The following is a 119,436-nucleotide window of genomic DNA, read 5'->3' on the forward strand; positions in this document are numbered from 1 at the left end:
AGAATATTCAATAATTGTTTCTATTTTGAGTCAAAACTTTGCATTTTCCACCCTTTCCACATCATTCTTCATGTAGAACATTTTCTTTAAGGGGCCGTTTTTAACAGATTTTGGCATGTATGAAGCTTGTCATTAAATGCTTTATATTGATAAATTTAAACATTTGACCTAAAAATCTCCATTATAAAAAAAAGAATACAATTTTAAAAAAGGAAAAAAAGTAACTTAACAGGGCTCGAACTACTGAGCCCTGGAGTCCTGGAGTAAAAGTCCCGCCTAGACCACTCGACCATCCATGCTCATGCTTAGTGCGGATGTATTTTTAGCTCACCTGTCACGAAGTGACATGGTGAGCTTATGTGACCGTGTGATGTGATGTCCGGCGTCCAATGTGTGTGCGTGAGTGGTTGTGCGTGCATCTGTCAACAATTTGTTTGTGTAGACAGTAGAGGTCACAGTTTTCATCCAATCTTTATGAAATTTGGTCAGAATGTTTATCTTGATGCAATCTGGGTTGGGATTGTATTTGGGTCATCTGTGGTCAAAAACTAGGTCACTAGGTCAAAAACTAGGTCAAATAATAGAAAAAATTGTGTAGACAATAGAGGTTGCAGTTTTCATCCAATCTTTATGAAATTTAGTCAGAATGTTTATCTTGATGGAATCTGAGTTGGGATTGTATTTGGGTCATCTGGGGTCAAAAAACTAGGTCACTGGTCAAAAACTAGGTCAAATAAGAGAAAAAACCATGTATAGACAATAGAGATCTCAGTTTTCATCCAATCTTGATGAAATTTGGTCAGAATCTTTATCTTGATGAAATCTGGGTTGGGATTTATTTGGGTCATCTGGGGTCAAAAACTAGGTCACTAGGTCAAAAACTAGGTCAAAAATAGAAAAACCTTGTGTAGACAAGAAGAGGTCGCAGTTTTCATCCAATCTTTATGAATTTGGTCAGATTGTTATCTTGATGAAATCTGGGTTGGGATTGTATTTGGGTCATCTGAGGTCAAAAACTAGTCACTAGGTCAAATAATAGAAAAACGTCAACAATTCGTTTGTGTAGACAGTAGAGGTCACAGTTTTCATCCAATCTTTATGAAATTTGGTCAGAATGTTTATCTTGATAAAAACTGGGTTGGGATTGTATTGGGTCATCTGGGGTCAAAAACTAGGTCACTAGGTCAAAACTAGGTCACTAGGTCAAATAATAGAAAAACCTTGTGAAGACAATAGAGGTCACAGTTTTCATCCAATCTTCATGAAATTTGGTCAGAATGTTTGTCTTGAAGAAATCTGGGTTGGGATTGTTTTGGGTCATCTGGGGTCAAAAACTAGGTCACTAGGTCAAATAATAGAAAAGCCTTGTGTAGGCAATAGAGGTCACAATTTTCATCCAATCTTTATAAAATTTGATCAGAATGTTTATCTTGATGAATCTGGGTTGGGATTGTATTTGGTCACCTGGGGTAAAAAACTAGGTCAAAAGTCAAATATTAGAAAAACCTTGTGTAGACAATAGAGGTCACAGTTTTCATCCAATCTTTATGAAATTTGGTCAGAATGTTTATCTTGATGAAATCGGGTTGGGATTGTATTTGGTTAGTCAGGTGAGCGATTCAGGGCCATCATGGCCCTCTTGTTTACCTATATAAGCCATCGTCGTAGTTTCCCAAAATATAGGACAACAACAGAACTTTCCAAATTATTCATTCGTTTGGCGTTGCACAATGCTTTAACTTGCTTCATGTTATTAGACTCACAATTCTAATTTTTGTATTGACCATTACATGACATGCCATGAGTTTAATTAGTCTGTGAGTGTGTCTTGTACTTTTGGAAACATGCCATAAAGAATGAACTTCCTTATTATCATAAGAAGATCTGGGAAAACTTAGCTCAATGCCTGTGCATTAAGGGTCGTCCCAGATCAGCCTGTGCACAGGCTGATCAGGGATGACACTTACGCTTTTATAGTATTTTTTTGTTTAATGGAAATCTCTTCTAAACAAAAATCCAGTTTAGGCTGAAAGTGTGATCCCTTATTACCCTACACAGACTGTACAAGCTAATCTGGGACAATACTAGGCACATGCATTAAGCTCAGTTTCTCAGAACAAGGCTCATAATATGTCTCCTTCTGTTACTATTTGAGCTCTGAGTGTTTATATTCAATTACCCGAACTGGGTTATTCGTAAAATATATATTTATGAAAATTCACATGTTCCATTATGACTCTCAGCGATGCCACGGCCATACACCACAGGCTACATGACTCACTCTACCCCCCCAAGCCCCTACCCGCTGCCAGCTGGGCGTACCCTCCCAGCCAGCCCCCGGCCCCCTACATGCCCCAGCCAACCATGCAGCAAAGTGAGCTTCTCAACGGTACGTCACAACTTTCATTACTATGCATTCATGTGATATATTATATATTAATGTGTTATATTAAAATGATTAGTGTAATATGCCTTATTATTAATATGGTACATCACTAGCAAGGGTTTTACCTTTTGGGTGATAAAATTGTTTCTGGTTAACTGACCATGGCTGAAAAATATCTGTTCCTGTAACATTGTCTTGAGTTTTAGTTCAGGTCCTGTTTGAATGAGGCATATTGACCCCACAAAGTCTGTTTGTTCAGTTCAGGGTCCATGTTTCTCCAGATTTTCAACTCCTGTACATGTTTATGTCCCCCACCACTATAGTGGGGAGACATATTGTTTTTGCCTGTCTGTTGGTTTGTTTGTTTGCCCCAACTTTTACTTTATCATGGAGCTGCACATTTTGAGTGGTGAAAGGTCAAGGTCATCCTTCAAGGTCAAATATATGGGTCAAAATCGATCATTAAATGTACACTTTTGCAATATTGAAGCTAGCAACTTGATATTTGGCATGCATGTGTATCTCATGGAACTGCACATTTTGAGAGATGAAAGGTCAATTCATCCTTCAAGGTCCAAGGTCATATATATGGGGACATAGTGTTTCACAAACACATCGCTTTTTAATCATGACTTAGATACGTAATTAAACAAAGTTTATGCTGAAAACATGTCAGTTCTTTTTCATTTGTAAGTTTAATGAATTTAAAACATAGACACAGGAACATACTAATTTTGGAAGATTGTTATTAGCAATATCATTCCCACATGACCCAACCAATTCCTAAAGGTTTTTATTAGCAATATCATTCAATATTGATACCCATTTCCTTCCAGTTCAGGGCCCGCGATACGCCAACCCCAATTTCCCCCAGAATTCCAAAGAAGCCATACAGTCAATGTTGAGGGCACGCCAGCCTGGCAGTGGGCCCGCCTACATGCCCCAAACTAACATCAATAATATTCAACAGAACAAGCTGCTTATTCGACAGCGCCTGGTTCAGCAGCGAATGCCCCAGCCCCACCTGGCTGACACGGGAATGTATGGCGGGAGCATGACGGGAACCAGCCCGGGCTCTGGGATGATGTCTATGAATCAGGGTGAGCTTTAATAGGCTGTGCAAACAGTTTAGATCTAAACCTATTTATTTTAGCTTAATTTCATCTTAAGCCTTATCTTATTAACACACTATTGAGTCTGTTTCCTGGATAGAATCAGTATATGGTGTGTATTTTGAGGAGATCAAACGTACGCTTCCACCGTAGGGATCAAACCCATGACATCCCACTTGCTAGGAGCACACTAAATCCACTATGCCACAGTGCTAATATTTTGTTATGGGAAGTTACTGAAAGCTGGGTTCCTTCTAATTGTGTGGTCCTTGATTAGTCTGTGCAGACTACGCAGGCTAATCTGGAATGACACTTAAGGCACATGCATCAAGCCCAGATGTCCCAGAACATTGCTAATCTGTTTCTACTTGCACAGGTGCTGGTCCAATGAACCCGATATATACAGCAGCAACTATGGCGGCATGCAGTCACAGCCCCCCATGGAACAGATGATGCAACAGAACTTCAGCCAGTCTTACTCCAGCTCACAGAACACGGCCATGATGCAGGCCTTACCCCAGCAGGCAAACTACATCTCTCAGGCTCAGCCTACGCAAGTCCCCTTCTCAAATACGTCCAGGTAAGTTTACACACCATTCTCTTATTGAGCCTTGCTCTGGGGAAAATTGCTCTTAATGCATGTTCATGAAGTCTAGTCCCAGATCAGTCTGTGCAGTCCAAACAGGCGTATCAGGGATGACACTTTTTGCCTAGACTGGATTTTCATTTAGAAGAGAATTTCTTTAAACGAAAAAGTCCATAAAAGCAGAAAGTGAGTCCCTGATTAGCCTGTGGACTGCATAGGCTAATCTTGGATGACGCTTTATCCACATGCATAACTTTCCGTTAGTAAGCAAAAATTATCCAAAATAATACCACATATTTTAACTCGTATGTCATGGTCGCAAATGTCTAGGTAAGTTTACACAAGTCCATTCCTTAACTTGATCTTGTAGATTATTATTGTTCAGTTCTCAAAAGACATCCACGTAAGGTTACACAAGTTAAGTTTGCTAAATTATGCTTGTTATTTTACACAGATCTGATTCCAAATTTACATTTGGTAAATTTACATGATGTCCAATTTTTAAACAATTCTTTGTTGCCTTACTTAATCATTTTTATAGCACAAAACAGTTTGACATATCGGATAATCCGTTAAATGGACTAATGCATCTATGATTTAGGTGAATCAAACTTTGCATTTTTGTAAGTGGAGTATATAAATTAATAAAACAAGTATCATGATCATATAATTACAACCAATATCCAAAATGTTTTGTTTTGTATATAATCCAATTAGGGCTTTTTGCCTTAATAGAGAATTTCCGTTGTGTATAATTTTGAGATGTTGGGACTCAAATTTTCAAACATTTTAAAGTTTGCAACTTAAATGTTCACAATATACAAAAGTTCGGGGATTCTTTCTTTAATAATTTATCAATCTATTTTGTTTAACTTCGGCCAAATGCTGCTTCAATGATAAGAAAGCTCTGCCGATTATTAAAACAAACTAAAAATAACAAACCTTACTCCCTGTTTTGTTTCAGTGGGCGTATCCCCATGCAGGCAGGTGGCATGAACCCACCCAACACCCTCAACATGGCAACAGGGAACTACAGTCGCATGGGTCAGACTGTGGGTCAGTCCGTAATGGGAGGCCCTGCCACAATTTTGTGCAGCGCATACCTCCGGCCCAAAACAACAACTGCAGCAGCAACAGCAGCTTCGGCAGCAGCAGTTGCTATACAAGCAACAGCAGCTGCTGCAGCAACAGCAGCAGCAAAAACAGCGGCGGCGAGTCAGCAAGCAGCTCTGATGGCACAGTTACGGCATGGCGGGAATGCACCACCGCAGATGAACTCAAATTATAATCAGAATCAGTATCCAAACTACTGAGGGAAGAATGGAATTGAGCCGTGCTTTGTGAATACCAGGCTTAATGCTTGTGTGTAAAGTATTGTCCCAGTATTGTCCTAGATTAGCTGTTGAAGTCCACAAATTAGTCCTATATGTCTAAATATAAGGACTGTTTTAGTATTTAGAGATTGTTATAGATAAACAAAATAGGCTTATCGTCAGAACTACAGACATGAGGTGTTACATAGATTGTAATGGTGCAAAATAGTAAATATACTGGCCTCTGGATTTTAACAAGTTGTTCCTGCTTTTACTTAGTGTATGTGGAATGTACCAGTATAGTGTTAGGAAATTAACTTGATATTTAAGCCTTATTCAAAAAGATACTATGGAAAGTTTTAATCTACCGTAATCTGTACTGAAATCAAACTGGATTTTAACAAGTGTCACTTGAGGCATGAATTTCTTGATTCAAACACTTACCATGAAATACAAGCTTTTATTTACTCTATTGCTTGGTGTTGTCCACGTTATTGTGACATTTGCTTTACATGGAACTTAAATGTAGCCAAAAGCCATTATGGGTAGAACCGTCTTGATTTAGTTCAACATCCTTGTTTTTGTGAATTAAGGTCCTTGTACCTTGAACCAGGCTCACTATCATGAATATTACAATGTGTGACCTTATTTCAGAGATGAGATTTAGAGTGTCCACCCAAGTGATTATTGTTATTGGGAACACCAAATTGAGCATGATTGTCCAATTCATCTAAAATATTGAGAAAAGTAATCAAAGATGAGCCAGAATATTGACTGAAGTATGTTTGTGAAAGTAGGACCATGCATGATAAGTTACACAGCTAATTACTGACCTGTACAGTGGGATACAGGGTAAGCAAATTATTACTGTGCAAGAGTGCAGGGCTATAATATGAATACACATGGGCCGCTCTCTGTGAAAAAAGTTTTTAATGCATGTGAGTAAAGTGTCGTCCCAGATTAGCCAGTGTGGACTGCACAGGCTAATCTGGGACAACACTTTACGCACATGCATTAAACCCATTTTCACAGAGCATGGCCCATATTAAAATATTTCTCAGACAGGGTCAGTTAGAAGCCATTTAACTAAAATTTACTAAATACCCTTTGTTCTTCATCATCAATTTATTAAAGGAGAAATGTTGGCTATTCTGCATTTTATAACATCGTCGTGTTTCATCTGAGACTGTTATTTAATATAACTGACTAACATGGTAAGCTATTGCACTTCATATGGAAACTAATACACATTCAGCCTAGGCTTGGCTTATCCAATGGACAAACAGTGTATGCTGTTTCAGATATGCAGGTATTACAAACCTATTGAATCTCAAAATGAAGTTGGTGCATACGGTGCTGCAGTTCCATCTGTTTAGTGTGTGCACAATGTTTGTAAACTAACATGAAGGCTCCAATCTTGCGAAGTCAATATCATGTATATCTTAAAGAATTAAGGTAAAAGGATCTGTTTCACAGATTGGCAGAATGAATGAAAATACTCTTGGGGCTACATAATGTAAATTATTCCAAGTGTAGTTTTTTTAAAATAGCATTTAATGACACTTATGAATGAAACAAATCCTCTGAGCACGTCCTTACTCGTTCCAGTAGCATTCAGAAAAAACTTCCATTATTTGCTGCCTTGATATAATTAGGATGAGTGTTCTCACTGGAAAAGTAAAATAATTTTTCATAAAAGGTTGTTTTACTTTTATTTGTCTCGACAATTATGTGTCATGTACGTTCATGCCATTTGCCAAATAACCTAAATCCTTAACTTAAGTTCTGTCATTGGAATAGGAAAGCACCCATTCATTTGCTATGCATACCAAAATTACCATCAATCATTGTGAGATAATAGATCTCTGTACATACTGATGGTATTCATAAATTACTTCTAATTAGCATTTTCATAATACATGTTTGCTATTTATTTGTAGAACTCTGCCGACACTGTGTGTAGAATATCATCATGATTGTTGATATTGTTATAGATATGATGAATTGTATAATAGTGTACAATATTCTTGTTGGAAATTTGTATATTCATGTAAATCTGTAAAAAGATCCATGTAAACAAAATAAAATGTATCAAAACTGAAAATGTGACTTCTTCGTTAACAGTTGATACTTAAAACAATTTTAAGAATGAAACACTATTGCAAACTGCAAAGGATTACAGAACCTGTAATATTTGTTATGTGTTTTCTACCACAGTGCCTGTATTCATAAACACAAAATAAGCCAAGCTTTCGGAAATCGGGCTTAATGCAAAAGTGTCTTGCCCAATAAGCCTGTGCAATCCGCACAGGCTACTCAGTGACGAATTTCAGCCTAACTGAAATTTTGTTAAGAAGATAGGTCCTATAAACAAAAAAATCTTTACAAGTGGAAGGTGTTGTCCCTGATAAGCCTGTACTTAGGCTAATCTGGGAAGACACTTAACGCACATGTATTAAGCCCAGTTTTCCTAACGTGATTTATTTAAGGAGAAATTTTGCGTATAAAATGTTATGTACACCAAGTTCTCAGGGGAACAGCATTTTAGTTTAAACTTTATTCAAGCAAATATTGCACGTAGACATTTACACATGTAAACATTATTCGTAATAATACAGATACCACATTAACTGTGCTTTGGATTGGACAACAAGGTCCATGTGACACTTATATAAATTCCTCTCTGTTTGTGTGGAGTTGCGACTGTAATCGTTGTCGTCAGAAGTCGAACTGTAAGTGTTAAGATTACACGCATACATAAACAGCATTTTATTAATACACAGCGCAACAGTCGTCGACATTGGTGGAAATATTGAAAAAAAAGCCACTATCAACTCAATTATGAAACCCTCGAATTTTTCTGTATGTTAAGCATCTATATGTTTTAGTACATAATATTGTACAATAAAAGTGGTTCAAATAATGAAGATAGTTGTCACGGCATTCATAACATTGCTGGATGTGACATTACCGATTAATGTTTTTTCAAGGTCAACATCTATTAGGAGAAGTTACCTTCAGTTTTACTTACATGTATCACCATAAAGATACATCAACGCAGTTCAAAACCGATTATATCCGTAAATGAATTGTACGCACATATTAACTGTTTGTACAGACTCAGAACAGAATCTAACAACCAATTGATAACATTGATAAACATATCAAATACTAAAATGTTAGAGATATCGGTAAGTAAATTGATTATTATATACCAAAAAAAATAAAAAGATATGCACAATTTTCATAATGGGAGCATACATAGTTCATGTGACCTGGAAGTTTTATGAGTCATTAATTATACCCGTGATACCATTGCAGGAGTTATTGAGAAACGTTTCAATCGAGTTTTCGCCCACATCACGGAGACGAATGAATTCATTTTAAACGGTACTTAAATAATATTCTCTTCATGTTCTATAATGTTGTCGATCTAAAGATTCGTCGTCTCGACTATTATGGAAGAGTTAATTTGGTTACATTATGAAAACACGGACTAGTCTATTTAAAAGTAAAGGATGTTTTTGTAAGGACTGGTCATGAAACCGTGTCTACGTTAAATGGTAGTTGTCAGTTGAATGTTTATGATACTGTACCCAGTTACCCGAAACAAATCTGAAAAGTTTAACTGCCCGCCATTACATGACTCAAACCGGCGAAAAGTCAACCAACATACACCTTAAAGTATATAAACAATTTACAATCACGGACACACTCTATATCGCTAACAAATGCATGATTTGCTGCAAAACATCCACGGAGTTACAGCAGTATCACAAAAGAAGTGCCAAATGACGTGTTAACAGATTTAATTCGACCGTTCTCTACAAAGTTCTGTTCCAGCTATCGTGTGTTCGTAGCAATCCCGTTTTCCTATCATTCCCCCTAACAACAAAACGCATTAATTATTTACACTGCCATGTCAGGCAAGACTATAATGTTTGGTCAAGTGAACGTATGCAATTACTGCGGCCTTTTCTATTGGTTTCTGGTGCGTTTAGAATTCCCTAGACATAATCAAATTCCTCTCGAGAACATAATTGTTTGATTGATCCATACAACATGTTGTTATCATTTGGTCACAAAGACCTTGTTTATTAAATGTATTCCAAACATTCGGATTTAAATAATGGGGGTATCTAAACCGTGTTAACTTTACTTAAATTTAAAAATATATAACCTCCAACTAATTTTGAAATTCTCTATTGCCTCAAATTTAGTATGAAAATCTATTTACCCTGTACATTAGTTTTAAAATTCTTTTCAATCTTCGAGTGACTTATATTCTCTCTAAATAGTTTTACAGTTATATTTAAACTCTTAATAACTTTGAAATTCCATTTTATCTCAAGACAACTTTGAAATTCTATTTAACCTCTCAATAATTTGGAATTCTACTTAGTAACACTGTTATACGGTTTATCAGCTGTATTATCATGTTGTGTTTCACAAAGTAGTTCGATCTTAAGTATCATGCAAATTAACCGTAACTTGGCTTCCCTCCTCCCCCTCCAATATGAAATTTATGAGACACGTTTTTTTTTCTGAAAGCAACACGTTTACTGAGCCTTTTGAACGTTTTTGGTTAGTTTGTTTGTTACGTTACTTTTAATATGAATACTCTCCAAATAATTAATTGTCCATAAAACGTCAACAAGTTGGTGTTGTTGTGATATAAACTTTAGTTTTCACTCAATATTGACCAAACTTGCTAAAATTGCGTATAGCAATATAATCTTGTACATTAATGATTAAAACACCTATTGAAATTGTTTAATGGAGTTATTTCCCTTTGCTCCTACAACCATGGGTGATTAGGGAACACGTTTTCTTGTGTAAGCCTAAAGGGTACCCTAATATAAACCATCCGTCGTACATATTATAAAGATGATACTAGGACCGAGGTATGATAGAAACTTCATTTTTAATTTCATTTTGAACAAACTTGCACATATTTTGTTAAGTCATATACAAATGTATTTAATCGATCGTAAGCCATATTGTTCTACTTGAGTTTTTGCCCATTCGTTTCCAAAATAAAAGGCAAACATTGAATTTGTGACCGCTGAATACAACGGTCTTTGCTTTCATCCCAACGAGTCATTTGTGGAATATGCTTTGTTGTGTGTTGCAGAAAGTAACATGATAACCGTGTATTTTGCAAATAAGCTGCACGATAGGGTATATTATTGAATACATTAGTTTAGAAAGTGTACTCCGAAATAAATCCGACGTGCCACAATTGTGGAATATGCTTTGTTGTGTGTTGCAGAAAGTAACATGATAACTGTGTCTTTTGCAAGTAAGCTGCACGATAAGGTATTTTATTGAATACATTACTTTAAAAAGTGTACTCCGAAAATAAATCCGACGTCCACAACGCGTCAACTCTTAATTGATAGGAATAGCAAGGAACGCTATTTTACATTAAATCTCGACCAAACTTGCACACATTGTGTATAACTATATAATGTTTGATGCCATGGATAATAAGCCTAATTGTACCGTAAGCACTCCACGTTTTCGCACATTAAAGCCCAAGTTGATATTTAAGCCGGCTGGTGTTAACCGGTATTTAATTTGTCTCCACCATCCCCACCAAACTTAAGTGGCGCTTTATTGTTATCTGTTCGTGACTTGCTTACTGAGTTTTTTTGCACGTAGGCTGCACAGTAGGTATTGACTATTTTGTCAGTGACGTAACTTTAGGTAGTATACTCCCAATTGTATTCGCTGTCTTGAAAGGTCCAACACTTGCGTGTGTGGATATAGTAGAAAGTCAAAAACACTGTCTATTTCTTGCTCGATTAAAACACAAGATTGTCCGGGTCTGTGTAAATGTTTCCTTCGTACCCGACAGCTTCGTACCCGTCGGATGTGGACGGGATCATTAGACTGTTTGTTGTTCTAACTTGAGAAACCTGAAACAAACAGCATTTTAATAGACCTCTGGCCATTTTGATGACAAATATGTGTCATCTTCCGATTTTACGGATTCGCGCCATAGGATTATGGACACATTATTGACAGAAACCATTCCAACCCTAGACATCAGACAAGCGCTTATAACTAAGTTATTTGCATAGACGCCTTTCCAGAAATCATTCATGCAATAAGTGAGAAAAGAACTTATCTACCAGTTGCTCTTATTTACTTCTATCTGTTCATAATTCGCTAACGACAATATAGATCTTCAGTTCAAATGTATTTATTAATAAGAAGCATATTATTTGTCTTATGATATATAGTTTTATTATTTTATCCGGGGTCAGCACCAACGCGCTACCGGAACTAATATTATTACTTGACCGTACTGTATTGACTATAACAATTACTTAGATACTTGACAAATTATTTTTCTATTATTCTATGTTACGCTCTTTCAACGGTTATCATGAAAACATGCGTACATTGTTCCATAGCCGCATCATACATCTTAGTTATTTAAAGTTTTTGAATTATAAAAGCGTTATATGTATACATGAAATCCAGCTTACGTCTTACGTTGGTGTGATGTAACCAACCGCGCCGTTACCAGCATTCGGCAGATTGCGACTTACCGGTAAATCGACGTTGTGATACTCTCTGTGTGTTTCGATGTTAGGATGGATGGTACCTGGCTCTCGAAAGAATATACTCGGGGACTTTGCTGTGTTTGATGACGGAGCTGAATTATGAACCAGTCCTATCGGAGCCACGGACGTTTCTTGATCCCCGTCTATACTGTCGTACATGTTACTGTTGATCTATAGGATTTTAAAATAGAAACTGCTGTTTATATACAATGTTTGTAATCATATATATAAGCTATCTCCTTTTTACATCACATTGACAACCAGGAACCCGTACTATAAAACATCACAATTGCAAATTGATAATGTTCGTGATAAAATTGTAAATAAAGCATAAAAGCTGAGCTACGACATTAATGATTACTGTATGCCATTACTTCAAATTATTCCCTTCGTATCATGGGTATATCGTTTGTAAAGGAAGACGAACTGATTGCAAGCATCTTAACAAAAGCTTGTTGCAAGATATATGAATTGAGAGAACCATACTATACAAGCGGTCAACACCACCTTCAATTTGTCTGCTTTATTATTTCATATTGTTAATCTGACACAACTCAATCATACGGTGGCATAAAGGGGACATAGGCAATATTTTATGTAACAGTCTCTATGACGTGCGCACGTAATAGCTATGACGTGCGCACGTCATACAGTTGCATAAAGGGGGCATAGGCAATATTTTGTTTGACAGTGTCTATGACGTGCGCACGTCGTAGCTATTACGTACGCACGCGATAGACATGACGTGCGCACGTCATAGTTATGACGTGCGCACGTCATAGTTTTGACGTGCGCACGTCAAGGCTATGACGTGCGCACGCGATAGCTATGACGTGCGCACGTCATTACTATGACGTGCGCACGTCATAGAAATAGTTAAATAATATAACATAGGAAATATTTTATTTAACTATTTCTATGACGTGCGCACGTCAAAGCTATGACGTGGACACGTCATAACTATGACGTGCGCACGTCATATCTATCGCGTGCGCACGTCATAGCCTTGACGTGCGCACGTCATAACTATGACGTGCGCACGTCATAGAAATAGTTAAATAAAATATTTCCTATGTCCCCTTTATGCCGCCGTACAATCATAATTTGATAACGTTTAGAGTTTATTGTTTATAAATAGACAATTGTCCATGAGTATACATCATATACATGTTATGTATATAACACACGAGTGGTCAAATGACTAGTACATTGTATACAAACAGAGTAAATTTTCATATACAAACACAAAATAAGCGATAGATCTATCCTTGTTATCATGATCAATCTAAATAAAATGGCGGATGTACGCATGTGTTCTAATTGTCTAAGGATAATCACAGTTAAGATTTAACAAGTTTCGTAGTTTAATAGTTTTGTTCACATATAATGCAAGATTGTTATTTGACTTTTTCCAATCGTATTTATCAATATACAACTTTTCTATTTTCTGTATATAGTTAATATTACAAAATGGTTTCATCTTTGGGCATATGAAGTTACACGGAGTCTACTTAAGATACTTTTAAAGTTGTTTGTTTTGAAACTTGTTAGATACGGTTGTATTTTAAAATCACAAAAAGTTACGTAAGTCTTAGCTCTTGACGAATTGTTTCGCTCATTTTGCCAGTTTTGTAGAAATAGGTCATGTACTCGTAACTTTAACATTTTGATATAAGCATGCATGCATATTGAAATTCAAGTTATTGCAAAAGGCAACACACATAATTAGCCCAGTTTTTAACATTTGGTCTGCGTTCCATTTCTCTGCACATAGTGTTGCACATATATTTAGCGTATTTACAGTCGTCTTATTTTACATTTTTTAACAAGCATCTAACTACATTTACAGCTCTTATAGGTACGGAGAGAAGCCCTTCCTAGTTCACCATAAATCATATTATTTTGAGTTGGTATCTTTACATTCAGTATTCTGTTACACAAATTTAAATGATTTCTTTCTAGCAAATGAGCTTCGTTTAATCCCAGCACCTCAGACCCTTAATGTAAAGTTAATATGAATATCAATTAAGTCGAGTTAACATTTAACAGACATTGAAGGGCATTGTAGTATACATTCGTTTAGTGTAAAAGTTGCATTTGATCCCTGACCTGCAAAGGTTTCACAAGTTGATGTCAAAGATCCTCCGGTGATAAAACAATATCTAAATCAGTAAAATTACTGAAAAACTACTGAGTTTGATACAATTATTCATATTTACCGGTGTAATGTAGTTAACATCTACATCAGGGCTTCCAAAGTTTTCGCTCACGCATCCTAAATTTGAAACACTTGGTGAGGTTGTGTTGTTTTTCCCGAGAAGTCTTTGAATCTGGGCACCCAGTGCTGGAAACTTGTTATTATTCGCGGGTCGCTTTCCAGCTTAGAGAAGAAACATTAGATAAACTTTAAGTTGAAAGTGGACGGGAAACCGGCATGCAAAAATGCTTTTTGTGATTGAAATTTAAAAAAAGAAAAGAAAATGTTTCATAAGAAAGAAGCAATTTAAAACTTAAATAAAGTACGTCCAATACGAAGAAACAAAACATACAAATCAATATTTAATACGTAAATTACTGGTGCAAATTTAGTTTAAAATAGTTTTAGCAAAAGTGCACAAGCGAATATCTAATTAAACCAAATGTAATTCAACACGAACAAGAAACTTAACATATGTTTATATATACTTAGGAACGATTTTTTTTATAAATAAAGACGATTTACATTTCATCTGTCAATCGAGTTAAAAATATATGCAAAATTAGCCGATCACCGCTTGGGGATTTCATGTGTCTCGGACAAAAGAGCAGGTGAGTTTTATGTTTTATTATAAAGCAAGCATGTGGTGATGTTGTATTTTTGGTTGAATAGAAATTAATCAATTTAAAATAGCCGTGGAGGAGTTGAACGTTTCTTCACAAAGCCTGGATCTGTCTCCACAATCAACAGAAAAATGCCGTTCAGATGCATGGTAGATAATTTAGCTAAACAAAAATTCATGCCTACGTGCTGCCGCGCAAATGTTAACATGAACACATGTTTTACGGTTTGCAATATTGAAATCTCCACAAGTTGTATAAGCAGTAAATGTAAGTCGCGTATTGTTCAAATCTCGACATATGGAAATGTGCAGATAATTTTCTAATATCACACACATAGAACATCTTAAGAAGAAGATGTAGACGTGACGATAAAATAACCCAATAAGAACTTATAACTACTTACACATATCTTCAAACATTTCGTACGTGGAATTAGAAATGGCTGGCAACTCAACAGGAGGGTGCACTTCCGAGTCATTAAAAAGTTTTTTGCCTGCAAATTAAAATGTTTTAGAAAGGAACACTGCTGTAAGATGAACACATTCACTTTTTCAGAGCAGATAAAAAATGTGTAACACCTACACCACTACGCAAATATGGGATTCATTTTTTCTAATTACTTAAATTATAGTAATGTTACATGAATAAGTAACAAAACATGCATACAAAGATGTGCATCATACTGGTCTTACAGTGACAATCCATTTTGATTTTAATTAAATGAATATAATAATCATATGTCTATTATAATCGAACCCCTTTCTTCTGTAACAAATAGCTGCCATGACCACGCAGCCAATAAGCACGACAACTCCCGAAACAACTCCGAGTACGACACCGACTGTAGAAGTGGAAGACACAAGGGCGCTGCTGCGATCCATAAACGTGTCGTTGGTACCTATATAATAATATTGCAGCCGAGGATGTATTGGTGTTGAGTTTTGTCAGACAACAAAAAAGGGTCTTTTATTTGAAAAAGTGGAGAGGCGGAAAAATCGAGTGAATATAACAGCTGTCATTAAACTCCAATCACTCCAATCTTTTGCAATTCGTATTGTTAAACTCTAAAAATTGTGTTAACGACTACAAAAAACAACAGCAACCACAATTATAACTATACATAGGTGCGAACGTAATATAATTTTACGAATATTATTATTATTATTAGTTTTAGTGTATTATTATTATTATTAGTAGTAGTTTATATTTATTATCATTATTATTATTATTATTATTATTATTATTATTATTATTATTATTATTATTATTATTATTATCGAAAGCCCAAGGATTATATAAACGCTCTCGAGTCCGTTTCCTGGGCCTAGAACCAGTACTTGGGTGTCTTTAAGGGAGATCTAAAGAACGCTACCACGGTGGGGATCGAACCCGTGAACTCCTGGACGCTAGGCGGACACCATATCCATTACCACGGCGACCTTATAGTAGTAGTCGTAGCAGTAGTAGTAGTAGTTGTTGTTGTAGTAGCAGTAGTTGAAGTAGTAGTAGTAATAGTAGTAGTAGAAGTAGTAGTAGTAGTAGGTAGTAGTAGTAGTAGTAGTAGTAGTAGTAGTAGTAGTAGTAGTAGTAGTAGTAGTAGATAGTAGTAGTAGTAGTAGTAGTAGTAGTAGTCGTAGAGTAGTGTAGTAGTAGTAGTATAGTAGTAGTAGTAGTAGTAGTAGTAGTAGTAGTAGTAGTAGTAGTAGTAGTAGTAGTAGTATTAGTAGTAGTAGTAGTAGTAGTAGTAGTAGTAGTAGTAGTAGTAGTAGTAGTAGTAGTAGTAGTAGTAGGAGTAGTAGTAGTAGTAGTAGTAGTAGTAGTAGAAGCAGTAGCAGTAGTAGTAGTAGTAGTAGTAGTAGTAGTAGTAGTAGTAGTAGTAGTATTAGTAGTAGTAGTAGTAGTAGTAGTAGCAGTAGTAGTAGTAGTAGTAGTAGTAGAGGTAGTAGAAGTAGTAGTAGTAGTAGTAGAGGTAATGGTAGTGGTAGTATTAGTAGTAGAAGTAGTATACCTGCTATGCACATTTTGCCAACATCGTCATAGCTGTATCCCTTAATGCACCCATAAGTGCAGACACCGTCATCCTTCATGCATATGTCGTCCACACAATGGTGGCACACGTTTGCACATCGTAGGCCATAAAACCCGACCGGACAGTCCTAGACAACACAAAACATTAGTTTGCTTATATATACACATATTTAATATTCTTTTCTTTAACAAGTTTTGTCAACCTGTGTACAAAAACCCCTAAAAATACACGAATCTTAACGTCTATACTGTCAGCACAAAACATTAACATTAATGCCAGCCAAACCTCATTACGGCTTTATTTCCAATCAATGAAGATTAATCCTAGACAAATGTCCGTTTATGTTTTTGTTTGAAAAGCGACATTGATTTGCGTAATATTTGATATAGAACGACACATAGCTCGTTAATTAATGTGTTGTAACGCACGATTTATTAAATCTTACAGTTCGAAATAAACATAAATTTGCCGTAAATTATAGCATCGATTAATACTGTAAATGCACTCAAATTACCAATAAGCACGCCCCACTCTCGTCATGACAGGAAGGTCCGTATTTGATCTTGCTACAAGTGCCAGGACATGTAATGTTACAATGCTGGCCGTAAAAGTCGCCATCACATCCACTGGAGCACGAGCCATTTCTAACGTCACAAATCCCGTGTTTACAGTTACGCGAGCAATACTTTTCGCAGGTTAGCCCAAACTTGCCGAGTGGGCACCTTAAGCATTCTCCAGTAGAATCGCATTCGAGACAAGGCGGTTTACATTCACATTGCGGACCAGAATAACCATCGCTACACCCAGAGAAACACCTTTTGAGACAGACATGCGGTTTTAACAAGCATTGTTTAAAGCAGCTGTATTGGCATTTCTCCCCATAATAACCAAATCGACACCCGGAAGTGCAGTCGCCAGTTTGCATATCGCAAACGTCATGCTCGCAAGTTATTGGACATAGCTGTGAACAGTTCCGCCCATACCGCCCTTGTTTGCAGCTTTCACATCTTTCAGCGATGCATTTTTGACAGTTTCTGTTGCAAGACGATTTTGAGGTAGGGTACAATTCATAGTCCTTATAATTATCTTCGTTAGCAGAGGCACCTGTTAAAAACAAAAACAAAACATACAACTAAAGTGTTAGATGGAACAATGCAAACAGTTTTTGTGTGTATTATTTGTATGCAATACCATAATTGAGGTTTTAATCACAATGATAGTGTGGATGGAAGTCGGTATTATATATATGTTCTTCCCATAACTTACCACACCATAATCTTTGCATCGCAATAAGGAACAAGAAAATCTTCATTATCGCTATCCACATTGCTGGTAATTTCACATATACTAATTATTTTGTAGTAAGTCTATCACTTCTACACTACTACCGTGAAATTATTAACGTATGATTTTATCCTTGCATGTGTAAATCCCAATCTTTTGAAAATATGCATTGCAATTTAATCACTTTAAATAGTATATTCACTGAGTTTCAACATCACATTAACTACTTTGGACTGCAAACAGAATAGCATTAAGATAACGCTATTATTCTTTCCACATACTCGAAATATGTGGTCATATATGCTTAATAGTAATCTGGGGTGAAAAGAACTTCCGGAGTTTAATGATCCCATTGATATATATCCGGACGATCCACTGGATGACATATACGGTGACTCCGTGCGACACCATTAAGAACAAAGTATGTTCCTTTAGTTATCAAGTAACTAAGTGCAATGTTCAAGTTGCGGTAACAATCATCATAAGCGTTGACTCATGTCCTTGTGCTAAAATTGACCTGATTGACATATTGACTAATCGGATTTTTCCCGTATTTATGAAACATAAAAACACTATACAAAGTTAGAGTTTGCAAGAGGATAAAATATACCTGCAGCTTTACATATAGCGTCTCCTTAATGGGCACTCCTTCAATTATTATAACGCTTATAAAGATTATAAGGCGCTTAACAAAATAAATAAGTGTTTGAGAATTTTAATTGATTTGCTTAAAAAAGAAAAAAAAACGCTTTGAAAAAAAAACTATGAACATATTAATCTTAATTACGTAAAATTCAGGGTTATATAAACTGTAGTTTATGTATCGACCTTTACTTTAAGCATATTTTATTTCGTGCCATAAATACCATCGTCGAGGTATTATACTTCCTTGAAATCTTGAAATCTTCCAGTTATGCTATTAAACGGCAAACTAAATTAGTTATCTACACTAAAGACCCTTCTTAAAATTTAGCCCAAACGTTCAATCCTCTGTAATATAATTATATCCGGGAATTTAAACACTAGGTTCTCTTCGTTTTGGAGGTGAATACACGTTAAGCCAATGCAAAAGCCGATGTTTAGCTTAGAATAAGATGTTATTAAAAGTAGTATACAGCGTTTAGATATTCATCTTTTTAAGTATTTGTTTAATATATTTCTTTTTGAAAACTAGTTGAAAGCTCTGTTTAAAAGCAGACAATTAAACGGCAAGTGCAAATTATATTTACCTTATTTATGTAGAGTGACATGGCATACAAACAATGCTCAAATATTTTAATTTGCCAGTGTGTATTATAACAATGCTTGCACGCACACGATATAGTTCTTCTGAAAATCAGTGCTTCATATATCATTACTGAATGTATTAACTGCAACTAACTGGACCTGATTTTGTGTATTTTACCAAAGTTGACATACTACGAAGAATGGGCATAGGGCAGGATGTGGAACCAATCCATTTAAACATCCTACATTATATGAATGTACCATATAACTCTTTTCACCGATTGATCATGTATAGCGTGCAATATGGACTTTGCACTTATCTTATGTATGCATATTCAAAGTACAGTTACGAAGAATGCACTGACTTCCATAATAGAAGAGATTTTAATCGTATCTCACTAAGTATTGTTATGGTAGCGTTTAACTCGTGCAAAACATTCACAAACAAACCGCAGGCAAATATAGGAAACTATAAACTCGTAAAATGTATGCTACTGAAGAACCATCTCAATCATGTCTGACTGTATCTACGTGCAGTTAAATGATTACGGTCAAATATGTTAAATATAAAACAATATATTCGTCAAATTTATGTATATAAAATTATTAAATGCGTAAACGTTTCGATTTCCCAATAAAATAAATGTTGTTTTTTAAACACTCACTGTTACACCAGTTGTGTTTAATTTATTTAAAAAACAGTTTCTTAAACAAGACAAATCAGTCAATGAAATTGCAATCGTTGTCAACTTAAATACAATTGCTTTAAGCCTTTAAACAAGACAGGCATGTTGTTAAAACTTAAAAATACAAAAGGTATAAAAGTTGGAAACCTTTTTTGGGTATTCTGATAGCCAACACGTTGGAATTTTCTCTCAGTAATATGTCATGTCCGAAACAACGTACATCTATGTCCATCTAGCATATCTATTAATAATAAATTAAGCAAGTCCATGAGTGCTGATCTTTCAGGGGAAATGGTAGATTTCCTGTCAGTGTTAGTCGTCTTGTCATCCATCAGGCGCTAAATACATTGCATGCGTGGCACCCTTCCAAATATCACGTATTAATCCAATAGGACATCAGCAGGAACGATGCTATAGAAGGCATCTCATGTTCATGATGTGCATATACGCATATTTTCTTTATTTCAAAGCGTTCTCACCAGCTATATATCAAATATATAGTTATCAGTTAATAAAACTTTACAAATATAAAACTACGCACATTGTCACGCCAGACAAATTTCTACACGATATATATTATAAAAGGAATATTGAATATACATGTATATTGGATGGTGAACCTTTGTGATTTTGTTTTAGATTACCGGTAGTGCTTTTCTGATCAAAATGCCAAAATTCGTACTGGTTTCAGTGACACTGTTTATTCATTTGTTAGGTTAGAAATACTATGCGCATTAATTCATTTCATATTGCCTGCATTTGATGCCCAATGTGTAAAACAAATTAATCTTAAGTATAGATATGGTTAAAATGTTTCAAATAGCACATACCAGTATTGCAGTGAAGTTTCTACATGAGGTTAAGAAATACATAATGATAATTTTAGTAAAGTTACGTTTTCGGTTCTAACAAATTTTAAAATCAGGGTTAAAGGAACGATTGATTGCGATAATTTTGTTCTATACACGTTAACAGATTTTCTTCGGTGGCTGATTTATAACTGTGGGGTATGGACATAATGAAGATTCAGGCAAGTTTGAGGGAGAGGGCATTTATGTGTTACCTACATCTGTTGTTATAACTGCGTTTGCACTTTTGTCGGAAGTCTTTTACGACTGAAGTGTTGTCTTGCATATCGTTTCAAAAACATCAACGCATAAACAGGGTTTGATTAAGTATCGATATTTACGATTATCCTTATTTGAGAGAGTCGATATATCTATATTCATTGGTAAATATCAGTCAAGTCAGTCCATAGTGATGTCAATTAAATAGTCGATTGACATACACATTGCCTTGTGGACAGACTCAACATGGTCAAGAGCACAGTTTGACGAATTATTTATTACAGACACGTATTTTGCCATAAAATATATTTGCGTTTAGTATGCGGTATATTCATCTTGAATTGCAAGCGCAGTATAGTGTACGCATTTGGAACCTTAAACAACAACGTAGAGCGCGTTAAAATGAATGACAAAATGTTTTCTTTTGTTTTATTTCTATATTGTAATATGGTGTGTCAAAAATATTCGATGATTTGCCTGAAGCTGAAAAAGTCTTAATGAAATTTCTGAGCTATTTCCCAAACATGTATTCATATTGTCATGTGCTATTGTTGATCATCCTCAACCGATGTCTAAAGCGTTGTCATCATTGGAGTATTCTGCATTTTAGAAACAGAGACACTTGCAAGGTTAATAATTTCACGGGAACGCATTGTTTATAACTTAAAAACGGGATTTTTTTTTTAAATTGTTTGAAATCATTTTTTTTTCTGTTTGGAAATTATTTGCACTGTTTAATTCTTGTTGTTTTTTTTACTTGTTTTTGAGTTACGGATGCAACTGCAGTTTATAAAGTGTGCAATTAAAATAATGCACATGGCTCATTATAAATGACCACGTGTGTTAAATTCCAAGATCCTAAAATCATACGCTTTATTTTTAAGCTTGAAAGTTTGTTTAAAGGCGATTACAAGCACTATCCTGCTGCTAAAATAAAATACGTGTGGCCTAGTACTTAGGGCATTTTTTATCGAATGACATACGGGAAGAGCGTAAGAAGGATATTCTTTTATGCATCCGTTTCTATACAGCGTTGGGTTGATATAGGATGAACGACTGCAAAGTTCAAAGGCCAAGTGCAAAGGATAGGAATCGGGAGTAAAATGTTCACTAGTCCACGAGTCTCACACGCAACATCTGGCTGACCTTAGGCCACGATGGATGACACAATACTATACATGTGTATTATTCTGTTCACACATCGAAAGTGTAATTGTAAAATTTTATGTTTACGTTTTGTTACAGTATGTGATGTTAAAGAAAAGTCTTAAGTATTTACAAGCCACTATGCTCACCCCCCAGTCTGCATGCCAACCACACATTTGGAAATGCCAGTAATTATAGTTATGTGACCCAAAGGACTTCATCTGAAACATACCAGACACCTGCTGTCTTCTGTTACCACCTCAACGTGTCGCTGAGAATAGGCTTTTATTTCAAGAAGGCTGTTGATTTATTGACAGGCAAGCGAGCGCCAGCGGATCTCCATTGCTTGTCTTCAAAGATATAAAAATAAACGTTTTTATGAGATACTTACTTACAGACATTAACTAAAATGTACAATATTTGAAATTACAGAGAATTGAGGCACTTATTTACAGATACATATCAATTCAAAATTTACACAAATTTTAAAAAGGGATTGCTTGATTCTCAAAAAGTTGTTTCTATGGTTAATGATTAACCATTAAGTAACTTAAGTGTCTTATTGTAATTTTCTACTGTAGTCTACTAGCATATGACCCATAGCCTTAATTAAACGACTGCCGTGTGTTTATACATATTTCTCTCTTTATAACGTTTCAGGAGTTTCAGTATTTCAATAAATTATATGTAGACAAAACTTAATTCCAAATACATTTACATTGCGGGACTATAACCTGACGACTTCTTTACATTTTCACGGTTTTCTAAACATAATGTACCTTATTTTCAAAAAATGATCGTCATTTGTCAACCTACATCATTTACAAAAATGAACCCTTGTTACAAAATATCAACAAGAATAACGTCGTTTGTAAACAAATTATACTTACAGTTTACTTTTTGATCATGCAAAATATAACTAATTCATCTCGAAATGATGAATGAAGAAACTTTTTTTAACCGTCAAAATAAATAATTAAAATTCATTTCCGTATAATTTGTATCTTTTATAAGTTAGACCGGGGACTATATTACACACTTTACGCATTATTTCCCTGAAATACTAGAGTAAATGGAACGTATAAATCAATGGCATTAATCTGATCAAAATGCCTAGACGCCCGGAGCATTTGTATCCCATGTGAGTTTTCGTATAACAATCTATTGGTGGAGAGAAATTTGGCAACATACATTGGCCTCCTGTTCGAGAAGAAAATATATCGAAATTGGTTGCCGGGATACATAAGCACCAGTCGTGGTGTTTATTTGACTTGTTACACTTGGTTATTTACTTGAACTATGAGAATAAAAAGCTAGGTAAGTTATTTTTAGATAAAGTTTTAGTATTGTATGACTGAATATTATATTTTTTTTATTTACTTAGACTAATATATAATTACAGATTCGTTTTAAATAAGTATTTGTTATGCCTATGTGAGAGATACATCGATGACCGACAAAGCTATTATAATTGTGTACACTTGGCAGATATTCTATTATTATTATTATTATTATTATTATTATTATTATTATTATTATTATTATTATTATTATTAATAATAATAATAATAATAATAATAATAATAATAATAATAATATTATTATTATTATTATTATTATTATTATTATTATTGATGCGACGTTTGGTATTATTGTATAACTAATAACATCACTAATACTTTTACTTCTAGGTGAAAATGCACATAATCTCCATTCTAAACGAGATTTGAATAAAAACACAATATTTAATTATCTTTAATATGTATTGTAACTAAAGTCTAATTATATGTAATTATATGTAATAGTTAGTTCAAAGTGTTAAGCTATGCATTTTAAATGCGCACATGGAAAAACACTATTTATTTTATAAATTGTAAGTGTTTATGTAAATTAATTTGAAATAATAAATACTTCGATTGGACTTTAGAGGCGGTGTTGCCCTTTCTCGTGGCGATTTGTTTGTTTCCCAGTCACGTCATGTATATAGATATATATGACGTTTGGTTATTTTTCCTTTTATATTTTCGTCAGTAGAACATTCTAACATGAAGACATTTGAAATAAATGCTCATTTGTTCAATGTAACATTTTCTTGTTGAAAATGTTACTATAGATGACATGCTAGTAAGACTTCGCTTTTTAACCCTTATCTTTAGGACAATACATACATTAAAAGTTTGTTATATATAATGGTTACATATATACTGACTAAAATTCTAATATCGTGCCTTTACAAATGATGATTTTTAAATCGAAAAAGCAATTTGGACTTATTTTTGCAATATGTATTTATCTCTTTAAAAAACAATTATTTCATTCAGCAGTGTGCTTCTTCTCTTTTAAGAGGGCAAGAATGTGTCAATAGGGTATGTTCTAGCGTATTAATACAATCGTGTCTGTAAGAAAGGCCAATTATGTGCCAGAAACAAATGCAGGCTTTATTTCATGTAATGTATATTATATCACATTTTACATGTACACATAAACAAACTACTTAAATAACTCTTTTATTATATTCCGAAAGAGGTCTTTGGAATGCTATGTATTGTACTTAAAAATTTAAGAGTTTTTCATTCAGACAAAAAACTTTCGGCCCGACGGGCAGAACATCACTTTTCTCGGGGTTTAAGTGTTACTTTACTATAACCACGTGTTTAAAAAGTACATTATAAATAACTCTAATTCAAATAACACATTGATAGTGCACAAACATAAGATACATTATTGGAAATTAAGGCGCTTATTGAACTTTAATTACTTTCATAGAGATACCATTGATATTTTTTACGCCCGGGGTAGTTTTGGATTCCCGGTTGAATCTGGGGGAATCAACTGGGGAATCAAATAAAGACATAACTGATTATTATAATTAAGTCATTACATTTTCTTTTTGACGCCTAAAATACAAATGATAATCTCAGTTGGCAAAAGAGTGTACTTTCCGAGGCTTCAAAAGAAAAGGTTTATAGCTTAGAAAATATGAAACGCTGATGGCGAACTCATGGGTAATGACTTACGGAGAATTCCCATTACGCCAGGATCATATTTCAGTCTAGAATCCTCAGACGTATCGACACATCACAAATAAAAAAATACGTCAGATGTTATTAGGATATTAGGGATTATTATATGGAACGAAATATTGGCCGCATATTAGTAAAAAAGGAACATGCTTCAACTAAATAATTCAGCAATCGCACACGACATGATAAACACAGGGCTTATAGCAGTAGCTTTCTAGTTAGCGATGATAATATGCGAGCATACCGCGCGTGCATAATAAATAAAGAAAATAAAAATTATGTTCAACAAACTGTTCTCGAGCTGATAGATTACTTGAATATTTAAAAAAAACGATATAAAGATACAAACTATATTTCGAATACTGCCGGCAACATATAAGGCAGCGAAATTGAGTATAAATATTCCACCCATCTAACATATTACGGTAATACACGCCGTTTTGGAGGCCAGAAAAAATGTGCTCAGCCAAACTTCAATAACAAGTACTTCTCTTTGCTGATAATTGCAAAAGCAGATAAATGTCTTTCGCAAATTAATGGTATGTCTTAAATTTTTAATTATTATTCCTTCCAGCCAAAATTAATGCTGGTTGTTCACGGGAGAACGTAGTGGCTGAAAGCAATATTATTACAATATATTGCAATGATAACTTAAATTCTTTAAACCAGTTTTTATAATTAGTGTTGTGTTGTTGCAAAGGTTTCTTATACATTTAATACGTGCATGTTTGCATTGAACGGTTAAACTTTGCGGGTATTGGTTTTTTATTCATTTTAAAGGCATTTAGCATACATTAGATTATTTGATCACCTTTATAACATTTTTTGCATGTTTTGCCAATATTAAATATGTGTTTGTATGAAAAATAAATAATTTAATCCACTACACTCTGAAGTGATAGTTAGATTTTCACGTACAATTTTCAAGTGGAAATGAAAGCAAAACTCTGATTGTTAAAAAATTGTAAGAAGAGACCGTTTCCATTATGCTCACACATCATATTTGAAGCGTAATTATTTTATTTATATTTTAACATTTCCAATTAGTGTTATTTCGTGTACAGTATTGCAATTTGCTTGCCGACATTGATAAAACAAATTATATTCGAATATAACTACTGGAAAACAACAATTAAAATCGAAGGGATTGTTTTATTTATTTTCAGATTGATGACTGAGCCGATCACGTGACAAACCATGATGCTCTGCAAGACACTACCAACAATAATGTGTTTGATTACCGCGTCAATCGCCATGAATTGTCCCAAGCATTTTCTTTGCTATTGTCAAAAGGAACATGATAATTTGGACCACAGCGATTCGGAATTTTCTTCAATTAACTGTACCGGTAACAGAATTACAGAGAAAATGAATTTTGAAATGATCGAAAATGTAACCATCCGGGAATTCGTTCTGCACAATACATCAATCAATCGAATCACTAATCAAACATTGTCTTATTTGAGGATGTCCGATCTGAAAATAGCAGATCAATTTACTCACATTGATAAGAATGCTTTTGTGAGTTTACAGAACACTTTAACGAATATCAGTCTGATAAACATAAATGTTTCCAGAACGTGGAATCTGGATTTTTTGCGAGACCTTCACATCAAGTATCTTTCTTTAAACAGGAACGGCAATTATCCGGAACACCTGCCAGATGCGATGTTCAGAAACCTGAATCTTACCGAACTCGGATTTCTCTCCATGCAAGATTGCGGCATCGTAGAAATAATGGACGATTCCTTCGCGGGTCTGGTCAGCTTGGAGACCCTTGATTTATCACACAACAACATCCCTCAGATAGGGAAGTGGATACAGGTTCTGACCAATTTGAAAACGGTAAATCTGTCTCACAACGGGCGACTGATCTATGTGGGTGACAACGCATTCTACACGCTTCACAAACTCGAGACACTCGATCTTAGCCACACTGGAATCAACGCCATACTGGAGTCGGCCTTTGTTGGCCTGGAAAACAGTTTAAAGGTGTTGAGCATTCATCATGCGCAGCTACAGCACGGCCATTTTAGCACGATGCGGATTCTGAGGAAATTACAGTCCCTTGATATTTCTTATAATAAAATTGTCGAAATGCACAACACCTCGTTTATAGGCTTCGCTTCTCTACAGGAACTAGACATCAGTGGACAGAGGGATAGACAAGGGAGAGAGGTTGTCAGTCTTAATTTCATCGACTCAGTCTTCAGAGGTTTGGAACAAACCTTGAAAGTTCTAAATCTAAGAGACTTGATGTTAACGTCAGTTCCTTTGGCCGCATTATCGCCTCTGATTAATTTGGAAGTCATCGAACTTTCCGATAATGATTTTACGGAAATATATGAGGACTTTTTCTATGGTGTTCATGCATCGACTATTTACATGAAACATATGAAAGTGAACGAAGTATCCAGTGATGCCTTTAGAACAAATACTCGAGGATTACATGTTGTGTTCGATGACAATGATATCGCAAATTTATCATTTATTCTTGATACGGACAGATGTAAATTTCGAAGGATTTCATTTTTAGATAATCCAGTACAATGTGACTGTGACGTATTAGAAATTGTTTCAACAAAGCGAGTGTCAGAAATAATAGGGGCATGCCATGACGGAATTTTCAGAGGGGAAGAACTGTCCACGTTACATAAACTTCCAGTTACTAAGACAATATGTGATACACAATCGTTTGAAAACGTTACAACAAATTGTGTGTACGTCACCCGCAGCTGTGCTTTATACATTAGCATTGACTTACGATTGTATCTATGGGTAATATTATCGTGCTTTTCCGTTAGCTATTTTGTATACATTTAGGTTGTTGTCAGCATTCATTTTTCTAAATCCTACTTTCTTAATACTTAATGTGTGGATGTCTGCAATTCATTGATTTACATCAATTTGGCTTTTTCAGCTTTTATCATCCACTCAAGTAAAAAGGAATGATACTGAACATTGCATTTGTAAATTGTTTTTGTTATAATACTTTATGAACGTATTAAAATGGAAAACAGTTGCTATTTACACAATAAATTCATGAAAAAAATGTTGATCGATATTTGTTCATGAGGCTGAACTACTGGTTGGTTATAAGTCATCCAGAACGGGGTTTTGTTAAATATACAAATATATTCAGAACTTACGAAATAGTTTAAGTGAATATTTTGCATCGCTGTACATCAAATACAGCAATTTGTTTAATCTGAACATTGCAGCCTTAATAATATACAAAAGGCCACGTGACCACGTAATACAATATACTAACGTGTCATTAGAATCGCAATTAGTGTTATATTTAGTTAAGTCAAACCATGAAAAGTAACATTAGTACCATTTCCATGTAATACAAGACTTGTTTTAAATATATTTTAATTGTAGAACTATGTAATAAGTTTTTAAGTGAAGGTTGTCGGTATGCTTGTAACTGTATTTTAACCGCTAATTAAAACTTCAAAAGTATTTGAACCATCATAAGTATGCAACCGTAATTTGTATACGCAAAGCGTTTGAATGCCCTTAATTAAAAAAATGACCGGCATTCAATTGTAACTGCATAACATATCCCAAGAAATCTAGGCAAAACATGAGCGTCGCAAGCTACGCCAAAATCACTGATAACATACTATTTTTGTGTTGATTTTTTTCTGTTTTATCGACACAGCTGTACGCACGACGTATTAACACATGCTTTTAAAATACACATAGTTCAATCAATATATGGTCATTAACATAGGAGTGCTTTGTGATGTCATAAGTGATATACATCGATTTAATAAAATTAGTGATCAGTTTCGTATCCAGTTTGGATACATATCATTTATTTCAGAAAGCAGCTCAGTACCCCCATTCGTTAAACAAGATTCGATTCATTCATACGGTTAGAGTTATTCGGATTACAAGGTGTAACGTAACCGTCCTTTACCTTTTGTCTATGTCATGCACGTTTGGTTACAGTAGCCTACTTATCAAATTGATCCCTGATCCTTTGGCGGCATCCACTTGATCTACGCGAATTTGTTAACAAGAGCATGGGCTGATAAATAAATACAATAAAAGCCAGCTTTGTCAGTTACATATTTATTATAATGTTTTAATGTGATACCTTACGTAAACACATTTTATATTCTATATTTGAACAATAGAAAACATATGAGAGGAACAATACAAAAATATAAATGGAATTAAATGGCCAAATGGCGGAATATAATTTACACCAGACTAGCACGAGAGTAAATAAACCTCAGCTATAGACTAGTATGGCAAGCGAAATGCACATTAATTCCTTAAACCACGGTTTAACAGTTAACTATATAGTTAAGAGACTTTGAACCCGGGTTCAAAGTGCCGTTTGCACATTAAATCCTTAAACCCGAGTTCAAGAGTTTGAACCGCAGTTCAAAGTGTGTCTAAAATAGATACAAATCTGTTATCTGAGACGACCAATTAGCGGAGCTTTAACCACAATTAGCTATATATAGAAGGTAAATGCCGCGATTTCATTGGTACTTTCTTAACTATAGGGTTAAGAGACTTTAAACTGCGGTTCAAAGTCTTAAACTGCGGTTAAGAGGCGCGGAATGCACATTAATTATTTAACAGTTAATTATATAGTTAAGAAATTTTGAACCCGAGTTCAAAGTGCCGTTTGCACATTAATTCCTTAAACCCGAGTTCAAGAGTGTAAACTGCGGTTCAAAGTCTTAAACTGGGGTTAACAAGCGCGGAATGTACATTTCTTATCTAACTGTTGAATATACACAGTAACAATACTAAAATGAAAGTTTTGACACACCATGCGAATGTCCTATCAAGTAAAGGTGACGATTAACCAAAATGAAGTGTAATATAACTTATTTCAATGGGTTTTATGCGGTGCGAGTGTTCACAAAACACCGGTTGACCTTGAAAATGACATGGGACGATGGTGGGTAAAACACAATCTCGTCGAATAACATTTCCCAATTTTCAACGAGTTTAAGCCGTTGACACTGCATTGCATGGGAAAAAAAGGTGATATTAGGTACGTTGTTAATTCATGTTGTCGTTTTATTACCAAATTTATAGATGAAATCGCTAAATTATCTCAATTACTTAACCCGGAAGTGGAAAGTTCCGATTTATTTACGGAACCACATACATTGATAAATATGCACTGTAGCAAATCTTCATATAATCAATCTTTGTACAGAGAATAAGAAAAAAAAACACACTAGTTTAATAATATAAATCCTTTATTAATCAAAATCATATGTTCAACCTCTCCTATACCATATACCATTGTAACGATTTGGAAAACAGACCGGACTAAAATATCCGTATTGATAATAATAATAACAACAAATAAAAGCTTTATTTACAAAACGTTACACAAAAAAGAAAAATGACATGACAACATTTTATTTTGACAATTAAACTTAACTAATACAAGAATAATGGTTATGCATTAATTATAAATAATTTAACAAAGCGGGATGCTAAGAGTTCTTTATCGACGCACTCCCACTCAATGAGGTCTATTAATGTATAAAGTTTCAAACTGATGCTATTAATACTTTTTAACGAGACAGACGACGGACAAGTAATCCCTATAAGAAAACATTTGGTAGAAAACAATATTAATTCATAGTATTCGATACAAAAGCATTTGTTCGTTAACAGAAAATACTATAATTGTAACATAATTATACTATGTACAACAACCTCAAGGTAGACATAATGTAATACAAATTTGTAGTAAATTAAATAAACAAACTATAAAATGAATCATAAACATAATTGTCTCGCGTTCTGAGAAAACTGGACATAATGCTGGTCTGTTCAGTCCGCACAGGCTAATCAGGGACGCCAATTTACGCTTTTATGGAATGTTTCGTTTAAATGATGTCTCTTCTTAGCGAAAATCCAGATAAGGCGGAAAGTGTCACTTTACGCATAAGCATTATGCCCAGTTTTCTCAGAACACGACACAATTATGCATGGTCAAAACCATGTCTAGCTACATTTTCCCACATTCTCTTTCACTATTGCTTTAACTTATATTTTTATGGGACCGTTTCATCAAAGATCGTACGACAATCTTAATTTATAACTTAAATTTAAAAACTAAAAATATACAAGCTGTTGATAAATAGCTCCGCAAGATATAAGCCATCGGTAAGAAAACGATGAAATAAATGATTTTACTAGAAATAAGCAAAAATATGTTTCGGTCTGTTAAAATAATGTTTCTTTGAAATTCGTATCGTATTCTAAATTTGTCGTACGATGTTTGATGAAACGGGCCCATAAGGATATAAGTTAATGCAAGAATGTGACAGTATTTGAGTGATCTTAGCTATATCATACTCTTGGACACACTCAAATACTGTTTACAGAAAATACTATATTTGTAACATAATTATACTATGTACAACAACCTAATAAGGTAGACATAATAATACAAATTTGTAGTCAATGAAATTAACAAACTAAAAAATGAATCATTAACATAATTGTGTCGCGTTCTGAGAAAACTGGTCATAATGCTGGTGCGTTAATTGTTATCCCAGATTACACAGTCCGCACAGGCTAATCAGGGACGACATTTTCCGCTTTTGTGGAATGTTTCGTTCAAAGGAAGTCCCTCCTTACCGAAAATCAAGTTAAGGCGGAAACACTATTTTCACTATCAAATATAACAAGGTATTCAACTCAAACTGACCCCGAATATAGGGTGCATCGCTTTGAACAGCTATTACTTCATCAAGTGTGCAGCGATTTCCATGAACTCGGTCTTATTAAACGCAGAAATAAGCGATCATGTAATTGCAGAATCAGTGTACCATCACATTCGCGCTGTAAACAAATAATATTTGTTGGAAATTTAAAACCGCTGGCATGTTTCAATAAGAAAGACATTTGTCTTTCGAGGTTTAATAATTTAATTACTGAATGCATTATGCATACGTTGCAATGAGACTCGAAGTCATTAGGCTTAGCTATCCGTTATACAGTCAAGTTACCATTACCGGATCAGTAGCGTAATAAAGTTGTTTTGATGAAAAGCAATAAACGTTTTGAGACTTCTTTTACACCAGTTTGATTAAATATTACTTTGCTTACTGATTTAGCACATAGTTTTATTTTTAATCGCAGGCAAAATGTTTTGTGATACCTTTTTTTCGCCGCAGAATTCATGCATTAACGGATCAGTTGTAGCCATAACGGATCACGTAATCGAAACCACTCCGGGGGCATCTAACATATGCTATTTGAATTGTCGAAACATGAACTGTGTTGTTTACAATGACCAAGTTACATTGCCAGTTATAAATAATATTCATTATTTTTTGTATTGTTTTCTATATGTGATCTTGTATATACACGTTTCGCATGGTGTTCTTGTGTGAATTATCTGTTGAAAAACCTAAATAGATCGAAAAGATGGGCATCTTATAAACCATGTTAATTGTTTTTATCATATCTAATCATCGGTATTGAACATGGAACATAAATAAAACATTACGAGTGAGATCATTTATTGAAAGAATCAACAAGATGTGCATATATTTTAATATATTATATTATCAATACGCATATTATCACGCTTGATCCGTTATTGCCATAATTCTTCATTTCATTTAAGGTGTTGCAAAATCTTAAACATGAATCAAAACTGAAACGGACTTTTGCAGGGAGAAAGACTACTAAATGGCCTTTAAATTAATGCGTAAACTCTTTACTTTCCAACAGAGTTTTAGAATGTGGCCGCGTATAATGTTAAACCTCTATTTGGAAACGAGACGGAAGTCAACAAAGTCGTAAATACATGTCGCCAAAACATACCAAAATGTTTGACAACGAATAGCTCCGATTACGACTCAATCAATGCGTTTGAAAAAAAAACGACCTTGAAGATGCTGTGTGCAAAATATCATCTAAAAATGTCAACTATTTATCGCGATACGCATGGTCTTGAACATCAAAGTGATCCGCTATGGGTAATGATCCGGTAATGGTAACTTGACTGTACAGTCAGTCAACCAGTTTAGAATAACCTGGCAAAAAACGTTAATTCACAAGTCCAGTCCACAATAATTTCTTTCGGGATTTAGTGTCAATGTGAGATGATGTAAAAATAAAGGGTAAAATTTATTTTGTATGATAACAGGTTAGGCCAGACGGCATATGCAGTTTTTTGTCCAAAATAGCCAATTTAAGTTCACCTTTTCGGAAAATTATTTAAAATCATACAACTTACAGAATTAGCTGAAATAATTCGCGTTCAGAATTAATCTGAGTCTGAGTCTGCCAAAACAAAAATTATCAAAAGACTATATGGCGGCAATTTATATTGACTACTTACAGAATTAGTATTTCAAAACATGATCATGGCATTTGTTTTCAATCAGCAATTTTTGTATTTGAAAATAATAAAGCCTTCTATTACCATAATTATGCGCATTTCAAAACATAACTCATTCAATCAGTTCTGGTTAACTTTTTGCTGCATTTATCCCCCTGTAAGCATAATACAAAAGCTTTCTTACTAAAACTTTGTTACTTTATTCCTTTACCTAATGTATACCTTAGACACTTATCATTTTGTTTTAATTGGGGCATTATGGAAAATTAAATACAAATTAATCAGAACTGTTGATTTTCCAGAGCTGATTGACAAACTGTACACCAATTCGAATCGACTGTATTTCGGTTAGGGGTATTTCTATCAGATTTATACCATAAAAGGATCACAAAGAAAATATATAAATATAACCTTATTTGCTGCAATAACCTCACACTTTTGACGAAGTCTTCGTTGTCTGCAAAACCACTTTGAAGTTTTCTTTCTATATCTTGGAATGCTGTTTCAAACGTAGGTAATAATTCACTAACTTTATCCGCCGCCATCTTGATAGAAATGCGCCAGGAACAAATCACATGACGAAACGACGGGCGTTAATTGGTTAATAATTAATGTGCAGAGACAACCAAACAGCTAAAAGTCTTAACCTATTTTTCAAAGTCTTAAACTGCGGTTCAAAGTCTTAAACTGGGGTTGAGACGCGCGGAATGCACATTAATTATTTAACAGTTAACTATAGAGTTAAGAGACTTTGAACCCGAGTTCAAAGTGCCGTTTGCACATTAAATCCTTAAACCCGAGTTCAAGAGTTTGAACCGCAGTTCAAAGTGTTTCTAAAAATAGATACAAATCTCTTATCTACATAATTCAGAGACAACCAATCAACGGAGCTTAAACCACAATTAGCTATATATAGAAGGTAAATGCCGCGATTTCATTGGTCCTCTCTTAACTATAGAGTTAAGAGACTTTGAACTGCAGTTCAAACTCTTGAACTCGGGTTTAAGGATTTAATGTGCAAACGGCACTTTGAACCCGGGTTCAAAGTCTCTTAACTATATAGTTAACTGTTAAACCGTGGTTTTAGGAATTAATGTGCATTTCGCTTGCCATAGACTAGCACTATAACTGAGCTATGTCGAGGAGGCGACCAGAAGTACTGCCCTAAAGATAGCCCCAACCCCAGTTGCACTATTGATTTAGCTTCTCGTTTATGCAATCATCGCCAACAGACAATGCACACCATTCTATGCTATTTCGCAAATGTATGCAATTCCTATCTCAACAAACGCCTTGCTTGTTCGGAAATAGATATTATACAAGCGCAATCGCTAAGGCCACCGCAACCGGCCAAATAAATTATCGGTACGCTGTACCGTGCAACATGTTATACATGCGCAATCGCTAAGGCAAAAGCAAACGGCCAAATAAATTATCGGTACGCCGTACCGTGCAACATAACATACATGCGCAATCGCTACGGCCACCGCAACCGGCCAATTAAATCCTCGGTACGCCGTACCGTAGGTTTTCCAGTGCAACATATAGTACAATATTAGCAAAGCCAAAAAGAGCTATTCCAGGTACGCCTAAGCACACCGTGCCATCGAGCGAGTACTAGAACACCCATACTAACCCGAAAATAATTAAAAAAAAACATTCCTGCCATCCTCACACATACTAGCACTACGTGATAGGCGACAACAAAATGCTTACTTTACCTCCCCCGGACGTATGTACATCATTATATAGTTACCTATTTATACTTTTAATGGTTCCGATCACCTCCAAGACATAGATTTTCCGCCACAAAAACAACTTTATTTATTTTCCCCTAAATTCTATGACATGATTTTAATTAACACTCGCGCAAAGAATCTAAATATATATTTCGAGTCCGACGTCAGATAAGTGAACGCCATCATTTCTGAAAAAAACCTTGTGTTTTTCCATACTATTATGCTCGCCGGAAATGCCCTAATAATATATTCAATAGATTCTAATTCGCTGATTCTGAATAAACAATAATAAATGCCAACGTAGAGATATTCTTGACCAATACAGATTCAAGTTTATCATGAGCGACAATAGGCAGAATCGAACATAACATAGAAATCGATATATGGGGCTCTTTTATCCATGACAGGCCTTTGCCTGTGACCGCCCTGAAGTATTTCGCTTACAAAAAAATGTCCGAAATGCAGTACCAAACGTTAATCCTATGATAAAATGAAAACCCCGAAATGTAGTAATAGAAGACGGCGAATAATGTTTCTAAAAAAAAACGTAACCAAAAAAATAACATGGCTATAAAGTGCTGGCCATACTACAGCTAACATATACAACTCCCTGAATTTATTAAATGAACATATAGCCGTTATATATGCTAATTGCGTGTTTTAAGAAATGCCTGCGAGTACCAATTATTTAGCTCTATATTGAATACATTCCATAGATAAGCCGGCATTGGGGTTGCTGCCGTGTCCGCAAACGGGCCCAGTCTCCGAAAACGCTCTAACCACGTGACCATTGTATCATTGTTTACAACGCCATTTGCATGAATGATGAATTATAATGTCATTACCAGTTTAAATATATGCCGTCTTACACATGCACATTTCGTTTAAATCATGTTCACATTATGTTGTTTTATAGTGCCGATTTACTTCGTAAATACACTCCGTCTGCTTTATGACTACATTTTCAATACTCGTAAAACCCGCCCCATGTTACCTTTCTTATCGACCGCTTGTTTTCACGTAGTTTAAATTTCAGCTTTAAATCTCTACCGATATACTTTTTTATCGTCTGCTATGATTTATTTAACCCTGTCAATATAAAAAATGCCCGTTAACGTTTAATTCATGAGCGCAGCCATCTTTATTTGTACATTTCATTGACTTGATCATTTTAAGCACGTGAATAGTGTGTCGTGTATTTCCAGTTGTAATGCATTTTTTACACACGCAGCCATGTTTGTTTCGTATTTATATCGTATATGTTATACATTTAGATAAGTTGCTAGTGTACAGATAAAAACTTTAAATATGTCTTTAAACGTACAAAGTATTAACATAAATGGATTTAGATCCAAACACAAACACACTGATTGTGTTATTTAGTAGTTTTTCTTTGTTTTGAAATGCGCGGAAGCGGACATCACGTGAAATTGGCGCTCACGTTACCCAAAGCGTGCATACGTCACAGGTTAATAATAGTCTGGAGGATTCCGTTATGTACATGATAAGGTTTCATATTTTTGATGCTTTTGGCATTTTTGGCACAATGTTTTTGAAAATCTGTACGGAAGAGTTAAGCTTTAGAATGTGTCTGACAAATACTGATCAATTCTGGTCAGTTGAGATAACTGAATTTTTGTAAGAAATATCAACTCGGGCGGTTTTAAGCAATAATGCAAGATTAAAGCGATATTATGGGCATCTAACAGTTTATAGGTGTCTATCGAAACCGTTGTTTATTTTTGGTGTTTTCACTTCATATACACTTATATCTGCCAATGCAGCATCAACATAATAAAACAATATCCCGGAAAGAGAAACACAACGCATCCGAATACCAACCGCACTCGCGTTTGACAACCGACCATGCATGCAAGATGCGACACCAAATTTAGTTTTAGTGCAGATTTGTTCGTACGACACAAAGACACAATTTTGTTTTACGGATCATTTCGGCTTACAGGACTCACCAGTCATGTAAAAAATCGAATATAACATATATTTTTATAAACAACTAGTAGTTCCAGACAATCGGTCAGTAACCACATTTTAACTAAATCTTTTGACCTGTTATTTCTTTTCAGCTCAATTCAACAGTGACAAATGCCCATTATATCACTTTAACATATTCGCCACAACAAATACATGTCGCTGTGTAAGCGACGCGGACACGTAAATTGATACATCATCATTAGTTTGTCTAGGTAATATATAAATTCTTTGAATATTATCCATTCTAGACATACTTGACTAAGGTAAGATTTCGTTTTCATTACACGCTTGTGCCTCGTGCTTACCCACGTTGTGACCACGTGGTAGCCCATCGGCTGTGCCGGAAAATATCACAGAAATCAACAACCTCGCCATTTGCGGCGTTATTGTCTGCGCGTTTACGTTTTGCAGGTGGCGCTGCTGCGATTGCCGCCTCTGGCTTTGGTCCAGGAACAGGAGCTGATGCCGGCTCTGGTACCGGCGCCGTTTCCGCCGCATTCCTTCTACGCCATCTGGCCCTTTGTTCCTTCGCCGGCGCCGGATCAACTGCCGCCCGCATCCCCCGTCCCTCTCTCTGTCTGTTTCGCTACGGCTTGCCCCACCCGTCTTCGCACGCTACGACCTCTACCCGACATTGTAGATTTAAGTTTTATGGATGTGTAAACACAAGTTTCTCAATCAAAGCTATTTCGCAAAAGGAACGAGATGCGTGCATACCGTATTAGTGACGTCAGACAGTCACTACTGAAATCGATTTCACGCACGGTTTATTGTCGTCTGCTTGTATCGTATGATTTATACGAGATTTCAACCTTTATATACCGGAGACATGTATTCACTACTTCAAATACAAGAAATGAATTTTTAAAGAAATTAATTTTTATTAAAAAAGACCAATTTTCATTCTTTCCTGATATTACGCCTAAATATGCTTTTTCAACGTTTGTTTTTACGAAATGGCTACATTTTGTTATGTAACTCAAGAAAACAATTGAATATTGACGTCAACATCAAATAAAAAGGAAATGACGTCATGACTAGCTATCGACAGATTTTTATGCAATCTCTTTTGATAAAAGAAATGGTCTACAATATGTGTGTTTTTTTTTAAATTTATAATGGTGCAATAAATCATAATGAAGCCAACGAATGATTTTAAGCAGTTATACACGCGCAATGGATATCATCTGGTTTGGTTGATATTTGTTGTATTCTACCATCCGAAAGATGAACCTTGCTCTATTAGAAATCAAATTATCCGATACACAGGACGGAATCAAATAAGCTGCATCGAATGTAAAAGACCAACCGAATTAATAGAATATGCAGAGCGAATAAGGAAATAATTATAGTACTTCACCCAAATGGATAGAAATACAATATTCCACTAGCTTAGCAAATAGAGCTGCATAATTTATAACTGTTGTTTACATGGTATGTTTACAAGAATTAAATATAATTTTGAGTAATAGTGTATCATTTAACTTCGTAATACATGAATATCTTTTTGTTTTCTAAAGTTTTATTAGTCCAAATGATGAAATTATATAACATAATGTATTAAATGTTTTACTTGAAATACATGGTAATTACCTATATTTACATGCTGAAATACATAGACAACAGAAATCAACATGGTTGATTTTCGGTTTGTCAATAGGTTCCCTAAATGTTTACTTCATCCCTAGCAAATATAAATTTCACGATAAGCGCTATGTACTTTCGAAAATATCCCTGTTATAGGAGGCGTATCAATGAATCATTCCTGGAAGCAACATCTGACAACAAGATATTCATTCCCTATCCAATTTTCTACAAAATAGCGGATTCCCCATATTAGCCAATATCAATATTTTCTGTTTGAATGTATCCATTGCTTCTAAATAGGAGGCTACCAACAACACTTCTGTCTCGAGCGCAACTATCATATTTACCAAGAGTCTACACTGGAAGATACTGCAATAATACTATGTGTGTTTGTTGTTTGTTGATTATCGGAAAGCAAGTGTATCTTAACATTTTTTATCAATACCTAATCAAAATGTCCATAGTAGAAAGTTTATGTTTCAACGTAATAAAAGTAAAATTTACAGAGTATAATTATTTACATTTCACGATCACCATATACACTTGCAATATATATTATTCCCGTACCTCAGGTACACATATATAATTGAAAAACATACAAGATACACAAGGAACATGATGAGGTTTGTGAGAACTAAAATCATTTACAAAGACAAAATCGAGATATAAAACAAAACGTTGTTCTGCAGGTATCGTGTATATTGTGAACTTTGAAATTTGTGAATGCTTGTTTATTACTTAATATAGAAAAAGCATAATCAACTTGTAAGAGTGTATGCGTTCTCTCTGCATATATATCTTCATATTTACATGATTATCGTGCAGTAACAAATACATCGTAGCCCTTATACCAGCAGTGTAATAAACAGTGTAAGAAGACATTTATATTCGTTTTATATATTTCTTCGCTTCAAGAAGAGAATATTTAAAAAGTCGCATGCCTTAATTTTAAGTTTTGCTTGTAAAATTGAAAGGCATCTGAAAAAGAACCTTGGCAACTGTTGTTTTTTAGTTTTGTGAATAAGATTACCCATTCACAACAATCTGACTAATTTTTTTAACACATTTATAATGTGAAACTTATTTCTATGGGTGATACAAACTCGCTTTAACCGTGTTAGTTTCATAGAATGGCATGTTGGTTTCAATATCGCATATAAGCCTAGATCCTCAATATTCTGAATCAAACGTATTTAAAACAATCATGCTTTGTAAAAATGCATATCAGGTTAAAAAAAATCAGGAAATACATTCAGACAAAATTAATAATTTCGTATCTGGATGTCTGCCAATCGGTAACAAATTTACTTTTTCCAACTAACTAGAGTCTATTCTTTATTTTACATGTGTTTCTTTATAATAAAGATTTAAAATATTTCGCAGTTATACGTTATATAATTAATTCATAGTATTTGGAAACATTGTTGCATATATTACAGTCTATGAAATAAAATATATTCGCAAAGAAAAGATATATAACAAGATAACAAAATGTTTACTTGAAGACTTTCTTGCTGAATACGGACAAACAAACAGATACATAACCACAATGAAGTACAGTAGATTAAGCATCTTCGTAAAATATTTGAAACAAACGTTGGATGCCATGTCTAACATTTAAGATGGAAAGCATCGTGTCATCAAGATTACCAAGACATAGAATCAAATGTCATTTCAAAATAAATTTGAAGCTATATTATTGCATAAACTCTATCTATAATGCCCTCTGGTGGGGTGCAGAAACTTGGCAAAATGAGGGCTTGAACGGAAGAAATCGTGCATTAACAAGGCGATTCACGTGCCGTTCAAGCCCTGTTATGTGTTTTTCATATCCATAATCTGGTCCACACGCAGTTAATTCCCTTCTCTAGCCTTCGACGACTTTCCAAGCATAAATGGGGAACTGAATAAGCACCAGTTTCCTCATGCATGCAGGGATAATGGCAATGCCTATTTCAATCCACTTTTCAACTTATACCATCTGCACTCTCTTGACAACAGCTTTATTGTATTGGCAACGTCAATGAAGTTAAGGTTATTTACTCAACACTTTCAAAAGACTATGCTGTATGGTTGTTACTGGTTGAGTCGTGGGTTCTGTTTGATTCGTGGGTATAGAAATCGCGTGAAATCTCGCGATAGAACGTTCGTACATGATGCAGTTCGTTACGGAAAATGTTTTGACACGGTCATCATTTTTTCCGATCAAAAATGCGTCAAAAACAAGTAAATAGTGTAATTCATCATAACTTGATAGGTCCTTATGAAGTATTTCCTCATTTATGTATTGTTCGTATAGTGTTTCAAAGTAACACAAAATTGTTTATTTATGAGTATTTACCATGCTACATCGTCTGTTGACATTTTTTCACAAGAAATTAACATGTCCTGCAAGGTCAGTTTAAAGGCTATTTATAGTATGCAAATCTTGAAATTCTGGCAGCCAATCAGAACCCACGAATCAACCGGAAGCTTATTTTCATGATGGTAGTTTGACACTATCAACACAGTCGATTATTTTGATGTTTAAAGACGATAAACATTTGGAAAAAAGCAACAAATCTTAAAGTAGAAAGGTTAATAATTATTTTCATTATGATTCATGACCATATATTTATAAAATATTTGTGATGTAACAACTTTATGAAAATTACCCACGACTCAACCAGACTATAGAAATTTAAGTGATTATGTACCTTCAACGATCCTGCTGTTCATTCCAAAATAATTCCTCATTTCTTAATTTGCGCGGCTGCATTTCAACTTTGCATTAATCCACTGTTTAAACACATTTTAAATCGTAAACTGCTTATCCGAAGGCAAAGCCTCGTCATTTCGGATGATGACCGAGTGAGGCACATGTAAAACACAACCTTGAACTGTATTGAAATAATCGAATTATTTTGTCGATGTCGAATGAACAAAACATTATTTTCAATGTTATTTTAATTTATTTTGGTATGTGTGATTTGTTTATGCAATAATAGCGAAAATACATATTTTCTCGGACATGATCATCTGCTGGCGCTCTCAAAATCCGTTCCTGCCCTCGTGCTGCGCACTCGGGCAGGAACGGATTTTTCGAGCGCCCGCAAATGATCATGCTCTCGAAAACGTGTATTATCCCTATATATTTTTCTTTTCACTAATGTTAATCATGTGTAAAATAAGAACTTTATTTAGACTTATACATCCACCATATTATAATGTTACCATAGTATCAATCCAGTAACATTAGAAGATCATTCTTATTTATACAAAATGCAAATCATCTAGTCACAGGGCTAAACAAAGTCGAAAAAAACACCCATGAATAAATTTTAATGAACAAATATGCGGTTTTAACAAACACTACATATTTAAATGTTACAGATGTCAATATTTAGTGCAACCAATATTTGCATTTACCACTGCCAAATATCTGTTGCGCATTGAATACACATTTCAGGCTAGACCATGTTCGGATGTTGTTTTTCTCGTGCGAATATACCAATTGAAGTATGCGCACCATAATGATTTTATTTTGCAAAATATGTATTAGGACAGTATGATAGATTTGTTTTCACCAGTATACGTTCAAAAAAATTATTCAGGCGTTTAGCTGGTTTTATGTGTTCTTAATGACACAAAAACAATAAAGAATGAGTAATTATTAAAGTATGTTCGATTAAGATAAACAATGATATCCACCGAAAGTTATTGTTGAAGGATGATTTTCGTTTCTAGACTTTGTATTTATGAGTGATTATATCGTAAGGAATAATTTATTGCATAATTGAAAATTTTGCATCTCTCAGATATATACATATGATGTGTTTGTCTATATTAGAGCTGTGATTATATCCGTATATACATTATAAAAAAATGAAAATTTAAGTGTTATTGTTAGAATTGCCTTTAAGCGTATATTCCCGTAAATATTTATTTACTTGATGTACAAATCAACCATATTAAATAACTGTATTTCTTGAGAAGAGAAAAGACCAGTGTAAAATATATTATTAATTGTATTTATTTATTTGTATTAGATGGCCACTGCAGAAGACTGTGAAAAATATCTGAAAAGAATGGTAAGCTGATAGTCTGGATAACCTTACTCAGTGGATAATATCATTTTCTAGTAATAAAGAAACAGATTGGCATCGATACAAAACCCAAAGAATCAGTTGATTGATGCGCCATTGCTAAAGCCTGTCAGTATAATAACCAGATGCGGGAACACTAGCCAAATTAAACAGCGTTTGAATCCGGGAAAACGCCTAATTTATCATTTATTTCATTTAGTCTGTTATATTAGTCCATCTTGACACTTTGTATTTGACAAATCTGATTTGATTCCTTTAATCAAGTGGAAAATTGGATTTTCAGACCAATGGCGATAAGTACATGTACTTATGCATGAAGATGAAAGAGACATACCTCAGGCCAATATTTACAAACGTTTATATTCATCTTTAGCATGATGCTGATTAAATCAGCTGGAAGTCAAAATGTTTTATTTAAAAAAAAAACTGGATGACATAATACTATAAAATTTAAAAATTTGGAAATTTTTGTCAAGTATTTTATATATAATGCTGCAGTGAACTCGTTATTGTGTGATTAATATATGTACGCGCACTTATAAATCATTAAGTATTCAGTAAAGGTTGAATGTGAGTCTGAACCTAAAATGTCTGACTTAAGGTAATCTGAACATCAGGCTCAACTTGTCATGTTATGGTAAAATTTCACCCGTGTTCATGTACTTAAGGCATTCGTTCAACCACAATCAAAGTATGGACACAGCGTGGTATTGCGTATATTTCTAATAGATTTCCTAAATACTAATATTTTTTTGTTAAAAACTATTGTGTATATGATCCACGCTGACTGTTTATTAGCACAACGCTACCGCAAGATTAATTTAAAATGAAAACAAAACCTGGTTAGAACATCCGGTATGAGTTTTACACAACAAAGCAATTATTAGGTAAATATTATCTCCATTACGTTAATATAACGTTTTATTATTTATTAAAATCTAGAAATTAAACATATAATATTTTGTATAACAACTTTATACTATTAACAAGCTCATTGGGCAATGTAAGTAATGGCAATATGAGATCCTCTGCCATAATTATCATAGCTAAACAAATTATACAATCCTTATGTTTTAATAAATACAGGAGTGTTTATTATGTCATACTGAAGTGCATTGATAATATCAAATTATTGAAATCGAAATATCAAAATGAAATACACAGGGGCGTTCTTGATAGTGACTTATAATTAGCAAAAGTCGAATTGTATAGAAGCTAGTCCTTAATTACGTTGAATAATGACACGAGTTTTATTTGTTTTTTCAATATGTTTAATTGGAAGTAGTATGAAGTAGTAAAGGTGATATTAAAGGAAATATTGATCTTATTTTTTGTCATAATGTGATAGGAGATAACTATTAAATACAAACTACAAATCAACAAATTTTGCTGAAACCTATTTTGACAAAAGAAATGATATAAGTCGTTGGTCGCGCAATGGACTTCCTCTTGGTTCGAAGTCATGATGTTTGTTTTACTAAAACTTCAAATAGTAAAACAGATAAATGTCTCCGCTCTACCAGGAATGTAATTATCCGATAGACAAGACGGAATCAAATCAGTTTATCAAACGTTAAAGACCAATCGAATTAATAGAATAAACTGAGCGAACTTGAACATAAATATAGTTATACACACACAATTTATAGATGTACATTATTTGATTTTATTTTATACTTTCCGGTGGTTTATAGAGAAATATTAGTGAATTAAAACTGATAATTTCACTGTTTCAAACAATGAAAATTATCAGTGAAAATTATCGATAATTTTCACTGTTTATGTTAAATGACGTCATTTTTTGGACGAAATGACGTCATTTTCCCAACGTAATTCTTTAGTTAAACTCTTTAACAATGTATATAAACTGTGAAATAAAGCATAAAATAAAAAGAAAATTTGTTGGGTTCGGTGGATTATCGATTTTAATTCACTCGAGATCATATAAAATGTATATTTTCACTCGTGGCTGCGCCACTCGTGAAAATATTATTTTCTATGATCACTCGTGAATTAAAATCGATAATCCACCGAATCCAACAAATATCCTCTATATCTAAGCTGGCAGAGGTTCATAATTACATCCGGCCGTTTAATCGCTATTTAAGGGCGTATGCTGTAGTTTTAATGAAAATTTTGCTGTATCTAGAATTTGATAATTTTTGGTATTTAGCTAGAACCATCTGGTATGAATAGAAACATAAAATAAAAATGATGGGTCACCAGTGTTGTTACTTTTTTTATTCGCACTCGAACAACAAGCCTATTTCAGCATAAGAACATTTCACCAATAATGTAATAACATACAAACTTAAGAGTAAATTAATGATAAAACTGTTGAAAATAACATCTATTTCTCACAAAATATATAATATTGATTTAATTTGACTACACAAATATATTTTTATTTTTACATGTCTTCCTGTACCTAGATTTTGTAAAACTTTACCCAAACTTGTTATGAGTTATAACTTAATACAAATATAACAAGTACAACAAAGGTCACCAGGGTCGTTTGTTCGCAACTGCAGTTTTACAGCATGAAGTTTTATACAATTTAAAAATCATCAGGTCAAAACACATACTAGAACATGTATTGCTGTATGCAAATGAAAAAGTAGATGAAAATGAAAAGGAAATCATACATTATGTGTAGCAAAATCAGAAAAAGTAGGTTTACATAGCATCCAACTGAAAACAAGATGTATATCATTCATTTAAAATGGGCATATCAGCGATATTAATAGTAATTCTCGATATGGCTTGACCAATTTATTTCGGTATGCCAATGCAAAAGAAAAAATAAAATTTAAATGAAAAAAACAAAGTATGTGTAGCAAAATCGGTAAAATTATGATTATACAGCACGCCCCCCCCCCCCTCTCTAGAAATACAACATGTATAGATTACATGTAAAGTGGCAAATGAACGTTATTTAAATGTAATTCTTTGCATGACTTTATCAATATATTGGTGTTTGCCAATGCAAATGTCGATTTAAATTTAAATGACAACACGCATCATTAATAATGTGTATCGAGATCATTAAAATTATGTTGATAACGTATCCAACTTAAAATAAGACGTACACAATACACGTAAAAGGGCATATCAACGAAATTAGTTTCAATTCTTTGCAAGACTTGACTAATTCACGGCATCCCATTTGTATGCATACATATATCTACACAGTAACAGATTATTGAAATTGTTATGAATATATATATGCATAACAATATTATGTTCACAGCTCGTGTACGATAAAAACACAATCGAAAACAAGTATTGCATTTTTATGAAAACTTTTACATACTGCAAATATGTTTGCATGTGAAAAGATATATTACAGAAGACAATTGTGACGTACATGTTAAACACTCATTCACTACCTTCATGAACTTTGATATATTATAAAATATATATACATATATATATATATATATATATATATATATATATATATATATATATATATATATATATATATATATATATAATTAAATAATAATCTATAAGTCTTTGACTGTAATGTAATTATACTTACATTAGTATTGTGTTTTTTAAAATCTACATTTAATCGCAGTTTCTAAAGCACTGAATGCATTTGAAGGATGTGCGCGGAAGTTTACATGATATTTTGGACAAAAAGAATATGTTTGATAGTTTTTAAGTTTGTTAGAACCATATTTTGCTGATATCAAAGTGAAATAAAATCATGGGCGACTGGTGTGACTGGTGTTGTTATTTTGTATTTGGCCTTAAATAATACGATTATTTCAGCGTGTGGGTTCACCTCACAAATATGCTTACAAGGATTGAATTGAGCATAAAAGTGAGACAAGTGTTGCTAATAACGTAATTCTCTGTGTATATCTATAAATATGATTAACATTTAATTTCAAACATCAAATGGATACAAACAACTGATGCGTTTTGGAATAACATAAAAAATTAATTTCTCAATTACACCTTTAAATAAATACCTTCCCGCAAATAGAGTTCATCCAAAACTTGCACAAATCCATGCGTTATCAAAAAAATAAATAAGAAATCACAGATTTAAAATTTGGTCACTAGGTTCGTTTGTTCACAATTACAATTCAAAACAAAACTCGCAGACAAACAATAAATGCTAAGTTCAAACACAGTTAATCACACCTGAAAATGTTCCATAATACGAGCCCTATCAAGTTCCGTATGCTACATGTACTCGTGGTTGCATGTTGCGTCTTAAGAAGTTCAACGTGTTACAAAAACAGAAAGAAACATTTAATGTTTCTTTTAATCAATTGCTAACCAAAATAAACACGTTGTTTTTTGTAATCAAATTGGTCCGAGAGAAAAAATATGCGAAAAAACATCAATACTATTCGCATATATGTATATATTTGCACGTGCGGCAAGATGCAACTGCACCCACACATGGTCCAGGCGTCGTGGTTAAATAGAGGATATTTGTTGGGTTCGGTGGATTATCGATTTTAATTCACGAGTGATCATAGAAAATAATATTTTCACGAGTGGCGCAGCCACGAGTGAAAATATACATTTTATATGATCACGAGTGAATTAAAAACGATAATCCACCGAATCCAACAAATTTTCTTTTCATTTAATGCCTTTTTTCACAGTTTATATACATTGTTAAAGAGTTAAGCTAAAGAATTTCGCTGGGAAAATGACGTCATTTCGTCAAAAAAATGAAGTCATTTAACATAAACAGTGAAAATTATCGAACATTTTCACTGATAATTTTCGTTGTTTGAAACAGTGAAATTATCAGTTTTAATTCACTGATATTTCTCTATAAACCACCGGAAAGCATAAAATAAATGATTTTAATTCTTCAGGTATTCTATGAAGTAAATGATCTCAAACAGCACTTCATGTACGTTAAAGTCATAACCTGTTGTCTGAGAAATTAAAATGACAAAAGTGTTCCGTTTTTTAAGCATGACATTTAATGTATATAAAGATTTTGATTATAATTTATATGTAATCAAATATATTTATATGACAGGTTTCAAACATATGATGATTCAATACCAATGAACTTAATTCTAAGGAAAGCTATCTGTTTTAAACAAGAATTACTTGCGACAAAAATATTGTTTATTGTAAGGATGTACCGACTTTTTTCAGTAACTATTAATGCTCGCTGTTACAATCACGCGATAAAAAATGTATGTTTTGTCTTACTGATGATGGTTGATTCGTATTGTGTAGTTTAAGGGCAACACATTGTTTATCAATTTTTATTGCTTTATGCTTTATTTATTGATAGTATACCCTTATTTGACATACATCCCGTTTGTAAACGACAATCAAAAAAGGACATACACATATTGCGCAACAGGTGTTACAGTACAAACTAATTTGCGTTAAACTAAACTGACGCGCACGTCCTTAGTTGGATGAAATGCATTTGTCGGTTAGAGTGTATCAGTAAACTTTGTAATATATGGTCTTTTATTGTTTTTTATCTAAAATTTTACTATTCCAAATAATTGAATTGGATAAAATAATGTCTTAAATAGTTAACTCATATTTGGTATTTATTTAATCTCATAAAGATATAAATTTCATTAGATTCTTTATGTTTTTTTTTCAAATTTGCCCGAATATTGGAAGCAATTCAATGAATCATGAATCAATTAATCATTCGTTGAAGCAGCGACGACTGACATCGTGATTTTCATTCCCCATTCCAATTGGGGGTTTCCCCATATTAGCTACTTGCAACAAATCTATCTCGAACGCTTCTGTTCATATTTGCTGCACTGTTAGATCCAGCTAGAGTGCTACGATTGTGTGTTGATTATGGGAAAGCGAAATATATGTTTACCATTGTGTACACACCGGTCTTACTGACTCGATTGTGGGTAGCACTTCGTTTACGAGCGAAAAGTGAAAGCGAAAGTAGGTCAGGTAATCGTGCTTCTAATAATCGCTATCAGTCTTAATAGAGATTCAAAATCACATTTAAACATAATTAAATAACATTTCTTTAAAAAACATTCCGTTTTAAACACACAATACAAAACGATTTTTTCTTTCATTTTCAACATTTTCATTCCTACGCAGAACTACTTTAGCGGAAGCATAATTCCCCAAACCAGGGGAATGTGATGCGTCTTAGTATAGAGGTGACAATAACGTAGTGACGTCACTATCTATGTATAGAATGATATGTTTACATTTTAAAATCAATAGCTAATGAGAGTATTCATAGTAGAAAGTTTATGTTCAAACGTATATTCGTTTCATTTCTTTACAAACAGTACAACTAATTGCAATATTGTGTACCCGTCCTTCAGGTACATATCGGCAATTAAAAAAGATACGAGATAAACAGACATATTCTTTATACCGACATTGAAAGCTCCGAAAATACCGCAACCATTCGGATAACCAGCGAAATGAACACTTACATACATTGTACGGGTCAGACTAACAGAATATAAAGATGAATTCAAATATATCTGACCATGAGTCATATTTAATGTTAATCTTTCTTAAAATATACGTTCATTTGAAAAACAAGGTTATTATATTATTCTACATAGATATTGATCGTTGAGTAACATACATTGCATATTTCTAACACAATTTTAAGCAGATATTAAACTCTGATTTATTTGTCTATATAAGAAATTGTGACGTTATCCGTTGATACATAATAAAAATAATGAAAACGTCGGTGTTACGTTAATGCCGTAAAGAGTATATTCCTTTAAACATGTATATATGTGAGTAACACATCCATCATAGTTATTACTGTTTTACTTGAATCAGAAACAAAACGCAAAGAATAAGATGAATAATGCACCAGTAAAGAATAAGATGAATAATGCGCCAGTAAAGAATAAGATGAATAATGCGCCCGTAAAGAATAAGATGAATAATGCGCCAGTAAAGAATAAGATGAATAATGCGCCAGTAAAGAATAAGATGAATAATGCGCCAGTAAAGAATAAGATGAAATATGCGCCAGTAAAGAATAAGATGAATAATGCGCCAGTAAAAAATAAGATGAATAATGCGCCCGTAAAGAATAAGATGAATAATGCGCCAGTTAAGAATAAGATGAATAATGCACCAGTAAAGAATATGATATTTAATGCGCAAGTAAAGAATAAGATGAATAATGCGCCAGTAAAGAATAAGATGAATAATGCACCAGTAAAGAATATGGTATTTAATGCGCCTGTAAAGAATAAGATGAATAATGCGCCAGTAAAGAATAAGACGACTAATGCGCCAGTAAAGAATAAGATGAATAATGCGCCAGTAAAGAATAAGATGAATAATGCACCAGTAAAGAATATGATGAATAATGTACCAGTAACGAATAAGATGAATAATGCGCCAGTAAAGAATAAGATGAATAATGCGCCCGTAAAGAATAAGATGAATAATGCGCCAGTAAAGAATAAGATGAATAATGCGCCAGTAAAGAATAAGATGAATAATGCGCCAGTAAAGAATAAGACGAATAATGCGCCAGTAAAGAATAAGATGAATAATGCGCCAGTAAAGAATAAGATGAATAATGCACCAGTAAAGAATATGATATTTAATGCGCAAGTAAAGAATAAGATGAATAATGCGCCAGTAAAGAATAAGATGAATAATGCACCAGTAAAGAATATGATATTTAATGCGCCAGTAAAGAATAAGATGAATAATGCGCCAGTAAAGAATTAGACGAATAATGCGCCAGTAAAGAATAAGATGAATAATGCGCCAGTAAAGAATAAGATGAAAAATGCACCAGTAAAGAATATGATGAATAATGCACCAGTAACGAATAAGATGAATAATGAGTCCGTAAAGAATAAGATGAATAATGCGCCAGTAAAGAATAAGATGAATAATGCGCCAGTAAAGAATAAGATGAATAATGCGCCAGTAAAGAATAAGATAAATAATGCGCCAGTAAAGAATAAGATGAATAATGTGCCAGTAAAGAATAAGATGAATAATGCGCCAGTAAAGATTAAGATGAATAATGCGCCAGTAAAGAATAAGATGAATAATGTGCCAGTAAAGAATAAGATGAATAATGCGCCAGTAAAGAATAAGATGAATAATGCGCAAGTACTATCGCCTGTAAGAATAATAACCAGATGCGGGGCACACTAGCCCAAATGACACACCGTTTGAACGTTTAATGTATCACTTATTTCATTTAAACATTCAATTTTTCCATCTTGAAGCTCTGCATTAGATAAATCACACAAACCATATTAACAATTTTGTTAAGTGGACATATATATTCCTATACGTAATACGATCTTCTAGTATCTGATTAAGTCTTACATTTCAAGAATATTATTTGCAGTGCATACTCATTATAAACATAAATAAAAACTGAAATTTAATTTGAAAATAGGATTTCCAATATATATGCAACTTTCAAATTAGAATTAAACCAGATACGAGCTGCACAACTACATTTATATACAGGCATATATTTTAAGATTCATTACTTGATAATGATTGGTGAAAGCTGAACCATATTCCGTCATTAAATTTAACTATCGATGCTAAGAAAAAACACATGTATACATAGCTAAAAAGCAGCCTCCTGTTTCACCATTACAAACGTCAGTACATGCCGAAATCTGTGAAAAGGCCCCTTAAAGTACCATTTTGTATATACACAGAAACCAAATGCAATATGACAACAAAACAGCAACACAAATTACATCTTTTACCTAATACACCATATTCACAATAATAATATATCAATCAAATCATAAAAAGTATGGCATATAAAGCACAATTTATAAAACAAGTTAAACAATGATAATTTTGCAAAGAAAACAAAAATAAATAAGAAAAAAAAACAAGGTAATAATAGTATAAAAGGTTAAGCAATTCATCGTAGTGATGTATCAAGTAAGTGCATTTCACATGTTTATTAAATGCTTAGGATTTCATTTTTAAAATTAGTAGATACTATTAACATTCACATACGGGTCTTTGTAATCGCGTCATCCTCGGGAACCAAGAGTATATTAATGACATAAATTATATTCATCACATCATAGTGTTACGGTATAGCAAACAGGGTTTTCAACGATGCAAGATCGTTTAAGACCGAGGAAATATTAATTGTCCAACCTCGTGGAGCAGATTATCTGTCTTGGCTAACGCATGTGTAAGTGAAGTATAAAAGCAAATATAACGCAGCAGCTACAGTCGATTTTTATTTTCGGTAAAATAATGATATTAAATCTTATTTTTGTGGATTTCTACAAAGTTTATTTGATCTTTAATCCTTGATAAAAATTAACAACTCTCTTTTTTCAAAAAGCAAAGCAATGTCATGGAATAAACGCGCAGATTTGGCAACGAAACGAAAGTAGCCAAAATAAGTTTTAATCAATTTCACGTACTTTATAAGACAAATATACTGTTTATTGGTGTTATATTTATAATTTTGAGCTCTTTGATAAAGTATGGATGCTTAGACACCAAATGAATGCGTAAAATAGGCATGAGAAGTGCAACTTGTGCTTAAGTGAATAACTGACACTTGATGACCCACTCTCTGAAAACTGTGTGGGTTGTCTCAAACTACACATTGACTCAACTGTGGTTTGATGGTTAATTACAATAAGAACTGCAAAAAACAAAACAAAAAAACAACAACTTGCACTTAGAAAATGGAAAATTAAATCAGGAAGATTTTTATTTTTATTTTTTTTCCATATGTAACATATGTAAAGGTGTAATATCGGATAATTTCTTAAAAATGCAAAACATCTGAAGAAGTCATTTTTTGTTTCGTTTGGCTCAATTATTCGATCACCTTGATAATTATATAATTTATGTTATAAGTCATCTTATATCACGTTTCGGCTTTGGAAATAGTATAAATCCATAGCCTGGAAACAATTGTTATGGATTCCAATTGTCTGAGTTAAATAAACCGAATTGACTTCGTTATACTATTTTATATTTACGTTTTTTAGAAAAAAAATCCACTCTGGTTGAAAATAATGTAAACCTCGACATTCGTCTCGTCAAGAAAAATCGGTAGAATCAGGATCCCAGATTTATCGATCGGTGATTGGTCGATATTTAGATAAAAGTTTGATTGACAGGTGGCGAGATGTAAATTTGTCTGATATAGTGTGTATTGATTTAAAAATGACATGTTTTGCCAACATGTTTATTATTAACACTCGCAATTATACAATTACTCTGATTTAAATAAAACCTATTAGATACTTTCTTCTTGTATAATTGTTATTTGATATTGTACACTAGTTTTGAAATAATTAGTGGAAGATAGTACATATTGAACATAATATTTGTATTCAGATTTGAATACTTATTTACGCCATGCTGCGTTTGATAAAAGAATATAGGTATAAAAACAATGTGCATCTGTAAATTATGTATTTTTCTACCCAGGTCACATTATTCAACTTTATTTTGTTGTTGGATATACGATGTGTTTAAATATGAACATAATGAATGAATCTCGGTGATTACTAATAGTTTGTCAATCAGTTTTCTCTATTAAACCTCAATGATCTCCAAATCGTATTCTTGTATCAAATGTATTTATTATATAAATTTCCCAATACACCTAAAACGATTCAGGATAATACATGATAATTACGATGTGGTATACATTTCCCATTACATTTACTTTACTTTAATATAAACAATGTTGATGATTATGGAATATAATTTATTAAATACTGAAATGTTACCACTGGGTAAGATTTACTGCACAATGACCTATTTGAAGACGGCTTGAGACAACCCCTGGCATTTGACACCGTTTTTTCCGATAACGAACGACATCCACACAGTTGACATACATTATGTAGTAGAAATTCAAAACCGCTTACACGTTTAAAGAGGCAAGACAATTGTCTTTCGTGGTATAAAAGTTGATCAGGTAATATGTTACAATATTCACTTTTAACCTATTTCATACCACTAATAATCTGTCAGGCATTAACCCGTTCATAAATGAAAAGGTAGCCGCTACCTTTTCATTTATGAACGGGTTAATGCCTGACAGATTATTAGTGGTATGAAATAGGTTAGGATGTTATTAGGAAGTGTATTGTTATTTTGTTGACTGATTATATAACAACTGTTTGGCAATTTAATACTTTTACTATGCAATTTGAAAGTGAATATTGTAACATATTACCTGATCAACTTTTATACCCAGTGGTAACATTTCAGTGGTAACATAACATTTCGCTAGCGGCTACTGTAGCCAAAAGGTAGCCAGAAACAGAACACGTGAAATATTTTTATGAATTTGACAAATTGTCAGCCGCTAGCGGAAGCTGTAGCCAATAAAGTATCCGAAAACAAGACGTTGGTACAATACCTATATTAAATGGACAAATTGTCAGCCGCTAGCGGAAACTGTAGCAAAAAGTAGCCGAAATCAAACTTGAGTAAAATAATTATATTAAATGAACAAAGTGTCAGACACTGGTGGTAACTGAAGTTAAAAAGTAGTAGTGACACTGCATTACAAATCTATTTACACTTATTTTTTAATTAAATCCATTAATTGATCTTATTTTATGCAAATTTTGCTCCGTTTTGTTATAATATTTCATTATTACAAACTGACTGTAAGGTTTTATAAATAACAAGATTTGGTTGTTTTCATCATTTTACAGGTTTCTTTTCAAATCCACACAGCACTATTTTACTTACATTTTTTATATCATCAATAATCAAGTTTCTCTGCATGCTAAACTTAAATAAAATTTCATTATAGCAGATGTAATTTCTGGAAAAAAAGACACACCGTAAAAATATATTCTATGGTGAAAAAAAGACCAAGGGCCATAATTATGCCAGAAATTTGTACATCTAAAATTCCTTTCTTCATTACTATCTTCACATCAAGGTTGTTAAGATTTCATAACTTTGATTGAGATTTATCAGGTAGTTAAAGGGGAATTACAAAGTAGTTTGGAACTAAGAAAGAAGAAAGAAGAAAGAAGTTTGGAACTAATTGGAACTAAATATATACTGGAAAACCAGACAAAAGGCTTTAATTCTGCCACAATTGTAGTCAATTTACGGTTCTTTATACTCATCTGCATATTGAGGGCATTCAACTGTGAACGTTTGAGCGAGATCCACCAAGTCATGAACAAGAGCACCGCATAACTGGTGCCACGCTCGGCTGCAGGGTGCAGTTTTGAATAAATGAAAGCTTGTCAGAATTTTGTTAGAGGTCACGTCGACCTTGACCTTTGACCTAGTGACCCAAAAATGGGTTTGGCGTGTAGAACTCATAAACGTGCAACTACATATGAAGTTTCAAAGTCGTAGGTTGAAGCGCTTTGAGCCAATGTTCAAAACCTTTACAAAATGTGAAGGTTTGCGGACGGCGGACGACGAGCTGGCTATGACAACACCTCGGGTTTTCTCCGAAAACAGCCGATATAAAAAGGAGTTGAAACAACAGCTTCATAGAACTCTGTATTATATGTTGGAAAAACAGACAAAGGACCATAACTCTGCCAAAAGTAGTCACAGTACATAATGCTTTCTTTATGATCATCTACAAAGTAATTGTAACTACAACCAGTGGGCATCAAACGTTTTACAAACGTTGCTGAAACGTTATTTTTAGGTCGCAACGCCGGCAACCATTACCGAACGTTGCCATAAAGTTGCATACAAAACATTACCAGTACGTTTCATCATAACATTGCAAGGACATTTCAGAAACGCTGCATTCTGGTCGCGACATTAGTAACCACTTCCGAACGTTTCTGCAACGTTGCAAGCGAAACGTCGGTCGAACATTTGAGAAGGGCGTTGAAACAACGTTGCTTCTAGGTAATTGTGCACTCTTGTAGCGTATGCAGTTTTTATTTGCAGTTTTCTCCCTTGAGTTCAGTATCGCCGCTATTTTTTTCCTTGAATTCAGTATCGCCGCTAGGTGTAATGTTTACTTTTTTTCCCAATAATTATTTTGCTTGTAGGATAAAATAAACATTTGTTATCTAGCGATCTGTGAATGTTTAACAACAGAATATTAAAATAAAATGAAAAATTCAATTCTTCAATGTATATTTTTTCTTGCCTATTTTGTGTTATTGTAACATTTATATCAATATATTACAATTAAACACATATACTAATCGTATAATCTCCCTTCAAACTTAAAGATGCTTAAGATGAACTTTACTAAAAATCGCTGGATAAAATACATTGTTTAAGTTTAAGTTGACAATATTTACCGAAACTTTTAACTGTGGCGGTGGTGTAGTGGATGAGGTGTCCGCCTAGCGATCGTGACCTGGTGTGTTCGATTCCTACTCGGGGAGAATTCTCATTATCTCATCCATAGACACTTAATACTAGTCCTTCTCAGGAAACGGACGTGACAGTGTCCCGATCTGCATAAAAAAACTCGAAAGAGCGGTTTGCAGTGAAAATGTGTTTTGTTTTTACATAAATATATGTAAAATATATTAAATGTTTGCAACGTTTAAACGTAGCCGGAAAAGGTGCCTCTACGTAGCCGGAACAGTTAGCCGAAAGGTAGCCAGAAAAGGTAGTCGCTACATAGCCGCTACTAAGTAGGCGGAAAACTAATTTGCATGCGATATACATACCTGGATTAGATAAGGCTATTACTCATTAGGGATTGCCTAGAGATACGGCTGTAGTATGGAATGAGTTTTGTAGTTGAAATTCAAAACCGCTAACACGTTTCATTTGTTTTTCGTGGTATAAAAGTTGATCAGGTAAATGCGTGTTTTATACGTTGACATGAGACTCAGAGTCCTTAGCTATCCGGTAAACACTACTTGACTATAGAGGTAAGTCATTTTTCAATGGCAAATTAAATTATTTTACAGACCATAATCCAAAAATGTAATTTCATTCGATTAAATAATGAGCAACTATCAATTGGTTTGTTACAAGTATTAACAGGTACAAGGCTAAACAATATACCAAGGAAGAGCAGGTTCTTAGTTGTTTTTAAACTATTTTCTACATTTTTAAATGAATGAATATAATCCAAATAGTTGTTTTTATTCCTACATCGTTTTCCAATGAGACATAATGGGTATACATGATATTAATCGGATCTCAATAACATTGGCAAAAACTTTATCTAATATAGGTATGAACAACGCTAAAACAATAACGATATATACAGCGTGTGAAATGTATTTTTTGTGTCGTCATTGTTTCTACCAATATATTAGTAGGTTGTCCAAAATAAACCCCAGTTAGGAGTTAGTCTATATATAAACATTGCGGAAAAATCTGTTCTTAATTTTGAATTCAGGATTCAATGATATTGCGTCAGAGAATCGGAATTATATGATTGATTTGATTTTATGAACACAGGTCATACAGGCTTTAATTCTGAAAACGTTTACCTAATCAGTATTTCAAGTTATTATACGGTCTTATGTTTTTAGAAATACGGTTTATGAACAAACCTCTTACTCTGACTTTGGATTGTATACAGGACATGTAGGTGTCGCTTATAGGACATTAAGGCAAGCCGCCAGATACTAGAGTATTTTTAAGATGACTTGAATACGTTTCAAGGCAAAATACTCTAACAACGCTCGATGGGTCATTGTCGACCTGAAATGGCCCACAAGTCACCTGGGGGTGACTAGATGCCGATTCTTGTTACCCTAGGGTGACTTCAAGCCGACGCTAGTCATCCCCAAGTGGCATGAAGCCGATTGTAGTTACCCGGGAGTGACATCAAACAGATTCTAGATACGCGTGTGTGACTTCAAGCCGATTCTGGTCACCCTCGAAGTTAGCATAAAGTCACCCTCGGCAAGAATTTTACTTTTTCAACAAAAAATACATGATTTGGTCATTCATATGCGAGGGAAGTTGTGTACAAATACTACAACGAAAGTAAAGCTAAATGTTAAAAAAACTAAAGTAATTAATTGCGGGAGTCAGATGTGGATGCGGTACCGTTTGATAAAAAAATACACGGGTGACTAAAAGCCGATTCTTGTCACCCTGGGGTGACTAGCATCAGCTTGAAGTCACCCCAGGGTGACATGAATCGGCTTCTAGCCACCCCAGGTTGCCTTGTAGGCCATTTTAGGTCGACATTGATTGACCCAATGAGCTCTAACAACCGTAAGTAAACGACCGAATTCAAGTGCATTCTAAATAGTTTATAAGATGTACATGCTTACTCAGACTGTCTACTCAACTAGAAAGATGAAAGATGTATCTTATTATTTCATTTTCACATGTAATACATGAACAGAAAATAATCGCGTATCCAATCTAAGGTACTCACTGTAAACAATCCATTTACTCGCATGATTTCGTTAAATATTTGTTTGTCTTAAACTAAATCAAAAAATGTGTATCGGCGATGGCTTAAAATGCTATGGCACATGCTTGTAAATACGAATTCTGTCAATATGCTGAATACGTTATTGGTATCTGCAAGCAATGATCACTATCTGAAAATAAACAAGATGAAGATTGCACTTAAATAGTATGCTAATAGCTTTATATCTCAAAGTCTTTTAGTAGTGATTATTTGACAATAACAGACTGAGCAAACGAAAGAAAGATGAAACAAAATACACTATATGGAACAGTGTATAACAACTGCATATATTAAATATGAAAAACCATGTTCATGTGCCCGGCTGATGTGGAGAGTCATAAGTCAACTGGCGTCTGGAGTACTGGTTTTTTCAAACAGTCTTGGTATACCTCGTGTTGAAACAGATGCCTGTATAAGCCCTTGCTGAATTGCCCTTGTCTGAGTACTGGGTATAGAGAGCTCTGGAGCGTTATTATATACTATTTGTTGGCCTAATACAGGGATTTAAGAAGATTTTGAAAACCAGGAGTCAAAATGACCCAAGGTCTCAAAATAATGAGGGGTCAACATAAACATGATAATGGTAAAAAGCTGAAGTAACTTGAAGTGTTCCTAAATGCAGGTTGGAGGTTTTGTAAATTGGAAAAGTTTATTAATCATAATAATAAATATAAAAAATTTACAAAAGCTTAAGTATTTTCATAAATGATCATTTATGGTCATTTTTATGCATAGGTACTGGGGCATATTAAAATCGCACCGTCCGTTAGTTCGTTAGTTTGTTAGTCATTCCGTCCGGATTAGTTTCCGCTCAAGAAGTCAAGCAATTGTCATCAGATCTTCACCAAACTTCATGACAATGTGTAAGGCAATAACATCTAGGTTAAGTTCGATAATCGGCTAAATTGACACAGATACTCTTGAGTTACGGCTCTTGAATCATCGTAAAATTGTTTTTTTGGTCTCGTTTCCGCTCAATAACTCGAGCAATTGTCATCAGATCTTCACCAAACTTCATGAAATTGTGAAAGGCAAAATATCTAGTCAAGTTGATAATCGGCCAAATTGACACAGACACTCCTGAGTTACGGCCCTTCAATCATCGAAAAATTGGATTTTTTCTCGTTTCGGCTCAATAACTCAAGCAAATGTCATAGGATCTTCGCCACACTTCATGAAAATGTGTACGGCAATAACATCTAGGTCAAGTTCGATACTCGGCCAAATTGACCCAAACACTCCTGAGTTACGGCCCTTGAATCATCGAAAAATTGCGTTTATTTCTCGTTTCCGCTCAATTACTCGAGCAACACTTCATGAAAATGTGTAAGGCAATAAGATCTATGTCAAGTTTGATAATCAGCCAAACTGACCAAGACACTCCTCCTGAGTTACGGCCCTTGAATCAACGAAAAATTGAATTTTTCTTGTTTCCCTCAATAACTCAGGCACTTGTAATCGGATCTTCACAAATCTTTATGAAAATCCGTTAAGCCATAACATCTACGCACTGTCCGTCAGTCTGTCTGTCTGTCTGTCTGTCTGTCTGTCAGTCTGTCAGTCAGTCTGTCTGTCCGTCACACTTGTGCGTTTAGGTTTCGAAAAATGTTCATAACATTTATGTCGCTTCACATTCAACCTTCATATTTGGTATGCATGTGTATATGGACAAGGCCTTTCTATACGCACACAAAGTTTGACCGCTTTGACCTTGACATTGAACCTAAGGTCCGCGTTTAGTTTTCCAAATCTGCGCTTAGGTTTCGAAAACGCGTTTGTCGAGGGCATATGTCTTTCGATGGAGACAGCTCTTGTTAATTCTTTGGTAGTTTTTATCTAATGAGAACGCTAATGTAAATATGTCTGTAAACAATATAGTTCAATGTAATATTTAAAAACTTTGACACATGTTAGATGTAAGCTATTTTTAAAATAATGGATCAAGCAACAGGATAGGCAAAACCATTTTTGAATTTCCTGAACATATTTTGGAAAGAAATCAAATCTTGAGTTTGGTAAAAACACAGGAGCTAAGACAGCACCACTTGATATAGGATCTCGCGTATTAACGGATTGATTTATATTGGATTTACAGTGTACAATGGAATTGTGGAAATGCGACTTTCCTTTCTCAATAAGTGAGATGTTAAAGATATTTATAACAGATATAGAGAAAAATATGTGAGTTTTGGATAAAGATCAAATTTATCATGTGAGGCTAAGAACCATGGTAGCGCTCGGCTGCTCGCCGAGCGCTACCATTGTTCTGGCCCAGCATCATAAACTTGATCTTTAATATCCAAAAACACACATACTGTTTTATTTATCCTATAATTTTCTCCCTTTTTCCATTAATAGTTATCAAATTTCGCCGTTTTTTGACGATTGTGATGTTCTATAGTTGACAATAACAGCTTCCCTATTGTTTAAAAAACCTGAAGTGATATAATAATAGCGATATTATAAAGCTAGGTTTATACGATCGTTGTTATACTATCGACTTTCATCTGGTAATCGGATACATTTGCTTCTGCATGTGGGTTGCTTAGTGTATATTGATGAAATACCAATCAAACATATGTAGCAGATGTTGATATTGTATATGTGCTTTAACTGCGATGGCCACTGAATTCAGGGGAAACAATATAATTGTTATCTTGCAATTCTTTTTTGGTGAATTATAAGATATTAGGAGAAATATACAAAACAATCCATGGGAATTTGATCAAAAGTGATCAAACCAATCTGAAGTAAAATGCATAATTGTAGAAATATGTTTGGCATTTAAACAATCGCATGTACATTCATGTATATATTTGTGTAGATTGAAAATATATTAATTTCTTTTTAAAATAGTGTGATAGAATCATATCTGTTATATATATTTATTAGTCCCCTACCGGGTACTATATAGTTTTCGCTCTGTCTGTCAGTCTGTCAGTCCGTCACACTTTTCTGTATCCTGCTATAACTTTAAAAGTTCTTCATATTTTTTCATAAAACTTGAAACATGGACAGATGGCAATATGAAGATTATGCACGTCATTTCATTTTGTTCCTACGCCAAAAATTATGGTTGTTTTGGCAACATATATACTAGAAATATTGCTTAAAATGGTGGATCCTGCGATAATTTAAAAGTTCTTCATATTTTTTCATGATACTTGAAACATAGATAGATGGCAATATTGGGAGGTAGGGAACTTTTATTGCTTGGCAATAGTCTTGTTCACCATGCTATCCTAGTGAATCAATATTATTGTACCAGTCATATTCTGGAGAGGAAAATGAAGATATCATATTTAGGGCCACTCTGTCTGCATAAGATATGCATGTTTTGTAATGAAACAACTCAATAAAACTTACTGAAAATGTAAATGTATGAATGAAACATTTTAAACATGTCAATAAGGTGCCGGGAACTTGAATGAACGGCTTGGGGCCATCTTGGCTCTGTTGTTTTACAATAAATTATCTGCTGTTCAAGTATATACTATTGTTGAACTTTGTTTATTATACAAATGTGTATACCAGTTCAAGAGAAAACTATGTGAAAATAGATAGCTGATCACTTTTAAGTTTCTGTTACTTGGCAATAACAATCATTCAACTATTATAACCATTTTGCAACCACTATGTTGCAAGAATTTTTTGAAAATATGCATTACACTTTAAAAGTTTAATATTTGTTTACTTTCTCAAGGGTAAGATAAACTATTTCATCATTGTGGTCTGACAGATTTCCTTTTATGACTATTACCAGCTCTGAACAGTTAATTTTAGTTTGGTCTCAGATGAGCGCTCTTTTATATATATAATATATATATATATACAAAGTCTTTATTAAAAGACACTTTGTAAACTCTACCTTGCATTATGTGTTTCATTTTCTTAAGTTTATGAGAATTATTTTAACATAATACCCATTCCCATTTAATAGACCTAACTCAAGAATGTCCTGAAGTCTTGCATCTTTTTTACAGCAGATTTCTACCTTTTGTTTTTATTTCTTAAAACTTTGTCAAGTCAATGGACATTGCCATCCCAGAAACATTTTGTTTTAAATCAACATCTCTTCTAATTGATTCTATGAGTCATGCTCTGGGAAAACTGGACTTAATGAATGTGTGTAAAGTGTCGTCCCAGATAAGCCAGTGCAGTCTCACGCTTTCACTTTCCGCTTGTGTGGGATTATTCATATAAGGTAAGTAAAACAAATCCAGTTAAGGCTAATCCAGGACAACAGTTTACACACATGCTTTTAACCGAGAACAAGACTCATATCTATTTATGCTGTATAATTTCAGGCCAACTGGATTTAAGAAGCCTGGCCCAGGGTAAGTATGACTTTTGTTAGCCTGTGTTTGTTTGCTGAAATAGAACAAGGTTAATGTACTTGTATTGTCACTTGCGCACTTCTTGCTCGTATTGGTTTGTAGTTTAAGGTCTCTCTCTCTAAAAAAATATTTGGCCTTTGCTACCAGTATTGCCATTTTTGTAAAATATTTAATAACACAGAACCATTTGTACCCAAGAAAGATAAATTGTTCAGGCCTCAAATCATGATAGATACAAATATCACAATTTTAGCCATACTTGTTGGCTGTTTTCAAATATTGAATCACTCACACAGTGTTTTTCCAATTTAGGCAAATGGGTATGGCGATGTACATTCAAAAAGGGCAGTTTAACGCACAGTTACGGAAAAAAGGGCAAAATGTTCCATGACAACCTGATTTTGAGAACATTTAATCGCATCAGTGGCAGTTTTGGGAAAAACATAAAATTTTAAACAAGCAAATATAAGTGTTATTGATGTATTTCACTTACTTATTGGCATAGTAAGGTAAATGTATTAATATTGATTAAAGTTAAAATTAATTTAAGTTCCATGCTGTTTCAGTAAACTGTACGGCATGAAAAATATAATAAAGCAATAAATGCATATGAATCTGATTATACACAGATCCGCTAACATACAAATGAAACTATGTATGTCTTATCCCATTTTCTAAAGACTAACTTGTCAGATGTTTTTACTTTGCAAGTAAACTAAATGCAAATCGTTTCCATGACAAAAATCTACTTCGTAGATAATTAATAAATATATTGTTTGTATCGAAAAAGTTTTATGCATCGTTAAAAAACTGTATTCTATCCGTCGTTGAATCAATTTTAATTTGTCATTTTTGCGAAGAGCCACAATGTATTTTATAGTTTTAAATGTAATTGAAGAAAATAATTTTTGTCTGATGGATGAGAAATTTGTTTACACATTTGTGTTTATTTCCTTCATCTTTCAGGAGACGTTCTCGTAGCCGCAAAAGATCAAGGTGAGGCCTTGATGTTCAGATCTAATTCTTGTCAAAAGAGAAGTACAATATATAAGCCTTACTCTGGTAAAATGGCTCTTAATGAATGCAATTGTGTAAAGTCTCATCCCTGACTAGTCTGTACAGTCTGCACAAGCTAATCCGCTATAATAGTATTTTTCAGAAAAAAATCATCTTAGCCAAAATCCGGTTTTTGCAGAAAGTGTTGTCCCTGATTATGCTGTGCAGGCTGCACAGGCTTATCCAGGACACCACTTTACGCACAGGCGTTAAGCCTCAATTTCACAGAGTGAGGCTCAATACAAAATAATGTCCTTGCTTTGTTGATGGCCTACGGCACTGAATGTTTCCCTGTAAGACTCAGTAACAAATCAGTTTTCCAAATTACTAGCCTGAAAGCCCAGGACAATCTATTGGGGCAGCTTTGATCTGCATGCCTGGAAACACAAGTACAATGTGCCTCACTAGTAGTGAAACTTTAAGATCAATAATAAGTTAATTGTTATGGTATTTATTTTTATAAAATAGTGAATGTTAATAATTATGATTGACACATGCCTGGATAGGCAAGTCCTTCCCCACAAATCTTGTAAATACTGACTGGTAGGTCTTAATTTTCCCACTCGTTTTGCAGGAGCAAGAAACGCAGTAGATCGCCGCGGCATAGTTCTCACAAGAGAAAATCTCGCAGTCGATCCAGGAAACGTAACTCTAGCAGGTAGACTGTCTTAGTCCTGGCTGACTCACTTCCCTTGTTCAGTTCTTTCTGGCGAGTTGATTTTGACACTGTTGATATTTACTGTTGCTTTTTATTCTGTCCTTAAGTTAGGATGTGATATTGTCTCTGTGGTCATAATATGAGGTGACTGACAGAAAATGTACAATGTATCATCAAAGTGGAAAAACAGTTAAGCGCACTGTCTTTTGACAGCTCGTGTTGTTCATTTAAATATAAACTGAGTGATGACTTCGCAGAGCTTGCAAAGAAAATATTAGGTTGTACTGTAAATTTTTCATAAACCTTTTATGTGAAATACAATTATTTCTGTTACCAAGAGGTTAAAATGATGATGAGTAATTCAGTGCATTCAAAGTTGTTAAACTTGAAAAAAACAACTTTAAAGAGCCATAAAGACATATCACTCATACTAGTTTTTGCATTTGAAGGGATATTGAAATCGGTCATGGTTTTCAAAAATATGCAAGCAACTTTAAATGTGGAGAAATTTGTACTGTTGTTATATATTTCAAATAGGTTACGATGCTTTGAATATTGTAGAATATCTGTTTACATAAGGGCTTATAGTAAAGCTTTAAAGAAGGTGAAGAAGACACTAACTAAGTGAACCCTATATCGTTCTTTTCGGTATTTGTAACATGTTGAGGATGTTTGCATGTGTGGTTTCTGTTGTATTAACAAGGAAAATGTTTATTGTTTTAACCGTCCTAAAAATATCCTTCATGTATTTCCATGAATTAAGGAGCAGAACATGAACTGAATGAAATAGAATGTTTATGCTCCCGAAGGGTGGCATATAGTTTTTGAACTGTCCGTCAGTCCGTCCGTCCGCCTGTCCGTCCGTCCGAAAACTTTAACATTGCCCATAACTTTTGCAATATTGAAGATTGCAACTTGATATTTGGAGTGCATATGTATCTCATGGAGCTGCACATTTTTAGTAGTGAAAAGTCAAGGTCAAGTTCATCCTCCAAGGTCAAAGGTAAAATATATTGCTTTAAAGCGGCGCAGTAGGGGGCATTGGTGTTTCTGACAAACACAGCTCTTGTTTCAAGTTGGTTTTTTGAAAACAAATGTGTCAAAATGATGCAAGCTTAATTTTTTTCCAGGAGTCCAAAATGAGAATATTGTAACTTGCTTGCATCAACATGCACGATTCTGATTCAATTGAAATCACTGCTAATAAATTGGGAAGATGCATCTAGTTGAGTCGGCATAGATCTTTGAAGTTTGGCAGAACTATAGCGATAAGTCTGTGTGTCCATGTTATATTATATAGTGGATTATTCTTTGTCCAGACGTGTTTTTGGGGCATGATTGTCTGTTACACATGTCTTGTTTATGTTGGACATTTTAACGATACAGTACATTATGAAGTATGAAGTATGACAAGTGTTTGGTATGCACATTCAAAGGAATACTTTTATCAATTTTTTCAATACTTGGGATAATCCAGAGATACGTATACATTTTCACCGTAATTTCAAGGTCATTATAATACAATTGATAGCCTTCGCAAGATACAAATGTTATATATTATGTTCGATTAAATAATGTGTGACATTTTCATTTGACTTCCTTCATTCCAGTTGTCGTGTGGCATGTCAGAGGTGATGGAGTAATGTTAAATATTACTGTTCGTTGTTTATGAGGGCTTTTATAACGAATGATATAATTAAAGTTAAGTACCATTATTCGCTTTCTCTTTATGTTAAATGTGTGTACATGCTCTGCGTTTTATTATAAAAGCCTACGTATTTCTGGATTATCATTGGTATATTGACTATTGTGTGAAACTATGAAACTATGTTATTATATCAGTTATGAAGTGTTATTTTTCTAAATATAAAATTTTAACCAGTCGGTTTTTTTAGAGTTGGAATACGCACTGTTAATTGCTATCTATCATAATATTATTTATTTATTCTACCAGTGGACACAAACTCCGACGCCGGAAAGAAACTATACAACACCTGTCCCAGGGTGTCCCAAAAATGAACAGTAGCAAAGAAGGTAGGATCACAATAATATCTACTGAATCAATCAGTTTACAGCAGAAATAATTTTGACAAAATAATGTTTTTTTTCTGTAAGTAATGATACTCGTAACATCTAGAAAACGTCGTTAATGACTCCGCCTTGATTGCTTTTACCCCACCTGAGTACGATGTGCTTATGATGAGTTTTGTTATCGCCTGTTTTTTCTTCGTTAGTCGTCAGTCAAGAATCTTCGACTTGTGAACACATTAAAAGCTGTACATGTATATATGACCAAATTGTTATGGCACTTAGAACATTTAGCCTCATGATATACTGGGCGCGTTTGAAACTGTGGCTTGTATGTTAAGAAAGTAGGTCATGATGTTGATTTACAGAACGAGCTTGTACACTCTAGGTCCACAATTATTGCTTGATCTTCATAAAACATTGATTATTTGTCCAAATGATATATTGGTCGAGTTTAAAACTTGTATACGTGGGTTCTAATACCATACCACTTATATAAATAAAAGAAATCGCCTGTTAACATCATAGAGGCAACATGTTCCCAATGTCCATGAATGTTGATCAGAACATTGGTTTCAATGTTATATCGGCCGATTGTGTAACTGGTTTACGTGGGTTCGAGCACATCATGTAACGAAATCAAATATAAGAAAAAAAGTTGTTCACACTCTTAAGTCAATTGTTTAAGCCACACATTCATGCAATTGGTCATAACATTTTATCTGAAGATTCTGGAAGTGTATTACAACGGGATAACCCGTAGGTTACTAGGTCAGGATTAAAAAAACAACAACATGTGAACACTCTAAATGTAACTTGGATGGCCCAATCTTTGAGACACTTGGTCAGAACATATTTCTTAATGATATCTCAGACGAGTTTGAAAATGCTTAATGTTGGGATAAAAACTACCTTTCTTGGTCAGATAATAAAAACTTGGGACCACTCCTTAGGTAACTTGTATTCCAGTATCATCCGGAAACGTCATACGAACATTTGTATGCCCCCGGATCGAATGATCGGGGGTATATTGTTGTTGGCCTGTCTGTCTGTAATTCTGTTTGTCTGTCATTCTGTCCCAAAACTTTAACCTAAATCATAACTTTTGCAATAGTTCAGATAGTAACTTGAAATTTGGCATGCATGTGTATCTCATGGAACTGCTTATTTTTAGTTGTAACAGTCAAGGTCAAGGTCATTCTTCAAGGTCAAAGGTCAAATATATGGCTTCAAAGCGGCGAAATAGGGGGCATTGTGTTTCACAAACACAGCTCTTGATCCCCATGAAATGTTGGGCAAATTCAAAACTGGGTTCAAAATTAGATCACTAGTTCATATTAAAGTAAAAGCTTGGGAACACCCTTGTGGCAACATTTATTGCTTAATCGCAATTAAACTTGGTCGGAAATCTTGCTATTATGATATCATCACGACCGTTTTAAAAACTGGGTCGCTTTGGATAAAAAACTAGGTCACTACATACAAATAAAAGGAAAGGATTCGGAACACTATAGAGGCCACACTTATTGCTCAATCTGCACGTAACTTTTGTTAGCACATTAGTTATGGAGATATATTGACCATTATATGATATGGGCCATGTAGAGTCAAAAAGTCGGTCACTAGATTGATTTGAATATGAAGATTTCTGACACTTGAGGTCAGATGCATTTCAAAGTTTATGAAATCTATATAATTTGGTCGAACCAGATGATATCACAGACGAGTTCACAACTGGGACCATGGGGTCAACCATTAGGTCCATAGGTCAGGTTAAGAAACAAAAACACTCCTTTTTATTGTCCAATTGTCTCGAACCTTAAGCAAGGTCACACTTAGATACAAAGCTTGTGAACGCTCTAGAGGTCACTCTTATTTCCCAAGACCACATTTATTTCCCAAACTTCATGAAACTATGTCACCAGCCGCTAGTGTGGATGTTTGTCTAAAGTTGTCTATTCATTACGTTACTCACCATTCCTAGATAGATGAGCGGAGCGAAATCAGATGCCGTGGGTATCCGACGATGTAATTTCATATGTAAAAGAACGGGGCTATTAAATATAAATATATAAATGCTTTATAAGTTTTGGTTGAATGCATACTGTGAGATATTTAAAGATAAATTCCAATTTGCAATGTCCAGAGTTTAATGTTTTATTAATGAACATCGTGTTTTTTAGCAGTTTAATCAAACCATTCTCTTTTCTTAACAATTGCCCCATCCTGGGTGTAACTTGCTTTCGTCATATGTATATACAGAAAACATGATACCTTTTTTTTCAAAACTATAAAGCTGCATGATATTTGGTATTCAGCATATTTAGTGGTCCTTTACAAAATTGTGCTTCAATTATGCCACTGGGAGCAAACCTGGCGACACCCGGTAGTGAGGTCGCATGTGTACGAAGACTATTAGAAACACTACGTTAACAACCTAATCCGATGCCACAAGGCCCAAACATGTGTTATTTGTATACATATGGAAACCTTTTCTGATTGTCTTGTATTATATTCTTTCAAATCTTGCATATGTGGTTGAAATCGGTAATTTTTGTTCCTAATTGTGTATAGTGAAACCTGAATATTTAGCTTACATCATTTTATTATTTGCAAGTAAGCTGTAGATTTACAAGGCACACCAAAACTAAAAGTATGCATTTATATTAAGAGATGTCTTAACGAAAAACATTTCAAAATCAAACCTTAAAAGTATATAGAACGGTAGGTTTGTAGGACCATAAAATGTAGGAAGGTCGGTTGGTTGGTTTGTAGACCTTTCCAATGATATTCAGAGAACGCTCTGCTCCGCAAATTGTTAATTTGTGTCACGGTTACTTTTGATAATAGGTAGACGCCTATCGAGTAAATAGGTCATAGGTCAGAGTGTCTCGTACAGTTGTTTTCTAACTATATTTTGCGATTGCTTTTACACATGATCATTTAAATTGTCATACTGAATTTGTTTTAAAAAAGCCTCCAGTTTTTGAAGTCATTCGGTCCAGCGATTTTTTAACCTAATTAGGAAAAGTATCTGTAACAGCCCAATTAGGAAAATTAGCGCAATAAACAAACCTTACACTTTGAAAAGTTCCCATGTGAAATCTTAAAACTGGGCATTGTAGGTATTTTTATTTTTTTCGTACCTAATTATACGAACCCATCTATATATTCTTTAACATTCTTTTTAGCTCACCTGCTTGCTCAGGTGAGCTTTAGGGATCGGTCTTTGTCCGTCGTCCGTCCGTCGTCCACATTTGGTTTGTAAACACTAAAGAGGCCTTTTCCGATCTTCATGAAACTTGGTCAGAAGATTTATCCCAACGATAACTCGATCTAGTTCGAAACTGGGTCATGCAAGGTCAAAAACTAGGTCACTAGATAAAAAACATTGTAAAAAACTGTAAAAGTCACATTTCATGCCAAATCTTCATGTAATTTTGTAAAATGTTTGTCTAAATGATATGTTGATCGAGTCCCAAAGTGGTTCGGTCCATTGAAAAACATGGCCGCCAGTGAGCGGGGCAGTTTTTCTTATTTGGCTTTAAAGAAACCTTGTGAACACTCTAGAAGTCACAATATTTGCCCAAGCATCATACCACTTGGTTGAAACATTGGTTTTATTGATATCTCGGACGAGTTCTAAAATGGTCCAGATCGGTGATAAAACATGGCCATCAGGGGGGGGGCAGTTTTCTCTATATGTATATAGTGAAAACATCAAAACACTCTAAAAGTCACATTTTTGGTCCAATCTTCATGAAAATGGGTTAGAACATTTGTTTCTTAGATACGTGAGTTAAGTTCGAAAATGGTTCCGGTCCGATGAAATACATGGCTGCCAGGCGGACGGGACAGTTTTCCTTTAACATATTTATATAGTAAAAAAGGCTTGTGAACAGTCAAGAAGTCACATGGTTTGCCCAATCATCATGAAACTTGGTCAAAACATTTGTTTTATATATATCTCAGATGAGTTCGAAAATGGTCCCGTTCGGTCTAAAAACATAACCGCCAGGGGGGGGCAGTTTTCCTCACATGACTATAGAAAAACCTTTTGAATACTCTAGAAGTCATTTATTTTTCCTAATCATCGTGACACTTAGTCAATACATTGGTTTTATTGATAACTCGGACAAGTTGGAAAATGACTCAGATCGGTGAAAAAAACAAACTTTTTAGCTCACCTGATTGCTCAGATGAGGTTTTAGGATCGGTCTTTGTCCGTCGACCGCCCGTCCGTCCGCATTTGGTTTGTAAACACTCTAGCATTCATATTTTCAAGCATTTTTTATCAAAGTGCTGAGAAGCGATATGGCCACAAGATCTCAATCAAGTTTGATAATGAGCAAAGTCGCACAATAAATGCCAGAATTATTGCCCTTAGATGGTCAAAATTTTCATAATATTATACAAAATCCTTGTAAACACTCTAGAGGTCACAATTTTGATTCAGATTTAATGAATCTTGTTCATAATATTTATTTTTGTAAGTAAAGTTTGATGTTTGGTCATGAGGGGTCAAAATATAGGTCACCAGGTCAAATCTTACAAAAACCTCGTAAACACTCCATACGCCAGAGTTTTTGTTCAATATTAATGAAACTTGTACAGGATGTTTGTCTGGACACTATCTAGGTCAAGTTGTACGTTTGGTTATGTGGGGACGAAATCTAGGTCATGGGGTCTAATCTTACAAAAACCTTTTAAACAAACTAGAGGCCATAGTTATGGTCCAATAATGATGATACTTGACCAGGATGTTTTTCTTGATGATATCTAGGCAAAGTTTGACATTGTCATAATAACACATATTGCAAAAGAGCAAATGTTAAGAATGTAACTTTAAAAAAAAATTGACAATAATGAACAATTGTTTCTGATTATTGTATAAATTTGATCTTCACTAAAGTTGAAAAGCCTGGTTTTTAGATTGCGTCATGGTTGGAGTGCTTCCAGGTTGATGTTTGTTGGTCGATAATTGTGGTTGCATTGAAGGATATAAATGAAACTCGGGATATATCAAGCTTTAATTGAGACCTTTCTTTGAATTGTACTTGGGTGTGTAGGGTCAAGATCAAGGTCAGTGTTACTAAAAATAAAAAGACTGTTTCACCTTAAGGTCGTAATATACTAAATAGTTTCCGTATATAATTCAATGTAAAAGCGACAACTTTGAGCGAAAATAAATGCAACATTTTACGCATAGAGACCCCCATAACCATACCTTTTCTTAAAGGCCATTCTAAGCGGAATCGATTTATGCAATAAAAAAGATAGGTCATGTTCAATCCAAGAAAGAACTTGACACGAATCAAAATCGACTGTTTTTGCAACTTTTTTCTTAGTGAAATGTAACCTTTTTCAGTGCAAGGCTCTACTATAGTTTCCAAGTTTATAATATTTTAGGGATTCGGTCGTGAACACCTATTTATGCCCTACCATTATCTCCGAAAGATAAAACCCGAACAAAAGTTTAAAGTGTAAAACATGCCTTCGAGTCAATTATGATATTTTTTTTTGAGTACAGCCCTATATGAAACGATTATCCAGAAGACTGTTACCTTAATAACCGCTTAATGTTATGAGTTTGGATGTAAATATTTCACTGACATTTTGTTTGTAGCTTACATACAGACCTAGCTTTGGGCTGCATTTATAGCTATTTGGTCAAGATCACTGTTAGAAGAAAACAAAAACAGCACAAAGGTGGTTTCAAGTCAGTTATTTCAGTTTTTATTGACCAATTTTGACAAAACATTGGATATAGCAAGCTTGCATGGAGAGCGTGCGTTGTATTTGAGGGCATGACTGGTCAAAGTTACTGTTTGCTTAAATTAAAAACAGTTTTCAGTCAATAGTAGTCATTTAGTCATTGATAGTCCAATCTTCATGGAACTTGGTCCAAAGATTTGTTCTAATGAAAGCTTGGCTGAGTTTTAAAATGGGTATGGTTCGTTAATAAACATGGCCACCAGGGTAGTAGCGGCAGTTTCCTAATATGACATTATATTAAAACCATGGTAACACTCTAGTTGTAATGCGGATGTTGGTGCACAATGATGATGATGATGACCGACCTTTGTCGTAATATCATATGGACACCATTCATAAGATAGATTACAACTTGAAACGTTTTAGGCCTACAGTTTGCAGTCAGTAGTTTGTGTGATTATCAGAGATTTGTGATTTTAGTAGGTTTTATTGTTGTTTCAATTGGAAATATCATTGCAATGTGAGTCAGAAAATTGTTTCAGTTGTTTGAAAACAAAAATATGAACTATTTGGTAGTAAAAAAACAACAATTTAACAAATCTTTTAAGAAGCACACAAAATGTTTGGTGAAAAAGAAAAGTTGTTTTGCAGTTGTTTTTGCAAAAATAGTGTATTTATGCTACAAATCTTTTGCGCATTTAAATAACAAGTAGTTAAACAGTTGTTTTGATATGATACATTTTCCAATGTCATGTGTTTGGTGACTTCTGTATATACACATATTTGTAACTATGAGAAAGATCAAGTGATGTTTTGTTCTATAAAAAAAGATCAATATTTAATAAATGCAGGGACAGACGTGCCCGGAATGTGCCCAATCAGGCCTGTTGCTCAAACCAGTCAGTTGGGCTTCTTTTGCTCTGAAACTTTTGGTTTGTTAAGAATTGGGTTGTGAGTTGTGTTTGACATTTTAAAGAGCAAAAAATGATTGTACTGTCTACTGATTGGATAATCTACAAAGGGTTTATTCTGGATTCTTTCCTTCCTTTACATGGCAGTACTATTTAAAAATGTTGGGATCTGATTAAAAATGAATACTTTGTGTGCAATTTCTACGTGGATTAAGCTGTTTCCTTACCTTTAAGGTCTGAAAATCACTTTTAATTAAAATAAAATTAGTAAGCGCTTTTAACTTGATATGATATTTGGGGTCGCCATAAAGAAATGGATATGGTGTCTGTCTGGCTGCCAGGAGGTCACGGGTTGGATCCCCACTGTGGGAGCATTCTTAAGATCTCCCACAAAGACACCAAGTAATGGAACTAGTGCCAAGAAACGGACACGAGAATGTTTCAAATAAGCCTTAGGCCTTCCATGCAATCGAGCCGAAAAGGTTTAACATTTTTTATGATGATATCATAAACAGGGGCCTCAATTGTTTATGTACCTTAAATGTTTCAGATGGTCCAATGTCTAACCCTATGTCCAGTTTGCCTGGTGACCTATTTGGCAACCAGACCAGCATAGCAACCCCTGGTATGGGCCCCAGAATGCCTGCAATGCAGCCGGGACTAAGTCAAACCACACCTCCACTTGTAAGTCTTCTAATTATTTTGCACTGATTAATGTTATTTCGATCCACAACTTTGTACTCTTCCTATATTTATTGTGAGTCCGGTAGCGGAATTGAACGAAAAAAAGTATATATATTTCCAAAATGGGAGCTAAAAATCCCCCCAAATTTCCCCCCAAAATACTATTTTTAGGTCTCAGTAGTTTGTTCTTTTTCTATCAATATAAATTCAACCTTAGTAAATATAATACTGAAAACACTTGTATTCTTAATTTTGAAGCATTTTTTTTACTGGTCAGGGGGTACCCAATGAGGTAATGGAACAGTTGATGCGTACTTTGAGATCTCCGACATCCCCACAGCAGCAGCAGCAGGTTAAACAGATCCTGAAATCATATCCTCAGTTGATGGCATTATTCATTAAGCAGAGGAATCCACCAGTGCAGGGAGCTGGTGGTATGGCTCCAGGTCCGATGCAGCCGCGGCCCAACAACCCTCAGATGCAGGCAATGGCTGGAATGCAGCAGAACCAGACCCTCAGTCACCCCCAACATGACATGCTGTAGCAGCAGAGGATAGTTAGTCATGTGTTGAAGTGTGCTACACTATATTAAACCAAAACTTATGTGTTTTAATTATCATTCTTTGTACAAACACTTAGTAACTTATGGAAGAAATAATTTGTTTCATAGTGTAATATATCCTTACTTATAACTAGAGATTTTCTCCTTGTTTTGTTTTTGTGTTCTCAAACAAGTGTCAAGCAGTGTGACAGTGTGAATAGAATGTTGTTAAAATAATTCATTAAAGTAATTTTATAGTTAACATTGTACATAACGTATATCTTTTTACAAGAAATCATTGTATCAATATTTCGCTATTCATTGATTTCGGATACTATTTGAATATATTTTGGTGATTTTTCCCCCAGAAAGTCATTGTTACAGCATGTTTCACGGTGTACTCTTCATCGTGGTGTTATGTTGTCTTTTGTTGTTTGTTCGTCTTGATTTTTGTTTGACCAGAATGCAATTTTGAATGAGTGTCTGCGGTTGTGTCAACATATCTAAACATAGTCTGCACTCTTTTAGACTAAGCTTTGTTAAAATCCCAGAACATTTCTTATATGTATACCTATTTACTATCATTTTGTCTAGGGATTCACGATTCCTTGTACGAGATGTCAAGTTATTTTCGTCTTCAACGCAGGCTCTATTTGTAAATCATTTTGGTTTCATTAAAGCTTCCCAGATATTATTCTCTATAAACGATGTACAGTCTTCATTTATTATTTTATTGTGTTACAACTGAAGAACAAGTCTGTGATTAGTTCTAATAAAATGGGATCATGTTAGATAATACATGTATTGTGTTACCCGACTGTGATTTGTTCGTCTTGCGTTAATTATTCCCAGCATAATTGTCCATAACTATGAAGTTAAAACCGTATAGGCGATTTTGAAACCACGCTTTTTCCATCTGCAGTGTCTAAAGGTTTAACTTGCGCACATTTGCATAAAATATACTGTTTTGTAAAAACTAGTCTTTGTGTACTAGTTAAAATTCCATTGTTTTGTAGCCAGAAATATTTTTGAGAATGATAAGTAGATGGAATCAAGCGGACAGAAAAAAGTGCAATAACGTGGAATTCATGTTAAAGATTTTTTACCATTAATGTATATCCAAAATTAAAATCATTAATCCATTCAATTCTCTCTCTCCAAGGCCAAGTTGAACTTGGATTAATTTTAGTACGTAAACGTTGTTAAGTTTTGAAAAGTTTAAATGTTGGCACATGTTATAAACCTTTCTATATTTGTTGCTATGTGTGTGAAAACTTGTTCTACGTTCATATCTGTACAGAATTTACGCGCAGTTTAAATTATTTGTGGTACAGTGGACTGGTTTCTTGTACTTCTTTTTTTATTTTTCCAACATTTTACCCGATTCCAAGAAGCGCCAGAAACCAGTGCACTATGTAAGAACATATTGCTCCCGTCGTAGTTAATATGTTGGATATGTTGGTAATGTCATGTTGAGTGCTGGTATTGCAAATAATGTATAAAAAACAACAATGGCGAATGACAGTGGGAGATTGTATTCAATCTTTTCTGACGGATCTGTCAAAATTGAATTTCGAGACGATTCAGCATTACACTAATGAATACATTTATAAATGTGTTCATATGAAATTGTAAAACTTAGTTTCTATAGCAACCATATGAAATTGTAAAACTTAGTTTCTATAGCAACCATATGACTTGTTGCAACTGTAGAGGTGCTTCACACAAAACACGCGAATTGTGCACTAAATAATCATACACGAACTCAGGGGTTTACACACGGGCTGGAAAGAATGTAAACACACCGTTAAGAACTTTATTTTTGCAAATATATCAAGTAATTGAAATACCTTTGCAATAATCGTTAGTTAGTGCATAAAAGACAATTTGTCTTGCTGTTAGTGCCGATATCTTCAGATTTATTAATAAGTCATTGAATACGTCTGAAATCACTGCGAAATTGTCACGTTGTGTGCTGCATTACTGTATGCATTAATGCAGTATAGACTACACTTGATCGATAATTTGACCACAAACACGGGCATATAAATAAAGTAAGTCTGATTTATTTTACATCGCCATAAGCAGCATACACACTGTCTTTATGCACTAGTTTAAATTCTTAAGAAAAATTGTTTAAAAAGTTATTTTTGAATAAAGCACCACTGACCGTTTTCTTTATATCCATTAAAGTTTTATTGTCAACCCCCCAAAGTCACGTGATCCTGCACCCTGGAACTGGACTACCGTTTTAGATTTGTCTGTTTTTTTACGTTAAATATTTTATGTAGAATCACGAACAAATATTATAATGGATTAGTTAACTACATTTATCTCATATTACGTTCAAACAATTATCGACTTCCTGCAAAACACGTTAAGCTTCGTACATTTGCCGGTATTGATTTTTTTAAACATTATTTACGCCATATAAATGTAATACTGACCATTTACAAAATATCATGAAAAAATAAAGACGTCTAAGAAACAAATTCGGTTTCCGACCTTACAGAACATAATGAACAGTATCAAACCAGCCGTGAACATACTTGTATCTAACAACAACCAAGAGCTGTCAGTATCTGTCCCACAGCATCATCAATCTTACCTGCTCTTACAAAACATCATAAAACATAACTTACCTTATAAAACTTATGAAACATTTCTGCCCTTACAAAACTTCATGAAACATATCTGCCCTTACAAAACATCATAATTCAACCTGGCTTTACAAAACATCACTAGTGATACTGGTTAATTCAAAACATCATGTGTGCTACATGCCCCATAAAAAATCGTTTATAATACATGTCCCTCACACAACTTGAAAAGCAAATATCCTTCATAAAAGCTTCATGATCCATTCATGCCACATACACAACAGTTTGACCAATACACGTCCCTAACAAAATATCAAGAAACATACATGTCCCTTCAAAACATCATGGGCAATTCCTGTGCCTTATAAAACATTTAGAACAATACATGTTCCTTATTAGTTACAAACCATCATGAACCAATGATGTCCCAATTAAAACATAATGATTTATACCGGTCCCTTAAAAGACATGAACCATTCAAGTGCCTTATAAAACATCATGAATCATACATGTTCCTTATTAGTTACAAACTATCATGAACCAACGAAGTCCCAATTAAAACATAATGATTTATACCGGTCCCTTAAAAGACATGAACCATTCAAGTGCCTTATAAAACATCATGAATCATACATGTCCCTTAATAAACGTAATGAGCCATACATGTCCCTTAAAGAACATCATGAACCATTCAAGTTCCTTATAGAACATCAAGAGCCATACATGCCCCTTATAAAACATCATGAACCATACAAGCCCCTTATAAAACATCATAAAATATACATGCCCCTTATAGAACGTCATGAACCATTCAATTCCCTTATAGAACATCATGAACCATACATGCCCCTTATAGAACATCATTAACCATTCAAGTCCCTTAAAGAACATCATGAACCATACATGTCCCTTATAAAACATCATGAACCATACATGTCCATTTTAGAACATCATGAACCATTCAAGTCCTTTATAAAACATCATAAACCATACATATCCCTTATATCTGGAATGTTTTTCTTGTGATGGCAGAGATTGTATGTTAGAGCAGGGAACGTCATCTCTGCGTGGAGATTGGTAAGCTTCAAACCTTCATATAATGTCTGTTATATCGGCTGATGTTTTCTAGTTGATTAAGGGTGAAATACCTGTAAATAAAAAATATGGAGGGGAATATCCGCCAGTCCATTAATGTTGCCAAATGACAATTACATATTACTAAATGACAATTGTATACTGATAAATGACAATTGCATTTTGCTTTAGTGTATTTGTTACACAATAACTGCGTCTTCATTGCGTCTTTATGCTTGTTTCTATCAGTAAGTGAAATATGACTTCGTTTAAATGTTTACTCGATGCATGTTAATCATGTATTCTTGCGATTAAATGACAAATGAATTATTTCTGTTAAAATGTTCATGTGGCTATCTTCTTGTTGCTTAACTGTTATTATTTCCTCACTTAGTAATGCTAGAAAAGGCGTTTTTTTGTAAGTTGTACAAAGCGAAAGCAATAATCACAAGGCTGAAGCTAACATGTAGTAAGCCGAATGCCGAATGCATTAAGACGACTGCATTAGTAATACTAAATTTATACACGACGGAGCACCAGAGTTTTCTGAAGTTTTCGTAAAAGGTTAATATTAAGAACAATGTTGTATTATATATCTACCAGATGAATTACTCTACCGCGTCGTTTCGAACGTATTTTCCACTGTTCTTATTCAGGTAAGGTTACTTGTTTATTGTACTTGTAAATTACATACGATTGTAATCCCCAATTCTAACGTTGAGTTGTTATTCCGTTTGTGATTAAGGTCTATTTGAAGTTAATCGACGTAATCTTGTTTTCATTTACACGTCAAACGAACAGGTCAGTGTCAAAACGTCCCATAGTATAATTGCGAGGAATGTGATTTACGATGATAGAAACGTCTAACTGTTGTCTTGTTTAAATTTAACAATTAATTTCATACTGTTTTCATCTCATATCTTCGTAAGATTGCCTCTACCTAATCAAATCGCACATAGGTTGGTAAAATGGTATATTATTCAAATTATTTATTTTAACTTATTTTTACAAGTTTATCCAAAATACGGCATAGAAATTCATATATAATTAAAATGGAAAGCAATGTGAGAAAATAAATATGCACAGTTACCTCATTAACGAACAACAATAATTATGTTTTATGGAATTCATTGGTTTCTCTTTTTCATTTCAAATGTTTATATTTCTGATACTGTTTTATACTATTATCAATATATATTGACCATCTTGCACCTATTTCTGTATATTGGGAACGAGATGACTTTGAATAGGTACCAGTTGACCAAAAAGCAGGTATAAGTTGACCAAATTGGGTTGACCACAGTACAGGTTGAACAGTTACATAACAGGTGTCTTCAAACAGACACATTTTGATGAAGATTTTTCTTGTATAGACTTAAATGGTAGATCGATCTTGTTTGTCTTGGCATCTATAATGTGTAGCTCAGTGACACAGTTTATGTTTATGGCTTGTAACTCAGGGGTCCTGGGTTTAATCCTCACATGCGGCGCTAATTTATTTCATGGGAGTTTCATCTTGCATGACTGCGGGTACCTTGTCTAGTACTGGTGATACCCAGGAAGTATCAATAGTTGAATATTGGCCTTAATGTCATTTAAATACGCGTGCATAAACACCATACAAACAAACACATCAAGATGTTTGAACATGTAGGATAATGGGGGGGGGGAATATTTCCCATAAAGATGGCATATTGATGACCAAAGCAGATAAGATCATATTTATGTGAAGAAAGTATAGAAACTTAGGTCAGCAAGTGTAATATCTGACTACATAGCAGTTCTTAACTCTTGAATATATCATTATACCACATAATAATGACTTGATGTTGTAAATAAAAAATTAATGTACATAAATACATTTGCAGATATGAGCCAACAGCAAAGAGCAGCTGCTCTTTTAAGGCAGGCAGAAGATTTGTTGAATGTCAACACAAGTGACAAGAGTACACAATACCAGCACCTGCACCAGTAACCTCTGTCAGTAGTACTAGTGCTGTAAAGGCAATTTTTGCACCCGACAGTAAAAGTAAAAGAAGGAGACATGGACATGCATATACAGAAAATGTGGCAGTGACAGCACTGGACTATTATACCCAGGTGTCATCATGTAGGCATCGCTAAAGAGGCCTTTGCTAGATATTTCGGATCTACAGTCTATACCACACTAATTCTTTTAAAATGTAAAGATTTGCATTGTTTGATAATATTTATGCATATATACATCTTATTTTACTATGTAAACTTAAAGAAGTCATTTATTATTGAATAATTCCTAATTATTATTTACAAGACCTAGAAACCCCCTACATAATTAATGATGAGGAACAATGCTTTTAGCAGCTAACTCTAAAAAGGTTTATGGTTTGAGTTCTATAGTTTAGGATATTTCAAACACTTTAGAATTAAAAAAATAAATTCTCAAGTGTTCCCGTCCTTTTTCTAATTGGGTAAAAAATTGCTGCAATTCAGAAAATCAGATTCCGCAACACGGCTCTTATAAGAACTGTATACAAATAAACATGTGTATCAAGTTGAGTCAGGTCCAAACTGCAAAGGTTATACTTGTAAAAATGCTGGTATCCGTTATAGATTTAAACTGTTTTTGTTGCCCTTAAATCCAAGGCTTATAACTATAATTTAATTTATCAGTTATACAATTGCATATACTTAACGGTTCTTAATAAGGCCTAAGTCTTGCATAAGTCAAGCTAAGTATTAAATGATTTCCACCTTCACAAGACAAATGTGTTGCATTCACTTCCCTGCTGTATTTGCTGATCCCTGGTTACAACTAATGACCACCTGTTGAAGGAGCTAGACGAGACCCGGGAGAGACATCAGCACAGAGTTGAATCAGATTAACTGGAGCTACATGCAGCTTAAGAAAAACCTTAAGGAACCAGTCTAAATGTGCTATTAACGATAATTTAGTATTCTATGTGTTTTATTGCTAAGGATTTTTGCCACTCTGTATCCAATATCCGATGTGGTATTTTAATCAGATTTAGAAAAAATAAGGTCAATCTTAATAAGAAATATTCTGCTAGTTCGAACATATTGAACTGTTCATTCAATCATGCAGCAATTTGTGGTTTGCCATTTGAACATTTGGCATGCTTAAGCTCAACATAATATTAGAGAAATTGATTTATTTCACATTAGGTTACTTATTTTGCGATAATTTTACAAGCATCTTGTTCACACATCTTGTCGATTGGTAAGCAGATATGTTATTTCTAGATTTCAATGGTGTAGTTTTTAAGTAAAAAAGTTTTGCCTTTCTATTTTGTTGTGCTGACATTTAGACATTAGTTTTGTTTTCTTTGCAGTGAACAGCCTGGGTTAAGAAGACCTTTTATTCAGTCAAACTGAGCCGCGTTCTGGGGAAAGTGGCTTTATTCATGTGTGTGAAGTGTCGTCCCAGATAAGCTTATGTGGTCCACACATGCTTATCTGGGACAACACTTTCGGCTTAGACTGGATTTTCTTTTTGAAAATACTTTCTTTAAACGAAAAATGTCATAAAAACAGTGAATGTCTTCCCTGATTAGCCTGTACAAGTTAATCTGCAACGACACTGTAGAAAATGCATTAAACCCCATTTTACCAGAGCAAGGGTCAATTGTATTTATTTCCATTCAATATCCACATGCCCTTTATTTTAGGACCATACTTATTTTAAATGGCTATTTATTCTTAGCTGAATATTCAGTCATAACCAAAAAGTGTCATAAGCTCTTTGTTAAGAAAGGACCCTTAATTCTAGCATTTAATGAGGTTATGTGCTTTTCCACACTTATTCTATGTCTCTTAAAAGTTAAAGGTGAACACTATCAACAATATTATTTGCTACTAAAAATGTTTTTATATATCTTCTTTTACATAAAAGAAGTTAACATGAGTAAAAAAAGTTTGGCAAAAAAAGACAGGTACAAATTTCTTTGTGGTTTTATTGCATTTATTTTACACGAATTATATAACCGTGATGAAGTATATGGAATTAACAATTGTAAATCAGTTTATGTATTTTGCATGCAGGCATGTACATGTACATATAACCAGACAGTAGTGCAATCTCACATGTATATGTAGGTTTTTAGCTTATATTGCACCAGTGTATATATTGTTTTGAAAACAATTCTATGAACATGGAAAAGTTGCATATATCTAGTCATAAGCAGTATGCGTGGGATATACAACAACTTAATTGAGCCTCGGTCTGGGAAAATGGGTCTTAATGCATGTGTGTAAAGTGTTTATCAGGGCTAATCAGTGAAGAACTTTTCGTTTTAATGGAATTTTTCGATAAAAAAAGTCTCTGGCGGAAAGTGTTGTCCCTGATAAGCCTGTGCTAATCTGAGACAACATTTTGAGAACATGCATTAAGTCCCATTTTCCCAGAGCCAGACTCAAATGTAAAAGCAATGCCCGTTAAATTAAGGAATATATTCAATGAAGAGCAGCAAGAGTGGTTTGCAATTTATTGAAAATCACATAATTGCTCAAATAAAAAAGATTTATTCATTATTTACAACAATATGCAATTATGTTACCAAAACAACAAAACAATTGGTATTTCATGTAAAGGCTATTCACACTAGATGATAAAATAAACTTGTATTTATTATAAACAATACCATACTAAAGAAGCACATACAGTTATCACTATTCTATTCATAGCAATTAAAAATTACTGTACCTCTTCGACTCCTTCAAAATATTTTGTTACATACAAAATAAACACAAACTACTACTGATGTAACAATCGGTGACACGCAGTCTGATGTCTGGTTATCTGTTGAAACACACTTTCTATTGTGTAAAAATTACATCAAAATATTATTTTATCTTGATACATTTCTTGCTGAAAAAAAGCTTGTTCTAACAAAAAAACATATTCCACCAGGTAAATATCAACAATAATATTGTAAGTTATATCTAAGAAAAGGTTGTTGTTGTTTTTTTACAAAATCATTACCTCAAGTATAAAAAATCTTGTAAAATCTATATAAAAATTCATTTTAAAATCATTTTTCAAATTTCTTGATTCGTTAATTTAAAATAGTTTTCTAAGAAATGTTCATTTATGTATTTACATGATATGTAGTATATACATTTAGGAAATAATAATAGTACATAATGATGTTATTTATCATGTTCTCTACTTGTTCTAATCCTGACATAATTTAAACGCAGACGAGAAGTCTTTTCCACCAAACCCGTAGTCGTGATGCGGTTAATCTGATGAGAAAGAGACCCACATGGTGTCGGTGACTTCACTGCCGTCACTGCGTTATTGCAAGACACAATTCCTACAATGTTGAAAATTAATGTTTATGAGCTGTGTCGTGCGAAATGGGTCTTAGAATCTAACTTCAACAGATGCGACCAGAAAAGCTGCAGACCAGCTTGCGCATCTGCCTACCTGTCTGCCATAAAGTTACGCAAGGTTTCGTGGTTTCATAAGCGAAAATTATGACTCATTATCAGAGTGTACGGACGGCAGAGGCATATCTGCCGCACTGCGCTGATATGTCCTATGACCCATTTTTGCATGAGCTTCTGAAGTAAATTTCTCCTTTAGACATTGTTTGTGATAAAAATCTCAAAGGTAACATGCTGGTATATATTGTTTATAATTTCTTTGAACTGTGGTAAAATAAGAAGCACCTGTAGATTCTTCACCATAATAAAACTATTAAAGGGAAAATAAACAAAAAAATACAAGACAATTCAAAATCAGATGCACTAATAGTAGAGGAATCGTTCGTAAAATGATTAAAGGCTAGTCTATAGATGCATTTGAACATTTATGTTTTTTTAACATTATCCAAGAATAGCTGGATGCGGTTGTTCTGCTATTGCAGTGGTATATTGAATGCTTACATAGTAGACCAGAGATCCTCACGCAAAGCCGCATTGTCATGATTAAACCTCATAAACTTAAAAACAAACACACATACATGATATTCGCACACCTTGGTCGTAAAGGGTGTCCCGAATCCACCATTGTGGTGATTGATGAATGGAGCCCATTAAACGACACCAGGACATTGGTTTAACATTTCAGAAGATCAGCATCGCACTGAACGCATGTTTAGAACCTTGGCAAGCAACATTGGACACAGCCCGGACCTGCAATAACACAGCATATATACCGGTATGGGTTTTTGATTGGCATTCACACTTACGCGAGAACATTAATAATTTACTTAACTCTTCAAAGTCTTTTAGTCATGTAAAAGGGACAAAGAAACGATACTTGACTGATTTACTCACTTTATGCGCTTGCTCAAATTTAAACATGTGTAATAGTTCCTCATTTGTTCAGTCTAAAATAACAAATGAACTGAGTATACTCCACACCATAGGAACCATAAGCTTAAAAGGTATGCTTCTTGACAGTTTGAATACTTATTTAGAATCAGAAATTAGCCATAGATCATTTTATTTCACATTATTAGCCAGCGAATTTATTAATTGTGACATAAGATCATCAAATTTGTACTAATAAATCTCTGTTCTGACACCTTGATACCTAACCAGTAGGCTCTGGGTAGGTATCCAGGTGCAGACTGTGCTACATAGCTGCCTTTAGAACTCGAAAAAGGGGTTGGCAGTAAGCAAATATAAAAAAATGTTGTCCCGCTCATAACGGAATTCGAACCAAAAACTTTCGTATCCCGAGGCAGAGACTATTTCCGTGGACCATCGTTCTACCCAATTTATTGATCTAGTTGTATAGGATCGCAATATAACTGAATTACACGTAACAGAGTACTGCAGTCAAACCTCTTCAGCTTGAGACAATTAATCCATCGTCTTTCGGTTTTCTAGGCATTGTGCTATATGCAGCAACCTACGGCGACACAGATCTTTTATTTGCATTACTTGCTCCTCGTCACTGAATATAAAAAGATAAAGATAGAATGTTACTAACAAAACATCATACAGCTACCATTCTATAATTGTATGGAGATTTTATGTTATTTTCAACCTTTATATTTTCAGTTATATTGCAGCATCAGATCATTAAGTCGTGATCCCTTAATTGCAAATCACTTCAAGGCTGGGAAGTGTTTCTTGCCAAGGAACATTCTCTAATAAACACTATTCTATATTATACAAAATATGGTAACTCAAAAACATACCATTTATGCAAACAAAGTGAAGTGACAATAAATAAGCCACTTTCTGGGATATGCGTAATGTATTTCCAGATTAGCCTGAGCACTCTGCACAGGCTAATTAGGATTACACTTTCCGCTTTAATGGTATTTTCGTTTTAAGAAAGTCTTTTATTACAAAAAATCATTATGCGGAAAGTGTCGTTCCTGATTAGCCTCATTAATTTGGGACAACACTTTACGCATTTGACTCTGTTTTCCCATAACAATAAAAATTTGTGGCCATTACAAAGTGATATGTTACTGCATGATCAAAGTTTGAATATTGCATTTATGAATTTACTTTATGACAATTAACTCTGGCAATTATTATGAAATAATATAAATTGATGAGTCCTCAAAAACCAAAGGATTAAAGAGAAATGATAAAGGATATCATTTATTAAATAGTATGTGTCCAATTGAGAAATAAATTCTCCAAGTTTATACTATCACTCTCTATTCTGCCACCTGGATACCTAACCAGTAGGCCTACTTGTGTCTGATGTTGATTGATGCATTGTGGTTCAGTGATGTTACGCTTGACCACCAATCAAAAAGTCTTAGACTCGAATCCCGGTCAGGGCAGTGGGTTTTTCAGAGACAATGTCCATGTTTTTAACCCAACTAGAGAAGACTTGTATGAAACACAGAGGGTAGCACATGTATCTGTGTTTTGCACAGATTACGATAAAGAACCAAGAACGTTCATAGACATTTCATAGAAAGAGCTAGGGTATCGCACCCGATATTCATTTGTGACTAATCTATTTATGCCAGTTTATGTTGATCTTAATTTATCACTGTGCAACATACCGGTAGCTGTTTGTAATCATTGAAAAGGGTGTTTGCAAATAGGCTGCCACCGTTCTTCAAGGGATTCGAACCAATAACTTTCGCATCCCTTGGCTATATCCCTGGACCACCGTCCTACCCAAGTAATTGAACTACTGACTACTGATGACGCGATGAAAAATTCAAACCAAATCAAATCCCATGCGAAACATGTTACAACAGGGACACGTTAAGCTTTTAAGTTCCTGTTAAAGCGTAAATAAAAAAAGTAGAACTTACCTGGGCATCATTTTTCTAAAAGCAATTAACACAGAAATAATGTGTCGAGAGTGAGCTTTTGTTAAACATTCCAACAAAAAAACAATAGGCATGTTGTAGACGATTAAGTTTTTAACCCTCTCTCCGCCTTTTACGGAGGATTCCAGAGAAAGTCGATATATCACGATTGATACGTGAGATTTTGATTTTGATGTTTAGAGTGATCCCCCGCCAATAGTAATTTACGCTAGAATTTGCGCTAGAATTTGTTTTTTTAATACTGGTTCCCATTTTGCAACGAGAACAATTTATAATGGCGGTGTAAACAAAACCGAAGAATAATTCTAAATCAGAGACACACTAGCAATCGACTTAACAAGTAATATAGATCCACAAAAGATACTAACAGCATATTAAATTCAGTAGCAAGATAGCCATATGCACACAGTAAAACAAAGAACGTCGTTAGAATAAGCATTTATACAAATTCCAAAAGTTTAACTGCAGTTGTCAATAACACACAGGAAGTAAAGATACATGTGAAGTAATTATAAACTTATCAATATGTGACAATTGAAGGAATTGCTTGCACTGCAAATGTTACTAATAAAAATGCAACGACAATGTATCATAAAGCATATGACAGTAGTTAAGATAAGAATGTCATTTAACAGCATGTATGTTCTGTATTGAAATAAGAATGCCATTTAACAGCATGCATGTACTGGCGGATTTTCCCTTCTATAGTTATGCGATCAATAAGCATTTACATAAATTTTATTGAATGGCTGTTAAAAAGTCCACAATGAAATTTTGAATATATTGAACATTTGATCTGACAATTCATGTATATTATTGATTTTGTCAATGACAGGATCGTCAGTTGATTTTACATGCACTTAAAATTACAGCGGTATTTTACGTACGTCTTTTCAGTAGAAACACTGATATGATAATCATACATTCATTTACATAGAAGGTTATGTTTCAATTGACTGCATTAGATATAATGCAATATGCGAATTACTAAAACGGTTAATTTGAATGCTACCAGCAGTTTTTCTTTCCTTATATCCACCTTGTCTTTCTTTGGAAGACACAGACTTGTTCTCATCTTTTGATAGCGCATGGTTGATGTTTGGAGTGCTGGTTATGTAAGTGGTATTGCTTGGTTGTATTTTGTCGACAGTTGTTCCACACGTACATGTTTGTAACAAAGGTTTATCTGGCTATCCTTTTTGCAGTGAATAATGACATACATTAATCATGTAAAGTTATGACAACGTTGTATGTCTGATTTCTATAAAATCGGCTTGGTGGCATGGGGATTACCAGTTGCACCTGGATGGTTGGTTAGGGTTGGAAATGAAAGACATGCTGGTTACGAAATATTTTGGTGTTAAAAGGTTACAGAAGACAGGCTGATTGTGATTGGTGAGAATGCAGATCGATTTAGAAATAATACAGAAGACAGGTTGCTTGTGATTGATAACGGAAATCAGGTCGGCTGTGATTGGTTACATAATATACGGATTTGATGTGTTTGTTTCTGTGTGTGTTTGTGCGTGTGTGCGCGCGCGTGCGTGTGTGTGTGTGTGATTACGGAAGGTTGGCTGGTTGGATTGTTTGGTTTGTTGAAAACCAGTATCGTCGAGGGAATTTTCAAATGACTGATGAAAAGCAATACCGGTCTGACTTTTCAGTCCCCCCTCTAGAACCCTCTTAACGTTCTCATGCTAGGTAGCTGGCTTAACGCACTTTCTACAGCGAAAAATATTGTATCATTATTCTCTCCATATTGGTATATGCTTTACTGCGGAAATAAATAAGTTGAAATGCGACCAACGGGTGTGTTCTGTCTGTTTTTGCGCCTAAATTTGCATATGATACGGGGCTCGTGGTATGGTATCCAATACGTACATTAACATGGCCGAATTATCGTCTTGTATAGTCACCTGGTATTCGGGATCGACCCAGTGCACAGGCTTGCTTTCAATAATTATTTATGGACACGCACATATTCTCATTCCATGAACCCTGTATTTTCTGAGTGTCACTTTAGTTACCAATTACAGCGATACAAATAAACAACACAAATTAATAAACGAGTTCGCGATACCTTGAAACTCTAACACGCATCTGGCTGAATATTGACCAACCGTTATCTGTTAAAATTGCTTTTTACCTTCATAAACCTATATTCACGTGAAAGGAAATTTTACTATATGGAGGTCTGCGTGCGTTGATACACAAAACGCGTGGCACATGTAGGTGGTATTCCTAAATGTAACACTACGATGTATTAACATTATTCGAAATGCATAAGAACACAGATATAATTAAACAAAGAAAAAAAGTTGTCTAAATCTGGTCTCGAACCACTGACCCTGTGAGTTAACGTCTAGCACTGAAACCACTCGGCCATTCGAGCCGGTTTGGTACATGATGTAATTGTAAACGTTATATAAACAATCCTCGTAATGTCCCGCATGTGACTTTTTGCAGAGCACGTGCAAAACGTTACAATTTCATTTATAAACGCACTGCTTACACACACCAAACTCTGACATACACGCGATCTCGATTTCGGCATGTAGGTCAGGTCAATGGGGTAAATCGATTGTTCTAAAAATAATTTCATTACAGGCTGCATACCACTGATTCCATACTCAAGCAAACAAATTAGATTAAAATCCATCTTTTCGAATCTATGAGGTAAAATTATCCAATGAACACACTTGTTATGCGCACTTTAACTTCTATAATTGTTGTGCGATTAAATTATTAAGTCTAATGTACATTATTATAGTGTTCGATTCGTTGCATGTGATCACAAATGCCTTGTAAATTCCGACTACATTCACCTTATGATATTTATAGATGCTTAACTGTAAACTATTATATATTAATACAGAAATTGTTTATGCACTTCGACTATATCTCGTTAAAAACGTTTGACTAAATATCTTAAGCACTTGTATAGTCTACCGAACTTCTGGCAGATGTATCCAATATGTGTACTATGTGTTGTATTTATATGCATATGTTTGTTATTTCTTATAACCAGCAACCTTCGATTATTGCATACATATGTCTTTGTGCGTTTTACTAAACCTTACCATATGATATGCTGTAAATTGTTAATACTTTTGCCTATTTACCATTATTGGCGTTGAGACGCTTCTTACATTTAATTAGATCTTTTACTACATACATTTTAAAACTTATATCTGCCATTACTATTTTCGGACGAATATATTCTTTATGTGACTTTACTTATATCATAACGGTTAAATATTCTACAAAAAATACCGCAGAAAACTTCTATAAATGACAAGAAAAATCTGTCTAAATTTGTATCAGTGAAACAATATTCATTCAATACAAAGATATAATCAAAACAAAAAAATGTAAAGCACAACTGTCCCCGGTACGATTTTTTAACAAAGATACAATTTGGTTATAGTATGAAACTTCACTTATGTATCTGTTATTGAAAACATGCGTTCAGCGATGTATATCGAAAAACATGTGATAGAACGCGGTCTCACGACCAATAGCGATGTTTATGCTTATGCCATGTCTGTTATTATCATGTAACGTGACAGAAAGAAAGATATTGTGTGTGTGTGTGTGTGTGTGTGTCACATCATATAACGATAACAGCAAACTTTACACAATATTCAATTGTTTCGCGTTTGTAACGCTTTATAATTTTCAGGTTCTTAAATCATAAAAAAGATACATATAATGGATATTTAAGAGCATATTTAATGTTAAGTATTACTGTTTCCTAGCAAAAAACTACAACACAATATTGCAAATCTGAAACATTTTTTCAATTGGTCAATTTATCAAAACGCAAACGCGTCCCTTTTACATATGAATACCAATGAATGCTGATAACATCCATAGTGTTCTGGCATGTCTTGTTGTCGTTTTGGCGCGTATATTTGGCGTGTCATGTCGCTCTTTTGTCGTTATCGAGGATATATTTGGCATGTCGGCGACCTTTAAACGCACCAACACGCTTGAGCGCTATGACAGAAATCAGCAACTACAAGAAAGAATGATGAATATGGCCATCAAGTTTTCTTCTTAAAGTATGAAACAACATGTACACTGTGTAAATGGTAAAGAACAAAAACAGTTAAATCAACCTGCATATTTATTTGGATATTTTAGTGGATAAACTTTGTTTGACCAAATCGATTTACCTGGCCTAGATTCCTGATTGTAAGTATGTATATATATGTATTTATGTAGTATTACCCGTAAAACTATCATTTACTTCTGTTAACAATTGCATGCTTGCACGTGTATAGATTCAATAGATTATTGCATAACATTATGTGTCTTATGTCAGTAGGAATGTTAACGTTATTGGTGAAAACTGTTTCTGTTGAGAACCATTAAGCTAACCACTTTACTAGCCAGGGCGTTCTTGCACACCAAATAAAATATTGTCGTTTGTATTTTACAGATAATTGTCGTATAAATATTGCTTCATTTGTATATACAACGTTGACTACACCTAATAAAATCTTCTATTATCGTACTTTGAATCATCGCAACAACATGTGTGTAAGCTATATTGTATTGCAAAGGTTAGTTAAATGTTTTCTGTGTATAGTCTGTAAAGCTATGATGCCTTAAATATTGCGGATGCCTGTAGTATAAACCGTTACAGTATTTGTTTTAATTAAATTACGAACTTAAATGAGCAGTGTCGATTCGTCGATTTAATAATGTCAATAAACAGGCTGTAAAGCATTTTAGATGAAAAGTACACAGGTGGTTTGCGTGTGGCTATGATAACGAACAATCAACTTCTCTGAAAAAATGTTCACTATGAAATCAATATATTAATATTTGATAGTGATTTGTTTCAGAGAAGTTGATTTTTCGTTATATTTTGATTATTTTTCATTCAAAATGATGTTTTCCCTAATTTATAAAATAGCCACACGCTTACCACCCGTGGATGCAATTAGAAAATAGCATCCTTTATCATGTGCTATAACAAAAAAATCTAAAAATTCGGTCAATATCTATTACTGATGTAAACTTCATAATGTATAACACTAGTATACACTGAATATTAAAATTAGCAATTTAAGTTAACATTAAATGACCCAGAATCATGTTCATTTCGACTGTGAATGTGTACGTGTTCGTGATAAATCGCTAAATTCGAAATTCGTCATGGGTAGACATACGGACATACGGACAACTGACCTGCGTATTTTAAGTGGACTGATGTGTTATTTCATTACGGACACAGGGGCGGATCATCGACACGGCTAAATGTTTTGTATCCCCTTACTCCACAGCCGGTTTCGATCGAATTTCCATGTGCGCGTGATACCGGAAGTGCAGAAACACATTTGCAAAACTCTTAAGTGTATACAATACAGTTTTTATTGCAGTTTGTGCCGATATTTTAAGGCACAAGAATAAATCATTGATCACATATGAAATCGGTGACAAAATGTCACGTTGCGTGAAGCATAATCGTGCAGTATATATGGAATTTTTGGACAAGAACACGGGCTTATTAAATAAAGTAATTCTGATGTATTTCACATTGCCATAAGCGGGATTAAAATCTGTCCTTTATTCAATAGTTAAAATTTTTAAGAAAAATTGTTTAAAAATTTTTTTTTTTTTTTAAAAAGCAGCACTTACAGGCGCGTTATATACATAATTATATTTATAATTTTAAAATAAAAACACGTGTCTGGGATTTTAAATATATTGATATAGCCAACGCGTTTCGCACAGCTCACAGGGCATAATGCGTTGGCTATATCAATATTTATTTAAAATCCCAGACACGTGTTTTTACTGTTATTATATAATAATCACAATCTGGATTATTATATTTTACGTATTAACTATAAATATATAAAGCGAGGATATTTGTTCATGTCAGTGTAAGATCGTTTGTTATTTCACGAGTGATCATAGAAAATATATTCCCCGTTGCTGCCCCATTCGTGAAAATATTATTTTTCTATGATCACGAGTGAAAAAACAAACGATCTTACACCGACATGAACGCATTTTCTGTTTCTTTTATGTCCCTTTTTCAAGAAAAAAATTAACAGCTGTTTCCCTTTCGTTGAAAAGTTACCCTTTCTCCCGTGGCGTGCCTAAATATATTTCTTTATTATATACTAGTACCTGTTTAATGCTTTTAACAAAATACAGGTTGTATCAATAGTTGAAATAAAGTCCCGTATTACGCTACTCGCTGTTTCAAATTCCGTATTACCATACTAGCCGGACTACTTCGACCCATTTAATGACGTCACATTACGCGCACCGAAAATAGAAATATTTTATATTACGAAATATATTTCGTAGTACATCGTGTGACGTCATTTCTGTGACAAAACACAATTGTTTTATCTAAACGATGTAAGGATATGTCGGACGTGGTGTTTTTTAACAGTAAACTATGTGTTAAAAACGTATTTTGGAGTGTGTGTTTATAATGCATAAATGTATATTTCGATAGAAATACAATAAAATAGTGTGGTTTAAACTAAGTTTCGATAAAGAAATGGAATATAGAAGTGGAAGTGCATATCGTTTAAACGTTTTTGTTATAAACATCGGATTAAAGTTGTCAACTTAATTGTTATAAAAATTGGATTAACGATGGCTTTAAGGTAAGCGTGTCGGAAACCTGTGTTTTCCCGGTTCGAATATTTACACGTTAATTTACATAAACTGTATTCATACGCGTCTTATATAAACTATGGCGTACCGTTTTAGTCATTGTTTTCTCAGTTTTGTTGTTATATTAAAAAATACATTTGTTAACTGTTTTCGTTAGTTGTTGTATATTATAAAAGGAATATTACGCTAGTCAATTGTTCCAAGAGTTTGTACCACTCTCGTGGCTTGTGCTATTACACGCACCGAAAATAGAAATATTTTATATTACGAAATATATTTCGTAGTACATCGTGTGACGTCATTTCTGTGACAAAACACAATTGTTTTATCTAAACGATGTAAGGATATGTCGGACGTGGTGTTTTTTAACAGTAAACTATGTGTTAAAAACGTATTTTGGAGTGTGTGTTTATCATGCATAAATGTATATTTCGTATTTTGGAGTGTGTGTTTACGTGGAATACCGACTTTAATTCACTCTTGATCATGAAATATTGATATGATAATCTAAATATAGACAAAGTTGTTCCGAAAAATTGTTATTTACAGGTGAAAATAGCTATTTGTTTATTTTCACTTGTGTTATTTCACTACAGAAATGTCATATTTTATCATTAGGTATAAAATAAATATATATAATTTATATGACCTTAAATTGTGGCCTTGCAGTTGTCCTCGTTTAGAACACTCAGCCTTAGTATGCTTATATCATTTCTGGTAAGATATTTTAACATCAATCCATGGGTTGACCTTTGATCTCGGATTTGATATTGACCTTAAACCTCTGAATTTCCCCTTCTCAAAGAGAAAACACCGACAACATCAATAAATCAACAAAGACACAAACTAACAGAAAAAAACATCACCAAAAACGTAAACGCATATTATGTAAACAACGTAAACATCGACAAAAACAATTCTTGTATCGTAAATATTAAAAGCAGTCTTGTTTTCCGTCGTTACAAATAGTTTATTCTTCAACAACAATTACAGTCGATGAATGTTATAACGTATACGTTAATCGTTGTGAGAAAAATATTTTACATGCTAAGTAACTTGACCATGCGGCGCCACGGAACTTTCATTAGAACACCACAGCCAAACGTTGGATCGGTTAACTATTGTTTAATTTAATAATAACTCATTAATCATTTAATTATTAACTCCATTTGTTTTAATTTAAATAATATATTTTTCAATATCGATTTACTGTCAGACAAGTTACCATTCTCAAGTACGTTTTTCACGCGATTAATGTCAATCTATGACGACTTTTCCATACCATATTATTCAACCTATTTATCGCTGTAAAACGTTTATTTGAAGGAACTGCTAAATCGTAAACATGGATAACGCTTAGTGTGCAATTAAGTCGATACCTCGACCATATGGCCATACATGAGCTTTTCCGGACCATATCGATGTCGTTCATTGTGAGATTTTAAAATCATTTGGCACATTTGTTCACTATCAATGGACGGTGTGTTGTGCGAAAGAATTACGTCAATATCTCCAAGGTCAATTTCACAGTTTGAGTTTAAAGGTCAAATATGACCATACATGAGCTTGTCCGTGCAATAACTATGTCGTTCATTGTGAGATTTTAAAATCATATGGCACATTTGTTCACCACCATTGGACGGTGTGTCATGAGACAGAATTACGTCAATATCTGCAACATCAAGGTCACACTGTTAGTTCAAAGGTCACAATTGACATAAATGATCTTGTCCGGGCCATAACTATGTCATTTATTGTGAGATTTTAAAATTACTCGGTGCATTTGTTCACAATCATTGAACGGTGTGTCATGTGAAAGAATTAGGTCGATATCTTTAAGGTCAATGTCACACCTTGAGTTAAAAGGTCAAAAATGGCCATAAAAGATCTTGTCTGGGCCATAACTATGTCATCGTGAGATTTTAAAATTACTCGGTATATTTGTTTCCAATCATTGGGCAGCATGCAAAAAAATTCTGTGTCAATGCAACATATGGGGTTATAAGCTTTAGTTCATTCATGCAGCATACATGTAGCTAAAAACAAATATTATTGCAACATGCTATGGATGGTTCAAATGCCTTTAAAAGATTTTCTTTTCTGCTCTTTTACTTTTAATTTAATTACCCCCCCCCACCTAACTTACCAATCTACTGATCTGCAAAAGTTGAAAAAAAGCTGGGCTTATTACCTTAAGCCGAAAGTGTGCAGACTTCACAGGCTAATCTAGAATGACACTTTACCCACCTGCATTAAGCCCAGATTTCCCAGAACATACCTAACATTTTTCTACCATCACAGGTGCCGGTCCAATGAACCCGATATACAGCAGAAACTATGGCGGCATGCAGTCTCAGCCCCCCTTGGAACAGATGATTCAACAGAACTAAAGCCAGTCTTACCCCAGGTCACAGAACACTGCCATGATGCAGGCCCTACCCCAGCAACCAAACTATATCTCTCAGGCTCATCCTGCGCAAGTCCCCTTTTCAAATTCATCCAGGTAAGTTAGCACACCACTCTTAAATTGAGCCTTGCTTTGGGAAAATTTCCGTTTAGAAAAGACTTCCTTTAAACAAAAGGTCAATACAAGCGAACAGTGAAGTCCCTGATTAGCCTGTGTGGACTGCAAAGGGTAGTCTTGGATGACGCTTTACGCACATGCATAACTCCGCGTAAGTAAGCAAAAAATATCCAAAATAATATCACATTTTTAACTCGTATGTCATGGTCACAAATGTCTAGGTAAGTTTACACAAGTCCATTCTCTTAACTTGATCTTGAAGATTAATTATTGTTCAGTTCTCAAAAGACATTCATGTAAGGTTACACAAGTTGAGTTTGCAATTAAATTAAAACAAGCATCATGATAATAATTATAATTACAACCACGATGTCCAACATGTTTTGTATTGTATATAATCCAATAAGGGCCTTTTGCCTTTGTAGAGAATTTCCTTGCCGCTTTGTATAATTTTGAGATGATTGGGACTCAAATTTTTGTTTTTAGAAGTTTGCAACAAAAATATTTTCAATAAACAAAAGTTTGCGAATTCTTTTCTTTAATCATTTATCGATCGATTTTGTTTTCAACTTGGTTAAATGCCGCTCATCGGAAATAAAGCTCTGCCAATCAAATTAAAAAACACACACACTAAACATAACAAACCCTACTCCCTGTTTTGTTTTCAGGTGGCGTATCCCCATGCAGGCAGGTGGTATGAACCCAGCCAACACCCTAAACATGGCCTCAGGGAACTACAGTCGCATGGGTCAGACTGTCGGTCAGTCTGTAATGGGAGGCCCTGCCACAAATTTTGTGCAGTGCATACTGCGGCCCATCAACAACAACTGCAGCAATAATTTTTTTGTAACCTTAATGTGGGACGCGAAAAAGTGGCGAATGTGTTAAATGGAGTTATATTCATGTTACAGAAAGCTTGGATAGAAACAGAGAGTTTAGTGAGACCACAAAACGCCGGTAACGAAAAATCTATGTTAAAACTATTTTTCCACTAAAGAATGTGTTTGAAACAGTAAACAAGTTTTCAATAGACGAGGTATGGGCGCCGCCATATTGTTTTTTGTATGCAGAGAATAAACTAAGAAGGCAACACACAATGTGTCAAACCTCCCACGCAAAAAATTAAAAAGTATACTTCCCAAAAAAGAACAAGTTTAGTATTAAAAAGTGCAATTAAACATGTCGTCTACTCGTCTCGAGAACACTACCCAGCAGGAAGCGAAAGACGAGAAAAGTAAAACTGTGAATAAAGATCCTAAAGCAGGGGATAAACGGAACAGGGAAATAGGGAGCTTAAGTAGCGTAAGCGAGGCAGACAGTAGTTTAAGCATAACACCAAAACAAAAGAAAAAGAAACAAAAACCAGATCAAAATGAACAAAATGACAACACAATAATGAGTGAACTCAAAGAAATCAACAAAAAGCTAAGTAATGTCCTAACAAAAGACAGCTATGAATTGAGAGATTTAGTAAAAGGCATTGTAAACCAACTGAAAGAAGAATTACTAGGGTCTATCACATTGAGAGTAGAACATTTAGAAGGAGAACTCTTTGAAAAAACGGAAGAAGACATAAAACTGTCAAAAGAAATCGAAGAAGTTAAAACACAGCTGAAAAATCGAGAAGATGAGAATGAAAAGCTAAGAAAAAGTATAAAAACTCAGGAAAAAGCAAACGAATACAAATTCAATGACATAGAACAATACAGTAAACGCAGCAACATAAAAATAGAAGGAATAAGAGATAAAGACAACGAAACAGCAATAGAAACAGCAGAGAAGGTACTCGAAACAATAAACCGCCATATTCCGGACATTAAACTGTGTTATGCAGATATTGACATCACTCATAGAATCGGACCTTTCGAATCTAAGAAGAATAGACCTATTATAGTAAAAATGATCTCGAGAATGAGAAAGACAGCTATTATGCGTAACGCGAAAACACTACGAAAACAAAAAGACCCTATTTACGTCAACGACAACCTCACAAAGTTGAATACACACGTATTTGCATGTGTAAGAAAAAAGCAGAAGGACATTGTAACGTCGACATGGACTCGAGATGGAAACATTTTCTACCGTGACGTGAACGAAATGGTCCACAAAGTCTCACAGGACCAATTCCAGTACTGGTTAGAACTTCCCTGGCCAAGCACCTAACAATCGCGCGACAGCGCCTATTGAGCATTTTTTTTTTCATACAGTATAGATTGACACCGTCCATGAAAAGTCACGAAATCCACGACCATTAGGAAAAGACCGAGAACATAGGAATTTCAACACAGTTTTTCTATGTATACGGATTAAAGGGGCCTTTTCACAGATTTTGGCATTTTTTAACTTATTCATTAAATGCTTTATATTGATAAATGTAAACATTGGATCGTAAAAGCTCCAGTAAAAAATCAAGAATAATATTTAAAAAAGGAAAAGAACATTGCCCGGAGCAGGTTTCGAACCAGTGACCACTGGAGTCCAGCCAGAGTCCTGAAGTAAAAACGCTTTAGCCTACTGAGCTATTCCGCCGAGTATACATACTAGACGTATTTTATACCTTATATAAGCAATCTTCGTAGTTTCACAAAATTTAACGACAAAAACAGAACTCTCCAAATTATTCAATCGTTTCGCGTTGCAACGCTTTATAATTTTTAGGTTTTAAAATCGTCAAAAGATGCATATAATGGCTATATTAGACCATGGTAAATATTCAGTATTACTGTTTTATCACAAATATCATAACTAAAACGAAAATGTGTGAATCTGAAACAACTTTTTTCAATTTTGTCAATTTACCAAAGCGTGAAAAGATCCCTTTAAGATGACCCATCAAGTAATATTATCCCTGATCGATTAAACCTATGCGGACGCTTACCTTTCAAACCCATAAAAACTATAAGCCTACTACTGGTATATTGCAATAACATTATGTACAGTTGTTTTGATGTCTTATAAATACGTAAAATATTGAGATACTTAATTTTGTTAAACTAAAACTAAATACATACTACTGGTATATTGCAATAAAATTATGTACAGTTGAATCGTAAAATATTGGTATACATAAATTTGTTGAACAAATAGATCATAGTGTAGTTGAGTGAAATACATAGATGCCATTCTATTGTTACACAGTTAAACTTCAAAGGAAGACTACTGGTATATTGCAATAACATTATGTACAATTGTATCGATTTTTTATAAAAACGAAATAAATTGGTATACATTAATTTGTTGAACTAATAAATCAAAGTATAGTTGAGTGAAATACATAGTTTTTATTCTATTGTTAGATAGTTAAACTTCAAAGATCGTCAACAATACTTTAAACTCTAAGAAAATAAATGAAACTCAATTAATATTGTTACCAATGAACTTTGCAACATAAATAAATAATACACGCTATTTTTTTCCTGTCGTACAAAGATGGTTATACGGAGCTGTTCTAGATCAATATATTTCTTTATATAAATACCGGAACAAAATATCTAGGTAATTTCGTTTTTCGACCCTAGAATGATTGGAAACGGAACACTTCAAACGTGCAACCCCATCGATAAACCTAGCCTTGAGTTAGGTCATTCGATATAGGAGGAATGCTTTGAAAAAACAACAACACATGAAAACATTTTATATGTATGCATATGTATGTATGTGTGAATATATGTATGTACACGTGTGTGTAAGTATGTGTGTATGTAGATATATGTATATATGCATGTATTTGTATATGTGTATATATGTATGGATGCATGTATATGTGTATACATATACATGTGTGTGTGTTTATGTGTGTGTATACATACATTTCTCATCGAGTTGTTTATCTAGTACATTTTTTAGCATGTGCTTACATTTACTTAGTTTTTTACCAACAAAACAAGAAATATTTAAAATTAAAATAATAAACGTATACTTTTTCCTCTGTTCTGCTCATAAAAATATAGTTTTTATGCTTTAATTCTCTTCAAAGAATATTTGAAGATACATTTGTTGATATTAACGTTTTCTTGTTGCTTGTTTGTGTACGTGAGCTCGCCAAAAACAAATATACACCCTTATTGGGTATTGACGTTGTCTTCTTTGCTGTCCTTTTTTCCGTGAACCTGCAAAACGAATATTCGCTCTCGATTGTTCGGTGAACATATAAATTGTTATTGCGTTAGATGCTTTATTAATTGAATGTGTTTACTTGTAAATAACAAGGCATTTTGCAAATGCAGTAACCTTAGGTATATTGACCTAGTACTGTGTAAAAGCCTTAAACTAAAAAAATACTTGTAAATAACAAGAGACTTTTTGCAAATGCAGCTACATTAGGGTTTATTGACCTATTTTTGTGAAATTACCACAAACAATTAAATACGCCCTACGATTATATTTTGTATACTTGAAAGTAACACATTCACGGATATTTACTAAATAATAATAATAAGATGTTTTCTTACCCGTGTAAGACTGTTGTTATAAAATAGATATAAACTTATCTCTAATCTAGGGGATTAATGTATTAGATAATGTTGTATCTTTATATGACAATCAATGCATATACCAACAATGCACATTCCATGTCTTTTCCCTTAGAAGATTTTTGTTGAAGCGTGCTGAAATTGCAAAATAAGTAAAGTTACCTAACCTGCAAACAACTCTCATACTAAATGGATTACTTATAGAAATGGACACATTTAATTTTGATGTTAACATCCTGTCAACATTATTGTCTTTTATTTGATAGTATTGCACTGTAAACGACTTGTTAGTACACACGTTAAGTTTTGTTTATTGTCGTTTGTCTATACTATGTCATGTATAGTGTAGTATACTGGTATATATAGTATATGTCAAGTTTGTTTTTTCATTGATCGCTTACACAAGCGTTGTACAAACATGTAAAATAATATATGTTTACTTCAAATACAATCACACATGCATACTTCATTAACTTTCAAACAATGACTCACTCACTGTTTTCTTTACCTTTTATTATATTTTGTTTTATGTTAACATCCTGCCAACATTATTATCTTTTATTTGATAGTATTACACTGTAAACAACTTGTTAACCACACGCTAAGATTTTATTAGTTGTCGTTTGTCTATAATATGTCATGTATAGTATACTAGCATATATAGTATATGTCAGTTTTGTTTTCATTAGATCGCTTTAGCAAGCATTGTGCAAACATGTAAAAGAAAATATTTTACTTCAAATACTCACAAATGTATAGTATACTAGCATATATAGTATATGTCCGTTTTGTTTTCATTAGATCGCTTTAGCAAGCATTGTGCAAACATGTAAAAGAAAATATTTTACTTCAAATACTCACAAAACACACACGCAAACTTCACTAACCTTCAAATATTGATCCACTCACTGTTTTCTTTACATTTTTTATTGTATTTTTTACATTACATGCACACAACACACGCAACAACACACGTAAAAACACATGAGTACACACACATACCCAATCTTGATAAGTTACATAAATAAATTTTTATTCTTGCCCATACCTCCCTGTGGCTCTTAATATAACACGAAAACCTATAATCTATGTCTTGTGAAAGAAAGCAACTGGACAAGCACACAAAGAATTCTCCTTTTTTCAATTGTTTGTTGTTTTTGTGTAATTTGTTCTTTTTTTCTGGTGTTTTTTTTCTTTCCCGATATTCCATTGTATATGTCAAGATGAAATGTTTACTATATTTGTACATACACATCACCTTTACACAAAACACCAAAACATATAATACTTTCATTGACCTATGTCTTATAATGAACAACAACTAGACAGACACTCTAAAAATTATCATGTACTCAACCATCTTATTAAATGAGTATTAAAATTTGTACTTTGAATGTAAAAGGGCTTAACAATAAAGACAAGCGCATAAAAATCTTCAAATGGTTAGATGAAAAAAAATATAGCATATGCCTTTTACAAGAACGTCACTTAACACATACTTTAGCACAAACCATAAAAGATGAATGGGATGGAGACATCTATCTCAGTGGACAACATACTAATAAACAAGGCATTGCCTTTCTGATAATTTTTTATAGGGATCACAGTTGAAAACTTTAACGAAATAATAACTGGTAGACAAGCAAGTATAGATATTAAAATACACGAAACACAATTAACATTAATGAACGTTTACGGCCCTAACATAGATGATTCCACTTTTTACGAAACATTACAATCCTTTATAAATAATAACCAAGATAAAAACATTATAGTAGGTGGTGATTTCAATACTATTAATAACCCATTATTATATAAAAAGAAGGGAAACCTTTATACTCATCCTAAAAATAGAAACATGTTAAATAACATAATTGAAAACTACAATATGATAGACATATGGCGTACAATATATCCAAACGAAAGCAAATTCACCTGGCACTCAAACACAAAACCAACAATATTTTGTAGTTAAGACTATTTTTTAATATCTGAGTCTCTTTGCAACATTATTGACACATGTAACATAAAACCAGGATTTATGACTGACCACTCTCTAGTTGAACTTAAACTGCACAATATACAACCTGAAAGAGGCCCAGGATACTTTAAAATTAACAACAGCATCTTATAAGATACACAATATCAAACACAAATAAAACAGGAAATATTAAATACAGTTCAAAATAATAAAGATGCAAACCCAAACACCTTATGGGAAGTAATTAAAGGAAATATACGTAACACAACAATTAGATACACATCATTTAAACAAAAAAAAACACACAAACTTGAAACTGAAACCATCAAAACCATTGAAACACTTGAAAAACAATTGCATCAAAAAACACAAATGATACCACCGACATTGAAAATGAAATAACATTAAACAAACAAATATTAGATGGAATCTATCATACACATCTCAATGGAATAATGCTCGGAGCGCGTGCACAGCATGTTGAACACAATGAAAAAAATACAAAATACTTAGCAAACATTGAAAAACGTAGAAGTGAACAAAAAACTGTACACAAATTAGAGGTCAATGGCAAAGATATAACAAACAGAACTCAAATACTAGAAGAACAACGTTTATTTTTCGAATCCCTCTATAAACGAATTTTTTTTGAAAATAACACCCTTTTTAAAAATACACATCACGCTTTAAATCAAGAAGAAAAACTATTGTGTGACGGATTACTAAACGAATATGAATGTGGATTAGCAATAAAATAAGTGCAAAATAACAAAAGTCCAGGATCTGATGGCATCACCATCGAGTTTTATAAAATATTTTGGAATGATATCAAAACACATCTAATTAAATCACTAAACTATTCATATAATAATGAAAACCTAACTATGCTTCAAAAACAAGTATAATATCACTCATTCCAAAACTAGGAAAAAACTTAGAATCCTTATCGAACTGGCGCCCAATTAGTTTACTAAACAATGATTATAAAATTGCAACTAAAAGTATAGCAAACAGAATAAAAAAATATTACCATCAATCATTTCAAAATCTCAATCTGGTTTCATAAAGGACGTTACATTGGTGAAAACGTTCGTCTTATCCAAGAATGCATAAACTATTTGAACAATTCAAATAATCCTGGTCTAATATTCTTTGCAGACTTCGAAAAGGCATTCGATTCGCTTGATCATTCATTAATGTTCTCTTGCTTAGAAAATATGAACTTTGGTGAAAGTCTCATTCAATGGGTCAAACTATTCTATACCGATATTAACAGTTTAATCATTAACAATGGATTCTTTTCAAACAGTTTTAATATCGAACGAGGGGTTCGACAAGGATGTCCACTCTCATCATCGCTATTTATTATCTGCATCGAGTATCTATCACATCACATCCAATCAAATAAACACATAAAGGCATATCACTAGAACCTGACGAAGAAATCAAACAGTCCCTATTTGCTGACGATGAAACTTATTTTTTAAACGACAATTACAATTCTTTCCATAACCTAATAGAATCGCTAACCCTTTACGGAATGACATCGGGTCTGAAACTAAACAAAAGTAAATGTACTGTGCTACAAGTAGGTATATTAAAACAAAGTTATGTCCAATATAAAAAAGAAATGAAATTTAATTGGACATCCGATGAAGCCACAACGTTAGGAATTACTTTCACAAATAATGAAAAGGATACAGTTCTTAAAAACATATTACCAAAATTACAGAATTTTAAAAACTGCTTAAAATCATGGCATCACCGTAAACTTACACTAATCGGAAAAAAACACAGTATTGAAAACGTTTGCACTTCCTAAATTAATTTATGTATAAACAGTTCTCCCAAACCCACCAAATGGTGTTATTAACGATATAAAATCAGCAAAGCCTGATAAAATAAAACGAACTCAGTTAATTCAATCTATAGAAAACGGAGGTATCCAATTAACGAACATTTACTCATTCTTGAATGCAATCAAATGCAGCTGGGTTAAAAGATACCTAGATAATACCAATACGAATAAATGGAAATTATTCTACCAGAAAATCCTAAAAAAGTATGGTGACTCCTTACTCTTTGAATGTAACATCAGCAATACTATCTTACATGAAATGCAAACGAAAACATATTTCTGTCTGATGTTCTATCAGCATGGAGCGATGTCACTCATAACCTAGAAACCCAAATCAGCAGTAAAACTATTCTATGGAACAATAAAGACATAACTTCAAACAATAAGACATTTTTAAATAAAGATTGGTTTGAACGAAGCTTTAAATATGTCGACCAATTATATGACTACAGAATTAAGGATTTCTACTCTTTTAATGATATATGCTAAATATACGGAATACCTTCAAATAATTTTCTGAAGTACTACACATTAATCAAAAGCATACCCATACATATAAAATATGAAATCAATACAAATAATACACCATGTACTCAAACAACATTCGTAGAAAATATACTTGGAGAAAAAACAAAACAAATAAAATATTTTACACACTACAAAATAAAAACCCTACAGAAAACTCAAAAATCCAAAATAAATGGCAAGTCCTTTTCGGAGTACATGAACTTAATTGGAAACACATATTTACCATGCCATATAAAGCAACTATTGAAAGCACTCTGAGAAATTTTCAATATAAATACATCCATAGAATTATAGCTACAAATAAATATCTCTTTAAATGCAAATTATCTAACTCAAATCTGTGTGACTTCTGCAGTGAAAACATCGAAACTATAGAACACCTTTTTTGGGAGTGCAAACACACCCAGCCTATTTGGAATCAATTAACATCTTTTCTTGAACAACAGCAACTTAACGTTAAAGTATCTTTCTTAAATGAAAGTTTCGGAATTTACTCATTGAAATCAATAGACTGTAATAATATGGTGAATTTTATTCTTATAATGATGAACTTTTTTATCTTTAACATGAAGTACAAAAAACAAGTTCCAAATTTTAATTGTTTAGTCCATGGTGACTGTCTTAAACTAAAAGTCCAGATTGAGAAAGAAATAGCCCTCAGTAATGACACATTACAAATCTTTGAACACAAATGGAATCGGATTAAATTCACATGACGTTTGTCAACTTATATACATTTCACTTTTATGTTAGTTAATCTTTCTAAAATATTTTTGTATATTTTTTGTTCAATCTTATAAGATAATTGTGAATATACAGCAAAACACACAAGTCCAGTATGCGTTCTTCCGACTTTATACAACTCATCATTTTTCATAACTATTCTTCTGTTATTCTTTTCTTTTCTCTTAAAAAAATACATATTAGCATATCTTGTATAACATGTCTGAACTTTATTGCTTTGTACAGTCACTATGTTGTATATATACATGTATACATTGTATGTATTATATTGAATAAAAAAAACAAAAACAAAACAACTGCAGCAGCAACAGCAGCTTCGGTAGCAGCAGTTGCTCTACCAGAAACAGCAGCTGCTGCAGCAACAGCAGCAACAACAACAGCAACAGCAGCCTAGTCAGCAAGCAGCTCTGATGGCACAGTTACGGCATGGCGGGAATGCACCTCCGCAGATGAACTCAGATTATAATCAGAATCAGTATCCAAACTACTGAGGGAAAAATGGAATTGAGCCTTGCTTTGTGAAGACCAGGCTTTATACTTGTGTAAAGTATTGTCCCAGTATTGTCCTAGATTAGCCGTTGCAGTCCACAAATGAGTCCAATATGTCTAAATATAAGGAATGTTTTAGTGTTTAGAGATAGTTATAGAAAAAGAAAAAACAAAATGTAATCGTCAGAACTACAGACATGAGGTGTTGCGTAGATTGTAATGGTGTAAAATAGTAAATATACTAGTCTCTGGTTTAAAAAAAGTTGTTCCTGCTTTTACTTTAGTGTATGTGGAATGAACCAGTATACTGTTTAGGAAATTAACTTGATATTTAAGCCATATTCATAAAGATACTATGGAAAGTTTTAATCTACCGTACTTTGTACTGAAATCAGACTGAATTTTCATACAAGTGTCACTTGGGACTTGATTTCTTAGGTTCAAACACTTAACATGTAATGTTTTCCTACAAGCTTTTATTTAATCTATTGCTTGGTGTGGTCCACGTTAAATGTAGTCGAAATAATGGCTAGAACCGTCATAAGATTACACTTGATTTTAGTTTAACATCCTTGTTGTTGTGAATTACAGTCCTTGTACCTTGAACCAGGCTCACTATCATGGATATTTCAATGTATGACATTATTTCAGAAGATGAGATTTGATTGTCAACCCAAGCGATTATTGTTACCAAATTGAGCATGATTGTGCTCTAGTACAAAAGGACATTTTAACTTAAATGTCCAACGATGGTTAACAAGAAGTGCTCCAGTTCCTTTATAACATAATTATTAATATGCCTGTGTTCACGATAAGTCCCATTTGGCTCTCATGGAAATATATTAGCCTGGTTCTGGGAAAACTGGGCTTAATGCAAGTCCGCGCAGGCTGATCAGAGACAACTCTTTCGGCCTTAACTGGATTTTCATTTAGAAGAGACTTTCTTTAAAAATAAGAATTCAAAAAGCGAAAAGTGTCGCTGTCGTACCTGATTAGCATGTGCGGAGTGCACTGACTTATCTGCGACGACAAGACGCACATGTATTAAGCCCAGCTTTTCCAGAAAGAAGCTCATATAACTACAGCTTGATTGGTCATTGTTGGACAAGTAAATATACTAGCCTCTGGCTCAAAAAAAAAAGTTCCTGCTTTTACTTTAGTCAATGTGTATGTGGAATGTACCAGGATACTGTTTAGAAAAATAAATTTGATATTTAAGCCATATTCAAAAAGATACTATGGAAAGTTTCAATCTACCGTACTCTGTACTGAAATCAGACTGAATTTTCATACAAGTGTCACTTGAAACTTGATTTCTTAGGTTTAAACAATTAACATGAAATGTTTTCTTACAAGCTTTTATTTACTCTATTGCTTGGTGTGGTCCACGTTATTGTGACATTTGCTTTACATGGAACTTAAATGTAGTCAAAATAATGGGTAGAACCGTCATTAGATTGCGCTTGATTTTAGTTTAACATCCTTGTTGTTGTGAATTACAGTCCTTGTACCTTGAACCAGGCTCACTATCATGAATATTCCAGTGTGTGACCTTATATCAGAAGATGAGATTTGAATTTCCACCCAACTGATTATTGTTATTGGACACAACAAATTGAGCATGATTGTCCAATTCATCTACAATATTACGAGAAGTAATCAAAGATGAGCCAGAATATTGACTGAAGTATGTTTGTGAAAATAGGACCATGTCCTGCATGCATGCATGATAAGTTCCACGGCATCTTACTGACCCTGTACAGTGGGATACAGGGTAGGCAAATTAATACTGTGCAATAGCGCAGGGCTATAATATGAATACATATGGGCCGTGCTCTGTGAAAAAAGGCTTTCATGCATGTGGGTGAAGTGTCGTCCCAGATTAGCCTGAGTGGACTGCACAGGCTAATCTGGGACAACGCTTTACGCACATACATTAAACCACAATTTCACAGAGAACGGCCCTTATAAAAATATTTCTCAGGCAGGGTCAGTTAGAAGCCATTTAACTAATTTATCTTACCAAATACCCTTTGTTCTTCATCATCAATTTATTAAAAGGAGAAAAGTTGGCTATTCTGCATTTTATAACATCGTCGTGTTTTCATCTGAGACGTTATTTAATATAACTCAACATGGTAAGCTATGCACTTCATATGGAAATAATACACATTCAGCATAGGCTTGGCTTATCCAATGAAAAACGTGTATGCTGTTTCAGATATGCAGGTATTACAAACCTATTGAATTTCAAAATGAAGTTGGTGCATACGGTGCTGCAGTTCCATCTGTTTAGTGTGTGCACAAGGTTTGTAACCTAACATGAAGGCTCCAATCTTGCGAAGTCAAATATCGTGTATATCTTAAAGAATTAAGGTAAAGAATCTGTTTCACAGATTGGCAGAATGAATGAAAATAATCTTGGGGCTACATAATGTAAATTATTCCAAGTGTAGTTTTTTTTAAATAGCATTTAATGACACTTATGAATGAAACAAATCTCTGAGCACGTCCTTACTCGTTCCAGTAGCATTCAGAAAAAACTTCCATTATTTGCTGCCTTGATATAATTAGGATGATGTTCTCACTGGAAAAGTAAAATAATTTTTCATAAAAGGTTGTTTTACTTTTATTTGTCTCGACAAATTATGTGTTCATGTACGTTCATGCCATTTGCAAATAACCTAAATCCTTAACTTAAGTTCTGTCATTGGAATAGAAAGCACCCATTCATTTGCTATGCATACCAAAATTACCATCAATCATTGTGAGATAATAGATCTCTGTACATACTGATGGTATTCATAAATTACTTCTAATTAGCATTTTCATAATACATGTTTGCTATTTATTTGTAGAACTCTGCCGACACTGTGTGTAGAATATCATCATGATTGTTGATATTGTTATAGATATGATGAATTGTATAATAGTGTACAATATTCTTGTTGGAAATTTGTATATTCATGTAAATACTGTAAAAAGATCCATGTAAACAAAATAAAATGTATCAAAACTGAAAATGTGACTTCTTCGTTAACAGTTGATACTTAAAACAATTTTAAAAATGAAACACTATTGCAAACTGCAAAGGATTACAGAACCTGTAAATATTTGTTATGTGTTTTCTACCACAGTGCCTGTATTCATAAACACAAAATAAGCCAAGCTTTCGGAAATCGGGCTTAATGCAAAAGTGTCTTGCCCAATAAGCCTGTGCAATCCGCACAGGCTACTCAGTGACGAATTTCAGCCTAAACTGAAATTTTGTTAAGAAGATAGGTCCTATAAACAAAAAAATCTTTACAAGTGGAAGGTGTTGTCCCTGATAAGCCTGTACTTAGGCTAATCTGGGAAGACACTTAACGCACATGTATTAAGCCCAGTTTTCCTAACGTGATTTATTTAAGGAGAAATTTTGCGTATAAAATGTTATGTACACCAAGTTCTCAGGGGAACAGCATTTTAGTTTAAACTTTATTTCAAGCAAATATTGCACGTAGACATTTACACATGTAAACATTATTCGTAATAATACAGATACCACAATTAACTGTGCTTTGGATTGGACAACAAGGTCGATGTGACACTTATATAAATTCCTCTCTGTTTGTGTGGAGTTGCGACTGTAATCGTTGTCGTCAGAAGTCGAACTGTAAGTGTTAAGATTACACGCATACATAAACAGCATTTTATTAATACACAGCGCAACAGTCGTCGACATTGGGTGGAAATATTGAAAAAAAAGCCACTATCAAACTCAATTATGAAACCCTCGAATTTTCTGTATGTTAAGCATCTATATGTTTTAGTACATAATATTGTACAATAAAAGTGGTTCAAATAATGAAGATAGTTGTCACGGCATTCATAACATTGCTGGATGTGACATTACCGATTAATGTTTTTTCAAGGTCAACATTTATTAGGAGAAGTTACCTTCAGTTTTACTTACATGTATCACCATAAAGATACATCAACGCAGTTCAAAACCGATTATATCCGTAAATGAATTGTACGCACATATTAACTGTTTGTACAGACTCAGAACAGAATCTAACAACAAATTGATAACATTTGATAAAACATATCAAATACTAAAATGTTAGAGATATCGGTAAGTAAATTGATTATTATATACCAAAAAAATAAAAAGATATGCACAATTTTCATAATGGGAGCATACATAGTTCATGTGACCTGGAAGTTTTATGAGTCATTAATTATACCCGTGATACCATTGCAGGAGTTATTGAGAAACGTTTCAATCGAGTTTTCGCCCACATCACGGAGACGAATGAATTCATTTAAACGGTACTTAAATATATTCTCTCATGTTCTATAATGTTGTCGATCTAAAGATTCGTCGTCGACTATTTATGGAAGAGTTAATTTGGTTACATTATGAAAACACGGACTAGTCTATTTAAAAGTAATGGATGTTTTTGTAAGGACTGGTCATGAAACCGTGTCTACGTTAAATGGTAGTTGTCAGTTGAATGTTTATTGATACTTGTACACCAGTTTACCCGAAACAAATCTGAAAAGTTTAACTGCCCGCCATTACATGACTCAAACCGGCGAAAAGTCAACCAACATACACCTTAAAGTATATAAACAATTTACAATCACGGACACACTCTATATCGCTAACAAATGCATGATTTGCTGCAAAACATCCACGGAGTTACAGCAGCATCACAAAAGAAGTGCCAAATGACGTGTTAACAGATTTAATTCGACCGTTCTCTACAAAGTTCTGTTCCAGCTATCGTGTGTTCGTAGCAATCCCGTTTCCTATCATTCCCCTAACAACAAAACGCATTAATTATTTACACTGCCATGTCAGGCAAGACTATAATGTTTGGTCAAGTGAACGTATGCAATTACTGCGGCCTTTTCTATTGGTTTCTGGTGCGTTTAGAATTCCCTTGACACAATCAAATTCCTCTCGAGAACATAATTGTTTGATTGATCCATACAACATGTTGTTATCATTTGGTCACAAAGACCTTGTTTATTAAATGTATTCCAAACATTCGGATTTAAATAATGGGGTATCTAAACCGTGTTAACTTTACTTAAATTTAAAAATATATAACCTCCAACTAATTTTGAAATTCTCTATTGCCTCAAATTTAGTATGAAAATCTATTTACCCTGTACATTAGTTTAAAATTCTTTTCAATCTTCGAGTGACTTATATTCTCTCTAAATAGTTTTACAGTTATATTTAAACTCTTAATAACTTTGAAATTCCATTTTATCTCAAGACAACTTTGAAATTCTATTTAACCTCTCAATAATTTGGAATTCTACTTAGTAACACTGTTATACGGTTTATCAGCTGTATTATCATGTTGTGTTTCACAAAGTAGTTCGATCTAAGTATCATGCAAATTAACCGTAACTTGGCTTCCCTCCTCCCCCTCCAATATGAAATTTATGAGACACGTTTTTTTTCTGAAAGCAACACGTTTACTGAGCCTTTTGAACGTTTTTGGTAAGTTTGTTTGTTACGTTACTTTTAAGATGAATACTCTCCAAATAATTAATTGTCCATAAAACGTCAACAAGTTGGTGTTGTTGTGATATTAACTTTAGTTTTCACTCAATATTGACCAAACTTGCTAAAATTGCGTATAGCAATATAATCTTGTACATTAATGATTAAAACACCTATTGAAATTGTTTAATGGAGTTATTTCCCTTTGCTCCTACAACCATGGGTGATTAGGGAACACGTTTTCTTGTGTAAACCTAAAGGGTACCCTAAAATAAACCATCCGTCGTACATATTATAAAGATGATACTAGGACCGAGGTATGATAGAAACTTCATTTTTAATTTCATTTTGAACAAACTTGCACATATTTTGTTAAGTCATATACAAATGTATTTAATCGATCGTAAGCCATATTGTCTACTTGAGTTTTTGCCCATTCGTTTACCAAAATAAAAGGCAAACATTGAATTTGTGACCGCTGAATACAACGGTCTTTGCTTTCATCCCAACGAGTCATTTGTGGAATATGCTTTGTTGTGTGTTGCAGAAAGTAACATGATAACCGTGTATTTTGCAAATAAGCTGCACGATAGGGTATATTATTGAATACATTAGTTTAGAAAGTGTACTCCGAAAATAAATCCGACGTGCACAATTGTGGAATATGCTTTGTTGTGTGTTGCAGAAAGTAACATGATAACTGTGTCTTTTGCAAGTAAGCTGCACGATAAGGTATTTTATTGAATACATTACTTTAAAAAGTGTACTCCGAAAATAAATCCGACGTCCACAACGCGTCAACTCTTAATTGATAGGAATAGCAAGGAACGCTATTTTACATTAAATCTCGACCAAACTTGCACACATTGTGTATAACTATATAATGTTTGATGCCATGGATAATAAGCCTAATTGTACCGTAAGCACTCCACGTTTTCGCACATTAAAGCCCAAGTTGATATTTAAGCCGGCGGTTTTAACCGGTATTTAATTTGTCTCCACCATCCCCACCAAACTTAAGTGGCGCTTTATTGTTATCTGTTCGTGACTTGCTTACTGAGTTTTTTGCACGTAGGCTGCACAGTAGGTATTGACTATTTTGTCAGTGACGTAACTTTAGGTAGTATACTCCCAATTGTATTCGCTGTCTTGAAAGGTCCAACACTTGCGTGTGTGGATATAGTAGAAAGTCAAAAACACTGTCTATTTCTTGCTCGATTAAAACACAAGATTGTCCGGGTCTGTGTAAATGTTTCCTTCGTACCCGACAGCTTCGTACCCGTCGGATGTGGACGGGATCATTAGACTGTTTGTTGTTCTAACTTGAGAAACCTGAAACAAACAGCATTTTAATAGACCTCTGGCCATTTTGATGACAAATATGTGTCATCTTCCGATTTTACGGATTCGCGCCATAGGATTATGGACACATTATTGACAGAAACCATTCCAACCCTAGACATCAGACAAGCGCTTATAACTAAGTTATTTGCATAGACCCTTTCCAGAAATCATTCATGCAATAAGTGAGAAAAGAACTTATCTACCAGTTGCTCTTATTTACTTCTATCTGTTCATAATTCGCTAACGACAATATTGTCTTCAGTTCAAATGTATTTATTAATAAGAAGCATATTATTTGTCTTATGATATATAGTTTTATTATTTTATCCGGGGTCAGCACCAACGCGCTACCGGAACTAATATTATTACTTGACCGTACTGTATTGACTATAACAATTACTTAGATACTTGACAAATTATTTTTCTATTATTCTATGTTACGCACTTTCAACGGTTATCATGAAAACATGCGTACATTGTTCCATAGCCGCATCATACATCTTAGTTATTTAAAGTTTTTGAATTATAAAAGCGTTATATGTATACATGAAATCCAGCTTACGTCTTACGTTGGTGTGATGTAACCAACCGCGCCGTTACCAGCTTTGGCAGATTGCGACTTACCGGTAAATCGACGTTGTGATACTCTCTGTGTGTTTCGATGTTAGGATGGATGGTACCTGGCTCTCGAAAGAATATACTCGGGGACTTTGCTGTGTTTGATGACGGAGCTGAATTATGAACCAGTCCTATCGGAGCCACGGACGTTTCTTGATCCCCGTCTATACTGTCGTACATGTTACTGTTGATCTATAGGATTTTAAAATAGAAACTGCTGTTTATATACAATGTTTGTAATCATATATATAAGCTATCTCCTTTTTACATCACATTGACAACCAGGAACCCGTACTATAAAACATCACAATTGCAAATTGATAATGTTCGTGATAAAATTGTAAATAAAGCATAAAAGCTGAGCTACGACATTAATGATTACTGTATGCCATTACTTCAAATTATTCCCTTCGTATCATGGGTATATCGTTTGTAAAGGGAGACGAACTGATTGCAAGCATCTTAACAAAAGCTTGTTGCAAGATATATGAATTGAGAGAACCATTACTATACAAGCGGTCAACACCACCTTCAATTTGTCTGCTTTATTATTTCATATTGTTAATCTGACACAACTAAATCATACGGTGACATAAAGGGGACATAGGCAATATTTTATGTAACAGTCTCTATGACGTGCGCACGTAATAGCTATGACGTGCGCACGTCATACAGTTGCATAAAGGGGGCATAGGCAATATTTTGTTTGACAGTGTCTATGACGTGCGCACGTCGTAGCTATGACGTACGCACGCGATAGACATGACGTGCGCACGTCATAGTTATGACGTGCGCACGTCATAGTTTTGACGTGCGCACGTCAAGGCTATGACGTGCGCACGCGATAGCTATGACGTGCGCACGCCATAGTTATGACGTGCGCACGTCATAACTATGACGTGCGCACGTCATTACTATGACGTGCGCACGTCATAGAAATAGTTAAATAATATAACATAGGAAATATTTCATTTAACTATTTCTATGACGTGCGCACGTCAAAGCTATGACGTGGACACGTCATAACTATCACGTGCGCACGTCATATCTATCGCGTGCGCACGTCATAGCCTTGACGTGCGCACGTCATAACTATCACGTGCGCACGTCATAGAAAATAGTTAAATAAAATATTTCCTATGTCCCCTTTATGCCGCCGTACAATCATAATTTGATAACGTTTAGAGTTTATTGTTTATAAATAGACAATTGTCCATTAGTATACATCACATACATGTTATGTATATAACACACGAGTGGTCAAATGACTAGTACATTGTATACAAACAGAGTAAATTTTCATATACAAACACAAAATAAGCGAGAGATCTATCCTTGTTATCATGATCAATCTAAATAAAATGGCGATGTACGCATGTGTTCTAATTGTCTAAGGATAATCACAGTTAAAATTTAACAATTTTCGTAGTTTAATAGTTTTGTTCACATATAATGCAAGATTGTTATTTGGCTTTTTCCAATTGTATTTATCAATATACAACTTTTCTTTTTCTGTATACAGTTAATATTACAAAATGGTTTCATCTTTGGGCATATGAAGTTACACGGAGTCTACTTAAGATACTTTTAAAGTTGTTTGTTTTGAAACTTGTTAGATACGGTTGTATTTTAAAATCACAACAAGTTACGTAAGTCTTAGCTCTTGACGAATTGTTTCGCTCATTTTGCCAGTTTTGTAGAAATTGGTCATGTACTCGTAACTTTAACATTTTGATATAAGCATGCATATTGAAATTCAAGTGATTGCAAAAGGCAACACACATAATTAGCCCAGTTTTTAACATTTGGTCTGCGTTCCATTTCTCTACACATAGTGTTGCACATATATTTAGCGTATTTACAGTCGTCTTATTTTACATTTTTTAACAAACATCTAACTACATTTACAGCTCTTATAGTACGGAGAGAAGCCCTTCCTAGTTCACCATACATCATTTTATTTTGAGTTGGTATCTTTATATTCAGTATTCTGTTACACAAATTAAAATGATTTCTTTCTAGCACATGAGCTTTGTTTAATCCCAGCACCTCAGACCCTCAATGTAAAATAGTCAATATGAATATCAATTAAGTCGAGTTAACATTTAACAGACATTGAAGGGCATTGTAGTATACATGCGTTTAGTGTAAAAGTTGCATTTGATCCCTGACCTGCAAAGGTTTCAAAAGTTGATGTCAAAGATCCTCCGGTGATAAAACAATATCTAAATCAGTAAAATTACTGACAAACTACCAAGTTTGATACAATTATTTATATTTACCGGTGTAATGTAGTTAACATCTACATCAGAGCTTCCAAAGTTTTCGCTCACGCATCCTAAATTTGAAACACTTGGTGAGGTTGTGTTGTTTTTCCCGAGAAGTCTTTGAATCTGGGCACCCAGTGCTGGAAACTTGTTATTATTCGCAGGTCGCTTTCCAGCTTAGAGAAGAAACATTAGATAGACTTTAAGTTGAAAGTGGACGGGAAACCGGCATGCAAACATGCTTTTTGTGATTGAAATTTAAAAAAGAAAAGAAAATGTTTCATAAGAAAAAAGCAATTTAAAACTTAAATAAAGTACGTCCAATACGAAGAAACAAAACATACAAATCAATATTTAATACGTAAATTACTGGTGCAAATTTAGTTTAAAATAGTTTTAGCAAAAGTGCACAAGCGAATATCTAATTAAACCAAATGTAATTCAACACGAACAAGAAACTTTACATATGTTTATATATACTTAGGAACGATTTTTTGTTATAAATAAAGACGATTTACATTTCATCTGTCAATCGTGTTAAAAATATATGCAAAATTAGCCGATCACCGCTTGGGGATATCATGTGCCTAGGACAAAAAAGCAGGTGAGTTTTATGTTTTATTATAAAGCAAGCATTTGGTGATGTTGTATTTTTGGTTGAATAGAAATTAATCAATTTAAAATAGCCGTGGATGAGTTGAACGTTTTCTTCACAAAGCCTGGATCTGTCTCCACAATCAACAGAAAAATGCCGTTCAGATGCATGGTAGATAATTTAGCTAAACAAAACTTCATGTCTACGTGCTGCCGCGCAAATGTTAACATGAACACATGCTTTACGGTTTGCAATATTGAAATCTCCACAAGTTGTATAAGCAGAAAATGTAAGTCGCGTATTGTTCAAATCTCGACATATGGAAATGTGCAGATAATTTTCTAATATCACACATAGAACATCTTAAGAAGAAGATGTAGACGTGACGATAAAATAACCCAATAAGAACTTATAACTACTTACACATATCTTCAAACATTTCGTACGTGGAATTAGAAATGGCTGGCAACTCAACAGGAGGGTGCACTTCCGAGTCATTAAAAGTTTTTTGCCTGCAAATTAAAATGTTTTAGAAAGGAACACTGCTGTAAGATGAACACATTCACTTTTTCAGAGCAGATAAAAAATGTGTAACACCTACACCACTACGCAAATATGGGATTCATTTTTCTAATTACTTAAATTATAGTAATGTTACATGAATAAGTAAACAAAACATGCATACAAAGATGTGCATCATACTGGTCTTACAGTGACAATCCATTTTGATTTTAATTAAATGAATATAATAATCATATGTCTATTATAATCGAACCCCTTTCTTCTGTAACAAATAGCTGCCATGACCACGCAGCCAATAAGCACGACAACTCCCGAAACAACTCCGAGTACGACACCGACTGTAGAAGTGGAAGACACAAGGGCGCGGCTGCGATCCATAAACGTGTCGTTGGTACCTATATAATAATATTGCAGCCGAGGATGTATTGGTGTTGAGTTTTGTCAGACAACAAGAAAGGGTCTTTTATTTGAAAAAGTGGAGAGGCGGAAAAATCGAGTGAATATAACAGCTGTCATTAAACTCCAATCACTCCAATCTTTTGCAATTCGTATTGTTAAACTCTAAAAATTGTGTTAACGACTACAAAAAACAACAGCAACCACAATTATAACTATACATAGGTGCGAAAATAATATAATTTTACGAATATTATTATTATTATTATTATTAGTTTTAGTGTATTATTATTAGTAGTAGTAGTAGTTTATATTTATTATCATTATTATTATTATTATTATTATTATTATTATTATTATTATTATTATTATTATTATATTATTATTATTATTATTATTATCGAAAGCCCAAGGATTATATAAACGCTCTCGAGTCCGTTTCTTTGGGCCTAGAACCAGTACTTGGTTGTCTTTAAGGGAGATCTAAAGAACGCTACCACGGTGGGGATCGAACCCGTGAACTCCTGGACGCTAGGCGGGACACCATATCCATTACCCACGGCGACCTTTATAGTAGTAGTCGTAGCAGTAGTAGTAGATAGTTGTGTTGTAGTAGCAGTAGTGTGAAGTAGTAGTAGTAAGTAAGTAGTAGTAGTAGTAGTAGTAGTAGGTAGTAGTAGTAGTCGTAGTAGTAGTAAGTAGTAGTAGTAGTAGTAGTAGAAGTAGTAGTATTAGTAGAGTAGTAGTAGTAGTAGTAGTAGCTGTAGTAGTAGTAGTAGATAGTAGTGGTAGTAGTAGTAGTATAGTAGTAGTAGTAGTAGTAGTAGTAGTAGTGTAGTAGTGGTAGTAGTAGTAGTAGTAGTGGTAGTAGTAGTAGTAGTAGTAGTAGAGTCGTTGTAGTAGTGGTAGTAGTAGTAGTAGTGTTAGTAGTAGTAGTAGTAGTAGTAGTAGTAGTAGTAGTAGTAGGAGTAGTAGTAGTAGTAGTAGTAGTAGTAGTAGTAGTAGAAGCAGTAGCAGTAGTAGTAGTAGTAGTAGTAGTAGTCGTAGTAGTAGTAGTAGTAGTAGTTAGTAGTGTATAGTAGTAGTAGTAGTAGTAGTAGTGTAGTAGTAGTAGTAGTAGTAGTAGCAGTAGTAAGTAGTAGTAGTAGTAGTAGTAGAGGTAATGGTAGTGGTAGTATTAGTAGTAGAAGTAGTATACCTGCTATGCACATTTTGCCAACATCGTCATAGCTGTATCCCTTAATGCACCATAAGTGCAGACACCGTCATCCTTCATGCATATGTCGTCCACACAATGGTGGCACACGTTTGCACATCGTAGGCCATAAAACCCGACCGGACAGTCCTAGACACACACAAAACATTAGTTTGTTATATATACACATATTTAATATTCTTTCTTTTAACAAGTTTTGTCAAACTGTGTACAAAAACCCCTAAAAAATACACGAATCTTAACGTCTATACTGTCAGCACAAAACATTAACATTAATGCCAGCCAAACCTCATTACGGCTTTATTTCCAATCAATGAAGATAAATCCTAGACAAATGTCCGTTTATGTTTTTGTTTGAAAAGCGACATTGATTTGCGTAATATTTGATATAGAACGACACATAGCTCGTTAATTAATGTGTTGTAACGCACGATTTATTAAATCTTACAGTTCGAAATAATCATAAATTTGCCGTAAATTATAGCATCGATTTATGCTGTAAATGCACTCAAATTACCAATAAGCACGCCCCACTCTCGTCATGACAGGAAGGTCCGTATTTGATCTTGCTACAAGTGCCAGGACATGTAATGTTACAATGCTGGCCGTAACATCCACTGGAGCACGAGCCATTTCTAACGTCACAAATCCCGTGTTTACAGTTACGCGAGCAATACTTTTCGCAGGTCAGCCCAAACTTGCCGAGTGGGCACCTTAAGCATTCTCCAGTAGAATCGCATTCGAGACAAGGCGGTTTACATTCACATTGCGGACCAGAATAACCATCGCTACACCAGAGAAACACCTTTGAAGACAGCCATGCGGTTTTAACAAGCATTGTTTAAAGCAGCTGTATTGGCATTTCTTCCCATAATAACCAAACCGACACCCAGGAAGTGCAGTCGCCAGTTTGCATATCGCAAACGTCATGCTGCAAGTTATTGGACATAGCTGTGAACAGTTCCGCCCATACCGCCCTTGTTTGCAGCTTTCACATCTTTCAGCGATGCATTTTTGACAGTTTCTGTTGCAAGACGATTTTGAGGTAGGGTACAATTCATAGTCCTTATAATTATCTTCGTTAGCAGAGGCACCTGTTAAAAAACAAAACAAAAAACACAACTAAAGTGTTAGATGGAACAATGCAAACAGTTTTGTGTGTAATATTTGTATGCAATACCATTATGTAGGTTTTAATCACAGTGATAGTGTGGATGGAAGTCGGTATTATATATATGTTCTCCCCATAACTTACCACACCATAATCTTGCATCGCAAAAAGGAACAAGAAAGTCTTCATTATCGCTATCCACATTGCTGGTAATTTCACATATACTAATTATTTTGTAGTAAGTCTATCACTTCTACACTACTACCGTGAAATTATTAACGTATGATTTTAGCCTTGCATGTGTAAATCCCAATCTTTTGAAAATATACATTTGCAATTAAATAGTATAATCTGAGTTTATAAACAATAGTTATTCACTGAGTTTCAACATCACAT

General features: G+C 34.0%; 4 protein-coding genes across 11 annotated transcripts; 2 read left to right on the plus strand and 2 right to left on the minus strand.

Annotated features, from left to right (window-relative positions):
* The first annotated feature begins 2,249 nt into the window (after positions 1–2,249).
* LOC127864018 (ecdysone-induced protein 74EF-like) lies at positions 2,250–6,046 on the plus strand. The gene is made up of 4 exons (XM_052403684.1): positions 2,250–2,389; positions 3,223–3,486; positions 3,875–4,078; positions 5,049–6,046. Exons 3-4 carry the CDS (start codon positions 3,921–3,923, stop codon positions 5,395–5,397), a joined length of 507 nt encoding a protein of 168 aa, XP_052259644.1. The 5' UTR covers positions 2,250–2,389; positions 3,223–3,486; positions 3,875–3,920; the 3' UTR covers positions 5,398–6,046.
* A 4,015-nt stretch (positions 6,047–10,061) lies between these two features.
* Positions 10,062–118,557, minus strand: LOC127864017 (uncharacterized). 2 transcript variants are annotated; one of them, XR_008041381.1, is made up of 8 exons: positions 118,447–118,557; positions 117,912–118,058; positions 116,571–116,712; positions 116,219–116,307; positions 115,216–115,376; positions 112,940–113,125; positions 111,226–112,303; positions 10,062–10,238 (listed from the first exon to the last, which is right to left on the minus strand). XR_008041381.1 is itself a non-coding variant. In XM_052403683.1 (7 exons), the coding sequence occupies exons 2-7, from the start codon at positions 117,922–117,924 to the stop codon at positions 112,190–112,192; spliced, it is 705 nt and encodes a 234-aa protein (XP_052259643.1). In that variant the 5' UTR covers positions 117,925–118,058; positions 118,447–118,557; the 3' UTR covers positions 111,049–112,189. The 2 variants fall into 2 exon arrangements, 1 of the variants encoding a protein (XP_052259643.1); XM_052403683.1 differs by lacking the exon at positions 10,062–10,238 and having other exon boundaries at positions 111,049–112,303.
* Positions 10,692–18,374, minus strand: LOC127864016 (uncharacterized). 3 transcript variants are annotated; one of them, XR_008041378.1, is made up of 8 exons: positions 18,088–18,374; positions 17,336–17,925; positions 16,801–16,948; positions 15,549–15,690; positions 15,196–15,285; positions 14,192–14,352; positions 11,958–12,143; positions 10,692–11,318 (listed from the first exon to the last, which is right to left on the minus strand). XR_008041378.1 is itself a non-coding variant. In XM_052403682.1 (4 exons), the coding sequence occupies exons 1-4, from the start codon at positions 15,209–15,211 to the stop codon at positions 11,205–11,207; spliced, it is 477 nt and encodes a 158-aa protein (XP_052259642.1). In that variant the 5' UTR covers positions 15,212–15,488; the 3' UTR covers positions 10,692–11,204. The 3 variants fall into 3 exon arrangements, 1 of the variants encoding a protein (XP_052259642.1); XR_008041379.1 differs by lacking the exon at positions 14,192–14,352; XM_052403682.1 differs by lacking the exons at positions 15,549–15,690; positions 16,801–16,948; positions 17,336–17,925; positions 18,088–18,374 and having other exon boundaries at positions 15,196–15,488.
* LOC127864019 (CREB-binding protein-like) lies at positions 53,852–75,104 on the plus strand. Of its 5 annotated transcripts, XM_052403687.1 has the most exons (8): positions 56,680–56,845; positions 62,664–62,693; positions 63,660–63,689; positions 64,324–64,407; positions 66,018–66,038; positions 66,362–66,441; positions 73,612–73,745; positions 74,023–75,104. In XM_052403687.1, the coding sequence occupies exons 6-8, from the start codon at positions 66,423–66,425 to the stop codon at positions 74,287–74,289; spliced, it is 420 nt and encodes a 139-aa protein (XP_052259647.1). In that variant the 5' UTR covers positions 56,680–56,845; positions 62,664–62,693; positions 63,660–63,689; positions 64,324–64,407; positions 66,018–66,038; positions 66,362–66,422; the 3' UTR covers positions 74,290–75,104. The 5 variants fall into 5 exon arrangements, with proteins under 5 accessions (XP_052259646.1, XP_052259647.1, XP_052259645.1 ...); XM_052403686.1 differs by lacking the exons at positions 56,680–56,845; positions 66,018–66,038 and adding an exon at positions 53,852–53,931; XM_052403685.1 differs by lacking the exon at positions 66,018–66,038.
* Positions 118,558–119,436: the final 879 nt, after the last annotated feature.

The sequence above is a fragment of the Dreissena polymorpha genome, unplaced genomic scaffold (assembly GCF_020536995.1).
Source record: "Dreissena polymorpha isolate Duluth1 unplaced genomic scaffold, UMN_Dpol_1.0 chrUn083, whole genome shotgun sequence".
Taxonomy (NCBI): Eukaryota; Metazoa; Mollusca; class Bivalvia; order Myida; family Dreissenidae; genus Dreissena; species Dreissena polymorpha.

Excerpts from the sequence above, each read along its gene's own strand:
- LOC127864018 (XM_052403684.1), top strand. The coding sequence starts at position 3,921 with ATGCAGTCACAGCCCCCCATGGAACAGATGATGCAACAGAACTTCAGC. Across the intron at positions 4,079-5,048 it reads CCCTTCTCAAATACGTCCAG|TGGGCGTATCCCCATGCAGG; the intron begins GTAAGTTTACAC and ends GTTTTGTTTCAG.
- LOC127864017 (XM_052403683.1), bottom strand. Across the intron at positions 115,377-116,218 it reads CGAAATGTTTGAAGATATGT|CTGGAAAGCGACCTGCGAAT; the intron begins GTAAGTAGTTAT and ends TTCTTCTCTAAG. Across the intron at positions 112,304-112,939 it reads ATCACAACGTCGATTTACCG|GTTTCTCAAGTTAGAACAAC; the intron begins GTAAGTCGCAAT and ends TGTTTGTTTCAG.
- LOC127864019 (XM_052403686.1), top strand. Across the intron at positions 73,746-74,022 it reads GTCAAACCACACCTCCACTT|GGGGTACCCAATGAGGTAAT; the intron begins GTAAGTCTTCTA and ends TTTACTGGTCAG.
- LOC127864016 (XM_052403682.1), bottom strand. Across the intron at positions 12,144-14,191 it reads ATGTTAACTACATTACACCG|ATCAACAGTAACATGTACGA; the intron begins GTAAATATGAAT and ends AAAATCCTATAG. Across the intron at positions 11,319-11,957 it reads ATCACAACGTCGATTTACCG|GTTTCTCAAGTTAGAACAAC; the intron begins GTAAGTCGCAAT and ends TGTTTGTTTCAG.